Here is a 141,387-nt window from a genome sequence, read left to right on the forward strand (position 1 = left end):
CTGTATGCAGGTCACTCCGAGGCGTGAACAAACGTGGGTTCCTCCCGTCGCGGGGGCTTTGGGAGACTCCCAAACAGCAGCGCAGAGCTGGTAAGGAGGCTAGAAAAACCGTACCTAGCGCTCGTACCGTAACAGTTAGGGACCCAGGAGGCAGCCCGGGGGACACGCCCGCGTTCGGCAGCCGCGAGGTCGCCCGGGACCGAGGCGGCCACGCCTGCGTCTCGTTTGTGCTGGACCCCGTGGTTCGTCGGACAGCGCCCCCTCTGACGCGGCCCTCCCTCTCCGCCCGCCGGGCCCCGCCCCTCCCGGCCCCGCCCCCGCCCCCGCCCCCGCACCGCGGAGCGGCGCGTTTCTCCGCGACCCCTGGGGCCGGGGCTCCGCCCCGCGGCCGCAGACCTGCAGGCGCCTGCGCGGTGGGACGGCAGCAGGTGCACGCGGACGGGGCTGGGGGCCGCGGGCCGGGCCGGGCCGGCCCGTCCTGGCCGCTGCTTCCCACGGTCGTCTCCGGCCCTGACAGTCGATTTTTCAGAAACACGGGCAGCATTTCGTCTGAAACCCTGATACCCAGAGGAGGGCCTGGTCCCCACACGTGCTGGACTTCGTTAATCCCTCTAAAGCCAACATCTTTCTCGTTAAAATTTCAAACCGTGTTTGAAAGGAAGTAAGCGGATCTTGCCCTTGGTATATTTCTGGAGCCTCCTTCCCTCACGGGGAAGAGGTATCCACGGGGAAGCCGTCCTTTAATTTAAACGGTGAATGGCAGGTGCTGGAGGAGGCGGGGGTTGGAGGAGACGGGCTCCCGGAGTCACGCGGCCCTTTGGGTCTCCGGAAGCTGGCCGGGTGGGTGACGCTGGGCTTGGGGGCAGCGGGGCGGGGTGCTGGGGCTCTGGGTGAACTGGAGACCGTCGCCGAGGACGTCAGCCTCCTCACCTGTGCCAGGCGGCGCTGCGCTGAACCTTGAGTCACCTTCTCTCTGCGGGATTCTGTGCAGCCGACAGGAGGCAGGAGTGGATTTGAAATGTCACCGCCTTTACGTGAGCACAGTTACGTTTTTGCAAAAAAATTGTTAGTATCTTGGGTAACGCTGACCTGGTCTGGGTCAACTATTTCATCACAGAATTTTGCTGCTGGGAAAGCCTTTGGATTGGCACTTGCATCAGTTCTGGGATTAAGGAAATTCCACTGTCTCCTCATCTTTTGCGTCTCTGTCACTCTCTAACAAAGTGGACGTTAGAGCGGTGTGTACGCTGGTTTTCATAGCTCGTAGGTTTTCTCTATTTTCTTAGTCGTTTTTCCTCTGGAGAATTTATTCCAGTTCTTCAGCTGTACCGAGGCTGCAGTTAAGTCCATCCTCAGTGTTCTTGATTTTGGTTATTTAATTTTTATTTCTCAAAGCTCTATTTAGTTGTTTTTGAAACCTGACGCGTTTTCATGTGAACTTAGATATCCTCAAGATTGTCTCTTACTTATTTCAGCATTTCACACGTTTTCACTCTATTACAGCTTTACTGAGATATAACTCACACACCATGCAATGCACCCGTTTCAAGTGTGCAGTTCAGTGGTTATTAGTTTGTTTACACGGTTGTTCAGCCACCACACAGTCCATGTTAGGACGTCATCTGGGGTCTTCATGACTGGACCTCATTTTATTTTATCCATGAATCAGTTGCGGGTGTTTGGGTTCTTTCCACTTCGGGGTGTTCTGAGGGGCTCTTCTCGGGGTGTGGAGGGACTAGCATTCATACCTGGGAGTGGAATCGGTGGGTCACGTGGTGACTGTTGGACGGCCCGCCTCTTTTCCGTCATGGGGCCTCATCAACGCTCATGTGTTGGCAGGTCTTCTCCACCCTGTGTTGTCACCTGCCCGTATGATGGCTGCCGTGGGGGTGACGGGCTGCCCCACTGTGGTTTCCATCTGCGCCTCCCTGGTGAGGACTCCCCTGATGGCAGAAGTCCCGGGAGTCTCAGCGGGTCTGTCTTGCATGGAGTAGTCTGCACGGGTGTCTCCTTACCTTTGACAAGATGCTGGTCATTGCAGCTGGAAAGTGGTTTGTGGGAGTAATTACCCCCGCAGATGAGGTGCCTTTCTCAGAGTTTATTTACACATACTTTTTCCAGGCGTCCGGGGGTGGGGGTGGGGTGGGGACTGTTCATCGGGGACTCCCTTTAGCCAAGTTCAAGGCTTAAGTTCCTCTCGAGGGTCCAGAGGGCTTGACCTGAGGCTGTACTTCTGCACCACTGTGTCCTTGTCCCGAGGATGTGTCTCTTTGGAGCTCCAGGGACAGGTCACTTAAGGACTCCTTACCTCCTATCAGACGCAGGACTTATTTCTGCCTCCTTTGTAAGACTGTCACATGAAAGTTATCTGTCACTGCAGGGCTTTATTATTCCCTCTGCTTCCGGCTGGTGTGCCTTGCAGAATTCCTTGTCAGTTCTGTGTGTGTGTGTGTGTGTGTTAGTCAGGGTTCTCCAGAGAAGCAGATCCAACATGAACTCAAACACAAAAACCAAGGGAAAGAGAGATTTAGTGTAAGAAATTGGCTTACACCCGGTGGGGCTGGCAAGTCTGAGATCCATAGGGTAGGTAGCAGGAGGGCCGGGGAAGAGTTGTAGTTTGAGTCTGAGGCTGTCTGCTGGTGGAATTCCCTGTTTCTGGGGACCTCGATCTTTTTCTGTACATGCCTTCAACTGATTGGGCGAGGCCCACCCACACCGGGGAAGACAATCGGCTTTACTCGAAGTCCGCTGATTTAAATGTTCATCCCATCCAAAAAAGTGCTGTCACAGGAACATCTCCACTGGTGTTTGACCAGACATCTGGGTGCCACGGTCTAGCCAAGTTGATACGTAAAATGAACAGTCCCAGTATGTACACACACACACACACACACACACCCCTTCAGATTTTTAAAAACTTATTTTCAGTGTAAGAGTTGCTGCAAATAACTAATTTGATTACTCAACTTGGAGTTTCCTGACACTGATGTGTTTTGATTAGATACAGTTACAGTCACTAGCTGGAGCCAAGTCAGGACTGATATAATTTTTTTTCAAAACCTCAGAAGATTATTTGTAATACAATTGTTTAACTTTCTTTATAGTGTTTTCCCTCTCTCCTATAAAATACTTTGGACTTTCTTCTTAAAATCTGTTAATAGATTTTCTCCCCTCCTCGGAAGGGCAGAGGTGGGTCCGCAGGTTTGGCGCGCCATCTAGTGGACGCAAGTTGAACGTGCACCTTGTCAAGCTTTGCAGGTTAGGCTGAAATGGCGCTTCTCAGAGTGCGTCCCGGGTCTCCCGGGGATCTGTGCCCTCGTAGGGAGTCTGGGGCCAAAGCTTCCCAGTACTGATGAGGCTGGTGGCTGAGTTAACAGCGTGAGCCTCTGCTGCCGTGCGGTGGAATTTGGAATTCCTGCGTGAATTCGGTGAGCCCGATTTTCCGAACGGCCCACGACGCCCCGCGCCGAGCGGGGAGGACGCCCCGGCGGCGGGCGCGGTCCCGGGACACCAGCGTGGCGCGCGCGGGCTTGTGGCTGCGGCGTCGGCTTCCACGTCGCGCCTGATCCTCAAGAATCGCCGGGTAGCTTTGCCTCCAGCAAACGAGAAGCCTGTTCGCAGCCCTGACTCAGGCCCGGCCCTGGGAGCCCGGTCCCCTCCCCGCGTTTCCGCCCCAAAATGGGGCGCCGCGAGCTGAGCGCAGGAACAGGCACCGGCTGTCTTGTCTTAAAACCAAAGATTTGCAAACATAGAAAAGCGTCCCATTCTATTTTTCCGTGTGTTCAAAAATAGTTATTTTTCATAAATACGTTATTTCTGTTAACATGTGATGGGTTAGACTTCGTTACCTTAAAATGAGTTGTATTTCTAACGGGGTGAATATGGGGCATTTATGAAATGAAGGCTGTCTGGGATGTTTTGAAGGGTGATTAGGGCCCAAAACTGAAATGTTTGAGAAACTTTGGGCTAAAGGAGTACTTGTAATCTGCAGATAGTTAATAACAGAGAAATGTTGAATTCAGAAATGAGAATGAGTTGTGTAATGAATAGTAATGATAACTATTTGTTTATTGCTAATTTTTGATACTTTAGCATCATCTCATTTGTAAGTCAAAAAAGTCCGCAGTTGATTCCTCTGCCTTCACTTTCCACAGGATTAAAGCAGGTTCCGTTCCTGACTGGACCCCATGTCTTGAATCAGTTCATTTTATTTTCTTTTAAACAACCAAACCAAGGAATGTTATCGAGTGTCTATTATATGCCAGCCCCAGGAATAGTTCTCAAAAATAAATACGAGACATTCTCTCCTGCCTCTCCTGGGGCAGCGTAATAATAGCCTTATTTATGTGCACTTTGAAAATAATTTCTCAAATTTCTAAAATGACCCCCAAGTTTAACTCAGGAAGGTCGCCTCTTAATTTACAAGTAATTGAGTGCTCTTAGGCCCTGGGCATCCGGTCTGCAGTTTCAGCCCTAACTGGCTGGAATTAGAATTATGTGAACAACCTTTCCATGAACCTAGGACACTTTACCGCTGGGGTTTTATCTCTGCGTTTCTCTCGGCGTCGTCTCCAACGACAATGATAAAAGAAATCTTTCAAAGAAGAGAGACAGTGTGAACCTCAAGGCAAGGGAGGTGATTCTGTGCAAGCTTCTCACAAGCATAAAAAAGGAAAATGAATGTGTAGCTCATAGAAAAAACAGCAAAACCACGTGAACGCAGCTTTTAATCAGACCAGAATGAAGAATAATCGTCTTTTGGAGAAAAAGCACCAGCCTCACCAAGAGAGCGCCTGGCAAGCGAGTCCCTTTTTCTGAAGTACGTCCGACCCCTGATCGGGTCCGCGTCTCCAGGTCCGTGGGTGCTGGGCTCACGCGGGGTGTGGTTAGGGTGTGTGTCGGGGTCCTCCAGAGGGACAGCCGGCGGGCCAGGTGGGCAGAGAGACAGACACAAGAGGAGGTGGATTGTGGGAAGTGGCCCAGGGGTTACAGAGGCCAGAAAGCGCTGCGCCCAGCGTCTGCAGGCTGGCGACCAGGACGGCCGGGGGTGGGACGCCGTCCAAGTCCAGGGTCTGAGGGCCGGCAGCTCTGACGTCCCAGGGCAGGAGGAAAGTGAGACGCTCTCCATTCCTCCGTCTTGCTCTAGTCAGGACCGCCAAGGCTGGGAAGACGCTGCCCACACGGGGAGGGCCACGTTTGCTCAGTGACCCCACTGAATGCTGACCTCTTCCAGACACGGCCTCACGGACACCCCAGGACCACTTCTTGCCAGCTCCCTGCGAGCCCCTCAGCCCCGCCCACTTGACACGTGAAGTCGGCCGTCTAGGTGACAGCAAGTGTGTGCCTGTTGTCCCCGAGTGTTTGTCACAATCCTCCTCTCACTCTTAGAGTGGGTTCCGCTTGGATGGTAAGTTGTAGGGTTCCCTGATTATCACGGGATCAGGGAGCTTGAGCTGAGACAGGCAGGTCCTGGTAGCCCTGGTTGGACGAAGAGCCACCTACTTCATCCTCAGCCCTCCTTTACGGGAAACCTGTGTCTGCGCCCAGGCTGCCCGGCACTGTTGCAGGGCTCATGAGAGACAGTCTTAAGGACACAAGCCTTGAATGTCAGTCCCGAATCAAATATTTGGCCATTTATTTGGTGTCATTAGCCAGTTGCTCTGCTCAGCTTGCGTGCTGATCACTCAGCACCCTCGGAACAGTGGCCTTGGACCCGGGTGGCCGTCCTGGGGGGCAGTTCTGTGCTGTCGGGCCCCCTCACCCTGCAGGCACTCGAGGGGGCCCCGGGCCCATGAGGACCGCTTCCCGCGGCAGGGCTGGGCTGGGCTCCTGCGGCTGGGCTGGCCTCCTTCTAACCAGAGGGGCCCAGAGGCCTAGCGGTCCAGGGATAGGGTGGCGGAGTGTTGTTCTGACCTTAGCTGAACCGTTCCTCCTGCACCTTTGTGTTTGAAAAGCCGAGTTGTATTTGGGGGATCTGGGAAGCTCTTACTGGCATAATCTTGGGGTTCCCAGGAGGTTCAAGGAACAAACACAATCTCCTAATGTCACATAAACGCAGACTGGAACCTCCCGGGGAGACCACTGTGGTTTTCCAGGCCTGGCCATGTTCAGACGTCCGGTGTTGGGCAGAACAGGTCTCCGGCCCAGAGGTCGCCCTGGTCCGCCCTTCCCACCGTGTCTGCTCCCGGGAGCGAGGGGCAGACGGCACCGTGATGGAAATGAGCATTAAGCAATGCTGCATTCCAGCCACTGTTTCCTACCGCCGTGTGTTTAGAAAGAATTGGACCTTAAGCCCATGTTTTCACGTGTCTGGGGGCCTGGCGTGTCAGCAGACTTGACCTGTGTGAGTCACCCCGTTACTCACTCTGGCTGTGACCTCCCTGAATGGATTGTGGCCCAGGTCATGTGCTGAACTGTGGTCATGGCCATGACCTTGACCTTGACCTGGCTTCACACTCCAGCTATGGGAACCAGCCCTTCCCTGGAGGCTCAATCACAAGGGCTTGAAGATAAAGATACTTGAATTTTAGTTCAAACCCATGCAGGACATGTGACCCTGCTGATTTTTTAAGACTTTTTTGGGCCTCAATTTCTGCAATTGTTGGGTGAAGGGAAGGGGCCGGGTGGGGCGCCTGCCAGTGTGCGTCCGGCTCTGAGGGTCCTCGGTGGGTGGGCCTCTGTCCTGTCTGTGTCTGCACACCATGTCCACCGCCGCCCCCCAGAGCCCAGGGCCGTGTGGTCCGCGTGGTCCACGTGGTCCATGTGGTCCGTCTCCTGCTGAACCCGCTCTTACCCTCCACCCATTTTTATTCCGTTACAACCTCTGTTCTTCTAAGTGCGTGGCTTGGCTGCGTTGGTGGTAATCTTTAAGCCATTAAGCGCTTTCAGAACAGAATCCTCCTGGCGTGACTGCCCTGTGTCCCTGTTCCCTGGCTCCCGTTCCAAGCCAGGCAGCTGGCGACCCTGTCTGTGGGGGTAACGCTCCCTTCCCTGCTCAGTCATCCAGGATTGAAATCATAGCCTATCGGGGCTTAAACAAGGATCACCTAATCTCACTTTCCAAATGGGGCCGCCAAGGCCGGGGCGGTGGGAGAGGATCTGCCCGGGCCACGCGGCTTCAGGGACAGATTAACAAACAGGAAAACCAGGCCCGGAGCCAGTGCCCTTGAGAACCAGCTCAGGGCGCTCCGGCCAGGTCTCACCGCCTCCAGGCTGGTTCTGACTGTTTGATGACAGTGTCGAGATAAACGTCCCATCGGTGGAGGCCCACGTCTGTGAACAGAAACCTGTAGGCAGAACTGACAGGATGAAGCCGCGCTTCCACAGTGAGAACGGGTTTATGCTGCTCGTTCCACGGGCACGGCTCGGTTCCGTCACCATGAAGCTGCAGGCGGACACCGAGTCCCCGTCTGCCTGCACAAGTCCTTGGGCACAGGGGACAGGTGGTTTAGAAGAAAGGCCTATAGTGTCCAGTTCTGATGGTCAGCTAGGCAGTTCCCATAGCTTTAAACACAAGCATGAATATTGCATTAAGGGCCACATTATGGTCGTGGCTCTCATCAGGGCGGAGAAGCCTGTGGTCGCCTTTACACTGTGAGCAGCCCCAGTCTCGGCCTTTCCTCCCCAACGTGCGTCCTCAGAGTCTCGTTGGGTCTCCTCTCTGCTAAGCGATTCCTGTCCTGTACCTGGTCCAGATGGACCTTGCGAGCCAGAGACCCCAGGGGTCCCCAGCTCCCCCATCTCCTCCAGGAAGATGTTGGAGGTCACAGAACACACACACGACACCTGCAGGGTATGTGGCCGAGAGCTGTTGCCAGGTTTCCTAGGAGGAGTTTTGGCTTACAAAATATGGAAAAACTCCGGGCTCCATTACAGAGACGTTGAGGAATGCCCAGATGCCGGCGGCCCAGTTGCATTGACATTGGAAAGAATTCCAATGGGATCACCGTGCAGTTTCTTGCTAGTGTGGAAGGAGGCAGATCAGCTAGTTTGGTATTTTTTGTGCCGGGTTTGGAGCTGGGTCCTTGGACTTCCCGGTCAGCAGAGCCCCCTGGCTCCCTGTCTGGTGGGCGACATAGACTGGCCAGTGTGCAGTGACAGATGGAGACAAGGGGTATCGCTTACAGTGGGGTCCCCGGAGGCACCAGGGGGTGTGTGCAGAGCGCGGTGACAGTCATAGTTCAGGCAAGAGGTCCACCCAGTGTGAGTGGGGTGGTGGCCGTGGAAGTGGACAGACTGAGGGTCAGCAGCAGGATTGTTCGGAAGGAAGTGGGGCCTGGGGGAGGCGTCCTGGATGTCCACCTTGTGCTGCGCGTGGGGCAGGGAACCCTGGACACGGAGACCAGGGTGGGTGCGGCGGGTGGGGACTGAGTTTAGCCCTCGACGGTTGAGTCTAAGGTTCTGTCTACTTTTCAGAAGGAGGTGGGGGAGCAGCTGGACATAAGGGCTTGGTTACCCTAGGAGGGCACCTGCTTCGGGATGGGGTCTCACAGCATAGCATGAGGTAGTGGGGGCACAGGTGGGAAGAGAAGGGGGCTGTGAACCATGCGGGGAGGGGGAGCTCCAACATTTCATGGCGCCTGGAGGAGGTGGTGCCAGCCAAGGACAGAGAAGATAAAAATCCAGAGACATGGAAACGACAGGGAGAGCATGGGACCCCAGGGGCAGAGGACGCACTTTCCAGGAGGGGGGAGGTCAGCCGGGTCCGACGGCGGTGAGCGATCGCGCAGCCTGAGAGCAGACGTGCCCCTTGGATGTGGTGACGTGGGGTCATGGGGACCCCGAGCTGTCCTGGTGAAGGGGGCAGGAGGGAGATTGGAAGGAGCCAAAGGGCCGTGGGAAGTGGACAAGCGGGACGTGACCACGACAGACTGAAAGGCCGGCGGGGCAAGGCCACTGGTGGGGCGCAGTGTGCGGCGGAGAGCGGAGTCGTTCCTACGCTGGGGGAGGCTTGAAGAGGCTGGACTAGTGATGGGAGAGGACCCAGTGGTACGTCCTGAAGTTTGGCTTGGATCTTCTCAGCATCTTCGGTGCTTTTCTCAGTGTGCTCAGCCCCTTCTCCCTCCTCGAGCTTGTGCAGTGCAGCCGGGCCGGCATGCTGCCGGGTCGCCATGCTGCCGGGTCGCCATGGCGTGTTCCTGAGTCAGGGCCCGCGGAGGGCCGCATCAGGTGCCCCGGGGGCTGTGGGGCTTTCCTTCCTGGCCGACGGGCTCGCAGCACGCCCCAGTCCTGTGCCTGCTCTGGGATTACTCCATGGGAGGGCGTGTCGGCCTCAGGGACAGAAGGAGAGAGAGCGGGTGCTGCTAAAAACGCCCATGAAGTTCTTAATCTCTTCGGTTGGATTTCCCAGTTCCAGAATTTTCATTTCATTCTTTATAAAAATGAATTCCAGGAGAAAATCTAGATGGCTTTTGAGTATGGCGATGACTTTTAGGTACAGCACAAAGACACGATCCAAGAAAGAAATAATTGATTGGTGGGACTTCTTGAAATTTAAAAATGTCTGCTTTGTGTGGAACGATGTTAAGGCAATGAACGGACAAGTCACAGGCTGGGAGAAATATCTGCAAAAGACACATCTGATAAAGGACTGTTACCCAAAATGTACAAAGGACTCTTACACATCAACAGAAGAAAATGAAAAACTTGATTAAAAATTGGGCAGAAGACTTGAACTTCTGCTCAAGACACTTCAAAAAGGGTCTTGACGAAAGGCACCTCACCAGAGAAGACACACAGAGGGCGAGTCAGCATTTGAGAAGGGGCTTCACATCCTGTGTCACCAGGGAAACGCAACTTAAAGCCGCGAGGCACCCCCGCACACCTGTGAGAGCAGCCCGAGTCCGGACTTGACACAGCAGGTGCCGGCGAGGTGGGGAGCAGCCGGAGCTCTCGTCACTGCTGGCGGGGGGCAGAAGCGGGCATGCAGCCGCAGTTTGGTGGTTTTTACAAAACTGGACTTACTCTTACCCCATGCTCCCGCTGGATGAGCTGAGAAACTCAGGAAAACCAGTTTCATAAGTTAAAACTGAAGTCCATTCAAAACCTGCACACAGGTGTTTACAGCAGCTTTATTCATAATTGCCCAACTTGGAAGCAGCTAAGACGTCCGTCAGCAGGTGAATGGATAAATAAGCTGTGGTATGATTCAGCACCAAGAAGAAATGAATCTTCAAGCCGTGAAAGGACGTGGAGGCTCCTTAAATTAGTGTGCCTAAGTGAGAGGAGGCAGTCTGCCAAGGTTACCTGCATGATTCCAACTCCAGGACCTTCTGGAAAAGGCAGAGCTTTGGGGGCAGTAAGTTCAGGGGCTGGGACGGGAGGGAGACCAGGCGGGATACAGAGGCGCTGTCGTCAGTGAACCTACTCTGTGTGACACTGTAGTGATGGGTACACATCGTTATCCACTTGCCAGAACCCGTGTGCAGTATGTCACCAAGAGGGGACCCTGCTGTAGGTGACAAATGCACCGTCTCGGGGGAGGCCGGTAACGGGGGAGGCCGTGCGTGTCGGGGGCAGGGGGTTTCTGGGAAATCTCTGTACCTTCCACTCCATTTTGCTGTGATCCCGAAACTGATCTAAAAAGATCTTTTTTTTAAAGTAAGGAATAAATTACAAAAACATCTATGCTATCCTTAAAAATAAAATTTCAGTTCTCTGATGAAATTCTCTACCTTGTAACCTTTTTTCCTCAGCGTATTAGTCATGGTTATTTTATTTTTATTTTTAAATTTAATTTTATTATTATTTTTTTAACTGAAGTACAATTACAGTGTGTCAGTTTCTGTTGTACGGCACAGTGTCCCAGTCAAGTCATGGGCAGTTCAAGATGCACCTGTAACTCCCATGACGTGGACACCTGGGACTTCCACGTACTGTTTATTCTGCTGGTCTCCTGTTGGGTCGAAGAGCGCCTCCCGCTCTGGCCCCTGAAAAATTCACATCCGTCTGGAGCCTCTGAGTGCGACCTTATTTGGAAACAGATGTAATTAGTTAGGATTGTGCTGGGGTCATACTGGAGTCTGGGGGACCCTGGATCCAGTGAGGGTGCCTGATAGGGACAGAAAAGGACACAGAGACAGAGGAGAGGGTGGTGTGAAGGTGCCCCAAATCCTGGCTGGTGATGGATCATCATCCATCCATCCATCCATCCATTATCAATCAACAATCAATCAATCAGTCTATCAAATATCTATCATCAATCTATCGATCAACCTTTCAATAATGTAGGTGTTATCAGTCAGTCAGTTACCTATCTGTATTGGCCAGTCCGTCTGTCGGTCCTCTATCACCAGTCATCCACCATCGATCTGTCGGTCTGTCTGTCCTAGCTATTCTGTGCATTCTCTGTCCGTCTTCACCTTCTCATCTCTCTCTGTTGCATTTTGTCTGGATTTTCAGTTGCTGCAGACGAGAGCCCCGTCCTGCTGGGCACAGTCTTGTTTTGGTTGTCTGTAGGGTAGAACTCCTTCGTCACAGACAGTAGTGTGAGTCGCTGGGACACCTGATGTATCACCCACTGCGCAGAGCTGGGGACATAGTGGATGTCCCATAAATACTAATTAAAGTATGTGTACATTTTAAAGTGTACATGTATATAAAGTACATATACATAGATATGTGTGAATGTATCCGATAAATGGAGGTAAAGAATTACTAAATACAGCCTCGCTTTGTCAACCCTGGATGTTTTTTCAGTTCTGAGCCACTATTCACTGTCACGTTTACTGAAGTGAGTTTCCACGTCTCTGACCTACCCCTCTGTTGGTTAATCCAACCAGCCTCACTGAGCACAGAGGTTGTGCTGTGACCTGGGGAGAAGGGGCCCGTGGTCTGGTGGGTGGGTTGCTGGGGACATCAGGAGAAACGAGAAGGTGTATCAGGGAAACGCACTCAGAAATTGGGGTTCAGTGTGTCTTGCTCTTACATAGTGGTGTGTGTCTGTTCATCCCGAACTCTTAGTTCATCCCTCCCCCAGCTTCCCCTTTGGTGACCATAGATTGTTTTCTGCGTCTGTGAGTCTCTTTCTGTTTTGATATAGATTCATTGCATCATAGTTTAGATTCTACGTATACATGATGCCATGCGATATTTGCCTCTCTCTGGCTGGCTGGCTTCACTTACTGCAACGGCTCTCGGTCCATCCATGTAGCTGCAGATGACAATATTCCATACCTTTTCATGGCCGAGTAATATTCCATAGCGCATGTGTCTACACCACACCTGAAGCTGGTCAGCTGCTGACGGGCACCTGGGTTGTGTCCATGTCTGTGCGCCTGTGTGCCTTTCCTTGTCCACTGACCTGTTTTTCAGACTCCTGGGCATGTCCTGTATGTTTTTCTCTCTAGTTTCTGCAGCAAACTTCAGAGCCAGTTGCTCTCACGTGCTTTACCGATGGGGAGACAGAGCCCCACAGTCGGCCTGCTGAAGCCCCCCGGCTCCCGGTGGGACCACGGTTGGGCCTGGCCTCTGAGACGGGGCCCTCCTTGGGCAGTGGGTGCCTGGTGACAGCCAAGATCGATCATGCCAGTCGCATGTTATTTATATTTGGACACATGCTGTGCAAAAGCACGGGCAGCCTGCAGTCATCTGGGCGGTTCGGATGCCGCGCACGCCTGTGGTAATGACTATAAATAAGATGTAACTTGCCGACTAGGCACAGGTCCTCTTTTAGGTAGGAGTTCTGGCTAAACGAACCCCAGGATGAAACCGAGTCAGAGCGCCAGTCGTCTCTGAAATTAAAAAGCAGAAACAAAACCAAAAAACAACCAAACACTCACAACCACAGAGGCCACTGTCCCTCATCCTCCATCCATGGCTAACCGTGCCCTTGGAGTTCGGGGCTGCGGCCAAAATGGTAAACATGCTTATTGCAGTCAAGTGGTGGCTAGGGACCCCTCTGGGAATGCCCGTTTAGGGACCAGGGAGACTAGCTCCCAAGGACTGAAAATGAGTCTGTGAACTCCTGCGCTGTGTGACGATGCGTGGGGAGGGCGGGCTGCCAGCCCCACCCTCTTCTCCAGGGTCAGTAGCTGCATCTTCAGTTTCCTGGGCGTGAAAAGCGCCCTTCGTGAGTCAGGAGGGCGCTTTCCATGTTTCGATTTTCCCCAACTGGAGTTAGACTTGCTCCCTCCTAAGATCAGGCTGATGATTTACGACGCAGGTATCAGTGTGGGGCCAGGCGTCCCAGGGTCTATAAATAGCATTTCCTCGGCCATAAAAGGGAGGGAGTGGCGGGCGTTTGGAGCAAGAAACACTCTGCTTCCCTCGGCCGGAGCCTGCAGGCTGAGCCTCTCTCCTCTCTGCCTCTTTCCTTTCTCTCTGGGTAAGTTTCCGTCTCTTCTTTCCTTTTCTCATTCGAGGCGTTGGAGTGGTAGCTGTGCACCAGCTGGTTGCACTCACATTTCCTAAATGGATCCATGTCAGGGTGAAGAAAAGTGGACAACACAGTCCTCTCCGTGCTGGAAAAGTCAGCCGGCAGTCAGGTCGGAGCCCCGGGTGTCTCTGATGCAGTCTGGATCTGCACACTCTCTGTTGTGGGAGGTTCGGGGCCCCTTCCCAGCACCTGCGTCTTGACCCCGGGCTTTGCAGCACCTCCGGCGGGTCCCTGGGTTGGCTGATTGATGCCTGCAGTTTTCAAGCATCTCAGGAAGGAGAGCCCCTTTGAGGAGAGGGCAGGTTTGAAATGGTGTGAAATAAATGAGGGTATTTCTTAAGAAAGAAGAGACCAGAGCTATTCAGCCTAGACCTGAACTGTGGCCTGGAGGGGACGGGGCAGAACACAGTGCTTGTCCCTTTTTCAGAGGTCTCAGCTCAAGACCGCGGTGTCTCCTTTGTACCTCTGGATGCGTTATGGTCCTGCAGAATTTTCTGGCTCAGTTCTCCTAACAGAGCCTGAGCTTTCTCTGGTCGTGCTCCTGAAAAGCTGCCCCAGAGAAAGGCAGTGGGGTTGCTGGGTGCCTGCCCTCAGGGGGCCTGGGAGGGGCCGGCAGGCAGACGAAGGGGGTCTTTATGAGGGGAAATGCTTGACTTTCTCTGCCTCCTGATCTCAAGGTCCTTTCTCTCGGAGCAGAGATGAATGGGCATCGGAGAGCACATGGAGCAGAGAGTGTTCAAAGGAGTCATTTAATACCCGAGTCTGGGTCATGTTTGCAACGATTTTGCATGAAACTAGCGCCTTCACTCATGTGCCTGTTCTTTAAAAAACGAGGAGAATCTAGGGGTACAATTTTAGGGGAGGAAATAGGTGTGTGACTGTTGGTTTGTCTTGAATTCTCTCAATGCGTGACAAGCTTGCTGAGTGGCTGGAACATCACCTGTCCAGGAAGCAGCACATTTTTGACCCTGCTTACGCCATGGGGCCGCAGGGACAGGCTCCCTGGGAGCTGGAGAGGCCTGTAGCCGTGAGGAGGCACAGGCAGCTGAAGAAACCGCGAAGACATTCAGTCCTGGGTCTGAAAGGTGGTTTGCAGGAACACTTGGGAGTTTGGCTGCCGGACATCAGACGTCAGGCCGCATCGGATGATGACGGTTTGGGGAACTATTTTGTGCCCGGTTAGATTTACTTTTGGAGCTGAGAGGTTTGGAAGAATCTCGGGGGAAGTAATTCACAGTCGTCTCGGGAACGGAGGGCGCAGTGGTTTGGGGGTGTGGACCGGTCCTTTCTCTTCCTCTAGGGGAGCTCGAGTGCGGTGTGTTCGTGAACTTGGACAACTTCAGCTGCACAAATGCCAGTTTCTTCTATTAAATGGAAGTAAATGTGTTTTAATTGAAATGTGTGCACAGATGTCACCCTCCTGGGTGACATGAGAGATGGGCCCCAGCAGTGCTCGCAGGAAGGGCCGGGACCAAGCCAGCGAGCGGCGCCCAGTCCCCTGAGCTTGAGGACAGGCTCACATTTCATTTCGGTTTCATGATTCCCGAGCGTGTCAGGAGCGTCCGTGGGTGGAAGGCGGGCCAGTGCCCAGTCAGACGCCGGGATGGAAGCTTGGCTCCGTCACCGGGCACCGGTGACCGGGGGGTTCTCGTCACCTCCTGAGCCTCAGTTTCCTCGCAGGAGGAGGTCGGGAATGGGAGGCGGCATCTCAAGTGTGTCAGTTCAGTCACAGCTGTGGAAAGCACCAAAACCCGTGTGTGTGGACCTGGGCCACTCCGCGTCTTTGGTATTTGAGGACGATCGGTGCTCAGAGTGGGGTGTTGCCTCCGGTGGCTTTAGACTCGGTCTCGAGTTTGGGCACTTTGAGTGCTTGAAGGCCGCCATCTGTCACCTTCTCCGGCCCTCAGTCCCCACGAAGCAAGCAGAAGCCGAGAGCTGTGTGGGTGGTGGGGTCTGCGCGGGACTCCAGGCCCCAGCGCCCCGCCCCGGGTGCACCCCAGAACCCGTGCTGGGGGACGGCTGTTCTCCTTGCCTTTGGGGGAGCGGTCGTTTCCCTGAGAAGGAGAAAGTGTGGGGAGACCATGCAGACCACCGCTGCCGCCCTCTAGTCGTGGTGTCTCCCAGCGCAGCTGGCCATGTTCTCTCTGTGGTCCTCACGTTGCCTGGCGACCCTCAGGATGCAGCTTCGGAGCCTGTGCTGAGCCTGCAGACAGCTCGCTTCCAAGAGGTGTGCTCACCCCCGTCTGCAGGCGGTCTCCCGGGCAGGGTCAGGGACAGCTGGGAATGTTCTGGAATTCGAGGTCCAGGGGGCAGAACCCAAATGAGTGCCCTGGGCATGGGCTCGGGCTGTGTGGTGGCCCTGCGGGCACTCCCGGGCCGGGGTCAAAGGCACGGAAGACGGGGTTTGCTACCATCACTGGAGCAGGCGTCTCTGAGATGTTTCTGTCCTTGAAATGCTATGGTTCCCTGGTCCAGGCTTGGCGGGCATGCGGCAGGTGCTCCAGGTGTGCAGGGCAAACAACGAGGAGAGTCCTGAAGCCCCCGGGTTGCTGGCCCCCCCATGACTTTCCTTTAGTGACAGCGGGCACTGGGCGACGAGTGCCTGCTTGCTGCCACCTTGTCTTGAGGGGATGTGGGAGCAGTAAGTCTGCCCTCGGTGCAAGGGGCCCCGGAAACTCTGGCCCACATCCCTCATCTGTTCGAAGTGTCTGCTCCCAGAGGGAAGTGTGAGGACTTGCAGGTCACACAGGCTCCTGTCACACCATTCCCCAGACACGCCGGGTGTGGCCTGTGCACGGAGCGCTGAACCGCACAGTGCAGACCAGTTAAAGGTGCACGGTCACCAGCTGTGGGCACCGCTGACCTTTCCCAACCCTTCCACGTTCAAAACAAGAGCAGCATCTTGTCAAGTGGGGGCCGCCTCTTTTGGGGGTGCTGGCTGCCACAGTTTAAATGTGTCAAGATAGCTTATCCTCTCCTGCCACCCAGGCCACTCTTGGACCCTGCCCTCTGCCAAGAAATGCAGAGAGATTTGAAGGGTAACAGCACAGATGTAGGTAAATATTGTGACAGGGCAGGGCCACCGGGGCAGTGGCAGCCACGGGGATTGCTCTGGGCATTCTGGTGTGGCTGACTTTCCCTGCATTCGGGCAGGTACCTTGGAGAAGGCGTCTCGGAGACAAAACTGGTTCAGAGTGGTGACATCTGCCCCCAGCATGCCCGCTCTGTGAGCTTTCCCCAGCACAGGGAGGCACTCCAGGGACAGAAAATGGAATGTGTACCGTTATGAGCGAGAAGCTTTTCTTCACGATTCACCTTGAGTCACTCATTAGCAGACCCACTGAGCTGCAGCTGGGGATGTTGCAGATATTAGAGTGATCAGTGCATGCTTGTGGATGCCTCCTCCTACCTGCAGAATTCAGCTTAACAGCAGCAGCAAACAGCAAGAGCGTGTGGGGCCCGCCTTGTTCTGGCGGTTACTCCCCACCAAGCACGGTGCCAAGCACGGCGTGGATCCAGAAGACTACCTGAGTTAGAGGCGCGCGAGGTTAGCCCAAGGTCACACCGAAGTGCGGAGTCAGTAGGTCTGTCAGATGTCACAGCCTGTGCACTTGACCTCAGCCTCATGGCGCATCCGTCGGAACAGGCAGGGTGGAGGGGATATGTGTTCCCTGCGTTCCAGTAGGTGCAGCGTTCTGCTGCACATTTATAGTCAGTTTTATGCCACGTGCTATAGGACACATGCTGGACCCTTAATGGATTCGTGGTGGTTGGTGGACTAGTTGGTTTTTAAGAGGGACTTTTGAGATGAGTTAGTGTGGAAAAGTGTAAAATGCCCAGAAATAGGAGTCTGATGACCTGTGGATGGCCAGCCCTTTCCATATGGTTTTCGGGAGACCATTTCTCCTCTGTGGCTACCGGGTCCCCTGCCCCGCCCAGCCTCCCCCGAAGAGCAGGGGTTTGGACACTGAGGATCCTCCCAAGCGCCACAGCTCTGCGATCCTAGGGGATCACCGTCTGATGGAAACTGACTGCGAGGCACAGACTTGGGATGGGTTATGTGTTTTGGGAAGTTTTCCACCATCCGCTTAGAGGTGTGTGCGCAGGGGGAGAGTGAACTTGACCCATTTCAGGGCAGGGCCTGGCATTCCTGCTCCTGGTTTCCATTCTTCTGTCCCCTGGGCTGTGCCCTGGGGCCTCCTGAGGGTTCCTCCTTTAAACCAGGCAGATTATTCCAGTGTAAACACAAGTGGCGCGGGGCTCAGGCCTGGAGGGGCTCTCGAGCCCCTGCCTTTGGGAGGCTAACGCTCACAGAGAGTTAGGAGTGCCGTCCGCACGCCTTTTTCAGAAAGAGCCCTGTGCCCAGGAAGTTGGCGTTTTCTTTCCCCGGGGGATTGTGTGCGGCAGAGGGCCTCCGCCCGCCCGCGCTGCCCCCCCCTCGTCCCAGGCTGCTGGCTGGGTCTCAATGACTTCTCGTTAGGGGAGAATTTAACTGAAAAGCGCTCCCTTCCCCACGTCCCCCAGACTGCCATGCTGGGCTCAGTCCCCTCTCCTGCCCTTCCAGCCCAGCGAGTCTGCAAGTAGCCGTGAGATGTGCTTTTAGAAGGGAGGGTCTGGAAGGGTCCTGGAGACGCGTTCCTCTTCCAAGCCCCCTCCGGAGCAGCGAGAGGCTCCGACTCCTGCCGCAGACGCCGAGCCCTCCACCCGTGGTCCTGGTCTTTCCAGAGTGGCTTCTCCCGTCTCCTCTTTCGTGTCCTGAGATCCTGTGTTTTCCTGCCTCCTGCCTGCCTTCTGGGACGCCCTCCCCGCACCGCCATCTCCCCTGTCAGCTCCCCAGACGTCAGGGCTGTTCTACCACATCACCTGCTTCAGGGCCTCCGGGGCTGCCCGCTGCCCCGCGCTGCCCCGCGTGCTCCCTCCTCGCTTCGTGGAGCCTTATCTCCTCGTCTCCTGTGCTCTCGGGGTTTGTTTACCTCCCTAATCTGAGTTTTATTTTTGTCCTTATCTCACACGTGGCTGTGCGCATTGCTGTGAACAAACACAGTCTTCTGTAGATGGCAGTTGAGTTTACAGTGAAGTGAGACATGCAGCCCAAGCTTCTGATTTTGATGGACGCAAACGCGAAATGAAATCAGGTCCCAGGGAACGGGACAGGTGCCCGAGATCATTTCCTCGCACATCTCCTTTCTTTTACTTCCCTCCCCCGCCAAGAAGGTTTTTAAAATTTTTTATTTTTTCCCTTTTCTCACTTGAAGTATTGTTGATCCACAACGTGTCAATGCAGCGAAGTGATTCAGCTATACGTGCATGTGTGTATCCACGCATCTGTTCTTTATCGAGTCATTTCCATTGGAGGCTGTTACCAGACACTGGGTGTAGTTCCCTGTGCTGTCCAGTAGGACCCCGTTGGTTCTCTGTTTTATTATGTATGTTAATCTCCAAACTCCTAATTTACCCCTCCACTGCCTGTCCCCTCTGGTAACCGTAAGTTTGTTCTTTATGTCTGTGAGTCTATTTCTGGTTTATAAATAAGTTCACTTGTAACATTTTGTAAAGATTCCACATTTAAGTGATACCATGTAATATTTATCTTTCTCTGTCTGACTCACTTCACTTAGTATGACAACCCAAGTCCGTCCATGTTGCTGCAGATGCCACTATTTCGTTCCTTTTTATGGCCGAGCAGTAAAAGGGTTTTATTACTTGGAGTTGATTTCCGGCTTTGGAACAACGCAGCACGTTAGGACCGCAGGAGCCCGACCGCTTTAGAACTTTCAGGACCTCAGCTCTGCTGTGGCTCTCTGTTCGCAGGTGAACACAAAGATGTCCCTTGTCACCCTGCCTTTCTACCAGAAGAGACACAAACACTTTGACCAGTCGTACCGTAATATTCAAACAAGGTACCTCCTGGATGAGTATGCAGCGAAAAAGTAAGTTGGATTTCACTGATTCGACCTGTCAAAGCTTTGATTACGAGCTTCGTCTGACTCATGGCAGGAAGCTTCCTCCAGGCCCTGAGACCTGGAGGCGGACTGGTTTGGGGAGGGATTATGGTGCCCCCAGTGCCCATGTCCAGCACCAGAGGGGGACACGGCTGGGCCGGCTGCACAGCAGATTGTGTTGGAGTGCCACACGGAATCCCGGCTGATCCTGGGAGATCCTGGGTAAATCTGGGAGACCCTGGGAGATCCTGGCTGATCCTGGGAGATCCTGGGTAAATCTGGGAGACCCTGGGAGATCCCGGCTGATCCTGGGAGATCCTGGGCAAATCTTGGAGACCCTGGGAGATCCCGGCTTATCCTGGGAGATCCTGGGTAAATCTGGGAGACCCTGGGAGGTCCCGGCTGATCCTCGGAGTGCCTGGTAGACTGGCTCCGAGCCCCTGGTTTATGGCACAAGGCAGGACCTTCAGAAAGTGCTCCTTGACTTCAATCCTCTTCACACAGCTTCCAGAACTAGAATCTAAAAGGTCACCGAAAAGCAAGGGCTTTTTGGAAAAGACTCTCAGTGGGATGAAGTTGATGGGGACCGAGTCAAGTTCAGAGGGAGCCTGTAGCAAAGATAATTTTGCTACATTAACAATACACGTGGCAAAAAAGCAAATCCGTTCACTGCCCGAGAGGCTGGGCCTCAGACGCTGGCGTGCGTGTCCCCGCGCTCTATATTTAGAAACGCCCGCGGTCCCTGTGGTGAGTTGCCATCCCTCTGACAAACAAAGCCAAACATTCGCTGTGCCTCCCGGCAGCCTTGGGGAGCTTCAGATCCCTTCAGATATATATAACTGTGGGCTCAGGCCAACAGGGCTGAAGGCACTCGCTGGTCCTGAAGGGGGTGGCGGGGAGCTCGGGCTGGAAGAGCGCCCCTCGGAGGGACGGGCTGTGCATACGGGGGTGGAGGCCACGCACAGGGATGTGGGGGGTGTGCATGCGTGTGTGTACGGCACATGTGTCTGCGTGTGCCTGAGTGGAGGCGTGTGTTCTCACGTGTGCAGGCTGAGCGTGTGGGCAGACGGGGGTGTGTGCGCACTGTGTTCACATGGATGGGAAGCACACACATGTGCCTGCCTGCCTGCGTGTGCAGGTGCCTGGCCTGTGCAAGGAGGGACAGTTCTGTGGTTTGTGGCGGCACATTTCTGTACTTCCCTAACACGTGCAGTTTGTCACCATTCCCCAAGGCGTACGTCCACCCGGTCATCCTCCCAGAAGACTGTCGCCCAGAAGTCGTCTTCCCAGAGAGCATCCAGCCAGACGGCGGAAGGAGCGACGACCTGCAGGATCTGTGCGAAGAGGGTGAGCGCCGCCCTGGAGGAGGAGGAGGCGCAGGAGACTAAGAGGAGGTAACCCCCCCCCCACCTCTGCCGCCCAGACACACCGCCCGGGGACCTGGGAGGGGCTCTGCGGGTCGGAGGAAGAAGGGAGCCGTGAGCGAGCAGCGAGGGGAGCACCTGCTGCGGTGACCGCGTGCAGTCCCTTCGCCACCATCTCCATCTCGACTGACCCCGACTGGAGAGCAGGTGGGATGGACTTCTGCATCCTCGTGCGGAGGATGACTCTGGGCCCAGAGGACTCACGTCCATGGCCTCCGTGTCGCAGCTGGACTTTGGCCTCAGGCCGCTGTCCCTCGGCCCCCAGACTCGCTACCTTTCCCCAGAGGTCGGGGTTGTCACGCTCAGAAGCATCAAGACCCAGGGGCGGGAACTGAGGCTTCTGAACGTCCTCTCACAGCCTCTTCGGTGGCTGAGGAGCAGCCCTGAGCTTTAGGTGCCGGCAGGGGGTCGTCCAGACAGGGGCCAGTGGTCTGGGCGCAGACCGAGCGGCAGGGCCCTGCCCCCCTCGCGCTCCGCGGCTCAGTGGACTCGGCTCACGGGGGCGCGTCACAGGGGTGAGGTGGAGGAGCAAGGACACCGGTCCTGGGATTGTTTCCAGCTCCCAGAGAGACAGGTGGCCCACGCCCTCGGGCCTTTCAAGAACAAAGCAGTTAATCATCTTGTGAATGCTTCACTTTGTACCTGTGGTTTTTTCCTTACCTCCCTCTGATATTTATTTCTAGAAATTTGTCTCTATATCAATAAAACGCCCAAAACCAGAAGGAAGAATGAGGGTTGGGTAAGCAAGTTCCAGTTTGAAAGTTGCACTGTGAGTCAGGAAGCTGCTTAATAAAGATACCAGCTCGCCGGAAAGACTAGCCTGTGCTTTTAAAAGTCTGAACGCTCTGTTAGCTGCCTTGTGGGCGCTTCGTCCCGTAAGCTAATTTTACAGCCGGATGCAGACTTCTTTTATGAGAGTCACTGCAAAATGTGCACGTTAGGAAGTCTGGGTTTCCAGGCGTCGGGTCAGGAGAGGGTCCTCCCTCTTCTGAGGGCTTCGGCCTGGGGAGTGCGAAGGCTGGAGCTCCGTAACTTTGTCTTCATCCATCATACCTTGGTGTGAGCTCGTCGTATAAACGTCTTCGCCCTCAGTTTCCTGGGGTGAAGTGCGGGGAGTAAACTTGCATTAATTTGAGCGATCAGGAAGTGGGTTATTGTGATTTGTGTGGTTTCAGCCAAAAAAAAAAAAAAAAAGTTTCTGGACAATCCTGGCTGTTGGAAACCTTCCAGGAACACGCGAAGCTGCTCTCCCACAACAGCAAACCTGGCTCGAGAACGTATTTTGATGACTGGTGACTGACCGGGGTCTCGCTGTGTCCCTCCGCTCAGGGCAGACGGCAGGCCGTCGGGGCAGGTGCGGCGGGTGGGGGTCGGCGTGTGCCGCTCTCCCCGGAGCCCAGCGTCCGTGCTCTGAGAGTCTGCACTGTTGGGCCTCACGATGTTCTGTTCTCACAGCCGTGTGCACGTCTTCCCTGTGAACGATCTTACTGAAATTAGGTCTTTCCTCCTTTAAAAGTAAATCTAAGTAATTGTGGGTTTCGGTGAGCGGGGCCAGGGTTAATGGAGATTTTATTGCAATTCCTGCTCTGTTCCTGGCCCGGGCCAGGGTGATGGGAGCCGTTAAGTGAGCCCCAGTCCTTGTCGTGACGGCTCACCGCCCTCGCTGGCCCTGGGCGTGACCGACCTCCTGTGCCAGGTCCTGGTTTCACTCGCAGGACAGGTCAGTCCTTTGAGAGGATGAAGGTGTGGGATCATGAGTGTGAGCTAAGCTTGTGTCTTCATGTAGACTCCAGCAGAGCATCGCTGTGCTCTGAAGGGTCTTGGTGTGTCCTCCTGGTAGACACGGCGGATTAGAAATGTCCCTTTGATGCCCCTACTTGTGTCCTGTGGAAAGTGGGCCTCCCGGCCCGGTGCAGCTGTCCGAGGGGCTCGCGATGAGGGCGGATGCAGGATGAGTGACATTCTGCACGAGAGGCCGAAGCCACGAGACCTCACCCCAGGCAGCAGGGACACGTCCTCCGTGGCCGGGTCATGGGGCTCGGGGCTGGGTCAGGGGAAGCAACTCCAGGCCTAGTAGTTAGTATAAAACATTGGGGGGGGGGGTGTGCTGCTGGTGAGTCCAACACACGTAGGAATCTTACACAAGGTCCCAGTGGGACTTCTGGCCTTTCAGCTTCTCGTGACAGTTTGTGGCACGAACAGAGGTTTGCCTTTGCTGTCACTGGAAGTTCGTGGGATTCCCTGCAAACGGGGGCTCGTTTCCGGCAAGCTCTCTGAGGAAGGCGCTCACTGCTTCTCTGACGCGGACTCGCAGAGCAGCTCCTGTGTGTGTGGCCCCGGACAGGGAAGGGGTTGCAGCTGGTGTGATGGGTGACCTGTGATGGGCACCGGTGCCTAAAACTTGCAGGAGCCGATTCTCCTCCACGCAGCTCCCCTGCTCCCGGCTCTGCCGCCTGCACACTATTCAGCCGCCTTCCCTTCCCACGCAGCCCCTGGAACAGCAAGCCTCTGGCTTTGCGGGGACCTCGGGAAAGCAGTGGGGAAGAGGGGAGCCGGCCGGCCTGGAGCACGGAGGCACCGCTGGGCCGGGGTGTGGCCCGCGGGGCTCCAGAGGTGGCCCTCATTTCTCTGGCCCCGCAGGTTAGAAGCTGAGTTGTTTATTTCAGCCTTTGTATTTTTCTAGAACACAGACTTACTTCTTATCAGCATCTGTTCATTCAAAGGGCTTCAATTCAGTCTTAAACTCACCCGGAAATGGCAACCTCCCCACACAAGTGGTTCTGTTTGCTGTCCCGCAGAGGGCCCGGCGTTCCCTAAAGTCTCAGATGTGGGAGCTGACCGCCAGCAACCTCTTGCCCCCAGGACCCCACCCCCGAGTCTCAAGCCCTGAAGGCAGCCGCCTCCTTGTTTTACAAACAGGGAGGCCGAGTCCTGGAGGGCTCGGCGACTCACAGCGAAGCATAGTCTGCACTGAGCACCTGCTGGGCGCGAGCTGCCTCGTGCACAAGGGGAGAGGAGCGGTCCGGCTTCAGGGGCCGCGGACTCACTGTGGGACGGCGCCTTGTGCCTGCCATGCGCCGTGGGGACCCGCGCCCCATGCAGGGCCACTTCCGACGCCCACTCCCGGGAGTGAGCGCCCGGCGGGTGCTGGTGGCGAGGCTGCAGCCTCTGCAGGAGGAAGGCGGGAGGATGTCTGGTCACCAGTCGTGCACCCGCCTTTCCTTACAGCCCTTCACATGCGGATTTAACACGCTTGCCAACGTGCGGCTCTGGAAAGACAGAGGCCACGAGAACAGAAGTCGTGCCTACATAGGGAAGTCCTGGGGGAGTGCGTGTCTGGTCCCAGGCCTTCTGTGACACGTGCCCGTGGCCCGTGGCCTGGGACTAACGTGGCTGCTTGGTTCCGCAGGTACCGGTCGCTGGTGGCCGCCTATGGGGAGGCCAAGCGGGAGCGCTTCCTCAGAGAGCTGGCTCAGCTGGAGGAGGATGTGCACCTGGCTCGCTCCCATGCTCGGGACGAGCTGGACAGATACGCCCTGCAGCACATGGTAGGGGCTCGGGGCTGCCTGGGGGACGCCTGATGGCGGGAGCCTGGTGCCCTCCGCACGCCCGACCGCTCGCCTCCCGGGACAGGTGGACGACAGGCTGGCCTGGGATAGGCCCTCGTACGAGGAGCGGCTGAGCCGAGCGCCCGAGATCCTGGTGCGGCTGAGGTCACACACCGTGTGGGAGCGGATGCCTGTCAAGCTGTGCTTCACGGTGCAGGGCTTCCCCACTCCTGTGGTGCAGTGGTGAGTGGGGTCCCTTTGGGAGGGGGTTCCTCTGCAGCGGGCGGCTCACCCGAGCTGATGGAGAAGGTCCACCTGCCGGGGACGCACGGCACATGACACCCACTCCACCCACCAGCGTGCTTGAAACTCTGGGAAACGCATGTGCACACGCCCAGGAGCAGGCTGGGGTGCGGGGTGGGGGGCACTGGAAATCCTGGGCAAGTGCTTTCATTTTTGGGAAACTGACCCCGCTGAGCTTCCAGAGGACTTTTGTTTGCAGCCAGGCTCCCTGACGTGACCAGCGTTTCTACCGGTGGCACTGCTTTCACGCCTGTGTAGACTCGTGAGGGAGGCTCCAAGCTCCGAGGCTCCAGAACCATGGAGCGAGGGTCCCTCCAGTCGCGTGATGTTGAAAAATTGAATCTCTGAGCCCCACTGACACTTCCGTTTCAGCATGTGCTTCTCAAGCTGACACCCGTCCCTGTGTTCTCCCGCTCGGTGGGAGTGCTGCCGGAGTCTGCCGTTCGCCACAGACCCACAGACATGCCACCCGTGTCCCGCACGGGGCAGAGCAGAAGAGCAGAGCCCTGTTCCTCTGACCGCGCAGGCGGTGGGCTGGGGAGGCCGAGAGCCGCTCGGCCTTGGTTTTGGGGAGCTGCAGTCCTGCTGCCCTGGGGGGACGGCGAGGCCAGCATCCTCCAGGCAGGATCCGGCGGGGTTGGGTCCCACAGAACCCTCCACAGGCGTCCCAGCTCCGCTGTGGCCTCGGGAGGCTGCCCCAGGGCCTCCCCGACATTGGCTCCATTTTTTTCTATGGAAGGACATGTCCTGGGTTCCTAACAGGTTCAGGGGGGCCGCTGGCCCAGGCTCCGTCGGAGTTCAGGATTGCCCAGGGGTCTGCATCCTGCCGGAGCCGCTCTGTCCCTAACAGCTGAGCTGGGCCCCGGGGCTCTGAGCTGTGATCTGGGAGGTGACGCTGGCAGAGGCAGGGTCATGACGCGCTGGGGCGACGAGGGGACACCCGCCCGGGCCCTGTCTGCCTGTACGCTCAGAGCAGTGCTTCCCTCGTTCAGGTATAAAGACGGCAGCCTGATCTGCCAGGCGGGGGAGCCGGGGAAGTACAGGATCGAGAGCAAGTACGGGGTCCACACGCTGGAGATCAACAGGTGAGAGCTGGGGCTCGGCCGTGCACCCCCAGCACCTGCCCGCGTGCTCCTCCCTCCACACACAACGGGGGGCCCCACGTCTGTGTCCTGTGCGACGTCGTGCTTTTCCCAGCTAATGAGACGGGCGGTGGACACAACGCTAGTGCCCTGGGTGTCAGGCCCGAGGGACGTGGACTCAGTGCTCTGCCCAGGCTGCTCCGGGAACAAAGAGGGGACGAAAGGACAAAGGGTGGGAGGAAGGACAAGGGTGTCCAGGTGTGAGGGCGCAGGGAGAGGCAGAGACGGCCTCACGCCTGGTCAGCAGCTTGCCGCGTCCCCGCCAGGTTTGGGCAACAGTCACTGAGCCGACTCTTCCAGGAAATCTAATGTCTGGCTTTTTCTCATAACAAATTGGAAACATGTAGTACATACAGGCGAGTAAAACAACCTCGGGTTCCTCCCCGTGTCCGACGGCCAGTGTCAGTGAGCCACAGTGGGTCAGAGAGGGTGAGCGCTGCTACCGGGCGGGGACCGGGGCGGGTGTGGTGCTTCGGGGCCGGGCAGGCCCTCGTGGGGAAGCTGTCTCGGGGCAGGGCTCACGGGGAGCGTGGGGGGACAGGGAGGTGCGGGGAGGAGGCTCGGGCCCCGGGACCGCAGTGGGGGGCCTGCGGGACAGGAGGGCACAGGTGTCTCCAGGGCCGCGAGGAGTCCCTGACTGCAGCCGTCGCCAGGACGTCGGCCGTTCCTCGGGGGCCACGGGGAGACCACAGAGGCGGGAAGGGGGAGACCTGACTTAGCTTCAGGAGGGTCACTCTGACTGCGGGTGGGTGGAAGGGCCGAGTGTCGGACAGCCTGGCCGAATTCAAGAGAGACGGGGGGCTTGGACCAGGGGTGCAGGGGAGCCGGGGGCTGGGCGTGGGCCGGCTTTGCATGGAGCCGGAGGCTTTGCTGAGGGACTGGATGTGGGTGTCAGCTTCGGGCTCCTGCTTCCGCCGGGACGAGGACGGCAGAGGGTTGGACGTGGGGGACACCCTAGGCAGCCCACTCTCGCTTGATTTCCAGACTTCCCAGAAACGTCCACAGGCAGGTAGCCATGCCAGCTAGGGAGAGTCTGCCTTCACTTTGAGGAGTGTCTTTATCTGGGGACCGGGTGACCCTTTTCTAACCAACCTGGGCCGCCCTGTGGCTACTTAGGGTAAGTTTGAGGTAGCAACTGGTTTGTTTTCAAGCTGCGTTTTAGTTACTGTTTTAAAAAGCGAAACAAATTCCCTCTCTCAAGCGTGAAAGGCCCTGTTCACACTTGTGTTGGCAGCTTCTACGTCTCTGTTGGGAATGACAGAGGCTTTGAACCAGCGAGGCCCCAGGAGACTGAGACGGCAGGAGGGGTCTCCTTCCTCCTCCGACGTGCTTGGCGTTTGCGCAGTCTCGCAAGTATTCGAGGAATGTGGGAAAGGAAATTTCCCCGACCAGCTTTTCTCCCAATAGGCTTACCCGCGTTGGGACGTTCTGAGCAGATGAAATGTGGGTATTTTTCAGAAAAAGAGCCCGGGGGAGCCTACAAATTACAGCTGATCTCAGCTGTTCATTCCAAACTGCTGAGTTTCCATCATCTGATCCGGGCCGGCTGAGTGCTGTGGAATGTGCTGGCTCCCTCCTCCGCTGGCTCAGCTGCCACTCTTCCTTCGGTTACAAGAGTGACATTTATTCCTATGAATATTCCCTGGCGGCTGTCACCGAATTCCTGAAGCGCCGAACAGGAAATTTAGTTCCCTTCCATGCTGGTCGGACTTGACACTATTTTATATGCTCGTAAGATTTTCTCCCGGGACTCACGGCCTGACTTCGATTTCTGCAAAGAATTTTAACGCTGCTTTGTGCCTGTGTGAAGGTGTCTGGAGCACTCCACCTTGTGCTTTGTCCCATCACCACCACCCCCGTCTCCTCGCCAGAGGGCTCCAGGCCGAACCTCTTCTTGCACTTTATTTTTAGACTTTGATATTCAAATTCTACTTTGAGTTAAACTTTAAATCCCGTGTCAGCACTGCTGAGAGTTTGAGGACACGGGGGCCTGACTACCCAGGAGAAATTCCTCGGCCACTTAGACCTCTGCCTGTCCCTCTTTAAAATAGATGAAGTGTTGTTAATTTCTCCTGTGGAGCTGTTTTTGGGCACTTCAGATAGTTGCTTTGGGATGCAAAAGGGCCCCATGGAAGCTGGTAAAAACTGAGACCAGAGGAGACTGGCTCTGTCTGTTCTGGGATCCTGTCCAAACAGAAAATAAATCCCTTTGCCCCTTAAGCACTTGCTTGCAGTTTCTGAGAGCACGCGGTAAAGGCTCGAATTAGACTCTGCGGGCTGCCGACACGCGTTCCTGAGTGTGGCCTTGGGAAGGAGAGAAAGATTGGAGCCCTCTGGGCGGTGGTCAGGCATGAGGGTCTCCAAGTGACCGGTGGACGGAATTTTCAGTTGGGCACCACCTCCTCGGCATCGGCCAGGTCCTGCTGCCCAGCCCCCTGCTGTGTCTGCCACCCGGTGCCCCCCGGCCAGGCTTCCTGGAACCCACCCTGCACCAGCAGGCGACGGAGACGCAGGAGCACCCCCGTCCACGCTGCACGCTTTCTCGTATTTGTACACGTTCCACTGTGTTTCGTACGAAGTAGAACATTTGCAGGAGAGACGGCAAGAAGACTGGGATTAAAGTAACTGCCGCCGGGGGGTCTAACATCCCCGCACAGCCCGCACTGGGCGCGCCCTGCCCTGGGGGCCGCTGCGGGAGGCCAGTGGGTCTGCGTGTTCTGGGGGGGCCTCTGCGGGCCCTCTCCTCCGAGTGTGTGCACGTGGGCACGTACACGTCCGTTTGTGTTTGATGGAAAAGGCTCAGGGTGCAGTCTGTGAGGCTGCTTCTCCCAAGCTCGGTCCCTTCCGCTGAGCGCCAGGTGCTGACGGGTCACCGGGCCAGCCCGTCGGCGCTAATGTGTTAGGTAGCTCCCGGCCGGGTCCCAATTCGGTGAAGGATGGGCTCCAGCTCCCGTGGGAGACACTCTTCTCAGGTGGGCCCGGCGCCCGGGGCTGGTCCTGTGCCCCCCTTCCTTACGAGGCTCCTTCTGGGATTCCTCCAGCGGTGCCCGGCGAGGGAGTGGTGGGCCAGCCGTTCCCCGCGGCCCCCACGGCCCTGAGACCCGCACTGTTTGTGGGGATGGAAAGGCAGAGAGGGAGGGCCCTCGTGGAGGAGAGACGGGGAACCTTCTCTGAACTTTGGTTCAAGAATTCAGCTAATGCATTTTCATCAATAATGTACACAGTGAGCACCGTCTTGTGAAGTTGCAAACTGTTTTCAAATGCATTGTTTTATTTAATCATCAGTGTCCCCCGAGTGGAGTGGGGGAGTTCAGTGAATGCACTTGAGGAGTTTAAGATGCATGCTGTTCACTTATTACCGAGTCAGTAGATAAGACGTATCCGGCGGCTGTAACCTGTGTCTGGAGACAGCCTCCCTGTGATCCCAGCAGCCGTTTTGCCCTGATTTTATTCTGACTGCGCAATATTGAAAATAATCCTGCTTCGCAGAGATACCTAGTCGCCAGTGGGAGCGTTAAGTCTGACGTGGAGTCAGAATGTAAGTCAGTGAAGCGGGGAAGGCAAGCGGCCCTGTCTGAGGGCCGTAGGCGCACAAACGTGTTAGTGTGGCCCGGGGCGGGCCCGTGCGTCGGCGCTTGACTGCACGTGAGGTGCTGCGTGTTTAAGTGTTGCTGAAATCCAGATGCAGGAAGGAGTTGGCAGCACATTCGGTTTGAGGACCTCGGGACAGTCTGGAGACCGTGAGACTGGACAATCCCCGACGGGGCTTGGGGGGAGGCAGTGCAGGAGATGTTGGAGAGCTTTGTGGTGACCGATGGACACACTCTGAGTGACGGCCACACTCAGCCCCTCCGAGGACTCCCCGTGGGCTCAGGCACTGAAAACGCCTCCCTTGGGCGTCGGGAGGGGACGCTGACGGTTGGCCCAGGGTGGGGAGGGTCAGCCCCCGCGCTGCTCCCGCCCCGCCCCGCCCTCGCCCTCGCCCTGGGGGTGCTGCTCGTTTTTGCCGCGTGACTCCTACTGCTGAGTCTGTCACGTGTGGGTCCCGGTCCAGCCTCCGATCAGGGGATTTCAAGGTGGCGTTTGTACGGGGCCCTTTGCTTCCCCCCGCTTTGCCCTGGTCTCCAGCTTTCCCACCCCTGCTGGGGGTACATGACCCCTTCTCCAGGCTGCTGTGTGGCTGCTGTTGGGCGGGGGCTTTGTCAGAGCAGTGGAGGGCTAATCCCAGAAGAATGCACGGATGGAAACACAGTGGTTTCATTGTTTGGAAGAAATAACCCAAGTGCAAGATTAAAAACAATTCAAGCAATGCCTAAGGTTTAAGGAAGAGAAGTAAGCCTGCCTTCCACCCTGCTCCCCGGACCCAGCCATCATGCCAGAGGCAGCTCGCAGGGCCTGTGCCCTGTGGGGGCGTGTGCGCACGCGTCAGGTGGGTGGATCAGCGCCAGGCGTCAAGGCCTAGTGGTGGATAATGCGTCCATGTTCCGGGATATCTGACGTGCCCCCGGGGATACGGCCGTCCCTGCAGCCTGCTCTCAAGCCGCCCGTAAAGCAGCCCTGAGTCCAGGCCAGAATGGCAGCTTCGTTGGCGGGCCTCGTGGCTGGCTTCCGGCCCCCGAGGTGCGGCTGAAGAGAAGGCCCTGAGCCCGAACGTCCGTGGGAGCAGCCGTGGAAGGAGACCAGCTGGTCTGCCTGACACCCTGGAACCGGACTGGACCCTCCTGGGGCAGGGACGGAGCTCAGGGAGGTAGCCGCGGTCTCTCAAGCGTTCTCTCCTTCATTGGAGACACTGCAGTTCTTGATCAAAGACGCTGTTTTCGGCTCGGAGTGGAAGAGAGAAGAAAATGAAATCCCTAAGGACCTCGGAGGAATGGGCTTGTCTCTGGAGGCACTGGATGCGTCGAGTGAGGCTTGAGTAACTTCACTTGCTCTGTATTTGTATTTTTCCGTTGTGTCCGTGATGCTTACTCTTGGAGAAGCAGCAGAAAGCTGCAGATCTGGGGGTTTTGTGGACCGTGTCTACCCACTTCTTAAAGGGCCGACTGCCCCGCCGCGTTAGCGGGGCCATGGCACTGTCTTCATACAAAGCAGCCGGCGTGAAACACCGGCAGAGCGCCAGCGTTTAGTAAGGGCCCCACAGACTTCAGCCCCTCCTCACCTGCTCTTGTCTGGTGAAGTTTTGGGGGAAGTTGGTGGGAAGACAGTTCACAGCTTCGACTTCTGTGAGACAGACGGGGGAGGTGGAGGAGCCCACCCCTGGGGGATGGGGGTTTGCAGTTCCTGCGTCATCGTCCTTTCCGGGGAGAACACGCGTCCCTGGATGCTGGGAGCCTCAGGCGGGGTCGGTCCAGGGGCTTTCATGACGCCCTCAAGTGGGGACTCTCTACAGGGGACCACCCTGCTTTGGGGTGTGCACGTGGGAACCCAGGGGAGGGGGGAGGGGTTAACTCTCCAGGAGGCTGTGTCCCCTGGAGCTGCCCCTTGACGAGATAAAACTAGGAATTCTGCAGACGTGGGAAAACAGAACCAGAGGGGAGACAGGCTTCCCCTTGAGAGTGAAACGACGCTTGCAGGGGAGCCAGCGCGTCTATTCCCCGCAAAGCCGAAGCCGAGCCGCAGCCTGGGACCTGACCTCTCCCGCGTCTACACTTAACACCTCGTTCGAGGACAGAGCTGGCGCTGTTCCAGCCCCGATCACTCGTGACCGAGGGCTCCAGGCCACACGAGCCGCTTTCGGGGGAGGCCGTGTGCGAGTTGGGGCCACCGGCTCCTAGAGAACAGGACGCAGTACGTTTGGGGCGACGTCTCGCTCTTTTCCTCCCAGGGCGGACTTTGACGACAGCGCGACCTACTCGGCAGTGGCCACGAACGTGCACGGGCAGGTGTCCACCAACGCGGCGGTGGTGGTGAGAAGTGAGTTTGCCTCGGGTGGGGCGCGCGGGCTGCGGGGGTGCCCTCCCGCCCCGTCTCTCCGCTGTGAGCACCAGCGCTGGCTGTCTTGCAGGGTTCCGAGGCGACGAGGAGCCCTTCCGTTCGGTGGGACTCCCAATCGGGTGTAAGTTGATTGTTCTCATTTTTTGTGTGGAAAAATGTGTACAAACATAGCGTGTAATTAAAAAATACATATTTTTCAGCATCAAATATTATTTTAAAACCATATTTCAAAAGACCCTTTCTCCTGGCCGGGGTCCATGTGCTGACGGTCGTGGCCATGGATTCCGGGGCTGATGCAGAATTTAAGTAAACCCTCGCTCACCACACGGGGCTCAGGCTGCCTCCCCGCACACCCGGCCCCTCCATCCTTCTTTGGCTGAGATGGCCAGATACGACCCCACGGCTGCTCTTCCGACGCTTCAGAAGTGTCTTGGTCAGCTCAGGCGCTGTAACGAACACCACACCCAGAGGCTTAAGCATCAGACAGTTACTTCCGTCAGCTCCGGAGTCTGCGGGTCCAAGGTCAAGGAGCCCACCGGGTGGAGGAGGCCTGGTGCCATCTGCAGAAGCCACCTTCTTGCTGCGCCCTCACTGGAGGAGGGAGGGCTGGGTCTCTTCCTCTCTTTACCAGGGCACTGATCCCACCAGGGGCCCCACCCAGGTGACCCCATTCAACCCTAGCCACCCCCGCGGGCCACCTCCTAACCACTGGGCTGGGGAGCCAGGGCTTCGACACGAGAACCCGGGGCACGATGTTCACCCCAGGACGCGGCTCCTTGGAGGAGGTGGGTGCAGGGGGAGGAGACACGTGTCCGCCGGCCCCTCCTGCGCTGACCGCGTCCCTCTGCTCCGCAGTGCCCCCGTCGTCTGTGATCCCATACATGCACTTCGATGTGCAGTTTGTGGAGAAATTTGGGGTCACCTTCCGGAGAGAGGGCGAGACCCTGACCCTCAAGTGTTCGCTGCTGGTGACGCCAGACCTGAAGAGGGTGCAGCCGCGGGCCGAGTGGTACCGGGACGGTGAGTGTCGCCTCGCGCTTGGGCTCGGGCTCCGATCTGGGCCTCGCTGGGGTAACGGTGGGTCGTAAACCTTAGTGCTGACCCGTGTTTGTCTCCACCTCTGTGATGGCCGTGGGCCGGGGGAGAGCCTGGAGCACCCGTGGCCTTGAACTTCCCCAGGGAACGGGGCGAACAGGGGCGCCTGGATTTAGATGAGTCACTGGGGCTTTATAGCCCCATCAGGAGGGTCTCCAAGGGATGAGAAAGGGTGGGCGAGGCGTCTGTGTCTGTTTTCCCTTGGCAAAAACAACAGCTACACCTTGAGGGCATGTCTGTGCCCGACTCTGCTCTGAGTGCCGTAACTCACTTGATTTTCATCAGGACCACGATGTAAGTGCCCTTAAGTCCCGCAAGGTGGGCAGCTGAGACAAGGAGCTCACCCCACCTCCCCCACCCCCGGAGGGGCCGAGCTGGGACTCGAACCCGGGCCGCCTGGCTGCAGGCCCCACCTGGCCCGGCACCGCTGCTCAGCCAGCTCGGCTGCTCCGTGCAGCTGGCTGTGTGCAGGGTGTGGGAGGGGCTTCATCTCTGGGCTAAAGGGAGCGTGTCTCCCGAGGACGCAGTCACAGGATGTTCCACCCATGTTTCTTCAGAACCTGACACAATGTGGAATATTACAGAGAATCGTAGGCCACTCCTGCCCGTGAGATATTTATATTCTGGTTGGGAAAACACACAGAATGGTAAAGCCGTGTCTCCATACAGTGTGAGAAATGTCCCAGGACGGGGTGAGATGCTTTGCCAAATGTGTGGTCCTGGCCCAGCGTGCTGCCGGACTTAGCCAGGAAAGCAGGTTTGCAGCGATGACGGAGGGCTTTATGGAAAGAAAAAATAGGTTGCTGAAAGATGAGCAGGCCTCAGGGTGGGGGGGGGGTGCCCGGGCCCGGGTGCGGGGACGTGTCCCGGGTCGGGGAGGGCCCGTGACCTTGCAGGGGCCGGGGGAGCGCACAGCTGGCTTTGCAGACCCTTGACGCCTGTTGGGTTGATCATTCAGGCCGCGTCTGATTTTTATGCCCCACGAGGGAGAGAAGGGGACGGGGCGGGGGCGGGGAGAGCCTCTGCCGTGGCCGAGGAGGTCCAGTTCACCCGCTGTTGCTCTAGTGTAAGATTTAAGGTCTAACTCAAGTTCTAGGAGTCTAACTCACCCTTTCTGGAGGGAGATGAAGTGGATTTGAGGACAGTTCTCCTAATGCTTTGAGAAGGTTTTCCCGTGACTAGGAAGTGCCCGGAGTTCTGGGGACACGCGGTTTCACAGGCTTGACTGATTTGAAAGGACCTGGCAAGTTCAAAGCCGTGTCTGACGGGCCGTCCTCCGCGGGGGCTGGAGCGGCCGTGGCCGGGGCTGAGCTGGGAGCCCAGCTCCGCACAGCCTGCCGCCACCAGCCCGGCACAGGCCCTGCTGCTCCAGTGGGAATGTGTGGAGGCTGCTCTCCCCGGCTTATTTTCAGACCTAAAGAGGCAACGACGTGTTTTCTACTCTTTAGAATTAAGGAGCCTTGAGCCACCAGTGGCCTGTCGGCCCCGAGGCGACGGGAGCCCACAAAGTGACGCCCTCTGCCGGGCTCGGGAAGTGCAGAGTGACAAGGACATTTGGAACTGGGACACAATTTAAGGGGGATCAGAACTCTAAAGTGACCGCAGGCCAGAAAACCCCTGTTCCGTAGAATAAAACCCGAGACCACGCTGGGTGTGATTTGCACGTGAGGCCGATTAAGTGGAGTGGAAGTCATACCCCGTGCCCCCCGCATCCCCGTGCCCCGTGGCCCAGGGCCCTCCTGAGCTTGCCAGTCAGGTGCGGTATGTGCCAGGTTTTAAAAATTAAAAATATAAAAATAAATCCTTTCTTTTAACACATGCAGTGTAGGCTTATGGGGAAAATTACTTCTGTTTGTCTGTCATGTGCTGTCTCTCTGGATCCGTACGCAGGTGTTACAACAGGGAACACGGTTTGAATCTGAAGTCTCCTTCTTCCGCTGAGCAGAGCACGGCACACAGCCTCCGTCCTCTGGCACCCATAGCTCGGGAGCTCCCTGTGCCCCACTATGTGAGCTGGCCGTCCCTGCCCTGCGTTTCAGTGTTTGAGCTGGTTTATATTTTCTCTGTTGCAAACATTTCTGGAATAAAGTCCTCACCACCTGCCTTCTGACACCTTGGGGCAGCTCTTAGGGTCTGTGCCGTGGTGTCCGGGCTGCGAGCCTATTTTAAGGCCGGGGCAGGCCTTCTCACTTTGCATCTGCACAGCTGCGCTCCCACCAGAATGTGAGCGTGGCTCCCTGCCCTTTCCAGCTGTAGATGCTGCCAGATCGGTGGGTGAAGGGTGATTTCTCCTCGCTGTTCTTTGCGATTCCGCAACGTCCGGTGTGGAATGTTTTTTCATCGTTTAATTTCTTCTCTCAAAATTGGCCTTTGTGGCGCCGCGGCCTTCTGAGGAGGGTTTGTCGGCACCTGACGGTTTATTTCTGAGGAACCTGGTGGAGCCCGTCCTGGGGTCAGCGTCGAGGTTCGGTGCCGCTCGAGGGCAGAGCCGTGCCCGTTTCCGACAAGCTGTAGCCTTCGCGCTTGGAACGCTGTCCCCGGCCCCCCGGCGAGGGGCGCGCCGGGGCCGGGCGCGGGCGTCTCGCGGGCCTCGCACGTCTGTGCTGCAGGTGCGCTCCGGGGTCCTCGGCGCCCCTGAAAGCATCTCGCTTTGAACTCCTTCCAGATGTGCTGCTGAAGGAGTCCCAGTGGACGAAGATGTTCTTCGGGGAGGGCCAGGCCTCGCTGTCCTTCAGCCACCTGAACAAGGACGACGAGGGCCTCTACACCCTGAGGATCGTGTCCAGGGGAGGGGTCAGAGACCACAGCGCCTTCCTGTTTGTCCGAGGTGCGCGGGCTGGCGGGCGGGACTGAGTGCTGGTTCCCTGGGTGCCCCCGACAGCGTCCGGGGCGGACGTGGACCAGGGCTGTCCTTCCCAGTCAGTCCCTGGTCACTTGCTGGAATTTACAGAATGTCTGTGAAGAGTGAACACAGCCCCACCGCTAACTCTGCAGGGAGCCCGAGAGGGGGCGGGTGTGGAGCGAGAGGGCAGGTTGTGGGGCCGCCCGTGTCCCCCACCTCGTCCGCTCCCTCAGACTCCCTCAGCATGAGGGGCAGAAGACCACGGCCAGCCTCCCGCCCTCCTGAGTCCCCCCACTTCAAGCACACGCGTGTTTAAGTTGATGATGTTGGCGGCCACACGCCTGAGGGTTTACGTCCAGCGACTTCATCCTCACGACAGCCCGCAGGACAGCTTTCTCCATCCCACAAGTGGGATGGAAAACAAAATCCACCATACGCCAGGCACCGCGGTAGATGCCACGTGCGTGCTGTATAGGCACGCCGGTCTTTAGACGTGTGACATACTTCTGTGTTCCATGTAAGTGCCCATCACACACCGGCTTACAGGTGAACACGTTCGTGTGTGTGCCTGGATGTGTCTTCCATACGTTTTGTATATAAAGTGGATGAAGGGACATATAAAAAGGGTAAGATTATATATATTTTGTGTACAATGTACATACACGCATGTGTGTATCCTTACATACAGGTGTACATATACGTGTGTACACACATCTATTCACATACACGTATACAATCTAAAATATTCTCTCCTTTTCAAATGAAGGTGTGGGGACCTCCCTAGGGTGGAGGCGCTGGGGGCCAGAGCTGGGTCCCCTGCGAAGCTGCAGCCCTGTGTGTGTGGGGACAGCGCCTGCCTGAGCCCTTCCCCGTGCCTGCCCTCAGGCATAGAGGCCCCTCTTGGCCAAGGCACGGCTGAACCGCCCTGAGGACATCAGCACAGTCCACCCTGGGTGGCTGGGCCGCTGCGCTGACCCCGGGCCCCAGCTCCCTCCCCCGCGGTCCCTCCCTCGGGATGCGCTGCCCTCTGTTCTCGTGCACCTGGCCTCGCCTGTCGTGGGCTCGTGTCTCCTGCAGCCTTACGTCCACCTCCGGCACCAGGTTACCTGTGCCTGGAATAACCCAATTGTGTATAATTTTTTCCAAACCAGATCAGTTAGATCTGCGTATGAAGGAGGGGCTGTGTCATCTGGGAATATTTTAACTTAAAAAAAAAGAAAAAATGCAAATTAAGCCCCCCCACCCCTACCAGACAGCATAAACTTGCAGGGCTGGGGTCTTACACACATGCACAAAGTTTTACCGTTTTTATTAGGTTGGCCTTAAAGCGTCCCTTCCATTCTCTGCGCCTGCCTTCTGGCACGATGCTCTGTCCCATTAAAGCACAGTAAATACAGCGCAGCTGAAGTCACCTTGCTCTGCAGCTCAGCCAACAAGGGGGAAAAGGACACACGTGGGGGACTCTGGCTGCTCCCATAACTTTCCGAGGATTCTGAACAGGAGAGAAAATGGCTCCACGTCAGAAATCCTTCGCTTTCAACATGCTGAGGAGACGGGAGCAGGAGCTGCGTCGTGCTTGCCCTGCTGAGACGGGGCAGCAGCCCCGGTGGTCACTGAACAAATGCGCGTCTGCGGCAGGGAGGCCAGATACGCAGGGTCTGCACTTTCTAAACCGCTCTGTCGGCGTCGAGGCCAAACCGTAACTGTGCCGTGGTCAGCCGGCTGTGGGGCAGGACCCATGAGGACAGGCCCAGCGTGTGCTCACAGCTTGCAGGAGAGAAATTTAAACCCTCCCATCTGAGGACGCTGAAGCACCCAGGGCCGCGGGGGCACCTCTCAGGGTCTGAGAGGCCTCATTACTATTCTCATCCTTTCCTCGGTCGGTGTTGACGTGACGTGACATGGCCCCGTGCCGTCAGGAGAGGGTGGATCTGATTTTGGGTTCAGTTATGAAGAACCCCAGACTCGAGGGCCCCGTGCCCCGTGCCCCCCGCCCCGGCCCCTGACCGCGTGCCTCCCCCACCAGACGCGGACCCCCTGGTGACGGGGGCTCCGGGCGCGCCCATGGACTTGCAGTGCCACGACGCCAACCGCGACTACGTCATCGTGACGTGGAAGCCGCCCAACACGACCACCGAGAGCCCGGTCCTCGGCTACTTCATCGACCGGTGAGTGTCTGCTGGTCCCTCCGGGGACGGAAGCGCTCCTGAAGCGGGTGTCGTCGCGGACAGCGGCTTGGGCGTTTTCCTTGTTACGTTCTGGAGCTTGAGCATTCATTTATTTATGGGTATTTTCCTAATCTCAGGGTCACGACACCTTTCTCGATGGGATGTAGGAATTCACTGCTTGGTTACTTAGCGTTCCTGACTGCGTAACTGGAAAATACCACCAACCAGGCAGGGCCCTGTGTTCCTCTGTGTGGTGGCGGCGGCGGGGGGGCTCTGTTGGCCTGCTCAACACGAGGACCGGGCCCCACCCTGCGTCCCCGGGCTCTGAGCCCGGCCTCCAGGTTCTGCTGAGGGTCCAGCCCGGGGCTGGGAACGGGGCTCCGGCTGGCGGGTCCACGCTCGGCCCTGTTCCCCGCTCCCGAGGGCAGGAGCCCGGGCGCCGGGAGCTGTAGCGGAGGGTGCTGGCCCATTCGGACCCAAATGCCGTCCTCCTCTCTGTGAAGCAGTGTCTGCTTCTTGTTTCCAGGTGAAGGAGAGTGATGCCTCAGAGCGGGAGCTGTTAGTGGTGAGGGGAACGCAGGGCATCTGAGCCCCCAGGCGGTGCTAACCCTTCACGTTCCATCACCTGTGCAGCGCTCAGGGGCTGGGGCAGGGCACGGGCAGAGCAGTGAGTTCACTGCATTTGCAGTTCTAAGCACCGAGTGAAGTCACAGTCAGCGAAGGTGGATCTAGAAGACAGAGGGCATTAGCTCTTCGCTTGGGTTCTGGATGGTTCTGGAGGGAAATTAAGATCTCGTATGTGTAAAAAAAAATAAAATAAGGAGGTTATTTCAGAAAACATAACCAGCTCAGTTTGTTGGCGTTGTATTAACTAAATTCCCTTCTCCACCAACAAAACTGTATTTAGGTAGGACAGTCACCCTCAGGGAAATAGTCCGATAGTGCTGGAGTCAGATTTGCATCGTTCAGAGTTTACCTTGAATTAAAAAATGAAAAACAAAAGCTATTTTCTACTGTCCTAAGACATTTGATAATTTTCCCAACCACTTGGCGCCTTCTCAGTTAATGCTCCACTCTGGTCTCTCCCTCGTTAAAAAAGATAAAAGCAACAGAAACTCTGGGTGGGGGGAGGCGGCCCCTTTGCTGGCCCTCTCCTGTCCTTGCAACTTGCCAGCGGCTGCTTTGAGCTGAGTTCCTCCCCTGCCAGACTCTCAGTTTGGACCACGTCACCCTCTGGCTGAGACAGGGCAGCGCATGCTGGTCAGAGAACTTCCGTGAAAAACCCCGATTCGTCAGGAGGACAGAGAGTTGACCCTTCTAAAAGCACGGGCACGACCCTGGGGCTGGACGGCCCCGAAAGCCGGGCCTTCTCAACTTGCTCCTTCCTCCTGGGAATCTGACAGGAAGCTTCAGTCCTGAAATTTCTCAGCCTGTGAGAAATGGCAGTTAATCTTGGCTGCGTTTCTACATTTCTGGTCAGGACTTAATATTTTCAGAAGACGTCCAAATTCCACACGAGAGCTGCTCTAGAAAGAAACACCTTGACATTGTTGGGGTAGGCGGTGGGCCAGCCGTGCGGGGAGGACACACTCCACGGCTCGGGGGAGGAAGCAGCAGCCACCGTGGGGCACCGGGCGGAAGGCCGTTGGTTTCCTGAGCCTCTGCAGCGGACGTGCGGGGCGCGTGGGGGCACCCGCTGATTCTGGGGTGTAAACAGGGAGAGAGCTCTCAGGGACAGACCTGAAGTGTCCTCTGGAGATTTTGCCTGAATGTGTCTGAAGTCAGGGATTAATCTCCAGCTGTGCTACAAAGGCTCGGGGAGAAATGTGTGTATACGCTGCACTTCCCGGGTGGCTCTGTCTCCCGAAGTCCATGTACGCTGCTGTTTGTGGAAACCAGCATTTGGACAGCATCGGCTGTGCCAGTGGAGACGGCCTCCTGCTGCAGTGGCCGTGTGTGTACGGGACGCGGGCACGGGAGACGGACGCGCCCGCGTACGCTGACCAGACTGACGTGCTTGTTGTTCTCTGCTCTTTTCTTTATCGTTGAAGCTGTGAAGTGGGAACTGACAACTGGGTTCAGTGCAACGACGCCCCTGTGAAAATCTGTAAATACCCGGTGACCGGCCTCTTGGAAGGAAGGTCGTACATCTTCCGCGTGCGGGCCGTCAACAGCGCTGGCACCAGCCGGCCGTCCAGGGTCTCGGAGGCCGTGGCCGCCCTCGACCCCCTGGACCTCAAAAGGCTGCACGGTAGGTGGCCGAGATTTCAGGTTTCCGGCAGCTTCGTGCGACTGTTCTCTCTCTTCCCCCCAGCTTGTGTGCGAGCCTGGAGAGCGTCTCCAGGGCTGAGCCGCACCTCGGGGTCCCCCGTGTGGCCGCCAAGGCCACGTCAGCGGTGGGGACAGCCAGGCTGACACTTAGACTTTGAAGCGAAGGGGCTTCAGACATCTTCCCAAGGCTCTTCACGGAAGTCCAGTTTAAACTGGGCCAGAGCTTGACTTTTCTTAGTCCATCGATGTTGCCATTTCAACACACGATGAGGCTCAGAAGGCGCTGAAGCCAAGCCCCTTAATGTCACCGGCCGCAGATTCCTCAAGGGGGTCGGACCCTTAATTGCGGTTCTGTGTCAGTCGCTGCGCTGTCCTCACCTGCTTGGCCTGAGAAGACCTGAGAAGCACTAGGTGCCTTTAAGGCGTCTTCCAAAGCGTCAGCCCTGGTTCTGCCAGAGCTGCACGGACGCCGCAATCAGGCTGCAAAGGGGAGTGGGACCTCGTCCCGGGGGAGGCGGCTGTTTTCTGTAGGAACCTGTGGATGTCAAATTCAGCACCACCCTTTCTCTCCGCAGCAGCCCACCTGGGGGGACACAAGGAAACGGTCACCTATCAGGACGACCTCGAAGGTGAGGAACTCTTCCCTGTCCCTTCAGCTGCGTATGCCCTGGGGATTAGGGCTTTGTGATTAGGGAAGCAAGACGGAGAAAAAACACCCATCAGGTGGGTTCACTCTTCTGTGTAAAAATCAAAACTGCAGGTCAGGCTTCAGGGCTCGCAGGGCAGAGGGCGGGAGCGAGAGCAGGAGTTGGGGTCAGCGGAGTTGTGGCCGCATCCCCGCGTGTGTGTGTGTGGGGGGGGGGGTCACCCGTGCTCCCTGGGGACTTACGGAGACGTAACCAGACGGACTCTGGAACGTGATTCCTGGCCGAGGCTGTGGTCCCTTCTCCCAGATGCCAATGCTAGAACAGTATTTGCTTTTATTTTTTTAAGCAAAAAAATGTATTTTAACTGAAAGGGATTAATCTTTCCTGCCAAATAATGTCCCTGTGGCTCGAAAGTTTGCGTTTCCTTTTTGATACTGGATTTTATGACCACTTCTCTTTAATATTTCTTCCCAAGAGAGAAAGCTCGGAAGGTGGGTTTCCTGAGAAGGGGAATCCAGCATCATTAACCAGAAGGCCAGAGATTTTAGTTGCACTTATAATTAGCATTCATAGAGGACGAGGGAAAACGTAAAAATTTAAAAAAATGACTTAATTTGGAGCCACTGTCCCAGGAGAGGTACTTCTGAGTTCTTTAAAATTGCAGCTGGCCTGGGGAGACAGTTCTTTCCCCAAAGAGCCGCAGAGTCGGCGAAGGCCAGAGGCTGACGTTCATGTTTACCCCCGAGTGGCATCCAGACCTCGTATCACCTGCCCCGTAAAGACGTTTCTCCAGGATCTTGAGAAGAACATGTAATTCTCTGAGGAGCATCCTTTATGGGTTATGGTTAATCCTATGGTATCATTTAACGTCTTGGTTAAAACCTTCACTTCCAGAAAATCCCAGAACCTGGGAGAGACGCCCAATAAGTAAGAGACGAAAGGAAACACTCGGGAAAGGCTGACATGGTGACGTCCTAAACGGCTGATTAGGGCGGATGTTTGAGTTAATGAAAAACAGCCCCTGGCGTCTGGGAGAGGCGCTGCTGCGGGAGGTCGGCCGGGGTGAAACAGACATTTCTGACACGAGAGAGGGAAGGGGGGCGCCTTTCCCCTCTGACAGGGTCCTTGAGGAGAGCAGCCACCTCAGTCACCTGGGCGGGCAGGTCGGAACGCAAACCGGGTGAGAATGACCTGAAACGAGAAGGCGTGAGCTGGTCTGTAAACACTGCACACCTGCGGTGAGCCTGCGTGCTGTGAAGGTCACTGTGAAAAGCCGCGGGGGCGAGGTCGCGTGACCCGACACCCCTTTCCAGGGCAGGAGCGGTGCCCTTTCGGGGGTCGCTTCATACGTGAAGATGATGCAGCCGGGTATAAATAGCCCGCCATTCATGAAGGGCCAAATAAAGAAATAACACGTTTGCAAGGCCTTGTTTTCCGACGGCTACAACGGAAGTTTGTCTTACACAATAGTGGTTGTTTCCACCTGGAACAGAGTCTCAGCTAATACCTCCCACGTGTCGTCTCCCGTTTTCTTTCTCGTAAGAAGCCAGGGCTTCTGGTTGCCTGGGCCCGTGACTTCCTGCTGTTGGATGATTTCCTGAATGTGGTGGCTTTACAGCCACGTCCTGGGAGACGTTTCTGAGGCTGTTTGTGTAGCTGGTTGTGAAAGGCCAAGGCTAAGACACTCAGATGGAAACTCAGTTGCCTTGGGACGTTGGCACGGCCCAGAGGGCAGCCCCACAGGCCTTCAGCTCCCCGCATGAGGCTGTGCCTGCGGGGCACGGGCCGCGGCCGCGGTCTAGAACAAACCAGGTGTGAAGTTAAATACCCTAACCCTGAGACGGGGGTCGGAACGTTCGTCTGTTTGCTCACTTTAAGCAACAAATACCTCTTCCAGTCAATACAGATCTTCATAGAGACAGAAAGAAACTCCGTAACGTGTCTGGGTTCAGATGTGCTGTAGGAATTTCTGCCTTTTCTGTCCATGTCGCTTTTCTTCATCTAAGCTTAGCTTCCTCTCTCAGTGCTGTTTTGGCCAGAAAAAGAACTGGCAGATGCCATTTGTGTTCATGAAAGAGAGACATTTCTTTTGTTGGCTCTGAAGTTGCTCCTTTGCTATTTCCTGTTTTTTTTGGCCGAGTTTTCATCATCATTTAAATCTTGGTGAGTGTCTTCCTGCAAACATTTAAATTGCTATCCATGCTTCTCTCTTAATGTCATCCAACATTTCCAGTCTTCCTTGAGCTGCTCCATGGAAAAGTGGACCCCCGTCTGGGGAAGGATCAGAACGGCTCCCGCAGACGCGACGGGATTGTTTGTCCCAGCGGCAGATCCAGGCAGTCGCTGTGCTGCCCCGGACAAGGCCGTCTGGGGCTAGCATGCTGAATCCATCATTTGCTCTGAATGCCACAAACTCACTTACAGCTGTTCCTTCTCTCGAATTCTGTCATCTTGGGCATTCTAAAACTTCCAAAGAAATTTCGCGTTTCATTGACTTAGAGAAGCGTCTCCTAGCGGGCTGTGGAGGCTGGGGCGTCCTGGAGCTGACAGAACACAAAGCTGGCTTCAGAATCAGGAGACTTGGGCAAGGACCCCAGCTCAACCGCCCACCAGCCGTGTGATCTTAGGAAGCCCAGCGTTTCCCTGAGCTCGTTCTGAGCTCCACGTCCATTTCATGTTTCCATTTCCAGCCAGTATTGACGTGACTCGTTAGGACAGGGCTCCAGAGAAGCACGGTGACCCAGAGGCAGAGGCCAAGGGCAGAGCCGGTGCTGCGGTCAGCACACGGGGAGAGCGTTTGGCTGTTCCCTCTCATTCTGTTTTGCCTGCATCTGCTGAGTCTCCTCTCAGCTGTGGGAGTGTCGGTGACGGACGTCCGTGTATCTCCGTGGCCCCACTGGGCTCCCCAGGGCCAACTTGAATCCCCTCCTCTTCCCTTCAGGGCTGGAGTCGCCTGCAGACCCGAGGCTCATGCCAGTGTACAGCCCAGGGTCTGATAACACGAGCGTCTCACCCCGATCAGGGGCTCCCTGCGGACAGAAACGATTTTATTCCTTGTTGCCGTGGCCTCGGATTTGGTGTGCTTTGTTCCGTTTCCCTAGGCCTGGAAGTTGTGAGCCAGGTCTGCAAACAGCCAGGCATTCAGGGCTGACCTTGCGGGAGAGGTGCTTCTGCTTCCGACTCCCCCAGCTCAGGCTGCTCTGGCCACCTGCCTGGCTTCCTCCTGTCCCCTCGGTTTGTTCCTGCGCCATCTGGTACCTCTGAAGTGGACCCCGGCTCCGTTCTGGAGCTTGGCCGCGTGGCCCTGGTGGATTTCCTGTGTCTTCTCCCCTTCGTGCCTCCCTGGTCTCCTTAGGTGTGGACGCGGCACGCAGATCCGCCCGGTACACTTGGCACTTTTCTGGAGACACCCTGGCTCCTTGCCTGAAATCCAACCCACTTGCCAGGACGCTCCTGGAGAAGACCAGGCCCGCTTCGATGCCCGCGTCGCCCGTAAAATGTGATGAGCTCAGTAACAGGACTCTTATGAAATGAAACTCCGGCTTGTTTGCGCTGTTTCCATGCGGCTGTTCAGTTTCTTGCCGGCGGCAGAGTCCGGAGGGAGCAACTGGATATCGAGCAGGGCTCAGAGATGTCCTGGGGACGTTTGAACCATTTTAATCATGTGCTAATCTAATTGGAAGCTCATAATATTTTGTATTGCAATTACCGGGACCGCAGGTCTGGAAAACCTCCACCCCTTATGAGGAGTTCTCATAGGCTAACTTAACACCCCAGACACCCAACGTTGTATTAAAAAACGTCGTGTGTCAGAAGAGAGGGCTGGCGGGCCTCTCTGATGCAAATGTTTTATCACAGTTACTTGCAAAAGACTCACTGATGTCATTCGGGAATCCCAAGTGCACGGGCAGAGACAACGAAGCTTGCGACCGTGGGGCAGGTCCTCCCAGGGCAGGAAGAGCAACGTGCCTCACGAGCTGATGGATCGTTTCAGTGCTCTGAGGGCACCGCTAAGGGGAACAGCCAGCGAGCGTCGTGGCGGCGCGCACAGTCCGTCGGGCAAGGCGCTCCCGCTGCAGAGCACGGTTGCCAACGCCATCCCTGCACCAGTTCCCTGTGCAGTCAGAGCGCCAGTTCTGGTTAAATGTCCTGCTTCCTCTGGGTGAATCCCTCCCCATGTCCAGCTGAAACTCTGGATGGGTTTTGATTAGATTCTCTCCATGTGAACTGGCTTCTACTGGAAGCATAAGTAGCTGGATGGTCTTTATCAGTTCATGATACTTGAGCTCTGGAGAAACAGGCCTTGCCATTGGCTGCTTTCCCCAAATAGAAATGGAGCACAGGACGGTGGGCCCGAGCGCCCTTCCATGCCGGGACGTGCCTGGGGGCGGTGCCCGAGGGTGGCTGCCGCCGCGCGCCGGGTTCTTCCAGCCCTCACTCAGTTTGTTCCTCCTCCAGGCGAAGTGCAGATTCCAGCACCTCCCACCAACGTGCACGTCTCAGAAACCAGCAGGACGTATGTCGTCCTCAGCTGGGACCCCCCTGCTCACCGGGGCAAGGACCCGCTGATGTATTTCATCGAGAAGGTACTCCCGGGCCGGGGCTCCGAAACTGGCGAATCTGTCGGATTTCCTGTTACACTGTTTGTGGGTTTTAAGGTTGAGCAGCTGTCAAATCCATCACCACAGAGACTATGTCACTGTTATTTAATAAGAAGCTGTGGGTGCTGGCTGACCGGGACCCCCCTGAGGAGCCCTGCAAAGGGAGTGTGTCCCAGCGCGGGGCCCCCGTACCCGGGACACATGGGGCACATGGGGCACACGAGGTACCCAGGGCACACGGGGCACACAGAGCCCCCATACCTGGGGCACTTGGGGCACACGAGGCACACGGGGCACACGGGCACACGGGGTACCTGGGGTGCATGAGGCACATGGGGCACCTGGGGCACACAGAGCCCCCATACCTGGGGTACTTGGGGCACACGGGGCACATGGTGCACCTGGGGCACACGGGGCACATAGGGCACACAGGGCACACAGGGTACCCGGGGCACACGGGGCACACAGGGAGCCACACTGAGGGGCTCTCGCTCTCTTTCGGCTAAAGCTCTCTGGGCTCCCGAGTTCTGAGAGTTCCGCAAGGTGGGGAGGTGGAGAGTGGCCCTGCTAGCAGAGTGTCCGTGAGCCCAGCGGACACTTGGTGGCGACCTCATAGAGGAATTCACCCTCCGGAGGGCGGACGGTTACACGGACTCATGGTTTGGAGACTTCTTAGATCTGGACACATATGAAGAAACTGTGTGTTGCAGCCTGCACACACACACGCATCCGCATGCACACACACGCACAGTTCATGTACATAACCAACAAACTCCACACACGGTGCCCTCACTACACACTGCATGCCCTCTCCCGCCTTAGCCTGTCCCGTTGCACAAAGTGCAGTTGTGACCCACTCATTCAAACTGGTGACCTGTGATTGGGTTGTGGGCCGTTGCTGGAAACCCTTTTTGGCTTTGTTGGTCTACACTTACATTACAACGTAATATATACAGCCCAGCATACGTAACATGCACACGAAGACGAGCTGGATACGGGCACCTGACCTACGGCAGCAGCGTTCACACAACGGGGGGAAGTCAAGGCGGGTGGAAATGACAGGGGTTCAGGCCCCAGGAGGCGCAATGACCCTCGACTTTCCCCGCTTGTCTGCGAGGCTCGCTTGCGTTACCGTCTTACTAACTAACTTGCGATGTTTGCGTTACGAGAGTCCGGGCGGTCAGCCAGGTGCAGCAGTGGTGTCTTCTCGGCCCTCTTGAGGGGCGGCTCCCTGTCCACCCGCCGCGCCGGGGAGAGCAGGCGCCAGCACACACGCGCGGGCTCCCGGAAGCGTCTCACTGGGTGTCGCTGGCATCCGGCGCTGTCAGCTTCAGGGGAGCGCGCGGTGAGCTGGCGGCGTACACCTGGGAGCCCCCGTCACCAAGCCCGTCTCTTGCAGTCCGTCGTGGGGAGCGGAAGCTGGCAGCGGGTGAACGCCCAGACGGCCGTCAGGTCCCCCCGGTACGCCGTCTTCGATCTCGCCGACGGGAAATCCTACGTGTTCCGAGTTTTGTCGGCAAACAAGCACGGTCTGAGCGACCCATCGGAAATCACTGCCCCCGTTCAGGCCCAGGACACCATCGGTGAGTCGTCCTGGCGGGAGGCCAGGCTGTCGGACGGCTTCGCCCACGTCCATAGAGACCCGCTGTCGCACATGCGCCAAAATCCACGCCTCTAAGTGCCTTCTATGGGAGGACGACCTCCCTGCAGCTTTGGTCCGTTGTCAGCACTTCTCCAGAGTTCTGTCTTCTTTGCGTGAAACTAATAAATGAGTTAGAAATATTCTGAAACGACTACTTAAAAAAAACGGCCCCACCTAAACGCGCTCGGGTTTCCGGCCCGTGTGGCTTGGCGCTCCCTCCCTGGAGACATCAAACACGGACGGCAGAGATTCGGAATCACACGGGGGGGATCCCGGCGTCAGATCTTGGTTTGATTTTTTTTCTTTGATGGGGAGGTAATTTTTTTTCCCAGAGGTGCTGGGGATTGACCCCAGGACCTCGTGCACGCGGAGCACGCGCTCTAGCACTGAGCTGCGCCCCCCCAGGTGTGATTCTGAGTCCCCTACAGAGGCCCTCGAATCTGATAGGCACCTGTGCTGCTAAATGGGTCACTTTGTCACTTCCCAGGTAGCAGAGCATGGGTGTCACTGGAGGGTCCTCGGCGACGGTTCTAGGGCAGGTGCAGGGCTTCTGGGGTCGGAATTCCTTTCTGTGGGGGCCAGGCTGGGGCCTGGGGGACAGAGGGGACCGGGGACTGTCCAGCACCTCCTGTGTCCCCTCTGGCTCTCAGCACCGCCCCCACTTTCCTGTGCCGCCCTCCTTTGTCCACATCTCATCTAAAGCCCTGAACCCTGTGGACAGGAGGGCCTGCAGGTGTCTGTGTGCCCCCAAACTTACCATGTCGCTGTCTTCTCTGCCCAGCGGTCCCCTCGGCCCCCGGCCGCGTCCTGGCTTCGCGAAACACCAAGACGTCGGTCGTGGTGCAGTGGGACAGGCCCAAGCACGAGGAGGACCTGCTGGGCTACTACGTGGACTGCTGCGTGGCTGGGTCCAAAGTCTGGGAGCCTTGTAACCACAAGCCCATCGGCTACAACAGGTGCTGCCCCTGGCCCCCTCCCCGCCTTCCCGAGGCCGGCGGCCTTGCCTGGAGTGCAGGACGAGAAACGGGTGCACGGGCCAGGGCGGGGACACCCGTGGCGTCTGCGTCCCGAGTCTGTTTCCTCACCTGCACGCCGGGGCGCCGGGATTAAAGCGGACCGACCGGCTAGTTCCTGCCCCTGGGCTGAAGTGGTCTGTCTGTTGATGGGAGGGGCAGCTCAGAGCCACACCAGTTCTGACACAATTAGCATTTAAGGCTTACCCTGAACAGGGGAGGCCACCGAGATGAGAAGGGTGTTTTATTTTTCTGTCTTGATTTTTCAAACTTTTTAAATTGCCTTGTTGACCTGGTGGGCAGTCCTGTCCAGCTGCACGAAGCTGGGGACCCTGACAGCGGCTCCGTGTGCGGTGGGGGTGGGCGTCTTTCCTCCCGTCATGGATTTGCCCCCATCCCATGCTGAGAGCGCAGGGATGGCCCGGGTCTGTTAGCCTTTCTCCAGGATGCGCCCTGGGACAGCAGAGCAGCCGTCAGGTTCTCCACTGTGGAAGGTTATCAGTTATGGTTCAGGCGCCTTTCCCTCTTCACTCTTATTAAAAAAAAAAAAATGGGAAAAGCTGTGGCTGGAAAAGCAGCGAGGTGACAGAGGAGAACAGCAGTCAGTGGTTATTCACAGCCCTTGGCAGCAGAGGCAGGAGCAGCTGTCAGAGCAAAACGCTTAAAATACCATCCTAGTGCAGGAACTCGTAAATGGCTAAAGACTTAGATAACCTCTGCTCGCACTTACTGAGAACTTGCCACGGGGGAGGCAGCTGTGCTGAGAAGTAGGTACTATGATCCCATTTTACAGATGGGAGGACGGAGTCTCTCAGAGGTCAGGCAGCTTGACTGAGGGCACAGAATCTCTTAGGTGTCCAGGCTGGTCTCTAAGCCTGTCCTGCCTTCACAGTCAGCCTTTGGCCACTGCAGTGTAACACTCACTAAGTTTTACGTGCGTGGGTTCTTTTAGGTAAGGAGTGGAATCTTACTTTGTAACAGAACTTTGATCCCGAGGAAACCTGGCAGGTTCAGAATTGGAGGGGGAGCCCCAGAGCGAGGGGCTTCCACACAGCGTGTCCCACTCGGGATCCCCCGGGCTTGGCTCCCTGCCCCTCGGACCTGGTCCAGCAGCCGGTGGCCCTCCTCTCCGAGTCTGGCTCCCTCCAGCGCCTGGTGTCACCCTATTGCTGCCTTACTTTTGGACACAGTGTGTTGATTGCAATTAACGAACTAACACTGAAAATAAAAATGACGTATGTTACGCGTCTCTGAGGCACCTGAGGAGGACAGCGTCCTCTTAGCCCCGGTGCAAACGCTTTCATGGCGTGCTCGAGATGACTCCCGCTTCTGTGGTAGGAGGGCAGAGGCCGAGCCTCGCAGTCATGCCTCCGGTGCGTGTCTCCCGCAGGTTCGTGGTGCACGGCCTGACCACCGGCGAGCAGTACATCTTCCGCGTGAAGGCCGTCAACGCGGTCGGGACGAGTGAGAATTCGCAGGAGTCGGACGTCATAAAGGTCCAGGCGGCCCTCAGTGAGTAACTGCCGGGCGGCTCCGCGCCGGGTTCGGGTTCTCCGCTACCCTGCAACTTCTGTGCGAAGAAACACTTATGGTGCCGCTTGGAATGTCGCCGGGGGAAAGTGGATGTAAACTGTTGAACAGGGAACGTGTGCTTCTGTGCAAACCTCCCATCCGTTGGCCGCTCGTCTGGGAAGTGCCGGTGAGGGAGGGAGAAACGGTCATATGCGAATCAAATGCAAATTAAACCCAGAAAATATTACTGGGGGTCACGTTTGTTGCCAAGCGTGCGTGCCCACGGTAAAGCGAGTGCTGGAGGGCACGACTGCCTCTTTTAAGAACGGATGCTGACATGGAACATCGTGGCCTTTCTAGCTGTTCCTAGTTCAAGGGACTTTAAGAAATCCCAGAGAATTTCAAATGTTTATGTGACTTTGTTCATTAACAGTGGTCTTCAAAAGTTATTTTGATCACACTGAGCAGTTTGGGTTCCAAGTTCCCGGGACGGGCCCCAGACAGCTTGATCTGTACGGCTCTGGGTTTTATAACCGATGCTCTGACTGCTTCATATAAAACGCCCCCACGGCCTGAACGCCTTCAGGAACATCCTGAAACGTGACCGTCTCAGACATGTGTTTTGAATCGCAGTGTCATCTTTTCACTCTTGGCAGAAATGTTCTGCTGTCTAGTTACTTCTGTCTCCAAAATCTAAAAGCATCTTTGGAAATTACGACTTCTCCTCTAATGCGAAGGAAAGCACTGTTCTGGGGCTCCCAGGGAGTCAGAGCTGACAAGCCTCGGGTGGGCAGCCTGGTGAAGCCCCAGCGGTTGCTCTGTTTTAAGGTCGTTACGCTAATCGATCAGTTTTCCCAGGAAGGACTTTCATACATTACTGTTCGTCATTCTTACTAAAGAAAACCGATCACTGTGATGTTTAGTTCTGTGGTGAGAACTGCTCGTTCGCGTCACCTGTGTGTCAGGTACCAGAGGGTGACGTGTGCAGGTTACTCAGAGTCTGGGGGAGGCAGACACATCGTTTTCAACCCACTAGGAAAAGGCAGTCCATTTCCAAATTAGGCGTTTGGAAAAGAAATGTGAATTCATCCCCTTTTGAATTAATCTGGTTTCTGTACCTATGGAGGAAATGAGGACTCACGGGCCTAAATGCAGTGGTCACCACTGGTCACCACTGGTCACGGGAGGTGGGGCTGTCATTCTTCACGGGTGGGACGAGAAAGCTTCTTCTCAAGGTTTTCTGTAGAGGATGGGAGAGTCTGTTCTTTCAAACGTCCAGGTCAGATTTAGGTAATCCGTTGCCCTTGTGTTATTGAGATATTAGAGGAGGTGCATGTGTGTGTGTACTGGACGGTGTGTTTAGAAATTGCAATAAATATATACAGAAGAAATTAAAAAAAAGTACTTTCTTTAAGAGAAGAGAGAAAACCAAGGGGCGGTGGTGAGCGGTGGGCGGGGACAGGAGAGGCGGTCTGGGGCCCGGGGCCGCCTCCCAGGGGCCGTCTGCTCGTCCGACGCTGGAGCCGGCCCTGGAGGTCAGAGGACCCCGGGCTGAGGTCTCGGTGCCTGTCCGCTGTGTTTTCTGCAGCCGTCCCGTCCTATCCGTACGGGATCACGCTTCTGAACTGTGACGGCCACTCCATGACCCTCGGCTGGAAGGTGCCGAGATTCAGTGGCGGCTCCCCCATCCTCGGTTACTACGTCGACAAGCGCGAGGCTCACCACACAAACTGGCACGAGGTCAACGCTCTGCCTCTCAAGGAGAGGATCCTGACGGTGGGTGTTCGCGGGCTCATTCCTTCTCGCTGGGTGGTCTCGGGTTTGGGGCAGAGCCCTCCATTCAGCGTTTCCGAGTTTGATGCCATTAGAGCGTCTGATACAGAAACAGAAACGGATTCTTAAAGCCGGGGCATCATGGGAACTGGAGCTCTCAGAAGGCATCCTCTCTCTGAGAAGCGAAGGGGGGGCAGGAGGGCCAGGCGGGCAGGCGCATTGCCAGGTGCCGAGTGGCGCCCAGGCCCCCAGCGCCGGGAGGGGGTTCGTCCCCGGCAGGATGTGCGGGCGCAGAGCGTGGGCTCCACGGGAGGCAGGGGCCACGCTCCCAGTGAGTCCCTGCCCGGGTGCAGCATGTCCGGGTGGCGGGAGTAGAAACAAGGATTTGGGGTCAAGCCCCCGCAAGCCCTCGGCCGCCTGTGGGCAGCCGCTCTCGCCTCCACCGCGCCGGGCCTCTCGTGTGTTCAGCGCGGCTCCTGGGTGCTGGCAGCTCACACCACCACCGGCACCACACGGCGATCGGCTTCACAGGCGCGGCTGTAAAATGAGGGTTGTCGTTTCGTAGGGGAGACAGTTAGGGGTCTGGTCTCCGTCTTGTAGAAGATTCTAGGTTAAAACATGTATTTATGCACCGTATGTACCGTGCGTTTTATATGCATACCACGACACATGCTATCCAAGTTCAGGTGTGGCGTGACGTCACTGATGTGTGGGCCACGGTTAACCTCCGACACGTTACGACTCTTTGCCAGTCCCAAACTCCTGAGGAAATGCGCTCCCCCCCCCCACCGAGCACTGGCTCCTCCCACGAGAGGGACAGGCCGCCTTCCAGGGGACAGAGCGCTTTGACTTCAGACATGCTTGCTTTGGGAGCTGTTTGTTGGAGACGATGTCATTAGACGCTGTGTTCACGCCACTGGCCGGGCTGCAGGACAGGGCTGGCTAATGGTTCTGGTCAGAAGCCTTCCTTTTGTCTTGTGTGGCACGGACCAGGCAGAGGGGCCCCGAATGGACCTCCAGCCAACGTGTGCAGGGAGGGGACTGTTCACACGGCCTGGCCACTGCCCAGCGAGGATGCCTCACGTCCCCGGTCCCCAGCATCCCAGGTGGCGAGCCTCCAGGGAGGAGCCTGGGCGTCAGGGCAGGACCCCTCTCTGCTCTTCCACTGGGTCCCTGTGGCTTTCGTCTCTTTGAGCCCCAGACTCCCCACCTGCCCGAAGGGGGGCCTCGTGTCATCCCTGAAGGGGGCTTGCAGGGCAAAGGAGGTAGGTACCCTGTCAGGTTTAGCGCGGCATCAGCCACAAAAATAACCCTCCCCAGCCCTGTAGTGGACGCGGTGACGAGGCCACGCCCTCACGTCCATGCTGTGAGTCACCGTGAACTCTCCCTCCTCCCGACAGATTGTAACCCAGCGTTTGTCTCCCTGATTAATTGAAACACAATTTAAATAGGTGGAGGGCTTGACCGAAGGCTCAACCTACGAGTTTAAAATTGCTGCCGCCAACCTGGTGGGGATCGGGGAGCCGTCAGACCCCAGCGAGCCCTTCAGGTGTGAGGCCTGGACGGCGCCGCAGCCCGGTAAGATGCTCCCCGGCACACTCCCACGAGCCACGCGGGCACGCGCAGGGCGGGCCCGGGACGTGGCCTCCGCAGGCAGCAGGCCTCGGTCACTGTGGGTGGATTCCGGTGTCACCACCGCAAGCCGGGCTCTGGGCAGAGCTGGGCATTGGGCTGGGCATGGACAGCAGGCTGGGGGTGACAGATGTGGAGTAATTAGTGCTGAGGTGAGAGGCAGGGACCCCGCTCCAGGCTGCAGAATGAGCCCGGCCCCCCCAGGGCAAGGACGCCGCCGCCGGAGGCGGGCCCAGCGTGGACCAGGTCCAGGCTCACGTCTCCCAAAGGGGCAGAGGGAGGCCAGCCCCCAGGAGGAGGGGCGAGCCGGGCCCGAGTGGGGACCGCAGGACGCTGGTCCTGCTTGTGTGTGAGCTCAGGCCTCCTCTTCCCAGAGCCTGGGCCCCTGGCTCTAAACCGCATCACCGTTCTCACAAATGTGCGTTTACTCAGGGCTCCGCATTTCAGACCTGCCTTCACAAGGGCTGGGCCTCGATGTCTCCGTGTCCAGTCACTCCGGGTCTCCACGACAATGGAGGACATGCTCATGTCCTGAGCAAAACAAAACAACACACCTGAAGTTGAAGCTGAAAAGCTCACAGATTGAGAGATTATCAGCTTTGGGGCCAAATTACATTGCTTTTTTCTTTTTTGGGGGGTGGTACTTGTTTGAATGAAATTAATTTTTGCTCCTTAAAAAAGCCAATGGAGGAAAAGCTGCAGAAGGTCCCAGAGCCCTTCGGGGGCGCAGCAGCACCCCCGGGCCGCAGAGGGGTCAGTGCAGGTGGAGCCGTCCCTGCTGCAGGCCCCCCGGCCCCGGGGCCCACCTGCACCCCCAGGGGTGCTTGGCTGTCGGTCGAAAGCGGGGCTGGGGTGGCGTGGGGGTGAAGGAGGTGAGCAGGCTACCCGGTGGTCACTCTCGGAGTGACAGTCGAGGGACATCCAGGTTTCCAGCCGGTGGGTGGCTCCTCGGTGTCCTTTATCTTTGGGAGACATCCCCGCTGGTCCTGGGTGAGCACGTGGGCGCATGCATTGCTCCAGGCACACGGCGGCCACCTGGGTGCCTGAGTGATGAGGCTGCAGGGGCCGCGAGCCCGGCTCTCCCCCAGCCCCAGCACCACGCTCAGCACCGCTCCCACCAGCTCTCTCGGGAAGGCACTTTGTAGCTTCAAGGAGCAGTGACAGCGACCATGTGTCCGTAAGGAGGTGTCCAGTGGTGGGGCCCAGCACAGACTCGGCTCTGCTTTTCAGGGCCTGCCTACGACCTGACGTTCTGCGAGGTCCGGGACACGTCCCTGGTCATGCTCTGGAAAGCCCCGGTGTACTCCGGCAGCAGTCCCATTTCTGGGTATTTCGTGGACTATAAGGAAGAGGATTCCGGAGAGTGGATCACTGTCAATGAGGCCGCCACCACCAACCGTTACTTAAAGGTGACGGTGTTGCCTTCTGGGGGAACGCGTTTCATTCCTGTAGGGGACCAGCTGGAAACCCCCAGCACGCTGTGCACGTGGCCTGGGGATCCCTGCCTCCAAGCGGGGCAGTTCAAGGAGGTGTCCGTGCCTCTGCAGACGCGCGGAGTGGGGCCTTGGGGGCCACCTGGACGGGCCCGTTCCCTCCCTCCCGCAGCCTGACCCCCCGCTCCGGTCACGGGCTGTGTTCGCGGGCAGCCCACAGTGACACCTGGCCTCCGTCTCTCCACCCCCAGCCCCCATTTAACTTCCTTAATTCACGTGGTCGCTGGTGGAGTCTATCTGAGAAGCACACACGGACACGTGGTGTGAACATGGCTGACAGAACTACGACGTGTGCACTTCTCTGCCCTCTTTCCCGCCGGCATCTCCATTTTTAGCACCTGCAGCGCACCCATCGCGGGGTCCGCTGTGACAGCAGCCTCAGACCTGGAGACCCCGCTGCCCTGGTCCGGGGCTTTCTTCTCTAGGGTGTGGGCTCTGGGGTGTGGCTTAGAGGGGCCACATCTGAGCGGGCGCAGGGCCGCGCGTGGGGAGGGGGCAAACGGGCGCAGCCCTGGGGAAGGTTTGACGGCATGAAACAAGATCAGTGTCTTCTGAGCGAACAAAACAGGCTGCGAATCCACCTAAATGAGTTAGTTAGAAAGCAGCTGGTACTTACCTCACTGGTGGCTGCCTGAGCCGCCTTCAGTGTACGCCATCTACACACGTGCAAGGGTGTGCCCCCCTGGGGGTACTCGGCAGTTAAAAATCACGTGTACAGTGGGTTTTAGTCCCACAGAATTATGGGCCACAGCAACACCCGATTACAAACTAGATGATACGATTTCCATTCTGCTTTAAGATATGCCAAGAAAAGGAAAAGGGGACACATCAAAACAGGAGCATCCCCGCTTTTTCTTGCAGAGGAAGGTGGCGCTGCCTGTGGGGCTCTCTTCCCGGCTGCTCTCCAGCGTCCTCTGCGTGGCTGCTCCCACGGGAAGCACACGTTATTCTTAGAAAGACACGTTTTCAGTGAAGTGACAAGTGATGAAGGCATTTTTGTTGCTCTGTTCACGAGTGACGTCTCGTCTGTCTTTCCAGGTCTGTGACCTGCACCAAGGGAAAACCTACGTCTTCCGCGTCCGGGCGGTGAACGCCAGCGGCGTGGGGCGGCCCTCGGACACATCTGAGCCGGTGCTGGTGGAGGCCAGGCCAGGTGAGCCTCACCTGCTCAGCTGCTCAGCGGCCAGAGCCTCACCACAGCAGAGGTTTGGGGGGGCGGCGACGGGGCCACGAGGTCATTCTGTGGGGGTGGCGGGGGTGGAGCCACATGCAGGGGTGACAATGGTCTTTCATGTCACTGTGGAGCTTTGATCAGAAATGATCAAGCCGTTGGCGGTTTTCTTGGCTGCAAGTGGTCAGAGCCCAGCTGAGGGGACCCGCCGGGGAGCTGCTTCTCGGGGTGGGAGGTGAGCCCGCAGGATGCGTGGGGAGGTGGGTCCCTGGCTTCAGAAGGCGACGGAACCGGCAGCCACGTTTCCCTGGAGACTGCTCCGTTTCACTCTGCACCGGGCTCCCCACTCCTCCGGCTTCCTGGTACGCAGACTGTGTACCTGGCCCTAGGCTGGCGTCTCCTCCAATTCCAGATTCCCCAGGGACAGATGCTGACTGGCCTGTGTTGGGCCAGGTGTCCACTGGGTCAAAAAGTCACAAACAAACCGACAAGCCTTCGTCCTCCCCGCCCCCAAGGACAAAGTGGAGAGAGTGGAGGCGGGTGGGTGGGACATGTGCTGTGACCACCCTGCCTGGGCCCCGGGAGCAGACGAGGGGTCACATCTCGCAGAGAAGGAGGAGCCTTATGGGCGGATCTGCAGCCCAGAGAGTTTTCTCCATAAAAGGAGACGGTCAGAAATGTGCCGTCATAAAGCAAAACCAAACCCCGAATGGCCCCGCCCTGCACCGGCCCGGGGAGGACACGCCCCTTCACGCCTGTCCCACGTCCTTCGCGGACGGACAGCAGAAACTGATGACTCGGCGTAAAACGAGCTCTCTGCCGGTGCCGCCGCCTCTCCAAAAATGGCACCCGCAGGGCAGCGTGTTCCTAAGGCGCGCCCCGGCCTTGTCGCTCCACAGGCACCAAGGAGGTGAGCGCGGGCGTGGACGAGGAGGGGAACATCTACCTGAGCTTCGACTGCCAGGAGATGACGGACGCCTCGCACTTCACCTGGTGCAAGTCCTACGAGGACATCGCGGGCGACGAGCGGTTCAGGGTGGAGACCGTGGGGGACCAGTAAGTTCCCGCTGACGCTGGCAGGCACGCCCTCGTAGGAGCTCCTGCAAACCCCGTGATGAACGTCTCTGGCTCTTACTCCCTTTCAGCTCAAAGCTGTACTTTAAGAACCCGGATAAATCGGACGCAGGCACTTACTCTGTGTCCGTGAGCGACACGGACGGCGTGTCCTCCAGTCTTGTCTTGGATGAAGAAGGTAACGCCAGAGGGACTGGCTTGTCTTTTGGTTTTATAACACTTCCGAGGGTGAATGCTAATGGGGGGAGCCTTATTTGCTCAGGAAGAGGGTGTGTGTTTGTGGGAGTTGGGGGCGGGGAATCTTTACGAAAGCCCAAAATTACTTAGGAGATGACACATTTCTGTCTAACTCTTGTCAGCTCCACCTGCGGGTCAGAGTCAGCTTTACGAGTCTGTAAGATGATCAGTTAGTGATCTGGAGTGAGCTAGGTAGCACTGGACAGAATCCTCAGATCTACACGTTTTGTTGGGTCTTTGAAAGTTTCTGAGTCTCTGACAGTCCTCAGTCAAAATGCCTCAAGCTTGATAAGAAAATCCTTCCCTTACCACCTGGCATCTTGGTTGGCAGCCAGCTAAGGGTGTGGTCCCAGGACGGGATACAGGAAGCCGTGGGGGTCGGGGGGAGGAGAGCTCAGCTGATGGCTGCAGGCGTCCACAGGTCCCGCGTGGACGCTGGGTGAACCGGGTGAGCTGGTGCAGGACCAGCGGGAGCACAGCGGGGGCAGCACTGAGCCGGGAAGCTCCCTGCTCACAGTCGGGGCAGGAACGGGCCAGAATCCACTCACAAGCAGCCCTTTGGAACCCCAACTCAGTGGTCTTCAAACAGCTTTCTACTCACAAACCATCCTTAAAGATTCTGAAAGTGATGTACTCCTCCGCACCCTTTGGAAGTTTGCAGATGACATTTTCAACCTTAATTTTAAATACTTGCAAAGGATGAGCATTTCCGGTGCATTTCGTGCTGTTTGTGGCCCTCAAATATACTTTAGGCAAAACCCTGATGCTGCAGCTTAAGCTGGTTCAACTTCTGGGGGTTCCCTCCGTGAGACGGAGTCGGGAGAGTCGGTCCTCTCTGTCAGATGAGACCAGGTCCAGTTACTCTTGGTCACGAGAGGTCGGCTTCGTTGTTCAGTTCAGATGAACAGGAGCTACAGACCTTCGTGACCACAGTCTCGTTTCTCAGTTCTAACTTTAAGAAGGAAGGAAAGAGAAGGGAAGAAATGAACCTTCGGTTTTTCTTAACTTGCTCTTGGGACTCTCAGGAGCGATGCATTGTTCTGTTTTGGTTTTTCCCCACGTAATGCACCACAGGACATTCTGGGTGGGTGAGAGGGATCCGAGCAGGACACTGAAAGGAGAAGGCAAAGCAGAGACCACCCACATTCTCGCCAGCCAGACCCACTTTAGGAAGGAGTTCATGCAGAATGTGAGGGTCCGGGAGGGATCTCCTTCCACCTCCTCTCTGCAGGGATGTACCGCCCCGCCCCAGCCCCCGCACCCCCGGCCTCTGCCCTGACCCGCCCTAACCCATCCCGTTAGTAAGCCGGGTATTTAAATGGTGAGGATCTGAGTGGGGTCGACCGCTAACAGACTGGAGGGAGTGTTCCGAGCTAGTTACCCCTCCTCTCCGTCCCACTCCCAGCTCACATTTCTCTCACAGCCTCAAATTAAACCTCGGTGATGTCAAGTCTCTGCTTTGTCTAGCTTTGCTGTTGAGAAACTTCTGAACCTACAGGTCAAAATGAGTGATTATCTTTTCCTTAATTCTAGAGCTGGACCGTCTGATGGCGCTGAGCAATGAGATAAAAAATCCCAGTAAGTGAGCCTGGATCACTGGAAGCAGGGCTGCACCCTGGGCGGGGCCCTTCACCCCGTGTGTGGCTCTGGGAGGGGCCTGAGGGGACAGGCTGGCCTCATCTTACGCTCCCGGCTTCCCGCCTTGTCAACAGCTGGTTGAAGACAAGTGTCAGTTAGTATCGTAACTTGTAGGAATTTCCATTGCACGGTGCGGGGTTTACTGTGGCTGTTTAATCCAAGTGAAATTTGTGTCTGATGGATCTTCAGCTGTCGGATTACACAGAGTGCAGGAAGAGCACACCCTCCCGGCCACTGGCCCAGGCTCGAGGGCTTGGGGTGCGACGCCGGGCTAGAGTTCCCTTCATAACCCAGTTCAACACCCCAGGGTCGCACATTCTCAAAAAGTTTAATAACCAAGATGGACACTTCATCCGACAAGCAGCTGTTCTCTCTCGAGGGCTCACGCCTCACTGACCGTGGCTCCTTTCTTCCTCCAGCAATCCCTCTGAAGTCGGAATTAGCTTATGAGATTTTTGATAAGGGCCGGGTCCGCTTCTGGCTCCAGGCTGAGCACTTGTCGCCAGACGCCAGCTACCGCTTTATCATTAATGACAGAGAGGTGTCTGACAGCGAGGTGAGTCCACGCGGGAGGGCTCTCTGGCCTCGGAGCGGGCCGGGTGTTCCTCGGGGAGGTCAGTTCCTGGAAGTCGGTCGTCTGTGTTTGTTTCCCGCCCTTTCGGAGCTGTGGAGACGGGGGTGTGGAAGGTCGGCAAGGCGGACGAGAGACGACTGGTTCCTGCAGGGCTCGGAGATTTGGTCCGGGTTGGAGAAGAGATCAGGAGTTCGTTAAGTCAAGCCTGTTGGAATTAAAAAGTGACAAACTATGTTCTAGAGACGTTGAGCTTGGCTTTCTGAAAAGGTTCAGGTTCAGCGCCTTTGATGGCGTTAACTTGCTCTTGCTTAGCTGAAGTGTGGTCGATGCGCAGTGTTGAGTGAGCGCCTGGCGTGCGGCACAGCGGTTCAGCTGCACGCACGCGCGCGTTCTTTTTCCTCACGGCCTGTTACAACGTAGCCACTGCACTCCGCTCCCCGTGCTGCTCGGTGGAACCTTGCTGCTGCTTGTTTCCTCTTGATGGTGGTTGTGAGGGCGTGTGCTTGTGCTCGGAGGTGAGCAGTGCCTCCCCAGGCCCCCCTCCCGCTGCAAGCCCCTCGTGGGAGACCTCGGCTGGGAAACTAGGTTCGCGCCTTCCACGAGCCTCGGGCTGCTTCCTGCTGGCAAGTGCGGGCAGAGAGAGCCGCAGAGCACGCCTGACGCACACACTTTGCCCTGGTCCTCCTTTTCATCGAGCGACTGTTACGAGGACCCCTTTTTCGGCTCTGGAGCGTTGGCTGTTTCCGTCTATCCTTGTCTGTCCCTGCAGGACAGCTGGGAACCCAGTTAAAAGTCAGCCTGTGTGACGGGGCCTTTCCTGATTGTTCGAGGGTGCTCTTGGGGTCTCTCTGATCCCACCACCTTTGCCTTCTCCGCTCTCCCCCGACACCCGAGGTGTTGTGTCTGCTTAGACCCTGCTGAGTCCTAACTGCCTCACCCGTGCGCCCAGATGTTAACGGAAGAGACGCAGGAGTCGCTCCTCCGGGTGGGGAGCCCACTTACCCTTCCTCTGAGCCGGGCTCCTGGCCCCGTCGAGCCGGGTGTCGGATGGGTGTTGAGTAAAGCTGGGATGGTTGGACGAGTGTGTCTCGAGAAGAAGTCGAGCGTGGACTTGTGAAGGTGGTGTGAGTCTTCTTACCCAGTCGGTCTTCCCCATGAGGACAGTGATGCTGTAAGAATTGTGGTACAGCACAGGGGACCATATTCAGCACCTTGTCGTGGCTCATAATGAAAAGAACACGAAAAGGAATACATGTATGTATGTATATGCACATTATCCAGGCGGGGAAGCCATCCCTTAAATCCCAGCTGGGCTCCCTTGGGAAGGAAGGCATGCAGGAAAGGTCAGCAGCAAAGGTTACCGCCCTTGCTCACTCTGGGCGTGGGGTGGGGGTGGTCAGGGCCAGAGGAGGCGGCCCCCGGGGAGCTTGTGGGCCATGTTCCCCCGGGTGAGCCCGGGCCTGGTGCCCCTAGGCTGTTGAGAGTCCCTGCATGATGACTGCGTCGAGGACGACTCATTCATGGGGACCTGTTCCTCCTGCTCCGAGACCCGCTTGATTGCAGACATCATATCCGGGTGGATAAAACCTAGTCCGTTAGCACCCGTTAAACGTCTCAGTCCCCGTAGCTCATCGCAGGCGGTGAGAGCGAGTCAGAAGGAGACCTGAGCTCTGGGCGGGCTGGGCGGCATTGGGAAAGGGTCCCCGGTGGAGGCTGCCCGGATCGGGGGTGTAGAGTCTGGGGACATCAACCCTGGTGCTGTGGTGGTGCTGAGGGCAGGCGGCCGGACCAGCCATGCTGCGGAGGCCGCACGCACCAGTGCCTGGTTTCACTGAGGCTTCATCTGCAAAAGGGAGGGCTCGGCCCGATGGGGGAAGGCTTCCCAGGCTCGAGGTGGATGGACGGTGGCTCCCCACCAGCCTCCTGCTGCCCCCGCAGGTCCTCGTGCCCTTCCCCGCCCTGTCCTGGTGACTGGGCAGCCTCGTGTCTCCCCACTGGGCTGGCACCCCCGAGGCCATGCCCGGGCCCCTTGCGTTCCCAGCCCCGCCTTGAACACAGTAGGCGCTGCTTGGTTATTACGCACGTTGCCTGGATGAAGGCTGGTCCAGCGTCTGTCCCTGGACGTGAAGGCTGGGACGTGCCGGGCACCAGGATGTCCCTGAAGAAAACTTGCTCCATATCACAAAGCGGTGTCCGGAGAGCAGCTCAGCCCCCGACAGCTACGTGGGCTGACAGGCCTCAGGCGGGCTTCCTCGTTGGGGGTTCAACCAGCACTTGTGTGGTGCTGTCGCCCGCCGGGCCCTGTGCTGGGTGGACAGATGGACCCCCTGTGAGGTGTGGCCAGGAAGGACATGGGGGCTTAATTGAAGTGTAGTTGGTTTATGATGTTGCGTTAGTTTTTGGCATGCGGCACAGTGATTCAGTTAAACATCTATACGTATGTTCCTTTTCATATTCCTTTTCATTCTGGGCCATTACGAGGTACTGAATGTAGTTCCCTGTGCTGCACAGTAGGACGTTTTGTTTGTCTCTTTTACGTGCAGTGGTGTAAATCCAGAACCCCCAGTTTACCCCTCCACCCCTCACTTTGTGTTTGTTGCGAGTCACAACCCCTGAAGGGCTGACAGGGCCGGAGGGAAGGCTGGAGGAAGGGCTTTCGGTGACCGCCCCCCTCCCCTCTGCTCCCAGGCGCACAGGATCAAGTGTGACAAGTCCACCGGCATTGTTGAGATGGTGATGGACCGGTTCACCGACGACAACGAAGGGACCTACACTGTGCAGCTCCACGACGGAAAGGCCAAAAGCCAGTCCTCCCTGGTTCTCATTGGAGATGGTATGCGCTGCGTCCGTGAGGGGGACGTCAAAGGAAAGTCTTCTGACTGCAGACAAGCAAACGTGTTCATTTCTTTTTTTTTTTTTCCCTTTAAATATCGGGTTTAGCGTTCAAGGCAGTCCTAAAAGAGGCTGAATTTCAAAGAAAGGAGTTTCTCAGGAAACAAGGTAGGTAGTTGATCTGCTCCCTCGCCACAAACACGAGGCAGAGGTTCAGGGTTTGCGTGTCTGCTGGGAGCAGGTCCTGCTGCACGCCGAGAGACTCCAAGTGCGATTTGAGATGATCTGCAGCCATGGGGGCGCTTTTCTGCCCTTTGATCTTTGCCGTTATTTCGTCTGCATGTTTTCTTGCTTTACCCTGAACAGCCCTGGGGTCTGCTGCTGAGGGCTCGTGTCCTCCTGCGCTGATGAGGAAGGGCGCCTCCACTGGGGGTCCAGGTGGAGCCCGGCAGCCGTGGCAAAGGAGGGTGAAGCGCAGGGTGGGTGGGCTGGGGGCACTGCTAGCAGAGGCGCAGAGAGGGCGGGAGGAGCGAGTCCGGTTGCCAGGAGCTTGCTGTTTGACCTAAGATTGTGAGAACGTTTCAACTTGAAGGCGTTTCAGCTTTTTAATTACAAATGATACATTTGAAATAAGTCCTTTTAAAAATGCATATTAACTAGATACAAAGAAAAATGGATACATTTTAGAATCTGAAATATAACACAAGGGTCTATTTGGAAAATATTTTTATATGGGATTTCTATAGTTTCCAGAAAAAAACTAGAATATTTGAAAATATTTTAAAAATTAAAGATTTTAAAATATAAAATCAAGACATTCTTGATTTTTCTTTTTTTTAGTTTTTAAAATTTTTAATAGTCAAAAGATTTTATTTGACTCATTTCTACAAGATGATTTTTTTTAACTTTGTAGAATATGTTTATACGGAAAAAAGCAGTAAATACTTTCTGAATCTGCTTTGTATTTTTTGTGTTGAATGTGTTATAGCACATGACTTTCCTCTACAATGATTTTAAATAAAATGATATTTTTGAAAGATAGAAATTCATCTTTGAATTCAAATGCTATGTAAGTAAAATCTGCATTTACGTGACAGCGAGATCAAGCTGCCTTTTCTTCATCTTACCTCTATTACTTCTCCTCTTGGAATTTTGTATGTACTATGCCGTTGGCTGTTCAGTTAGACACACACCTTAGAGAAAAAAACATAGTATTTCATTATTCTTCTTTCCAAAGAGAAAGAGCTGTTAGACACGGAGGAGCGACGAGGCAGGTCCCTGCTGGAAACGCAGACGCCAGTCTCCGTGCCCCACACGCTGACTACAGAGCCCCGGAGACTAGTGATCTTGGTTTCGGGAGGAACAGCTACTTCCTTCTGCCAGAAATGCATTTATGTGTGTGTGTGCTTGCGTGCACGCGCGTGTGTGCATTTTTGGAACTTTCTCCTTTTTAAAATGTCCCCCTCTGCCCCGCAGGCCCGCATTTCGCGGAGTACCTGCACTGGGATGTCACAGACAAGTGTGAAGTCCGGCTTGTCTGCAAGGTGAGGCCCGGGTCGCCAGCGGCCAGCAGTGGGCGTCTCGCTCCCGGGACGGGTGAGGCGGTCCCGGCAGACTCGGGGGTGAGGGTGGGGGGCGGGGCGGGGGGCCGTTAGTACCTAGACCGCGGGCCTGCAGGAGAGGACTCGGGCAGGCAGTCGATAGAGTGAGTTTATGAGAAAGCATGCTGCGGTGACATTTATCCGGTAATTTCCTTGCGGCTCATCTGATTTCTCTAGGAAATAAAAGGTGCGGTAGGGGAATCAGGTGCTCCCTGAGTTTTTGTGTGCACACGTCAGTAGTGAAGTAAGCCTGAATTACCAGGAAGTATAAAGTCGAGTTTTTGGGGGACCAAGCCTGAGTTTAATGGGCCCCTGCGATGTGACTGTCGCCAGAGGCTGTGAGGGAGGGGGTCATACTGCTCGCGGCCCAGGGGCAGGAGAGAAAAGGAGGCGGGGGGTTCCGGGGAGCGACGGGCCTGCGCTGAGTGCCGGGGCGGGGGACTGGAAGGACGCCGGCCGTGAGGGGAGACTGCCACCGGAGAGCACTGTTCTGAGTCTATATGGGGTGTAAATGCGAATGGTCAGTCACACAGTCCGCTGTGGCCACTATGTTCCGCTCATTCAGAACCGAATTCTTTCTCGTCCGTAGGACGTGCGTGTCAGAGCAGGTGACTTGAAACGTTTCCTCGCCTTTGGAATTGTGCACAGCTTTGTTTCGAGGTCAAGCTCCTGGCAGAGATTGAATTTCGAGGAACTTTAGCAGAAGGGAAGCCCCCGTGCCCACACTGGGCTTATTTTGTGTTAAAGTTTCCTTCCCTCTGTGTTGACACATCGAGTGTCGTGTTGCCCCAAAAAAGCAGTCACTAAACAGTGTTATGGACCTAGGATAATATTTTACGTTGATTATAAATTTAAAATACACTGCTTACAGCTTGTTTTATTACTGACATCTCATAGAAACCCAAGGAACCTTAGTCTGACGTCCTGGGTTAGAACAAAGAGGAATTGCCTGTCCTTCCGCATGGACCTGTGAGGGCTTAACTGTTTCGGAAGCTGGAGTTTAGAGATACGTGTGCCACTGTTAGGACCGACAGCTTTTCCATGAGCTTCCATCTGAGGCTGTCGATAATAAAAATTGACTTTTTTAGGTCCGTGATTTAAAAGCAGAATAGACTTTTTTCTTATGAGCCACAGCGATTCACACACTGAGATTCCCGTCTCGTAGGTGGCAAACACCAAGAAGGAAACCGTTTTCAAATGGCTGAAGGATGATGTTCTGTACGAGACGGACAAGGCGCCTGATCTGGAGAAGGGAGTCTGTGAGCTGCTCATACCAAAGGTACCGTGTGCTCAGGAGACAGACAGAGGCAGGCGAGAAAGGCCTTTCTGCGTTATCTCCCGATCTGCGTCCTGAATTTCCATGGTTTGCAAAGAACGTATGTTAGCATGGGTTATAGTGGATATAGCGGCATCGTTACCTACACGTGGGATGTGTTTTGTTTGCAGCTGTCAAAGAAGGACCATGGTGAATATAAGGCGACCTTGAAGGACGAGAGAGGTCAAGACGTGTCTGTCCTTGAGGTGGCTGGCAAAGGTAGACTAAACCTTCCTCTTTCTCCTGAAGGGAGCTCCGCCCCGCCCGCAGGGGGAGCCGTGTCCCGAAGGCACAGTATGTGTTTCTGTGGCTGCGGCACACACTGCGTCTTCAGCAGGGACACAGTAGAAGATAGATTTGTTCTTGAGTCGCATCCAGAGCTGTTGCAGGGTTTCAGGAGAAGGTGCGACATTGCTCTGGGCTTGTACGAAGTGCCACCTTAGCCTGTCCTCAGGACCCAAGTTCGATGCCGTTGGGAACGTAGTTAAAACGGTCCAGACGGTGGTGGAGCGATTCAGTTACACGTACGGCTGGGTTTACGTGGAGTCACGTGTTCCTGTTCCTCGTTTAGCAAGGGACCAGGTTAGGAGGATTTATCGCCACACACGAGCCTTTCCTGGCTCCCTGTTGCCCTGTTAGTGTTTCATTTTTCAAATGAACATCCTGATTTCCTGCATCAATTTAATTACACGTGAATGTGCTGCTGATAGAATTACCCATCGTGATGGTGCATTTCCTTCCTCCTTTCAGTGTACGAGGATATGATCTTGGCAATGAGCAGAGTCTGTGGTAAGTAAGTGCCTTCTAATTTGCAAGTCATTTTGGGTGCTAAAAATCACTGTTTCCTGAGAAAGGCATTTTCCACAGCTGATGGGGCCCTGTTTCCAGGGCCAGAGCAGTTATCTGCCTGCCTCAGTGATGCTTCTTCAGGGTGATTTTCAGCCTTTTATGTAGAACATGTTTTTTTCTTTTAAAAAAAGGACGAAACAGGCTCCGTTGGGGCTCCCTGATTAGCCACTTGCTGCAGATCGCCTCGGGTCAGTGAGGGCGGTGCTTTGTGCCTAATTGCTGCCAGCGTCTTCATTGCAAACGCTGAGCAGCAGCAATGAATTTTTAAGCCTCTGGTTTTGTGTCTGGCTTAATGTGCACGAAACCAGTTTTCAGCTTTGCAAATGCCTTCTTCCTCTCTGTTTGCCCTTCCACGGAAACTGTGAGAACAAAGATTGTGGTTACTCATTTGATAATAGTAGCTTCCATCTGTACAGGGCTTGATGCTGAGAACTATAAAACCTCATGACCGTGGGCTTTCCAGAGGTTGCCCAGTTTATACCTTCAGCAAAGTCCCACGGCCGACAGCAGCTGGGTGGCTGCACCCTGCGTGCTCCGCCAGCCGCAGTCAGGACTCCAGCTGGGAGCTAGTGTCTCTCCCAGGCCCGAGCTCCGCTGCTGTCTCTCAGGGTTCTTCTGGCCCCCTTCTGGGAACTTCTCCGTGTATGTCTGCAGTGCTTTCTCGAAGCAGCTCTGCAGGGTGGGGTTTGCGCCCTTCTGCTTTTGCTTGTCACACAGATGATCCACGTGGTCTCTTGAAAAGTGAACGTGCCCGGGAAAGGGCCCGTTTCCTCCGGTTCCCAGGGTCTTGGGTCAGAGATGCCGGTGCCTGGAAGGACCACGTGGGCTTCCCTGAGAGTTCTGGGGGTGGAGAGAAGGCGCGGGAGGTCGGGCAGCACCGGGATCAGGCTCTGGTCCCCGAGGCACCAGGCCTGGTGCTGCTGGACGCTGTGTTCCGTCCCGTGTGCGACGTCGGGACGGGGCGGAGCGAGTGTCACTGGATCTGTGACGTGTGTGTAAATACAGAACGTCACAGGCAGGACCGTTCTCAGTTCGGTTTCTGTTTCTTTACATTAGGGTCATAATTGCTTGTCTTTTCACGAACTTTGTGATAACTGGGTTTTGTACAGATTTTACACCTACTGTTTCTAACCACTGCCTGGCATGTCACGGACTCTCTGTGCTGCGGGTTAGACTCTCCCCTGCAGGGACACTGACACGTTCCCGTCATTACAATTAACTATATAGTCACGCACACCTTTGGGCAAAGAGAGGCTTTTGTCAATATTTAGGAGTATTTGCTTTGAGTGAATTCTCGGAAATACAGTGACCGTGTAGAGTCCTGTGTGACTCTGAGGTTCATATCAAATCTGCAGTTGCTTAGCAAACCCAAGAAACGGCATTTTGAAAATTCTTTCCCCTTCACACCCTCATCCGCAGTTTGAATTCATATTATTTTATTTTATTTTGCAAATGCTGCAAGTATTACTTTCTAGCTGATGGAAGACCATGAGTCTGTATCGACTTCCTAAAGTTACGTGTCTCGTAGCAGCCTCTGCTCCAAGCTCGCTATCGTCCGGGGGAGAGGCTGACCTTCTGGGCCCCTGACCGCCCCCCGCCCCCCGCCGCCGAGCCACCCACCCCAGGGCCGTCGGGCCCAGTTCCCACAGTGATCACACCAAACATGTTCCCACTTTGTAGGATTTTCTTATTGCCCGCGGTCTCTGCTGCCCTCTTAGCCAGTTTCGCTCACCTCAAAGGCAGACCCCTGGCTGCCGTGTCCGTGGCCCCGTCCTGAGTCACTTCCGCTGACTCGTCACCTCCCTTTAGGTGATGTTCTGCAGCAGCCGAGCCCCAGGTCGTTCACCTGGCAGATCGCGCTGCACGTACCCGGCACAGTGCTCTTTGCACGACGTTTCCTCCTCTTCCTCGGCTGCCGAGGCCAGATGTCGAGCCTTTAATGTCTGTGTCCCAGGCGGGGTCTCCCAGCAAAGAGGTTTTCAGACGATTCCGGTGTGGCAAATGCATATTTGATGAAGGACGATGACCTGGGCAAACTGCAGGACTCTGTGGCTGGTGGATGCTAGGCTGTCGGCGAGCGGGCACGTTTCCCCCCGGACGTGGCGGGCACCTCTGGGGGCCGCGCCTGTCCGCTGGACACAGCACGGCTTCCCCCGACCGGAGTGTGCTCTGTCTCCTGCAGGAGCGTCGGCGTCTCCCCTGAAGGTACTCTGCACCCCGGAAGGAATCAGACTTCAGTGTTTCGTGAAATATTTTATGGAAGAAATGAAAGTGAACTGGTATCACAAGTAAGTACCCGCGTGCGGGGCCGGGGCCGGGGCCGGCTCACAGCTGGGACCCCGAGCTCGGGGCTGGGTCCTCTCCAGGCTTCGCTGTTTAGAGCAAGGATGCAGCCTTTGGCTCGGGGCGGGGGCCGTCGCCAGAAAGTGGGGAGAAAGAGAGAGAAAGAAATGCCTGGAGGTACCAGAGACAGGAGTTCCTCAAAACCTGGGGTTGTTGCTGGTGACACACGACTTGTCTGGAATCTGGCCGAGCTAGTGGGGAAACAGCATTTGGAAGCCACACCCTAGATTTCCAGTCTATTTGTTTCCCACTAGACGGACTGAAAAGGCCCCAAAGGCCTGGCAGGCCCCCCGCCCAGGGTCCACACTGTGCCTGCAGGCGTTATTTCCTCTAACTAACATCTCAAAAGGCAAACTGCACTTAGGATGCTCTTCCTTGTAAAGCCATCGTTTTGTTTAGGTGAATCTCCGTGAGTGAACCCAAGTGCTAACCGGGTAAGCGCCCTCGGGAGTCTTTCCTCCTGCTTGGACTTTGACAGGCCGTGCTTTTGTCTCAGACGCTGCACTCGGGATCCTCAGACGAGAAGCTGCAGCGGTGTCTCGGTGCGCCGCGTTTGGTGCCTGCGTTGCTGCGGGCTGGTGGGGGCGGCCGCGGCAGGGGGGCCACTGGAGCTCCCACCCGAGGGGCTGGTCAGGAAGGGCCTTAGCGGCTGTGTTTTCCCTAAAGGAGTCCAGTCACAGGGGCTGCGGAGACTGAATCTCCAGTGTGTTTCTGTGATGCAGTTGTTTATAAGGATTTGTGTTTTAGGCCGACGGGTAAATCTGTTTCTAGCTGAATCGAGCCTCGCCCTGGAAAAGGAGAATCCATGGCTTCCTGCCCTGTGCGTCTCTGTCGTCTGCGGCGCGTTGTCTTGCAGAAGGTTGTGTGTAGTTGTGACGCGCGTCCTGTCTTCCCCTGAAGACCCGTCCGTCCGCCAGGGAGCCGGCTCCTTCCCCGGCCTTGCCTCCCCGGGAGCAGCTCGCTCTGTGCTGGGCGCCAGGGCGCGTGGGGGCCAGACACAGGCCACACCCCTGTGAGCACACCCGGGGACACGCGGGCGGGCAGAGGCACTTGGGGGCGGTTAGTGTGTGGTAAACACAGCACACAAGACTTCGCTTACCCTCACAAAAGCCCCACGAGCTGGGTACCAACACCCACGTTTTACAGACGTGGAAACTGAGGTTTAGCAAGAAATCATCTTGCTTAAAATCACATGACTAGTAAGCGACAGTGCTGGGAAACAGCTACACGGCGGAGCAGGGTCCCAGGCAGGGGTCGCGAGGTGCCGGATGCGCTGTGGGGAGTCCTCTGCCGGACCCGCCCGGCCGAGCACCGAGCGCCCGCCTCCCGGAGCTGCTGCAGGAGAGAGACGGACCCACGTCCAGGCTCCTGTCTGGCCGAAGTTCTGGGCTTCATGTGCCCGTGACTCGAACTTCTGCAAATCCTCCTCCGCTCCTGCTAAACCCAAGGGGCTTTCGGAAGTAACTCACATTCACTCGATGCCGTGAAAGTGTGAACTCACTGTCCCTGGACGCCCCGCACAGCTGGCGCAGGGCTCACACTTTCTGAGGAGGCAGGAATGGTACCTGGTGCTCAAACTTTATGTTGAGCTTTATAAATTGTGGTGAAATACACAAAATGTGCAATTTCCCATTTTAACCACCGCTGGGCGAGCAGCTCGGGGGCACTCACGTTGCCGCGCCGCCACCACTGATCTGCACAACTTGCCTTCTGCACCCGCCACCCACAACCCCCGCCCCCCCCCGGCTCCCCCAGCCCGGGCCCCCAACGATCTGCAGGTGGAGTCACACCCTAATTGTCCTTTTGCAACTGACACTCAGCACGATGTCATCCAGGCCCATCCAGGTTGTAGCAGGTGTCAGAGTCTCCTCCCTTTTTAAGGCTCAATATTACTCCATTGTGCGGATGGACCACAGTTTGTCCGTCACCTCTAGATGGACACTTGGGTTATTTCCACCTTTTGGCTGTTGTGGGGAATAATGCTATGAACACGGATGTACAAATGCTTGTTCAAGTCCCTGCTTTCAGTTCTTTTGGGTATCTGTCCAGACGTGCAATCACGGGGTCATACGGTGATTCTATTTTTAATTTTTTGAGCAGAAAAGTGCCATGCTGCATAGAGTATCTGATCGTCTGTGCTGTGTGGGCAACAGGCAGATATTAAACAACAATGTGTCTTTTAAAACTAACTTCAGATTTAATTTTACACGTTTTCAGAGCTGAGCTACCGAAGTAAATTAGTGAACGTGTAACATCCAGAAAAATCGATGACCACGTGAGCGCCAGCAAGTCGGAGGACGCTGCCTCGCGGAGACCTGGGATGCTGGCCCGGAGGCACCTTGCAGATAAGACGAGATTCTAAATTGCAGTTTGTTCCTGTGACTTTTTTAAAGGGATGCTAAGATTGCATCGAGTGAGCACATGAGGACTGGAGGGAGCGAGGAGATGGCCTGGCTGCAGATCTGTGAGCCCACGGAGAAGGACAAGGGGAAATACACCTTCGAGATCTTTGACGGCAAAGATAAACACCAGCGCTCCCTGGACCTGTCTGGTCAAGGTCAGAGCACGTTCTTTAGCGCCTGATAACGCTGCGCTTAGTGACTCTCTTCGTGGTCGAGGGGAACTTGATGCTGGAAGGGAAACAACCTGATCTCACGATTTTCATTCAGAGAAGATTACTTCCCAGTAATCACTGCATTCATTTGGCTATTTGTCAGTTTTCATTAAGCAGAGTCGCCGGCAGAGCAGCTGAGGGAATGAAGAAAAGCCAAACACAGTGAGATGGTTAATAATGTATGAATTTTCCCTTGCAGCTTTTGACGAAGCGTTCGCAGAGTTCCAGCAACTCAAGTAAGACTTGCACGTCTGGTCACTGCTCTTCCCTCTGGGGTGCGGCTGAGTGGCCTTGTTTTGGCTGAGGGTGGGGGCCTCTGGGGATGCCTGAGTGACCCAAGGAACGTGATGTTCCTGGGAACTGGGATAATAATGGCAATTTAAGCAACTCAGTATGTAGACAAAGGTGTTCTTCTGAACTAGAAATGTTTCTATGAATTAACTTCAGAGTGGTAATAATCCTGGGTTGCTTTAGATGATTAAAACACTGAATTTATGAAATAGTTTTAATCTTAGCAACACGTCACACAGAGCAGTTTTTTTTTTAAATGTTATATATTTAAGTTCTTTTTTGAGACTTTTATTTTTTTAGAGCAGTTTCTGGTTCAGGACAAAACTGAGAGGAAGGTACACAGATGTCCCGTGCCCCTGTCCCCCCATACAGCCTCCCTCACTGCCAGCACCCCCACCAGATGGTCCATTTGCAACATCCGGGGACCCTCCATGGACATGTCACTGTCACCCCGAGCCCATGGTTTACACGGGGGCTCCCGCTTGCTGCTGGACGTTCTGGGGGCTTGGACGAGTGTCTAATGTCATGTGCCTGCCATTGCAGTGTCACACAGAGCAGCTTCACCGCCCCAGAACCTCTGTGCTCCCCCCGTCCTCCCCCCTCCCCCCGGACCCCCACCCCCACCTCACTGTCTCCATGGCTTTGCCTTTTCCAGAAGTCCCCATACCACTGACCCTGAACAACACGGGTTTCAACTTTGTGGGTCCGCTTACATGTGAATCTTTTTCAGTAGTAAACCCGACGGTGCCAGGTGGTCTGCAGTCGGCTGACCCCGCGCACGCAGACCCGAGATGCTGGAGGGCCGGCTCTAAGTTAAAGGAAGGCTTTCCTAGCCACGTGCCCTTAACCCGCTCCTGCATTGTCTCGTGGTTCGATTGCTCATTTCTCTGTAGTGCTGGACAATATCCTGTTGTCCAGAGCAACTTTTTAAGGAATACCTTGGGATTTTTAAACATGCATCTAAATTTTAGAGTGTCTTGAACTGAGGGCCAACCTTGTCCCACACCAGGCTGTTCAGTAAATATCTGTTGAATGGATGACTAAGGAAAATCGGAAACCAATGTTTTCACCAAAACCCATAAACCCTCCAGTGAAGTCGGGTGGATCTGGTGAAGACAGAGCTCTCTCCAGCCTGAGTCTGAGTGCTAACCTTTCTGTGGGCTTTAGCAGCTGGGAGACAGGGCACGCCCGCCCAACGTGGGCAGGGAGGGGCATCGGGAGAAACACCGGGATCCAGGTCCCCAGGTCCCGCGGCCCGACTGGGTTTTCCTAGAAGCGCATGCGCCTCCCTCCTCCTGTGCTGCCCCCGCTCAGATGCGATGCTTTGGTCGATAGCCTGTTCTCACCACTCTGTTTACTCTCTCCTCTCCACCCCCGTGGTTTTCAGGGCAGCTGCTTTTGCAGAGAAAAGTAAGTTCCTGTGCGATTATAACGAGTGTAATACATCATTATTTGGGTGGGGCAGAAGGGGCCATAGTTGATTCATTTTGTGCTTTAAATAATACACAGAAAACCGTCTCACCTGACAGAAGACCCTCCCTCTGGCTCCCACCCACTCCCCCTGCCCCCCTCCCCCCCCTTCCCTGGGCCCGTCTGCCTCCCAGCCTCTGCCACCTGTTCTGTGGCCTTTTACACGACGGTCAGTCGGGGGCGGCCATGAGAGGGGACACAGGGGAGGCTCAGGGAAACGGTCCTGAGACGGGACCATGCGGGCCACGCGGGGGTGGTCAGGGTGTCAGGGGGCAGAAGATGGGAGGGAGGGGGACTGAGGCTACGGCCTTTGTTGGGGTTTCCAGGGCAGGGGGGAGCCTGTAAAACTGGCTGGTTTTAAAGATTTTGTTGGATTTTGGGCTCCAGGGGTGTTCCTGGCTGCCTGGCTCCTGGCCTGGGTGATTCCGGCAGAGGAACGTTGCCTCCGGGGTGCAGGGCAGACGGGGGAGGCCTGGCCTGGTCGGGCTGTTGGCACCTGTCACAGGCGTGCCCTGGCGGGGAGGGGCTGTCCCTCCCAGCCAAGAGGGTTTGGGATGCGAGAGCATCACGATAGACAGAGAACATACGCATCTCTGTAGCACACCGCCGTCGCAAACCCTCTCTCGAGATGCCGAGACCCCCGCTTCCCAACCAATTACAGCCTGACGAGTTGAGCCCTAGGTGAAATCTTCGTCCTCAAAGCCCCTCAGAGCTCGAGTTTCCTGTAGAGCTTTTCACAGCGCCCACCGCAGAATCAGTCACTCGCCCCGCCCCGAGCTCTGGCCCCCGCCGCGCTGCCGCGTCCGCGGGCCCTCCGCGGGGAGCGCAGCCCCTCCCGCCTGCCTCCTGTGCCCTCGGGGCTCAGCCCGGGGCCCGACCCCCCCGGGACGCCCCTGTGGACGGGTTTTCTCAGCCGAGTTGGTTTCCCGTTGCAGATCGTGGCAAGGTGATCGGTGGCTTACCTGACGTGGTGACCATCATGGAGGGCAAGGTGAGAGCAGGCGGGGAAGCTCGGGGTGGGGGGCAGGGTGACCACGTCCTCCCGGGCCCAGGCTGCCTCCGATAACCTGTGTCATCAAGGGACGGAACAGTCTAACATTCCGAGTCCAAATGCAGCGGCCTCACGACCCTGGGCACACAGCGCACGGCCGTGTTGGTGGCAACTGGTGTTTCCAGCCCTGGGCACCCACCTGGTGCTGACGCCAGGCCCGTTCAAGGGCATCACTGAACAAGGAGTGGGGCGGGGGGGCCACACCCACGGCTGCACGACCCCCCACCGTGTGCAAAGCTGGGAGCCACCTCGTCAAGAGGGAAATAAGAAACAACCTCTGCTCAATTTCAAGGTCGTTTTGGAATGTGTGTTGGGAACCATTCACTGGAGTCTTAATTTGTCACCTGTCAGTGGCATTACTGACGTCTAACTGGTGACTTCTCGGTGCTTGAGTGATCCCACCTCAGTGTCACAGGGACACAGACACTTGGGGGGATTCTTTTGAGGCCAAAATACCCACATTTATCGCCCTTTCCTTCAGCAGCTGAAGAGCTGTGGCTGAACAGTCAAGGATCTCACAACAAAGGTGGAGAAATTAGCACCCGCTTCCTTTGTCGTGGAAGGAAAGCGTGTTTCACTCAGTGTCAACAGTGCCATTTACCGTTAGACAGTGTATTCTCTAGATTTGCGGAAGGAGCTGGTAAAGGGGGTTCACAAGTCTGCACAGGAAGAAAATTAGAAACAGGCTGAAAATACCCACTGGAAGCACAGGGCTTGACTGCCTTCACATTTTTAAGTCGGCTAAGCCATGGATTAAGCTTGAGGATAAACAGAAAAGAGCACCGTTGACTTTCCTCACGGGCTGCCCTGCTTCCTGCTCTAGCTGGACCCCTGCTGTCTAGCCCGGTGCTCACAAACATAAGGAGCACGTTGCGTAAACAACGTGAAGGACAGACGAGCACCTCGCCCGCTCCGAGGCCGCCTGCCTGTTCTTCCTCTAACGCTCCCTTCTCTCCCCCCGCCCCGCCCTCCCCGCAGACCTTGAACCTGACCTGCACGGTGTTCGGGAACCCCGACCCTGAGGTGGTCTGGTACAAGAATGACAAGGACATCGAGCTCAGCGAGCACTTCCAGGTCAAGGTGGAGCAGGCCAAGTACGTCAGCATGACCATCAAGGGCGTGACCTCAGAGGACTCGGGCCGGTACAGCATGAGCGTCAAGAACAAGTACGGCGGCGAGAAGATCGACGTCACGGTCAGCGTGTACAAGCACGGGGAGCCGCTCCCGGACGTGGCGCCGCCCCAGCAGGCCCGGCCCAAGCTCATCCCTGCGTCCGCGACCTCGCCCACCCACTGAGGCCGCCGGGCTGGTGGCCGCCCGCGGGCCAGACGGGCCGTCCCGCCCTGGGCTTTTAGTCTTGGTGATTGGGTGTTAGTAGTTTCTGGCCTTCTCGGGGGAAGCGAGTGATTCCCAGGAGGCTGTACCGCCGTGGCTGCAGGTGCTTGACTGGCGACTTGAGGTGAGCTGACGTCTTCACGGACGTTGGCGTGGGGGTTCTGTCCTCACTGTGGTCCTGTTTTCTGATCTGGGGGCTCCAAAAGGCTGGTCGGAGAGCCCATGGGTGGGTGCGCCTCCTTCCTCTCTGTTTTCTCTTGCTTCAGACGAATAAAACTTTAAAAGGCAACTTCGAGTGTCTCTCCCGTGCCGACGTGCACCGGCACGGGGCTGCTCTCTCCCGGTTTGTTCCCTGACGGCTTGCGTGTGACTTCAGGGCTGCATCGAGCAGGCAGGGAGCCACCGGCCAGGAGCCCGGGGTGCCGCAGCCCCGCACAGCCCCCTAGGGACCCCCATCAGGGCCTGGGGAGGAGGAGGTTCCTGGACTGGCCCGGAGAGGCGTCCACACACCCCAGCTCCTAGGAAGGTGACGGCTCGTGTGGGCTCAGGAAACCTCTGTTGGGGAAAACAAAGGGTGGGTGGTGTGTCACATTTTGTATTAAGGACATTGCTCTCCAACAGGGAAAGCTCTGACGGCCCGGAATGTTTCCTCTCCCTGTGTCATTAAGGCCGATCCGAACTCTATGATACTGGGTTCTGTTTTCCTCAGGTGATAAAAGACGTCCTGAAATTTAAACACGTCTCTCATGATGCCAGCCGGCTGAGCAGGCTTCCGGGAGTAGCATTTCTAAAATCCCTCTTGCCTCCTCTGTCGCACCCGTGATCTTGCTGCTGGACTGACGCTGGCCTGGTCCTGTCTGCAGGGGTCAGCTGACGACCCACCAGCTGCGAGGTTTCTTCTCTTTAAACCATTTGGAAATTTCCGGACTCTGACCAAGACCCTGTGATGCTGCCCTCTGCTCGGTCAAACCTGAGGCGGCTTCCTCCCGATTCGAGCCTCAGACTCAGAGATGCAGGGACATCTCCCGGGCTCCCGCCAGCTCTACAGCCCCGGCCCCGGGAGCCTGCCCTCAGAGACAGGACCCTCAAGAAGACGGGGCCCAGTCTCCCAGTCTCTGTGGAGGTCAGTGTCACTCCAAGGAGCCACTGGGGGCGACCACAGCCCCGTCACAGTGGCCAGCCTTCCCTCCTGGCCTCTAAGGGTGTTTGGGCTGGATCTGACCGCTAGTTACTCTTTGGAAGTAAGGCTTTCTCGTCTTCTCCCTCCTGCCTCCATCTCCCTACTCACCACGTCCCTATTTACTCTCCCAGCCCCTCTGCACACAGAGCACCCAGACGCCGAAGCTGGGACGTTCAGACCTGGCTCTGCCTTCCATGCCGTGGGCGCCAGGGGCACTCACTGACTCGGGGCCTCAGCCCTCGGCTGCAAAATGCGGGTGATGGCAGGACTGGCCCCCAGGCTTCAGCTGACAGCTTGGTGGTCACGTGATGAGCCCAGGTCAGGAGCCTGGGGTGGCACCTGGGCACAGCAGGGGCCACACACACGTCCGCTGTGATCATAACCATCCCAACTGGGGCTCAGAATTCACACTGATATTTAATATTTAACCCAGGTTACTTCTCTCTTGATTTCCCCCCCTCTTTTTCCTCAGCCACACCTTGCTGCTTTTTCTCCAGCATCTTCTCAGGGATTCATTGACAACTTTAGGCTGTTCTTCCCTGTGGATCTTCGAGGAAGTTTCCCAGGGAGTCAGGCCCCTCCGACCTTCACGATCGTTGTGTAGAGGCGAGGGTACACTGGTGGGTGTTTCCGTCTCTCATACTGGTCCCGAAACACTCAGTTTTAAAACAAGGCTGTGGGAAGGGTGACCTTGTGCCTCATTCCTTCAAAATGGTGGCTTTGCCGCCCTTGCGGTAGAAAAGGGAATTTTGGATGCATTCGTGGCAATAATTTTAATTAGAGGAGTCAAGCGTCCCTCTCCACGCACACTCAAAGCAAAGTGCAGGCGACATTTACGGCCCTGGTATAAAGCAGTGACCCATACCCAGATCGCACTTTTCTACGCTTGGGACTGCACACACCACACCCACACACAGCAGAGGTCAGCTTTGAACTCCCGGCCTGGTAACCGGTGTCTCTCCAGGCAGCAGCAGCCGGTGCCACAGGTACTCACGGACGCTTTGGCCTCTCTGATCGCAGCCTGGAGACACAGCACCGCCACCTGCAGGCAGGTGGACCGGATGACGGCCCGTCACTCCGAAGACAGGCAGGCTGAACAGATGGCAGCTTCAGGGCTTTAATAAAACCCTTTGCCTCCCTTGAATCACCCTGGATGTGCACCTTGTTCACTGGAAAAAGAACTCAGTATAAACAGCCAAGATCTGGAAGCAACCAATGTCCATTGACAGAAGAATGGATAGTGAAGATGAAAACAGACAGACAGATACAGACACAATGGAATACTACTCAGCCACAAAAAAGAACGAAGTAATGCCATTTGCAGAACATGGATGGAATTGAAGATCCTCATACTAAGTAAAGTAAGTCAGACAGAAAGACAAATATCACATGACATCACTTCTATGTGAAATCCAAAAAAAGGACACAAATGAACTTATTTACAAAACAAATAGAGTCACAGACATAGAAAACAAACTTATGGTTACCGGGGGGAAAGGGCAGGGAGGGATAAATTGGGAGTTGGGGATTAACAGATGCACACTGCTATATATAAACTAGTTAAACAGCAAGGTCCTGCTGTAGAGCACAGGGAACTATATTCAGTATCTTGTAATAACCTGTAGTGAAAAGGAATATGAAAATGAATATATATACGTATAAGTGAATCACTCTGCTGTACACCAGAAACTAACATGACATTGTAAAGCAACCATACTTCAGTTAAAAAAAAAGGACTCAGTATAACAGCCTTTCCGAGGCCAGCTTCTCAGTGGCTTTGGGTTTTAAGTTCAAATGAGCCTAGGCGGCTGAGTTTCCCGCAGCTCCTGCTTGAAGTGAAGTTACGTGATAATCATGCTCTTAGATATATTAATTCTCAGCCTCGAGAAAAAACTCCTCATGCTAAATTAGTGAATGTGGAGAAGGTCCCCCAAACTGGCTTCCTGTGCTCAGGGCCCCGGGAAACCGCTAGATGGCACTCGGAGAACAGGTCCTGAGCCTCTGCCTGCCTGGCCAAACCGGATCTGTCCTTTGTGATGCAAACACATCACCTAGTGAATGGAGGATTATTAAAGGCATTGCACTTACCCCAGTGACAAGGACAGGTCCGGCAAAGTACTGTTTCCAGGAAATAGCAGGTCATTTTGAAGGCAATAATATAGCCTCTTAATCTTCACATGGTACACATTAGAAGGAATAAAACATACCTTGTGAGATATTACCAGGCTCTTATTGCATCAGTGAAGTCATAAAAATATGTGATCTATCTATACATTAAGCTTGGGGTATGAATTTTAAATATTCCATGTTTCACGGAGGCATGTCAAAGCCAGCAGCCTCCCTCATTTTTCAGAGCAGTAAATTACAGCTCTGGAATCTTTCACATGAAGCGCATGATTCTGCAGAGCCGTCAGGTGGGGGCGGAGCAACGGAACTGGAGGAGTCGTAGGGTCATCGGGGCGCTGTGCTCACCCAGGTCTGTCCTTGACCGTTTTCTCAGCGGTGGTCCTGGTCCTCGATTTTTCAAGACTTTCTCATAAAGGGGTATTGGGGAGAGGAAGTTGCCGGGAGGCATTAGGACCTCCCAGCACCGTCTGTTTTCTAGTGAACAGACATGGTTAACCCTGTGGTCACTACTTTTTTTAAAATTTTAATTGCCCCATCGATGTACAGTGAAATAATAAATGGGACAAAGGATTACATATAACCATCTCTTTTATCTCCAGCTTAAAGTGAATGAGAAACCGTTTAAACACCATTTTACCTATAGAATTATGATGATATTTTTAAACAAAAGGGACATATAAAAGACGTACATTAAAGGGGTATATTAAGGATGAAAGTGAAGGTAACCAATCAATTCAGCCCACGGCGCCCAAAGAAGCATCTTCCAATTCGTCTTGATCACTCCCCACTCCAACTCCCACTCACCAGCCACATTGATTTATCTGCTTTTATTTTGTTAAGGATGTTAGTCTGTTTCTTTCATTGCTTTTAATATATTGCTGTAAAAAAGTGGTTGACACAGAGCACGGGGGAGGAGCCCAGAATTCTGTCCTGGCTCTACACAGACTAGCTACACGTTTCTGGGCTTCGGTTTCCTCCTCTGTAAAAGTGGGACCAGCAGTCCTCAAGCCGAGCTCCACTCAGGGGCCACAGGACCCACCGTCACCAGCGCCCTCGCACCCCGTCGACCCGCCATCAGGGGCGCTCAGCTTTGTTCCTGTCTATGGGACTTTCCGAAAGACTCCTTGTCAACGGGTTCTCGGGATTTTTCATGTCTAGCGAGGATCAGGCAGACAAAGGGTTTCCTCAGGACTGCCAAGACCTGCATTTTAGGATGTCAGCCCTTCTGCCTGTCGTTTGGTGAGGAGTCAGTCCGAGAGCCCAGCTGCCAACCTGCGGGTGCGCGGAGCGCGGGTGCGCGGATGCGCGGTGCGGGCACAGGTGGGCGGGCACGGCGCACCTGCGGTGCCGGAGGCGGGGCGGAGCCTGGGCTCCCGCAGGGCTGTTCTCTGGCTGCGGGGACCATAGGCCCTGCTAGGTTCGTATGCCCATCGTGTCCGTGCCTTTGGCTTTGTTCCCATTGCCTAACTGAACCACCGAGAACGTTTAAAACACGTCACCTTATGGGAAAGGGCTGCTGATCCGGAGCTCACCAGGTGAGAAACGGAGCAGCAGGTCACCTTTGCGCCCACCCGCCACCTGCAGTTTGGCTCTGAAGGGGTGGAGCACGCCTGAGGGTCAGCAGGGCGTCTGTTACCCAGGCAGAGCCTCAGGACCCCGGGGACAGCCAAGGGGCTGGAAGGGGCGTGGAATCCAGGGACGCATCTGGGCACCCAGGCCGCAGAAGCTCAGCGCGCTGGGTGGGCGGAGGCCGGGAGGCCCAGGGCTGCCGTGCCGGGGAAGGAAGGGCGCTGTGCGCGGGAGGGGGAGCGGAGGGCGGCTCTGCGGGGGAGGGACCCACCTGCCGGGGGGACGCCCAGCGGGTGGGCGGGGCCGTCCCCACAAGTGGGCGGGGCCGTCCCCACAGGCGGGCGGGGCCTGCTCCGGCAGCACCTCGCCGGGAAAGCGTAAGAACGCCCCGCAGTTGAGCCGGCGGGAAACTTGCCGGCGCCGGCGCAGGCCGCAAAGGCAGCGCCGCCGTCAGTCTGGCACCGGCTTGAGGATGAGCACACGGATCAGAGGCGGAAGTCGTGGGCAGCACACGAGCTCATCGCGGGGGCAGCTGGGCTCACGGCGGCCGGGGTGCCGGGCGACTCTGGGGAGGCCGCCCCCTGCCGCTGGGAAGCAGGGAGTCCCCGAAGCTCTGCTCAGCAGGCACTTCAAACATAACTACCGTGGCAAACACGAGGTGCTAACACGGATCCTGCAAAGGCACGCACCCACTCCCACGCCTCTGCCGCCGCGGTCGGCTCGCCGCCGTCACAGAGCGCCGCGGACCAGGCGGCTGGCGTGAGGGTGCCTCTCGGCTCCTGGAGGCTGGAGTCCGGCCAAGTGCCGCAGGGCGGCGTCCCCTGAGACGCCCCTCCCCGTGTTGCCGCCGCCCGCCTGCTCCCCTTCCTCTGCGCACGTGCCGCCCTGATGTCGCCTCCTTTTTTATGAGAACACCCGTCCCACTGAATGGGGGGCCCCATTTAACCTTAATCACCCCCTTAGAAGCCCCATCTCCAAGTCCAGGCATCCAGTCACATTGGGGGTATCTCTTCAACTTGGAGGGGGGACACAATTCAACCCGTAACATCAGGAAAAGACACCGTCAAGTATGTGAAAGAGAGACTGAGGGTGAGGGAGCAAGGCATTCAGCATGGGGGTCCCTTCGAGAGAGAAGCAGGGCACGGGACAGGCCACCATCGCCAAAATGTGGCTCACTGTCAAAGATCCGCTGTTAATTAGAACACTGGACTGGGAAGTTACAGAAAAACAATGAATGGAGCACCTCAGTAACACGGTGCACAGGCACACGGCAGGCTGCTGACCGAGCGAGTTTCCTGGAGGAGCTGGGGGCAGTGTGCGATGGGCGGCGGTCAGGGAGCCTGCCGGTGGATTTAGGGATTAGAAGGGGAGAGAAAAGGCAAACAAAAATGCATAAAAATACAGCACGTGCAGCAGAATTCATCAGTATAAAATTGTGTTCATGCCCGTGTGGGTGTGTGAAGAAATTTGGAGATAAAAATATAGGGCTGACTGACAATAGGAGGCTAAAAGGAAAAGAAGCTTACTGTACAGCGTGCAGAGTATTGTTACACATACAAGATTGCACTAAAAATAAAAAAGGAGCAAAACCCACACACATGCCTGTACGTGGACGGATGCCGTGTGTGTCAGGTTGGCGGCATAAGGGTTAGGGTTCATCGTCCTAATCCACCCATCAGGAATTATTGAGCATAACGACTTTTTTCACAGTCCAAACAAAGAAGAAAAAAAGCAGCCAATTATGAAGTTGAAAACAAGACACTACATAAGGGCACCTCTGCGCAGTCACCCGCTGTCCCCGTGCTTGTGGACGCACGATCGTTGCCTTCTGCATTTTTTCACCGTATGTTTACCCATTCCCCTCTTATTTATTCTTTCCTTTCATGAATATGCATTCGATTTCTCCATCACACTGTGCTTGCTACTCCTTTGAGATTCATGCTCATTTTTTGAGCACGGAGCAAGGACAGGAAAAATCCCGCTGCGTGATTCATAGGTGGGCAGATCATAGCACACAAATCACATCCATGATTCACAGGATGTCATTTCAGCCAAATCTGAACAGCATCACATCTGTTATTTGTAGAAATAACCATGAATTACCTCTCAAAACAGCTTTTTAACATTCTCAACGGTACCACTTCTCTTCCTGTTTACAGGCGATCTTTGCAGTGAGACGCTGAAGGAGTACACAGGGCTGATGGAGACAATAACCATTTTTTTCCCCGAATTCAATTAAACAGGAAGGGATTGAGTCCCTACTGTGCATTCGATACAAGCTGTGAGCTGCAGGAAGTGTACTTGGTGTGCAGTGTTCTCCCGTGACAGCCGGGGGCTCTTCAGGATGGGACTGAAGACGGTCCTAAGTTCTCCGCTGCTCTGACTCGGAAAGGTAAAATCATCCGTCCGCATGGAGGGCAAAGGAAAGATTCAAGACACTCTGTCGAAAGTTCTCCTTCGCTCCTGTGGCTGAAGCTGCCACCCAGGACCTCGCGGTGGCGTGTGGGCGTGCGCCCTGATGGACAGCAGGGTCTGACTTACACACACCCACAGCCTTGGCTGCTAGGCCACGGTGCTCCCAGAAGTGAAGACAATGGGACGCCTACCAAGCTCTTACGTGTTAAATAACATGAAATCAGCAAAACGTGGGGAAGAGGCTCCATTTTCTTTACTTAGTGCCTTTCTGGGGCTTTAAGATTCACCAGTGAAAGTTTCCTGAAGGCGCTGCCCAGATGGGAGGTGGGGAAAGGGTGGAGACAGGCGGCGAGGTTTCATTCAGTCCCTTCTCCCTCAACGGGCCTGGCTTTTCGGAAAACCCAGGACAAACCCAAGTGCAAAGTCGGGCGAGCCGCTGGCCCCTCTGAGCGCTCAGAACTGCGCGTCTGCCCCGACGCCGGCTCGAGGGTCTGGGCCGAAGCTCGCGCACCTGTCGCGGCCGTTACCCGGCTCACGCTGGTCTGTCGTCCCTGCCAGGCGCAGTTTCTTCTTTTAGATCCAGAATATATTAAACCCCGTCTTCACCCCGGAACTTGGTGAAAAGCACCGCTGGGCTGCTGCCCTACGTAAACCCCGGGCCTCTCCCCTCCTCTCCCTCGCCCTAAGGGACTCAAGCACTTTGCCAGGTCCACGGGGCCTCGGGCGTTTTCTATTTCCGGGTAAGACTTGTTTAGAGACCCACAGGGCAGCGGGCTCGGGCCACTTCCCCGACGATGGTGCGTGGGGCTGGGGAGGCGGTTCGCGGGGGCATCGGGATTGCTGAACCACACGGTCTGAGACCTGTGTCCCCTTCAGTGGGAACAGCTCAGCACAGACATCATAAACTGGAAAGGGCAGCTGTGTAAATACGGAGCTTAAATATCACCAACAAGGTCGAAAGTGCAAAAAACCATTCTGTTCCAGGCCTTGTGAGTCCATCTGACGTCCTAGTTAATCATGTGGCTCTGGAATTCACAGGAAAATGGTTCCTGAAGTCTGCCCAGCCTGCTTCGCTTCACTGCGTGAACGAAGCCGATGGTTCAGTCTCAGAACGAACGGTCAGCAGTCCTGTGGTCACACGATGTGCATATAAATAGCTACAGTGCAACAGTTTACACTGGTTTGTGCTCAAAACTAAGAAGCTGTGTGACTGTAAAACACTGAGTGAAACTCTTTTCCCTGGACCAGACTGGCCTGGAAGCAGAAGTTTCGCTGTGCTGGTTTGCTGTGTGTTCTGGTGCTGGAGCCAGACAGCTGCTCTTTTATTAATGGGACATGAATTGTGTCTCAACAGAAACTAAATGAACGTTTCAGAATAAATGATCACTGTGTATCAGCTGCTCCTGAAACTGGTTATTTGTTTGAAGGGTCTTATTTCACATTTGTATTAATAATTGTCAAAAGGGCCTCTTTAAAAAGCTTATGTAAATTATTCTTCAAATTCTGTGCATTCAGAGCAAAATTCCTCTTACTGTAATAAAAACAGTGAAGCTGAAAAAAAAAACACACCTTGGTGTCGAGGACAAAAGATGGATTTGGGTTACATCAAAGTGTTTTGAGTCTCACTGTTTTCTCCCCTTTAAAATTGTCTCTTGGTATATTTCTTCTTTCAACAACCTACTGTTTTACATATTTAATAATGAAAAGAACTTAGGTGCTGTGCTCAGTGCTTTGCATGCAGAGGCCTCGGATTCCTGCCGGGTGGTGCTTCCCACCTGAGCGTGACTCTAGCTTCCCCGCCTCCTCACCGCTTTAATGACACTCCTCACAGGGTGCACATCCACTGGCAATTTCAGCAGGTGTGACCTCAATTTCCCACCAATCATGTCTGTTTCAGAGGTGAGCGCCTTGACAAACGCTTCTGCCCGACACCTCTGAGGGATGGAGGCTGCGGTCGGCGCTGGGATTTCCTTGCCTCTGGGAAACGTGGAAATCACGCTGTCAATCAGGCTGCCTTTATCCCTTACAAAATGGGACCATGACACCATCACATTCCCCAGAGCGGCGGGACGCTAATCCCACACCTAGGACGTGCGCCTGAAGAATCAGGAGCCCCCCCCCCCCCAGCAGATTACTTTGCTCCCGTAAAGCTATCGAGCGTAGGGGAGGAGGTTGGCCAGGCTCTGGGCCAAACCATTAAACACTCATTTTAAGCCTCTCCCCTCGCACTTCTGAAGTCACCCTTCTTGGGCAGTGGATCTGTGGCATTACTGCGAACAAATTAATCTCTTCCTAGACTGAAACTGAAACAACTGTGAGTGATCGCAGTGGCCATGGAGCTAATTTAACACGAACGCCAGCCGCAGAGGGAGGCGCTGACACAGCTCCGCCGAGCTGCAGGAGTCCTGACGATGACGACGTCGAGGGATTTAGCAGGCGTTATCAAGCTGCCCCCCGAGTCATTGAGGGAAGTGCAGGCTAACAGGTTAGCTGCTTAGTGGGGTGGAAACACTCCTTCAAGGTCTGCGCTTGAAGCATAATAAACCTGTAGGAAATTGTCTGAATTTCCGCTTGAAACTTGCACAGTTCGTGCGGATAATACCCACCGCGGGCTGCGATGGACCGCGTCTGTCTTCCTGCACGTCTGCCTGCGCTGGGTCAGCCTGTGGGTTGTCCCCGGGGAAGCCCAGCCCGGGATTCCCCAGTTTCACCACCGGGGAGAGTGTCAGGCTCACGGTCCACTCTTCTGCTTAACATACGTGTCTGGCGTGGGGCTGCCAAGTGGGGTTTAGGCTTTTGGACCTTCCACGTCACAGGCGTCTGGTGCAGGGTGGGAAGGAGGTGGCTGGCATGGGAGGAAAGGCATAGGCTGGTCCTTGAGAACACTTTCTGTTCTTGAAACCCAGGTGATTTTGCACGACTGCCCACGGCCCACGTAGGCGAGGCTCTCCCTCTGCTGCACCCCCACCCTCCCAACACGGAGTAGCTCTGAACTCAGACCCTGGGTCTGCTGACAGCAGCCTCACGGAGGCGGTGACAGGGAGGCGCAGCCTTGGAACAGCTGGGAAGTGGGTTGGAGGAAGAGCAGAAGCAAAGCCAAGGAGTCATGGAAATTCCCTCTTCGGCTGTGGGCGCTCCAGACTGGGCCCTGTCCCTCCCCCGGCGGAGACCAGCTGCTGATTTACTAACTCTTCTTAGCAGAAGGCGAAATTCCCAGATAATATAATCTGCATTTCTCATCAAATTATTGAGTCATGAGTGAATATAATTAAGCCACACTCGAAAGACAATTGACAGAGAAGCTTCCAAACCCTGTCTGATGTTGTTTCAAATGCAGCCCCCCCAGACTAGAAGAGCCACAGGGCCGTAAGGAGCGTGCTGCGTTCCGTGTCCGTGTTTGAGAGCCGGCTCAGTGCCTAGAACTTGAGAAGGACCCCAGCCCCGCCTGAAGGGGCATGCAGTGACGGCGATGCGGCCACCGGGGGGCACATTTCCTCCATCTGCGGAGGGAAAGGGTGGGAATCCGTCAGCATCTTCTTTACAGACCCAAGAAGCTGCGTAACTGTAAAGGAGCTGCTTTTTGCTGGAGACCATGAAATAACGATGCATTTACCTGCACTTTCAAGTAAGGGATGCAGTTCCTGTCACAGAATGCGACTTGGTGAGACCCGCACGTTTACGCAGGACAAACTCAGGACGAGCACGCGTTTCCAGCAACGAGACGAGACAACAGAAGCTACAGAAGTGCCAGGAGGCGAATTTTCATGTTCGCGGGTGACGTTTATTCATGACTTCTCTTGCTGTTAATCTGTGACGTGGGATAAGAAGCAACAGATGTCAAAGATTCGAGGGAGGAGCCCGTGTGCTGGGGGACGGACGGGGGTGGGGGACATCTCCCCGATCCGCGGCCGCTGACTTTATAACCGCTCACTTTTGAATTATTTGCATTGTGTTCCCTCAGTACACCCTCTTCTCTCCCCTCTTTTACGTTAAGTACAGCGGTTTGGAAGCAAAGTGTCTCAGAAGGAACAAAAATTGAAATAGACTGACATCAGGAAAGCTGACAGTTTGGAGGTGCGCAGCGCATGAAACCTTGAAACTCTCCCTCTGTATCCGGCCCCGGGGCACATGACATCGCCCGAGCCGGCGACCTGCAGCAGGGCACCGCCGGGGCGCTCCGTCAGCAACACCGCCTCTGCTTCCCCAGCGAGCGAGCGCGGCGCCACACAGGCAGGGAGAGGCATCGCGTGGGGACAACTTCTACCCCGCGGGGGACTGAAAAGGCTGTAAGTCCTGTTGTGAGGCAACTAAATCCTATTCGGAAAGGCTCTTCCTGAGAGAAATCCCACAGGCTCATTCTGTCGGGGACGGTGAGGAAGACAGCTCAGGGAGGGCCACCGCCACGGGGCGCCTCCGACCTGGCCGTCGGCAGAAGAGGAGGCCAGGGCGCCGCTGCTCAGGGCGGCCACTGTCAAGGGGGACGGCAGCTGACACTTTTTTAAAAGACACAGGTTTTCTCTGGCTTTGTGTCCTGAATCTGTGAGGCTCTCTGATTCCTGGTTCATTATCGTTTTGACTCCAGATTCTAGAAAAGCAGACAATTGTTTAAATTTTGAAATAAAAAGTTCAGATCACGGCACTGGAATCTCTTTAGAATTCAGCTGGGAACAAGCACATTTGAGTCTCCACTGCAGGACAGGTCTCCTTGTGGGTGTATTGTAGGTAATTATGACGCTGCACTCAGGGGTGACTCTTCCCAGCTTAGCTGCAGAAGATTCTTTCCGGTACTTTCCAGTCCTTTTTTATCGCTGGTTGTTCTGCAGTGAGTCGCGGCCTTGGCGCATCTGTGACGCGCGGTGAGCTCTGGGTCCTTCTATCCTCCGTCTTGAAAGGAAGTCCCTCTTCCCAATTTAAATCATTTTGCACCGTGTATAGTGGGGGTGGTTGACCCTTTCAGCCAATATTGTGTCATTTTGAGAATGAGCGAAGACGAGGTGGCAGGTGTCTCCACAACTTGAAGCGCCAGTTGTGACCTGCTGTGCGCGTGAATCCTGGCCCCTCCTCCTGATGGTGTGGAAGGTTTCAGGGAAAACTTCTGTGCGTTTGGAATGTCTCGCAGCTGTAGAACCAGAATGGGCACAGTCCTGCGGAACATCCCTGCAGGAGGCCGCAGCCTTGGGCCGTTGGTTCTCAAAGACTCACCCTCATTTGGCACGTGACCAACACACCGAGAGTCCTGGTCTGTCTTTTCCTTCACCTACAGGTTTACTGCAGAGCAAATTTAAAAACATTTTACTAACACTCGGAGAAAGAAAAACCTCAGATATTTTTAATAAACAGGAGATGATGAGACATAATTCTGCAGGTCCGAAAGGACTGAAGTTCGGATTTACAGTGCGGCCTTCCCCTCCTCCTGGGCTGGCCAGTGCTGTCCTGTTGGCGCTGAACATAAAAAGACTACCTAGATTTCTACACATTCACTCTTCTCCTTGGTCTTCCTAAATCAGCTCTTTAAAATACATGTTTGTAGGTGTTTATTTCACTAGCATTTTCGAAATGGGTGTGAGAAGTTGAAATAATCGAAATCTTTTCTATGCGTCGTGTGTAGACGCAGAACCGGAGTCACAGAGACGGGGTTCCTCGGTCTTATGTTCTCTTTCCATTTCATTTTGTGAGAGTTTTTATGTTGTATTTCAATGAATAAACAAGTCCTTTGTTGATTTCGAAGTCACTGTTTGCAGTTTAGTCTTTCTAAACCTTTTACAAATCCATTGATTTAATCTGAGATGAATCAACGCCCTGATCAACTATGGAAATGAAACATCCCCAGCGTGGCTGGGGCTGAGTGGTTTATGGCTGTGAAGCACCGCTGTGGTACCTGGCGGACCTGGAGTGGCTCAGGCTGCGTTATTGACGTTTTCTAAACAAATTGATCAGAATGCATTTATTTAATGTGAGATTAATGAGTAAATCGATCAATTATGGAAATGGAAACATTCTCAATGTGTTTCACAGATGAAAAAAATTTAAGCAACCGAAAGCACTGATGTGCACTTTTGAGGGGCTCTGACACCTTGCATGGTGTGGTTAAGAAAGCAAAATCGTACGGACACAAACACACTATTTAAAAGGGCTTGATCCTTTTCAGTTAGTCTTTTCAAATGAAGCTGAAAGAAGTCAGAAGTTAAAAACGATGCATTTCTCATTAGAGGCTATTCAAAGGATTGAAAAAATCTTGCAGAGAATAAACATAAAAGAGGGAGGCCACTTCCCGGGCTGCGCTGTCTTCGGCTGCACTCTTGTGCTCACAGGACATCCCAGGAAGGGCCTTCGTCTTCACTTTCATGTGCTCTGCTTTAAAAACAAAATGTTATAAATTGACTCACACACTCCTGGAAAGTCTGCTTGCTTTTGGCAGGGAGAGCTCAGGATGGGGAACTGGGCGGGCGGGGTCTCCTCTGTGTGCAGGGTGGACGTCTGGGTGCCCCCATCTGGTTTGTTTTTTAAATAAAAACAGAGGTTGGGCTCAATGAAGTTTGCCGGTGTCACCTTTCCCGTGGTTCCTTGACTCTGGCAATTCATGTTCTGAGACTGTGACCGCTGGGCCTTTCAAACCGACCAGCTGTGCATCCCCTCCCCACTCCTGGCTGCTGGGAACCAGAGCAGGCACCTGGTTAGTCTTCCGCTGTCCGCACGATTCCCAGGCCAGTGTGGGTGCCCGAAAGGCACTCAGATATTTGCCGAGGGAGTGGCTGAGCCGAGTGGCTCTGGCTGGTCTGCAGAAACCGCGGACGGGGCGGCTTACACACACCAGGCGTTAAGACTCCCGGTTCCCGGTTCCCTGACCCTTGTCTTGTCACCGCGTCCCCACGTGGAAGACGGGGAGAGGGTGCTCGTGGGGGTTTCTGTTATAAGGGCACTAATCCCATTCATGGGGGCTCGTCACCCCCTAAAGCCCCACCCCAGGCCCCGTCAGGCTGGGCGTGAGGATCCAGCACATAGATTTTAGGGGGATGCAGACCGTCAGGCCCTGACTGATCACGGCCTCTGGGCTCACGCAGGACAGAGGGACGGGCTGGGACAGGGCGCCTTGGCCCACCTGCCCCCGAACACCTCCCCCAGGTGATGTCTCCACGGTCGCTCTCCCGCTGTCTTTAGGAGCTGGTTTATGCGAGAGGTGCAGGTATAAGTTATTCTCGTTTTCCCTTATTGTTCCTAAACCCACAGGCTGTGCGAGCCGCTGGGGTCTCAGAGGCTGTGCCTGCTGGTAGGGTGGTGACTGCTGTTTCGTTTTCTCTTTTCTTCCTTCTTCTATTGGGGGAAGGGCCCCTCCCCGTGGCCCCTCCTGCCTTGGCTGCCGACGCCACGGTCTGGGTCCCAGGCGGCCCAGGCGACCTGCACTTCCACGCGACACTGGGATGGACTTGGAGGCGTCCCCACAGGAAGGACCATCGGAGTCATTTCCTTCCGACAGGTGGGGCTGTGGGAAGAGGAGGGAGGGACTGCCTCCTGCGGTCAAAGCACCTCCCAGGACATGGAGGATCTCAGGACACACCCTCAGCGGGGTCCTGACCCCGGGGGAAGCAGCACAGCCTGGGTTCAAGGTCCCTGAGCTGCTGCTCGGAACACTGGGCAGGTCCCAAGACTCCCAACACATGAAAGTGGTCCTGCCATAAAGGCGTTCAGGGTACTTTCTCAGGTCCAGACAGGTCTGAGTTCGCAAACACAGACCCTGCTCCTCACCAGGCCCGCTGGCGTGTGGCCCTGCACGCTGCGTGCGGCTCCTGCCAGGTGGGGAGGCGAGGGCGCCCCGCTGACGGGAAACGGATCTCAGTCTCCCTTTACGCTTCTAACGCTTCTCTAGTCAGCGTGCGAGGCGTTCTGCTCTCTCCGGGGTCTTCCCTGAGGCCAGGAAGATGGCCTGCTGCCACCTCTCTGATACCTGGGATTTTGCCCAGAATGAGCTAACACGCACCTTCGTTAGCGTGTCTCATTTCCTCGTCTGGTCTGCGCGGAGTTAAGCAGCACAGGCTTCTGGGGAGGCTCTTCTGAAGTATCTGAATGGAGACGTGCAGGAGTCCCGCCCCCACTTCCCTGCAGAGGGTCTGGTTCCACAGGAATTACCCAAAGGAGTTTTGTCCAAAACTTACGTCCACATAAAACCCTGAACACAGATATTTATAGCAGCTTTGTTCATAACTGCCAAAACTTGGAAACAACCACGATGACCTTTGGTATGGGAGTGGGCAAATAAACTGGGGTCCACCTGGTTTGGAGCTGCCAAGCCATGAAAAGGCACGGAGGAGCCTTAAGTGCATACGGCCCAGGGAAACAGGCCCATCCAAGCAGGCTGCATACACACTGTGTGATTCCAACTCTAGGACCTTCTGGAAAAGGCAAAACCACGGAGGCAGTAACAGGTCAGGGAGGCCGGGGGCTGGGAGGAGGGGGGATGAACAGGTGGAGCACAGACGCTTTAAGAGCAGTGAAATGACTGTGATGCGACAGTGGTGGACACGTGTCCAAACACCAGGCGTGACCCCTGATGGAGACCACAGGCTTGTGGCACGAAGCGCATTCCTCTGCTCCTTCGCCCTTGTGCGTGCCGGGAGCGGGCTGCATTTTAAGTGACATTGTTTAAAAACCAGACACCTAGCTCATTTCCTCTGTGTTCGGTCCTTCCGCACAAGCAGGAAGGAAGCACACCCTGAGGGGGCGGGCGCCGCACCTGTAAATCAGGTGGCCGTCTCGGGAGATGATTAGTTCCATTACGCTGCACTGGAGGTGGGAAGCAATTTGCTTCCTTTGTTATTTTTGATCGGTGTTTATCATCTTCTCCAAGTTGAAGTTATTTACCCAGACCGTGCAAGTGAAGAACTGGGAGAAAGGAGATTAAAAGAAGAAGAATGTTCCCGGCTTTAAAAGAGCAATGCTGAGCAGACATATCTTGTGAGCTGAAGTCCAGTCCCACAGACCTGGGAGGAGGAGGGAGCAATGAAAACTAGTGGCTGGGATGGGGGTTTACAGTGAGTCTGTGAACTATTACGTTTTCTTTTCTTTTTTAAAAAATAATTATAGCAGACAACCAGGCTGAAAGGACAGATGAGACACGTACCCACACCTTTATAAAAATAATCTTTATTTAGACAAACCTGGAAACAACTGTCTGCTCCTGGGGGCTGCGGTGGGAGTTGAGGGGTACCTCTAAGATAGGGGACGCGGTGACTTTAGTGCCGGATGGCAAAGGCATCTGATTGAAAGCCAAGAGGGCTGTTACCGGGAAGTACTTCCAGGCAATCTCCCATGTGAAGCCCCTTCTCCAGGGACAAGTAACCAATAACCCTACGTAATGACATGCGATGTGCCTGCAGTGTTCGCTTACGATTGGCCGGTGTTTCTTTTATTCATTCCAGCAAAAGCGGTTTGTCCCGATCTGCTCATCAGACATTCGAGTAATTGTGTGGCGGAGTGAGGCCATGTTAATAAACCAGCAGAGCGGGCCTTGGGGTGACACTGCTCTCCGAGGGGTCACCATGTCCCGGTAACAAGCCAAGACTTTTTCTTTTCCTGTTTCTGAAGCTTTGGGAGATGAGCCCCAAGAAGGCAAAGCCCCTTTTGTTCCCTTTCTGGATTCCCCAAGTCTACAGCCCGCTGAGTGCTCGACACAGGTGTTCAACGAGCTGATCAGTGATTCTACCGCAGGCGACGGGTCGCGAGCCCAGAGCTACACTGCCCTGCCTCCCCGCCGCCCTGCCGCCCTGCCTCGCACGAGTCACAGTACAGCAACAAAGGGCGGCGGTTAGGAGCCTGAGCTGTAGAATGTGACGCACTGCGAGTCTGGTTCTGCTCTGTGGCTCCTTAACTCTGCCCCGGGACAAGTTACTTTAGCCCCAGACCCGCTTTGTAGATGGACACAGTAACTGTCCTTGGCTGCCAAAGGCACATCCCCTGCACAACGCTGTCGTCACGGGGAGCCGCCTCCTCCGTTCAGGTCCGTCCGTCACCAGCACTCAGTCACAGCCAGGAAGCCTGTCTCCTGAGTGAAGGACCCACAGAGCTGCAGGGAGGTGCCCGGCAGGGCGCCAGGTGCCAGCAGCCCCATTTAATGCTTGCTGGTGCCAGCCTCTCTGTTCTCGTGACCAGTGGGGACCAGTCGGGACAGAGAGGAGTACAAAGAGGAGGGGTCACAGAGTTTTCTACACACAGGGAGTTGACGTAGGTGACGTGTGTCTGAGTGACGTAGGTGACGTGTGTCTGAGGTCTGAGTCAATAAACGCATGGGGCTTATTCATAATTAGCATATTAATTGCTTCTATGCAAATCAGAACTTCACAATAAAAGTATTTAAAAATAGTCTGCTCCTTGAATGGAAGTTTAATCATCGTTTCTGCCGTCTTATATTTATTCTGCTAAACAATCCCCTCGCGGCGTGAGAAACCTTCAGCTATTTAAACGAAAAGTCTACGAACTCTCTCAGTTACTCCACTGTAGGGGCTTTTGATTCCAGTGAGCAGAATTCTAAATTAGAGAAGGAATTCAAATTTTTTATTTTAGGCTGTTTCCAAAAAGACACCTGCCTCTTGGATTACGTGACCATCTCTGCTGTAACTCTTAGAAGGAAGCCCCCGCGCCCCTTGGGCGGGTTAGACGCACCGTGACTGCGCAGTGTTAGAATCGGGGACCAGTCTCCGATGGAGGAAGACGAGGGGGACAGCATCCTTCAGGGGGAGGGGCTGTGACATCCCGAGCCTTTCACTGAAGTTTAGTGGGACGTTCACATCCTCTCAGACGCTCGCGAGCCACCTGTCGAAGTTGTCTGTCTACATGGCATTTAACTCCTTGGGTCCTAAGAGCCAGTTACCACTTCAGCACCATGTGCTCTGAAACAGCCCCTGAACAGCGAAGAGCAGGAAGGGAAGCAGTGGATTAACCGCTCAGCTCCTGGAGGGCGACTCACTTGCGCTAACGATTTGCTCCGTGATACAGAAGGCGTATTTCCTGTTTATTAAAAAAGGAGTTACTCCAGCAACTCTATGATGAAACGAACCTGTTTTCATTCGAGCTGAGCATCTTCCAGCGTCTGTTATTTTTATGTGTTCTCTTTAATTCTTCCCCCTTTCTTAACTGGGCTTCTGCGACACGTTTCCTAGACTTCACGGTGACTGGTGAGGACGCTGAATTATTTGATTGATGAAGTAAGCAATTTCTTTAATAAAGGGAGGGCAGAAAAGAGACAACAAAGGTTCTATTGATTTGTAATTAAAAACCACTCTACGTGACAAAGTGGCTTCCTGGCACGAATGCCTCCTCCGGATCCTCAGACCTGCTGACCAGGAGGCCTGTGTCCCCTCTGGGAGGCCAAGGTCGAGTCCTGGCGGTTTCCTGACACAGTCGTGAAGCAGGTGTAATTCCTGCCTAACTTGATGGTGACCAAATTCCTAGGTTTCTGTTCTTAAAAGGAACCTGGAAGCTCCCCAGGAGACCCTAGCTGTGGGGAGGGGCCCCACCTTCCCTCTGGGGAGTGGGCGCTCTGGCCTCTGAGTGACGGGCCCTCGGGGCTCCGGTCCAGCTGAGAAGCCCTTCCGGCTTTCCCTGAGCAGGTCTATACCAGCCGCAGCGCACCTGCAGGACTGCTGTACTCAGCCTGAGAAACAGGCGGCCCCAGGCCCCAGGGCGGCTGGGGCCAGCATGGAGCAGGGAGGCTCTGGCCGCGGCTGTGGACAGCACCCGGGAGCATGTCACCTGAACGGGGCTTTCGGCACCTTACTCTCCTCCTCTGTGAAGGTCAGGCTTTGATGTGATGAGTCATTTCAGTGTCTGCTCCAGGGAGTTCCAGGGCTTCTGAACAGACCGCCTCAGCTCAGCTCAGGGTGGGTGGTGGCGGGAACCAGAGGCTGACATCCACACCTGCCCGGTCGTGGGAACCGCCCTGGGTTCATGTCTGGGATGCTGGGGGTCAAACTTGATTTGAACAAATTAACCTGCCGCTGGGAGGAAGAAAGAGACGTGAGGGCACTTCGTGGCTTCAGCCACAGACGAGACGTCCCAGGGAGGTAACCCCCGGCGTCTGCTTGTCTGCTTCCCTGCGGGGCAAGACAAGGGGTCCGATGGGGCGCCCCCTCCACCAGGCCGCCCACACCCACGAGGGCTCCGGAGGTGGAGCGCTGCACTGTGAGCTCTGCAGGACTTCCAGAAGGAGGGCTGAAGCGTGCTCTGGGTGCGGCTTCCTGGGGCAGGGGGTGGGGGTGCTGTGGCGGCTTCGCTGTCCCTGGCGGCTGTGTGGGCTTCCCACGAGCCTTTCACTGCCGACACGTTGGGTCTTATTTTCCAAAGTCAGTTTCTGAGGCCACGGTCTGTGGGGTTAGGGGTTCCTCCACCCTCCTCGACGGAGCGTGTCCTGGGTCTGTGTGAGTCAGTGCGTGTCTGTGTGTGTGCGCATATGTTTTGTGTGTGCATACATGTGCATATGTGTGCACACATGTCTGTCTATGCATGTTTTGGGTGCGTGTGCGCGCGCGTGTGTGTTGAAGGCATGGTCGGGGAGAGGGCGGTGAGACTGGAAGGAAGGGCTGTGCTCCCGCCGCACGCTGTTGTTGAAACCACCCCAGTCCGAGGTGCTTTGTGACGTCAGCCTGAGCAGACTGTGGCTCAGTGACCGGGGAAGGAGTGACGTCAGCCCTCATTTTTTATTTTGCCTACTTACTTATTTATTGAAGTCTATGGATGTACACTACCATGTAAGTTGCAGGTGTAGAGCACAGTGGTTCAAGTTTTCAAAGGTTATGCTCCACTGACAGTTGTAAATATGGGCTGTGTTCCCTGTGCCGTGCCTCATAGTCTGTACCCCTTAACCCCCTCCCCCTGCACTGCTCCCCACATCCGTCCTCGTTTTTAAGTCACGGAGACCAGACCTGGGGCTCCAGGGCTCCTTTGTGATATGATAAGATTAATATTGATCTTATTTCTCACATTTGATTTGTGGTATCACCAGCCGGACTGTGCGTCAGATCCAGAAGGGTCAATATTCATCCTTAAGAAGTATTTCTGTACCATTTTTCCAAGTTTAATTTTAATTTTCAGTGTAAAGTCTGTAGCCGATTTGTGACTATGAATTTAAAACTTTTCATTTATTACTGGCCAAGGTGAAAGGGAATATGAGGGGCAGAGAAGAAATGACAAAATTTCAGGGTTGAATCTTGTAGGAAGTTAGGAACAGAAGGCCCATTTGAACAGAAATGTTGTATTTCTTATGAAAATAAATCTTCCTGCCGGCAAGCACCACAGCATGTCACAGTCACCCACCAGCCTGAGCAGCACCGCGGCCGCGGCGTGGGCCGTGAGGGCGCGGCGCTGGACCACAACAGCCTCCTGTGACAGGCTTTCAAACACAGGGGAGAAAAGCGTTTGCGTCAGCATAGTTGTTAGAACAGCAAAGGAGTATTTGTGAGACAGAGCATTTCTCAAAAGTTGTTTTAGGTGGAAATTTAAATTCTTTTTTTCAAGCATTCCGACTTTTTTGATGGGTGCTGTCACAACATCCCTCACTAATAAAAAGATATGTCTTGAGCTGTATTTCATTCTATTTCTAATAGATATTTTGAAAATTGCAAACCTGAAGTAGAGGTTTAACCGCTAGGACTGGGTGACCATACTCACACTGACAGCTACACAGATATTCTGGTTATGGAACCTGTCAGACTCCTTAAGAAATTTACTAGCTCGAGCTCGTGTGTAACTGTGCTGTCAAGTCTGTATTTTTAAGCAAAAGTTTCCCTTTACAACTGTTATTTAATATCAGTGGCAGAAAGTTAGAAATTCTTGTATTTCTGTAGAGCCCTAGTAATATTTCTACAATTTTCTAGCTTAAGTGATAGTTTCTAGATTAAGCAATGTCACGATTATCGCTATTAAATATTTATCCTTTAAAATCAAGCTATAAAGAGAGAATTATGAATCCAGAAACAGCTTTTAATCTTTGCCTGTACCATCCCAGCCACACCTCCTCCTCGGTCCTGTGAGGTGTGGCCTTGCCGACCACACCCCACCACCCACGTCCCGCGTAGCGACCCCTGCCTCCTGTTTCTCCACCAATAGTGGCTGGTTTAGAACATTTGTTAGCCTGATTAAATATAGGATGTGGTCTGTTAAAAAATATGTATATTCAGAGATTTTTAAGTGTCTGCTTAAAGTTGGAGTTTGCTTAACATTTGCAGAGACAGACTGACAGAAAGTAGGAGCTATTCTCTCGATTGAATCACCGGTTGGCATTCCCATCCCAGACGACGTATTTCCGAATCACATTCCCGCCCTTCGACTCTCCCTCCACACACACGAGCATAATTCTGACTACCTTCCTGAAAACCTGTCTTTTCAGAGATTTTATTTCCCCCCTTCTCAATCGTTCACTTGCAACTTTATTTTTTAAAACAAAATTGACAGAAGATTGTGTTAATGGTGCGTCTTCCTTTCACGAGGGTAGAAAGATTATTGGGAGCCAATCCCAAGACCACCTGCTTTCCGCGCAGCCTGTACGAACAGTGACGCGTGTGAGAAGAAAAACTCATTTTTCAAAGCAAGTGCTTGTGTGTTTGGACTTTCATTCCACAGGACATTTGCTGATCTGTATTATGGTCTGAAAGCTAACGGTGTTGAGAGGACCATGCAGATTCCAAACACCACTAAGGCTTATTTCAACATTTATGACCTGTAAATTGTTCCCACATATAATATTCACGGTGCTTCCTGGTGTGGCCGCGTGTGTGAGTGCGTGTCAGGCACCTTGGCGGGTGCTGGGGACTCAGAGGGTGGATGGCGGTCACACCCCTGGCCTTGCGTAGCCTGAGTCCATGCAGAGTGAGGACCCTTGGGTGGGGCTGCACACTGATACAGACTGGCACAGTGACCGGCTGCTGTCACAACAGGACCCCACACGGTGGCTCTGACTGGCTTTGGGAAGGGCAGCGGGTGGCCACCGAGAAGGCAGGGCGGTTGGCAGGCACCATGGCGTCAAAACAGGCACCGGGAGAACCTGGGCTGCAGGTCCGGGACCACGAGGGCTGCTGTCTGCGGTGCCTGGAGGAGGGAACCGAGCTGGCGAACTGCCTCAGGCACCATGAGTTGCAGCCCAGCATCCCTGGGGGCACCGGGATGAGGCCGCCAGGAGGGAGGCGCTCCTCCGGCCGGCAGAGCTGAGAGCCGCACAGAGAGGCCGCCACCTGCTGGGCGTCAGAGCAAACTGGTTTCAGCCTCCCCATCCAGCAAAATATGTAAAACCAAACCAAACCAACACAAAACTGGTGGGGACCCTGCGTCAGGGCAGGGCTGCAAGAGCGCTGTTAACGAACGCAGAGGTAGTTAAATAGCGACAAAGGAGCTTCTAAGAATCTAAATGGTTTTATCACAGAGCCTCTGAAATGCCTAAATTAATAGAAAATCTAGAGTTAAAAGCATTTTTCAAAAGTGTCTTCAGGCGTGGCCTTTGTCCAATGGAACTGATTCCAATCAAACGGGCAGAGAGCGGCCACCCCGCTTATTTTTCCGTTGAACTTCTTTTTTAAAATTCAAAGTGTAATTTTTATACATTAAATGTGCAGGTTGAGTTTGTACAGTTTGATACATTCTGACAAATGACGCGTCCCTCCTCTGGGGACAGAGCCCCCCCCCCCCCCCCGCCCCAGGCCTCCTCTCACTTCCGTCCTGTCATCACCACCACCCCCCACCCCCGCCCGGAGGCGGCCCCTCTTCCGACCGCCCCACCGCACGTCGAGCGGGCCGGCCCGAAGCTCCGCCTCGCCGGAGCCGCCGGTTCTCCACGCAGCGCGGCGCCCGCGACCCCCCCTGACGCAGGCGTCCCCGTCGCTGTCCTCTGCCCTCCCCTCTCTTCGTGGACACCTGGCTTTGCCACCGCAGCGCAAGGCCGCGCAGAGGAGGGCAGATCGGACACGCTGCCCAAGCCCGATCTACAAACCACGTTAGACCGACGTGTCTCCACTTCGCTGCTAAGGCAGGACGGGCCGCTTCCCTCACGCGATCGGCGCCCTGCAGCGCCCCTGCGGGACTTCACGATGGGACCTGCTGGCCGCAGGGCTCGCGTCACCTGGGGCTCGCCGCTAGGACACCAAGGACAAGGGCGCGGCAGGGCCCAGGGCGGGGGCAGCGGCCGGGCGGCGTCGGGGCGTCGCCGCGCTCTCCCGCACGGCGCCTGGCTCCACGCAAGTGACCGGGCGCTTTCACGGGAAGTTCAGAATAACACCCTGCAGCCCGAGAATCAGGAGGTGACGGCGCTGGGTGAGCCCGCAGCGGAGGGGCCGCGGGCCAGCTGGGGCACCGGGGTCTCGGTTGTGCCCTGCGCCCGCGGCCCTGCGAAGGCGGGGGTGGGGCCCTCCGGCACGGCCCGCAGCGCCCGACCCAGCCACGAGGTGGCGCGCGCGCCCCGCGTTTCGCGCCGTGCCGGCCAGGCGCGGGCAGGATTCACTGCGTCCACTGAACATTCTGCTTGAACCGGGCATCTCTGTCCGGGGAGATTCCGGGGGAAACTTATTTCGTCGCGTTGGCAGCACGATGGACTCCCGTTACGAGCACCCAGAGATCCAGACGGGCCTGTTTATTTGAAGTGCCTGGATGTTTAGGACGAAGCAGGTGGTCAGTTTTCGCTTTCTGCAAATTAAGGAATAAAGCGTTTTTCTTCTTTATCTATTTATTTTAAATGAGTCTTTGAGAAAGAACTCTGATGAAATTTCAGCAAAAATTAGGATTTCAAGGTGTTGTTCGTAAGCGGATGCTTCAGGGAGACTTCCCGTCTCATCTCAAAGGAGTCCAACCTCCTGTAAAGAGTATTAGGTGTCGTCCAAATACTTCGGAGCCTCGGGGGAAAGTGTGGCCTTATTCTGTTCCTATTAAGTCCTCAGTCACGACAGGTGATGCTCTGAGTGAAAGTTCTCTCCCTTTTGTGAGACAAGCCACGAACGAAAGGCTGTCAACTGCGTGCTTCCTGGAGGGAGCCGTTCCCAGAACATCAGCAGATCAGAATGATGACAACACTTGGGCTAAAATTGTCATACGCAACCGTCTTTCCATCACTGCTTCTGTAAACGTGCCCTGAGTCACTCGGCTCATTAAAAAAAGGAAACCCAGCACACCGTAGGTTAGTTTCAGGGAAGTCACAGGTGAGCCCGTTCGCCGTGATTATGTGATCACCTGGCCCAGATCCGCCCTCTGGGCCAGGATGCGGCCACTTCTGCAGCCTCCGCCCGGCGCCCCTGTGTCCGTGCCAGGAGGCAGCCCTTCCCCCCGGGGCTGTGATGCACCCCCACCAGGGGCTGGGTGGTGGGTGGTCACATGTAGTTGTACAGGGAAGCCTCTTGCGTTCCTGCTCAGGTCGGCAGGACCTCCACACACCTCTCTGGACTGGGGACCCTGAGGCCGGGCCTCCCTGACAGGCATGTGACAGGAGCCCGGGGCCTCATTACCTGCTGACTGAGTGTGGACTCTGGAGGGCTTTCCTTGCGGACGGGCCCCACTTACATCTCACTGGCGACACCAAACCACACGGCAACGTCCAGCCTTAACCCAGGAAGAAGGAGCAACTAAACCAGGCCCCAAAGGCCGGTGGGTTACGCCAGCACTGAAAACCCGGGCTCAGAGACCAGTGTCTCCTCTCCTGCAACCTGGGAGCCGCAGGGACTGCCCTCTCCAGGGACACAGCAACAGAGCCTGTGAAGAGTCAGATGTCCTTGGCCGGTCACAACCGAAGGAGGGCCTGAGAACCATGCTGGGAGTCCCCGAGCTCTCCAACCCGACAGCTGCCTAGTGCTGGTTTTCAAGCAGCAAGAAGCAACACACGAGTGTGGGGTGGGTCGGTCGGTGGGATCAGTCTTGAAATGATGCGTGTGTGTGCCTGCGTGTGCCTGCATGTGCCTGTGTGTGCGTGTCTGTGCCCTGAATCGTCAGTAACCTTCCAGTGGCTCTGCTGGTCCCCAACCCACGCCTTACGCTGCCCAAGGAAGGCCAGCCCAGGGACAGCTCTTGGAAGCCACCCTAAACGAGACAGTTTTTCAGAGAATGGCATTTCCAAGCTTTGTAGGTTGTGATTATGTCATCTCTGTCCCAAAATTAGCGTGATTCCCCGGTTCCAGGCACCTGACCGGACCTTACCTGCCACTTCCCAGATGATACAGGACACGACCCTTTGCTTCTCATGCCCTCGAAGTGGGGCCCGACCGGCCTAGGGACGCTGCACCGGGGCTGCGTGTTACGGACAGTCAGCTGCAGGGCAGCGAGGTGTCTCCCAGGCAGCTCTGCGGTCACAAGCGCCGGACCCCGGGTGACGGCGACAGGTCCCGGCCGCCCCTGTGTCTGCTCACGACCGCCCTCAGGAGTGTCCCCAGTGCAGGCAGGAGGCCTCTTGAAAATGGTCTTTATGTGAAAACTGTTTCCTGACCCTCACCTGCCCTTGGGAAAATGCCTGCTGCAGCCCTGGGGGCGCACGTCTCCCACAGCCGTCCCGCAGCCCCACGCGGAGAGGGTCGCCTGACCCCAGACCCTGGCCCCTTCCCACCGGTGGGTCCTGTCCTCCCTCCCAGCCCTCCATGTCACCTCAGTGACACCAACACCCTGCGCATCCTTTCTTATCCACAGACTAGGATGGGCCCCACTCTGCCTTCTCTCTACAAGAGTCACCCCATTTTAATGTAACTACTGGCCAAGTGTCACCTTCGCTGCCCGTCTGCGCTGGGTGGCAGCAGGGCCCCTCTTCTGTTCAGGGCTGGCCCCTCGCTCGGCCTTCGCACCGCCGGGCAGTTCTTCTGAGCTGCTTTCTGTCCAGGGACGTGGAGGCTACGTGACTAAAGGGACCCCTGCTCGCTCGTGTGAGTGTAAATATTTTGTGCTCCCGAGTGGTGACGCCCCGTGGTACCCATGCCTCCAAGCCCGGGTGGCCGTGTGGTCTAAACGTCATCTCATTCTTCCATTACTTCAACGCACGGGGGGCTCCGCTGGGCCTATCTGGAGGCGTGTCAGCAACGCGCCTCCCGAAGCAGCACCTCTGCAGGGATGTCGAGGGCAGGCGGACATGCTGGCCTGAGGCGCCCACATTGCCTAGCAGCGTCTGTGTGGACTCCACGCACGGCGGCATCATTTCGTGTCAAGCAGAATGAAAGTGTTCTTTTCCTGGTGCTGCTTTAGAGTTAGATTGTAGAAAATCTTCATAAAGTATCCCAGCCGTGCACGTGTGATTCAGCATTCATATATTCTCCCGCACACCGCGTTTCAAGGCCATGCTTAAGGAGAATTAAAAAAGGCCCCATAAAGAGTGACAGCTTACGTGGTTTCTACTCACGAAGTGCTGATAAACTGCTAGCACTTCCAAACTCCCAACTTCTCAACCCTAAATCCACCAGACCCCAAATACCTACCTTAGTTTCTAAATAGTAACTGCTCAGTCTTAGGGATAAGATCACACTGACGCATTTTTAAAATTTGTGGTGAAAAACAGAATGTCCGATTTACCCACGGAAGCCCTGCGGAGTGCAGCTCAGTGGTGTCAGGACAGCCCGTGGCCGTGCGACAGACCTCCAAATGCTCCCATCCGACAACCTGGATATAAACACGTGTCCTCCATTCTCCCCACCCCCAGCCCTGAACCCAGCATCCTGCTTTCTTCCTCTGGATCTGACCACTCCAAGTTCCTCGTGAAACTGGAATCCTACAACATTTGCCCTTGTGGCTGGCTCGTGTCACTCTGCAGTGTCCTCAAGGCTCGTCCGTGCTGCAGCATGAGACAGGAGCCCCTCTTTTTTGAGGCTTCCCGACCTTCCACTAGAGGGACAGACCACATGTCCTCCACCCACTCGTCTGTCCGGGGCCTTTGTGCTGGTTCCACCTCTCAGCTGCTGGGACTCGGGCTGCTGTGAATGTGGGGGTGCTGGTATCTCTCCAGATCCCGCTTTGAATCCTTCTGGATAAACACCCAGAAATGAAATAGCTGGATCACCTGGTAACTCTGTTTTTGGGGAATGTCCATACTCCTCACGCAGTGGCTCGATCGTTTAACGTTCGAACCAGGTCACGCCAGCCCACTTCGGACAAGTGATGTCAATGGCGGCGCTCTGCCCTGCTGCGCAGCACAAGCCATCACTGACTGGGATGACAGACGTTTCCGATGGGCCACTTCACAAAGCAGGAGAAATCCGTCACTTACAACGGTGGAACTGTGGGTCCAGAAAAGGTTGTCCGACCTTAGAAATGTAGTTTTTTTTTTTTCCCTAAAAGTAAATGAAATTCCAGAAGCCTGATTCCAGGGCAAACCAGAACTGAACAGAACCCACAGTCGTTCCTAGTAAGTTCAGGGCAGGCAGACCCTTGTGTGGTTTAGTTTGAAGGCTTGTGAAAAATCTGGCGTCCCCGTGACACGGATGTTTCAGAAGGCCCGTGAAAAGAAAGACACACACGCACACCTTGGGAGGGGAGACACATGTCACTGTCATGGGCCAACCGCCTGTCAGCGGGCAGGGTGCAGGGTCAGGACGGTGAATGGGACAGGCACGTCCTGATGAGAAGATAAAAGTGGATGTGTGCACCGGGGGAAGCTGCTATAAGACATCACGGCCGTGTGGGATGGAGGGTCATGGGTGTTGGCCGTTAAAGGACAGGTGACTGTTACATGTGATCCAGCAATCCCACTTCTGGGCGAGTATCTAGAGGAAACTCTTAATTGGGAAAGATACATGCACCCCAGTGTTCATAGCATCACCATTTACAACAGCCAAGACAAGTCCAAGATGAACGGATAGAGAAGATGTGGTGTGTATGTGTGTATGTGTGTATATATATACACACATACACACACAATGGAATACTACTCAGCCATAAAAAAGAACAAAATAATGCCATTTCCAGCAACAAGGATGGACCTGGAGATGATCATACTAAGTGAAGTAACTCAGACAGAGAAAGACAAGTATCATATGATATCACTTACACGTAGAATCTAAAAAAATGATCCACGTGAGCTTATTTACAAAACAGAAAGAGACTCACAGACGTAGGAAACAAACTTACGGTTACTAAAGGGGAGCCAGAGGTCAGGGAGGGATAAATTAGGAGTTTGTGCTTCGCAGACACACACTACTATACGTAAAATAGATGAACAACAAGGCCTTTCTGCAGAGCGCAGTGAACCACATTTGGTCTCTTGTGATGACCTATAAGGGAAAGAATCTGAAAAAAATGTGTAACTGAATCACTGTGAAGTACGCCAGAAACTCACACAACATTGTAAATCAACTAAGTTTCAATAAAAAGAAAGTAACTCTGTCAAAGACAGGACAGAGTCGCGATGCCAGGGAGAGCTGCCCCCGCGCGCACTTCTGTGTGGAGCGGGACGTGAGCACAGGTGTTTCACAAGAAGCGTCGTTAAACGGCCGCCCTTGAGAATCACATCAACAACCTGAAGAAGAAACTAAAATATTTAACTTATAATCTTAAAGCATAACTCAAGTATTTAAAGAAATGAGGAAGAGAATGTTAGAGGCGTCTTAATTGTGAATCATGAAATATCAGGTTTAAAGGGGCCTGTTCCTCTTTCCCCAGAGCACAGTATTGTGGCTACAGAAAGTGTTTTTATTAGTGCCTGTCTGGTGTCTGTCGATAAGGAAGGATCTGAGAGACTGCGTTTTGGTGGGAGGATGTCAATAACTTTTTATTTATCAGTGTATTCATTTAACTCCTGGCTATGACAGTTCTTATATATTTTTATAAGCTGATTTCTGTCTTATCATAAATTCTAAGTCAATACTCACTAATACCCAAAGGAGCATTTAAAACTTATCTCCACAAGTCACCCTGGTATGTCTGGGACTTTATCAGAGTCCAGGAGACAGACGGTCTGTGTCTCTCCAGGAGAAAGGCTGGTTTCTATGGTTTGCGTAAGTGCCGACATCAAGAACGGCCTTTAAAAGGGGTGAGTCAACCACATGAGGGTCTTGTCTATTATGCCTGAGGCTGGATTTGTTGAGGCTTTATTTTTTTCAGAGACTAAATAACCCCTCCAAGCGAGCCCTCCAAGCGGGTCCTCCAAGCGTTCATTTGTTTTTGGAAACATCACAATTTCTGCCCTGATTAACGCGTCAGTCACCCCAAACTGGATACCAGGCGAGCTCCTTGGACACCGTGTGGTTCAGCTCGTGTGCCAAAACCACGGACGGTCAGGCCCTCAGCATAAAATGAATTAAGCCTTCAGTGTCATTTCCCTACCAAGCAGCACCAGCGGGACACTGTGGGGTGAGGGCAGGGGGAGCAGGAGGGAGAGACCCGGAGTGGGGGGTGCTGCACTGGAGGTGGTCCTGATGCCTGGGGACAGGGTGGTGGCCAGCTCAGAAGTGACTGTCACTGAAGACCGGCCACGCAGTCATCACTGTTCCACGCTGTGTTGTTGTGGTTGTTTGTCTCATCTCCAGGGTTGGGCCCTGTGGATGTGTCTACACGGGAGAAACTCGATTCAGCAGGATGTCTGACCAAGCACCCTTGCCCCAGCCGCGGCTGCACGAAGTTCCACGAGGGCCGCGTCCGGGGTGCGTCAGGTGACCTTCCTCACACAGCGCCTGGGGCCCGTCAGAGGGACAGACCGCTGCACCGAGGGGTGGGGAGCCGCGCACGCAAACACACTCCTCAAAACAGAACGAGTGCTGGGTTTGCTACCTGTACCACGTTTGCCAAATTTCTCATTCTGTATTTAAATATTTACTTAAAAACATGTAAAGAATTCGATTCAGTCGATCACCAAACACTGAGAATAAACTGTCTTCTGAGCCTCCTCGCATGTATTTGTAGGATACGCTGAAAAAGCACTTTACAAATGTACTGTCTTGAAGGCATTTAAAATTCGCACTCCCCGAATCTACCCACAGCGCGAATTTAATTTTGACCAGCAACTCTTCGACAACTGAAGACAGACACTGGCTCACTGGGTCACGAAACGCGCACACCCTCGGCCCCTGCGTGAGCCCCGCGCACCGGGTTCTGAGCTGGCGGTTCACCATCGCAGGCGTTTCCGCACAGCACGGCGGTCAGACTTCATCTATAAGCAGCTGATTTCGGAAAGACCTGAAGGCACACGGGCGCAGAGGGTATCAGCCCGGCTGCTGCTGAGCCGTGCGGCCCCTGCGTCCCGGCAGAGGGCAGGCAGGACTCGCCCGGGCGACAGAGGAGGGGGTGGGACGCTATCAGACCAGCTCTGAGGGCCGTGCGCGCTCGCAGGGCGCGGGCGTCTGGGGGCCCGTGCCCGGGAGAGCCGCGAAGGGAGCAGACCGTTTTGACAGCAAAGCAAGAACGGGCTGACTGTGCGCGCGCCTGACTCCCGTCGGGAGAGCTGCCGAGTTTCCCAGCGCAGAGGAGCGTGTCTGGTTTCACAGAAACAGCCGAGAACCACAGTCCTAACCGGCGGCAAGGTTTGGAGTCGGGGCCGAGGACTTGCTTCTGCTTGGACGCCCGGCGCCGGTCTCCCCGGTGCGCGTGGCCGCCGTGTGAGGAAGGCGTGTGCAGAGCCCCGTGGCCGCCCTGGGGGAAGGGGCAGGGGGTCGATCGGCCCCTGTTCTTGAGCGGACAGGGCCGTATGAATATTGACCCTAACGCCATCAACTGGATCTCCAGCAAAGAGCATGCACGCGTGGAGCGACAGCACGGATTTCAGATGCACACTCCACACGTGCTGTTTTTAACGGGGCTGCTTATCACACATGCCGGGCCTGCGAGGAGGTGCTGGAGCTTCTCAGAGCCTCCTTTAAACTTTCTTCCTGATACAATTGTAGGACTGAACGATACGAGCCAGAGCTCTCTGGCGAAGACAGAAGAGGGCTCTTTTCCGCAGCGTTTCACGTGCTGACAGATGCTTCGTGGTTTCGTGAGTTGCAGAGCCTCCAAAGGTTACTGCAGCAGATGAGAAGCATCACAATCACACAGGTGCCCCTCGCATCAGCAGGACTGTGTGAGGGGGACAGGAGGGGGACGCCCCCGCGTGCCCTCACCCCCTGCGTGTGGGCCCTCCCCACTGTCCCCGCCAAGCACCCGCTGCTCGGTGCCCGTGCTCTCTTTGTAACTGACGGTAACCAGGAGCCTGTTTCCTCCAGGCGGTCTTCACAGAAGCCGTGCGATCAGAGAACGTCTCCTGCGAAGCCATCAGGAGCCCCGGCGCACGGCCCCTCCTGCCTTCAGCGCGTGCTGCTTCGCACAGAAGCAGTTGCTGTTTCCCCTGCCATTTGGAGGGGACCTCTCCTTCCCGCGGGTTCGTTGCCGGCTTTGTGTTAATGAGAACTCCTGTCACTGCATTTCAATCACCGACGAATGGGCTCTGACACCGTTTGCTTTCCTGGGTCGGCCTGCTCGCCCTGAGTTACCGCCCCCAGTGCTGACTGGCTGCCGGGCTCGCAGGCTGATGACCGCCGCCTTGTCCACGTGGCACTGTTTCCGCCCCGTGACTGTGCTCAGTCCCCGCCTCCCCACCCCCGCTTCCCCGATCACCTCGTCTGTTCTGATGCTGGAAAACCTCTTGGTCCGCACCGCCTCGGGAGACATTAGATTTCTTCTTTCTCTTCTTTTTGAGAGCAGAATTTCTAAAATTCAAATCTCAACCGTCCCTTCCTGGCTTAACAGCCTGGTGTAGGTTCGTACTGTTATTAGCATAAAACCCAAACCACAGGGCGTGGTTTCCCTGGCCTCTGACCCACATCTCGTTCTCTGCTTAGCCTCCGTCTCCAAGCCACCATGGTAATCCGTGCTCTGTTCATCCTGAACTGTTCTTATTTTTCTCAGGATTCTCCAGACTCTCCTTCACTGCTGCAAGTCGGAACATTCCACCCTTTCTTCCCCAGTCTTTTCCTCTTTGATGCTCCTTGGCTGGGCTGGACTCAGCTGAGACCTCACCTCCGCGAGGAGCCTCCCGAGACCACCGACCCCCCTGTCTCCCCGTGTGGAGCGGGTGTCCCTCTTAGGTGCTCGTGAAACAGGGAATCTATTGCCCTGCTTATCTGTATGAAAATGCCTCCTCCCCCATTAACCTCGAAGCTCTTCAGAGCAAGGGCCACCCGTACCTGTCCAGTTTAGTGTCTTTAGGGAGGACCCGGGGGCCCGGATCCTAGTCAGCGCTCATTTAAGCGCAACACGCGGACGGTGACTCAGGCGGCAGGGGTTCAGGAGCTGCATTTTCATTTCAAACTGTCTCTAAAGAGAAATCCGATTCCCGGCCAGATTTGGGAGACACTGACTCCTGGCAGATGAGGTCACTTAAGACAATACTCAGGACCCGCGGGCGCAGGAAGAGAAAGCGTGTTCTCCGTGGATCCGTGCAACCCTCTCTCCAATGACAGGGCAACGAAACCACCTGCCTCCTTGGAAGAGAAATCAAGGAACCCAGATGTGGGGAAGGAGACTGGTTTCTGTTACGTCCAAGTGTAGTTACTAAGCACTTAGCGTAAAGGACTGCGCCAGCAGGCGAGGGTGCTCCGCGTGTTCAGGGAACTTAGGAATTGGCTGGAATCAAATCAGCACTTGCGGCGACACGGGACTTACTCAGGCTCTGCTGTGAATCCCTCTCGGGCTGTGTCCTCACACACCAGACGCCTCTTCCTCGACTGCTGAACTGAGTAGCGAGGACACGTCCTGCCAGGAACTCAGAGGAGACGGCTATTCTTGCAGGGTTCGTCCAACGAAAGGGAGCACGTACGGGCTCGCCGGGTGAGTGCCCGGGTGGCGGGGGGCCCGGTGCAGGAGGCAGCGCAGGGAGGACACGCACCTGGGGGGCAGGAAGGCGCAGGCGCAGGTGGCCTGGAGGGGGTGACAGGGCTGGACCTGGCTGGTGAGTGAGGCTGAGAACGGCTGGCTCTGTCTTCAGTTTTAATTGAACAAATCTTCCCACCTCACCGCGTGATAGAAGCGGGAATTTTGGAAAATGTGACTCTTCGGCCAATCGTGGGGTAATTCGGATTCCACTGGCTGGATGGGGAGCGCGCCCGCCAGATGCAGTTATTAAAGTTTCTTGAGGCTGAAAAAGCCCACAACAGAGGGGCCCAAGGACCATCTGTGACCGACACCGCCAAAATTTAGTGCAAGTTTTAACGACATCAAGAAGACATTTCCATTTTTAAGCTAAGAAAGTTAGTAATCATTAACCTTAAAGAAAGGTGATTTGCTCTGGAGTTGAGTTTTAAAGCTAGGCAGACATCCTCCATGGGGACGTGAATTGCTCTAAGTGTTTGCCAGCGAGTGATGGCCATTTTCTGACTTTTGTACAAATAAATAAATAAATAAATAAATAAATAAATAAATAAATAAATAGGATTTGAAGACTGAGCTACAAGCTACGTTAGCAAGAGACACTGTAACTGCCGCAGATGGTTTTGAATTAAAACGGAACCAAAAAGCATTTCAAAGCAGTCCGTTCTTTTTCTTCCCTTCTCTCATTTAAAAAACGGGGCTGCATTTCTTTCACATTTGGTAAAAAGAATGCGCAGAGTCTTCCACCCAGAGTGCCAAGCTACAGCCAAGAGCACATTTTTAGAGCTGATTTTTGGGGCTCAGAAGGCTACCTGGAAGTGATCTCTGTGGCTGCAATGTCCTTTTTTTTTCTGAATTACTTTGTTTCCGATTTAGACAGTTACATTTGCAGCCTGGGATTTTGCATGCAGACTGGGCTCTGCTTTGAAACCTTGGCTGCTATGCGTATTTCATGATTAGTACACTTAAACCCCAAAACCTCTCTAGAAGGAAAAACCTTGCACTTTGGTGGTTTGCTTCTAAAAATGGAGGTGGACCAATTAAAAGAGAAATATTTTAAAAGTAAAACTTGGAATAATTGAAAATGGCATTGAACGACAACCATTTTCATCATCTTAGTTTTATAGATGAGGAAACGGAGGTCTGGAGAGCTTGAGCCACCTGCCCCGGGACCAGACAGCTAATAAGGGGTGGTGCAGGGACGCCAGCCCTGACGTCCGCCCCCAGAGCACCCGCCCTTAGCCCTGGCTCCTCGGGGCGGTGGGGATGGCTGCACGGAGAGTCACGATATCCTGCTCTCCTCTCGCTCCGGAGCGACCACGATCACTCCTCCCGTGACTGCAGACTTGGCCTGTGACTCGTGGTAGCCGGTGAAGTGTGGGCGGGAGCGATGCCGCCACAGCCGGGCTGTGCTCTGCTCGGCGTGTCCTCTCCTCTGTCTCCCTGCTCCCTGAGCCCAGCAGCCGTCACCAGATGTGGAGCTTGCTGGTGTCCTGGATTCATTTCTCTGAATGACAGTGGGGGTGGGGGGCTTCCAGCCAAATCGTAAGAAGCCCCTTTAGAATATTTTAGCAATACAGCCTTAAGCAACTCTGGTTTTAAGTAATGCAAGACCCCATCACAGATGGTGAATACTTTCTGTTCTTTGGCATATGAGAAAAATATAAAGGTGGTCCTTGCTATTAAAAAGTCACATGCTCGGGAAAACTCATGTTTCTTACATTAAATGTTCAATGTGAAATTCTATGCTCATGAAATTTAAAACAAAGCAACTTTTTAATTATAAGGTTATATAAATAAATATTACAAGATGGTTGTCTTTTTGGTGAAATAGCATGTTTGAGGTATTTTAACAACTTTGGTAAAGTGATTCATTAATCTTTTCAGAACAGAATATTGTTGCAGCACATTGAAAGCAAAACATGTACAACTACAAACATAATTCTGCTATTTCTTCTTTCTTTTTAAAGTCGTCACTTATTTTCTGAATGGCAAATTATACATCAATTTTTAAAAATGTGTTTTTGAGGGAGAAGCAATTACTCCTAAATTAGTGAAAAGCATGCCTTCTATGGCACCAAATCACACTCCAGACAGATCTCCCGAAGTACCATAAATCATACGGACTCTTCATGTAAATTCGAAAGCCCAGATGATAAATAACAATTTATTTTAATAGAATGAACTAGAAATATCAAGTCTATGGTCTTCCCTTCAAACGTAATGCAGATGGATACTTCCCCTTTCAGGGCAGAGAGCAATATTCCTTTTCCCACCATGAAACAACAAACCTATAAAATACAACTGGAAAAGCAGTCTGTTAAAATGTGCAAATGAAGATACATAAATTTAAAAAAATCAAATACGTGATTTCAAAGGAACTAAATCCTATTCGTTCCTCAGTATGGTTAAGTAAGTAGATTTTTTATGTGTTTCACTGATAGGCAATACAAAGCCCAGTCGGAGTCTAATTCCCTTACGCCGGACAAGAACCGAAAAATAAGCTGCTTCGTAACAAGGACATAGTTCTTCCCTCCACGCACAGGATGTCAATCAACATTTTGGACGTCAGTTTCCGAGAGGGCTTTTATCATTTCCTTGTTTATCCGTCCCGTCTTGCTCCAGGGTCTTTGAAGTTGTTAAAGGATCTCTCCATGTATTTTGGGGAGTTTGGCAAGAAAAAAAAGAAAGCTGTTTTCTGTGCTTAGGGATCTGAGACATGAACAAATCACGTGCCCTGACCAGGTGGAAAGTGATCTTCACAAACTCTGCTGGACTGTTCGAGAGGATTTAAGCCAGAAATGTTCCCCTGAAACCAGATCCCACCCTGTTCTTTTGTTCCTTAAGTATGTGTTCATCCTTCTCTTTCCCTTTCTTTCTGTCTCCAAGGGAAAGGATAATTTAACAGTAAGTTTACCTACTCTAATGCAGACACATGAGTCAAAATAAAATAAGAAGTCTACCTTGCTGCAAAGTGACTTAGAGCATCTCACTCAACAAGGGATGGACCTGAAGACCTTGAGGGCCTCATTCGACCTAAGGGTCCGCGTGGTCATGAAAAATACAATTCTTCATCTTTCAAAGGAAGGGATAACCCAGGAAGAAGTTGCCTCACGTGGGAGCAGACAGGGAACTCTTTTTAGAAGTGTAATGTCTAAGTAATATTCTGTGTCAGTTTGGTGAGGCCGTGGGGTCCAGTGGTTTGTTCAAACACTCGTCTAGATGTCACTGTGAAGCTATTTCTTGCAAAGTAACTAACGTTTAAATTAGTAGATGTTGAGTGAAACAGATTAGCCACCATAATATGGGTGGGCCTCGTCTAATCAGTTGAAGTCCTTAAGAGAAGGGGCTGAGGCTTCCTGAAGAAGGAGTTCTGCCTCCAGACCACACAATAGAGAACTGGCCTGGGTTTCTGCAAGCCTGCAAATTTCAGATTCAGAGGCAACATCAATTCTTGTCTCAATTTCCAGACTCCCACAGGCCCCATGGCTTTCAGACTTGCCAGCCCCACTCTCACAGCAGCCAATTCCTAAAACCCGTTCCTAAACACCTGCTCTTCGAAATGTCCATAATTGTTTTTGCTTGTGTTTTTTCTCCAACCAGCTTTTGTTTGGTACAAGTATATTCAGTACAGAAGATCCATGCAACAGTTTAAAGAATAATTGCATTCCTACTGTTTGTTGGATTTTAAAATGTAAACGTGTAAACTTTTATGGAAAAGTAACTACTAACAAATTTGCAAAGAGCACAGATAAATGGAGTTTTACTCGGAAAACTGGGAAGATTTAGCAATTCCCTGAAACTGGAATAATACTCCAGATACTCTACCAAAGGATAAAATGGAACATTTCTTAGTTTTGTTTGATTGTCTGAGATCATCTCCAGCAAAGTGGTAATTTTTTAGCACAAAGGGGAAAGAGTGTAGTCAAAAGGAAAAAAAAAAGTAGGAAACAGAAAAAAAACGCAAGAAAGATAATTCGCAATCATCATCACGTTCTCAGTAATGAGGTGTGTGTGGGTGTGTGTGTTCTACTTCTCTCAGGAGAGCCCCGCTAAAAACTAAGCCTGCAGGTCAGGTGTACGTTCATCACCCTTTCTGTGTAGTTTGTCGTGTCGGAGTGACTGAGCGCTGGGCTTGGTCGTGCATCCTTCTGGTGACAACCTCTATTCTTCTGCTTCTCAGAGGCCTTTGAGGTTGGTGTCTGCTCAGCGGCACCACTCCCTCTCCAGGCTCCTTGGGGCAGCAGCGTGCCACACGACGGACCAGCCCAGCTGGACAGCCCAAGGGAGAAGGCGGCTGCCTCCCTGAGCTGCTTGGGGAAAGATGCCACGCGTGCTGGACATCACTGACTAAGCTGAACAGCCCCAGTTTCTGCACCTCAGCCTTGTTCTCATAAAGCAAGATGGCCCCCGTGCGCATCTCGTCCAGCAGATCTTCCGGTGGCAAAGAGGCTGCTCTCCACCTGTTCGTCTCATTTCTTCTTGAGCTCCATCCAGCCTTACGCGCTTAAGAATTTTGATCCGTATCTCCAGAATGCCACCTTGATGACTCCGGGAGTCTGTCTACTGGCTTAGCCAGAGACGCAATCCGACCATCAGTCTGACTTCCCACTCGGGGAGCTTCCATATAACTGAGTAATGACTTTGTGTTTTACCCTGTGTTGCCTACAATATGCCATTTTTTACATCAGTTACTGAAAAAAAAAAAGACTTGGTAGGAACAAACTGACACACTAACATTCATAATTAAACATCTAAGAACAGAAAAAGTAGAAAATACAGGATGGCACTGCGTGTAAGGGCGAGTGTGTGTGTGTGTGTGTGTGTGTGTGTGTGTGTGTGTGTGGTGTGCTTACCATCCCAAATTTGGGAATCACGCCATTTCTTAATCTAAATTTGATATATCAGGACATGCCAATTGAATTACACATTTAATCACTGTTCCTCCAAAAATGCCAAAAAATACAACAATAGTGATGGTGAGAAGGGCATGTAGAGATGGAGGGCCGCAGACAGGAGTTACTACCTTCCCGAAAGACCAGAGGCGGTGGACGGGACAGCTGGCTGACCTGGCTGAGCCCTGACTCCGAAAGGAGCGGGGGTCCCAGGGGCCACACACCCCTGCAGAATTGGTTGTAAGTGACTGAAAGGGAAGAGAGAACCCAGCCCCTCCCCTGCCTCCCGCTGCTGGACGGCTCTGCCCTCAGCGTCCCACTTCATCGGCAGCGCACGCAAGAGATGGTGGGTCCGTCTCCTTCAGGAATGACAGCAGGCCGACTTGCCAGGCCAGGCCGGGGAGGCAGGTGGAGGCGAGAGACAGGCACTGGGCGGACCGGCGGAGTATCTGTAACCCCTGATGGGAATCGCCCTCAGGCAACCGTCAGGGTATCTGCGGGGAGATGAGTCACCAGGAGCGATCCTTCTGTGGAGAACGCGGGTGGAGGCTGAGAAGACACCCCACACCGCTGACACCGACGTTCCCGGCAAAACCCTGGCTTCCCTGAAACGCGAGGCCCACCAGCCAAACACCGAGCTGGGCCCACACGCTGCAGTGACAGTGTCGGCGTCCCGTTCTTAGGCACGAACCAAGCTCTAAGGGCACCCAGGCCCTTGTGACGCCAAAGAGGAGACTGAGCAAGAAAAACAGCCGGGACTCGGAGGAAAGGGTGACGGCACTAGGAACAGGACCCAGACTAAAGCGGAGGCGTCGCGTCCGGGAGACACGACGCTCGAGGAGCAGCCGCTGGGCGCAGACACGGGCTCCTGGAAGGGACCTTGTGGTCGCCGCCACAGACTTGCCTCAGAGGCCCGGGAGGGCTGCCGAGCACCGCCTCCCTGAGCTGACAGAGGGGCGGAGAGCAGGTGGTATCGGGGCTTCTGAAGTCCTGCTGCAACTGTGAGCACGATGGAGGCAAAGCAAGACTCCCAACACGTGTTCACTCCGCAGAGGAGACGCGAGCGGAAGGCGGCACGAGAAGCCACCCTGGCGCGCGGCGCGAGGACTCAGCCGGTGCAGAATGAGGGGAGCCCCCTCACGTGGCGACACCCGGCCCACTCTCCCCCGCCCGTCTTAGGCCGTCGGTTATCTGCGGCGCAAACGGCAGTCTGGTTCAGAGCAGCCATTCTCTGGGACAGCAAATACTGGCCTTGCAAAACAGAGGTCTCTGTAGCTTGTGGGTGGAGACCAGGAAAAGCCACTAAAAAGCTGAGGGCATTCATGTGCAAATGTATTCACACACTGAGCTGGAATTTGATTTCAAAGATTAGCTTATATATTAAAGGATTTTTCTCCCTAAGATTCAAGCTGTGTTCTGCTCTCCGATTTCAAACCTAATGACACTGATTCTGCATCTGAATGTGGCTGACAATTCTGGATGATTGATGTGGCCCTTTCGAGAGCATCTTAGCTCTGCAGCCCTAAGCAAAACAGTCATTTGGTTGAAATAGGCAATTTTGAAGTCACATGGGTAAGAGCACTTTTTAAAAGGAAAGTCTGAGGTGATTTTCCCTGACTACTCTTTCTGCATCTGATTTTAAAACGTTAAAAGTCTTCAGAAACAATCTTTCCATGTCTTTGTCTTGTTTGCCATCTCTTGGGTAAATCTGCAGGGCCAGGTTATCGCTCCTGCAAAAGGCAGCTCAATTGTAAGATGCTTTAAAGCATCCGTTGCCCCGAGCTTTGTTAATGAGCGCATACAATAAGAACGATAGGTCTCGCTGTTCCTAGCGTTTCTATGGAAGAGGTCACGCCATCCTCTCTCAAGGTTAATGACTAGGCTCTGGGTCATTTAATAAGCACTAAAGTGGCCTGTGACGCTTCAAACTGCCCATAAATAATGACTAGACAAATGGACTGGAAGCCAAACGTTATTTATGAGCTGCCTCGGTGATCAATCTCACAACCGTTGGTATAAATGACTCATCATATTATTCAAAGTCAAGGAAAGACTTAATCACTTACGCAACGACAGCATAAAAATGACCAAAGTAAGTTAGAACCAAGTATTGGTGAGAGAGGTTGACTAAACTGGGAAAAGGTGCATCATTCACCAATAAATACAGTGACACTACGGTATGATTCCCAGGGAACAATTTGCAAAAAACATGTGCATACGTTATCTTTTCAATATTTTTTGCAGTATTATAAGATAGGTGGTAAAGATTGCGCCCATTCTTTTTTTCCCAGCGGTAAATCACGCTCAGAAAGGTTATGTCAGTGGGAAATAATGAAACTGCAGTTCAACTCCAGACCTCACGCCTCCGGAGCTGGCCGGTCCACTGCTGTGCTCTGTGGTCTCCGTCCGTGTGAGCCTGCGTGAGGCGGACACCGATCCTCCTCGCAGACACACACGGCTGCTGCAGGTTCACACATATGTACAGAAACGTCTTCTGCCTCCGAGTGTGTTTCTGTAGGAAATATACGATATTTCCTTTCTGGACGCTGTATTATTAATAGTGCGCCACATGCTCATATGTCCATTTTAAATTCAAATTTAGTTTCAAAGATTTTCATATTGACTTGACAAGAACATGAGTGTTGAAGGCAACTACGTGTGAAAGAAAGTGCACAGAGCAGCAGAAGGAAGTTTGGACAGAAACGTGATTCTTCCTTTACATGCGCTGTCCCTGCTCTTCATTATCTTTTTTTTTTTAATCTTAAAAGAGTTTTTTTTCTTCTGTTTCATGGGGGGGTAACTAGGTTTATTTATTTATTATTTATATTTGGAGGCGGCGCTGGGGACTGAACCCAGCACCTCCGCTTGCTAAGCATGTGCCCCACCACCTGAACCACACCCTCCCCCTCTGTTCCTTAGTGTCTTTATATTGGTCTCTGTGACTGGGAATTGCCTGTGGCTTTGATGCAATTATTCCAACAATGACCTGCTAAGTATATCTAATGCTTTCCGCGGTTTCTGCTCAGAAGGCACTTGTCACACCACGTGGTAGTTGAACGCTTCGGTATTTATCTTTTGTTTAATGTACTTGACGTTAATACCTGTCCTCGGAAGGCTTTGGTTCAAGGGGGAGGAAGGAAGCCGTGTCCTCTGCGGTGAGAGGCGGTCTGAGCTGCAGGACCTCCCGGGGGCTCCACAACCTTGCAGGTCATGGGCAGCTGAGCAGGTGGACAGCAGGGAGCCTTCCGAGCTGGGGGAGCACCTGTACGAGGGCACCCTGGCATATGAGAGGTGCTGCGTTTGGGTCCATCGGGGCTGGAACGCGCCAGATCTGGATGGACGGGATGAGCCCGCTCTGGTCCGTGGCCGGCGGAGTGGTGGCACCGCGCTGGACCGCAGTGGGGGCTGGGGGCGTTGTGACTGTCTTCTCTGTTTAAAAACCCGCAGGTGTCCTGAAGCCCGAGCTGTCAGGATGGCTCATGCATTTTCTGAAAGTACATGAAGACCAGAAATGATGTCATTGCAACCCTGTTGACTGGACAAGTCAGACCTTCTGGGCAAATGGCAACACAGCACTACCTTCTTCTAAGAGTGGCGAGTGTGGCTTTGCACACTTGCTGGGCACGAGGATTCACGCTGGCGGTTTCCATCTGTGTCAGAGCAAAAGTCTCCTCAGGAGGCTGGGCCAAGCATCCCCTGCTGTCCCTGCACGAACGCCTTTCTCCTCAGGAAGGACGAGCCAGCCATTCCTCAGTTTAGTTTCTCTGTTCTAGCATGAAATGTGATGTACTGCAGTATTATGTTCTGAACTAGACGTCCCCCTCAAGACATTGATTTTCATAGATCCCTCAGGCTGAAATCCTGTGCAAGAATATTGTGTGTTACTAAGGCATGGTCTTGCATGCACTTTCTACAAAATATCATCTTTGACTGAATCAGACTTTTGCTATTATTTTCCTTGTGCTTTGAATCACCTTCTCACAGGGCCGACATCATCTTGGGAATTCAACCCCCTGTGGACAGAGTCCTTCGAGACGACCCACTGAATTGCTGATTTCCCTAACAGTGTCGGGGGGTCAGGTGGGGCAGGTTTTAATTGCTTTTGCAGACAAAAAATAATGAGGTAGATTTTTGTTCACAGTTTTATCCAAGTGGAATGTATGTGGAAGGAAAAGCATACAGCTAAAGTAGATTTTTAAAAACATAATCTTCTTACAAGTTTGATTATTTATATTCCTAAGAGCCACGGCTTTTCCCCCAATGAAAACGCTTATTTTCACACGTATGGCATGAAATCAATGACTGTGTCCTAGAATATCTGTGCATCAACAGTAGTTCCTTTTCCTACTCTTGAAGTTCGAGAGTCCTTTCTGTGTTCTGTACCCTAGTTTTTTGCCAGGTAAGTGGTTTATAAATATGCTCTCCCACTCGGTGACTTGTTTTTTTCTTCCTTTGACGGGTCTTTCCAGGAGAAAAAGGTTTACTTGGGGGGAGGGTGTAGCTCAGTGGTAGAGTGTGTGCTTAGCATGCACGAGGTCCTGGGTTCCATCCCCAGTACCTCCATTAAAAAAAAAATAAACCAAATTACAAAATTTAAAAATTAAATTAAATTAAAAAAATAAAACTTAAAAAAAGAAAGAAACCTTCTTTAATTTTGATGAAGCTCAGGTCGTCACTTCTCCCTTTCGTGGACTGGGCTTTGGTGTCAAGTCTAAACACTTCTTTTTCCCTTTGCCTAATCCTAGGTCCTGGAGGCGTTTTTTCCTGAAGGTTTTACAGTGGGGCGTTTTTCATGTCCATCTGTGGTCCGTTTTGTATTATACGTAGCTCACACCTCAGACACAGATGTATGTACACATTCTATTGATGTCCAACGACTCTGGCATCGTTTATTGAAAATGCTGTCTTTCCTCAATTAAACTGCCCTTGCACTTCAGTGGAAAGTCAGCTTGGTGTATGTGTGTGAGTATAGCTCTGAGTTCTCTACTCTGTCCCGTTGATCCGTGTCTGTTCCTCCGCCAACACCACTGCCTTGACCACTGTAGCTATGCAATAGGGCTTGAAATCAGACAGGTGGATTCCTCTCCTATCCTCTTTCTTCAAACCTGTTTCAGCCACTCTGCTTCCTTTGTCTTTCATACACATTACTGGAAAACCTAAACAAACTTCTTGATCCCTTTACTAATCTTAAAAAAAAAAAAATCTGAATGAAAATATTAGCAAAACAAATGACACAACACATGGGAAGAGATCGAGATTTGGGAGCAGAAGCTTCCCCCACCACCCAGAAGACTCTCGCTCCATTTTCCAAAAACATAAGGAGGTTGTGCCAATTTCAAGCCTGGCTCATCGAAAAACTTCCCGTTTACCATCCATGCTCTTCCCCTTCTGATTGGCCGGGATAAAGGCAAACCCCAGTATTGTGACCGCAGGAACCATATGTGGAAAAAGCCACTTGACGGCCACACCTGGGTCTCTGATTTGGAGAGTTCCCAGAAACAGGAATACTTGCTTTACAAGAAAAAAAATATGGTGCGGAATTACTGAGGATAAACGAGGGAGCTTAATTCCAGGAGCTCACTGTACTTATGGAGGAAAAGACAAACATTACAGGAAAACTGGAGCTAACAGGCTCCCCCGGGAGGCGTGCAGGGGCGGGACGAGGGGAGAGGTACCTTTTCCTTATGCATTTGCCATCACTTACTTCCCCTTCCCTAATTAGTCCACAATTAAGGGACCACAGCTTATTAATCTTTCGGGATACTCAACTTAGAGCGCCTGGCGGATGGCAGGTGTGCGGCAACTACCAGCTGAACGAGTCACCGGCGCTGGCTCCAGGGGGAGTCAGCTATGGTCAGGCACTGTGGCTATGCCGAGTTTTTGGAAACCTTCAATGTAGCAGATTAATATTCCATATTCATACTTCAGTGCAGACATTAAGGTAACTGTTTCATAATCTGCAAGCAAATGGGCCACGTCTGAAGTGCTTCCATGAAAACACCCATGCAGGCTGAACTCTCACACTGTGAGTTTAAAATTAAGTAACACAGTTTGTTATTGATTGCGGGTCGTGAAGTAGAGCGTCCATTCAACGTAACAAAGAAACACTGGACAAACTGAGTCTCCGAGTCTCCAGCTTTTAGGGCGCGTTCATAGATTTTCATCATAGCACCCGTGATTTTGCTGGATTAATTAGCACTTCTCTTAGCAGACAGATCTCATGTCTAAAGTAATCCACTTCCTTTTCCTTTGAGGAACTGATATTCAACAAAAAATAACTGAAATGTGCTGAGGTTATAACCAAGGCAAACTTTCACTCCTGCGGACCCAGATCTCTTTTCCGTGTTTAGTGGCGCTTAGATTGTTTTAACATGAAACGTGGCATTTGTAGGCGTTTTGTTTGTTGGCAATTTCTGCACTACTGGGACTTGAATGGCGCCAAAGTTTTTAGGGTCAAAATTGATTAGTTTGAGAAAAAACATTAAGCTCGTGACAATAACGCTTTTAGAGATAAAAGAAGTAATTCTACATACCTGGCTCCAAGGAAGTGATCAGTTCAGCACTTTCAGAGACCCCAGGATAAGCTGCACACAGTTGGGATGCAATATTTCCATCTCCGATATGATGATGTTTTTGATCAAAAACACAGAAACTTGTCCAGAAAATCAAACATTTTCCCCTTTTTGAAAGTAATGGAAAACAGTCCTTACCCAACTTATATACTGGATAGGAACCCCTGAAAAGAGGTCAGCATTGTGTCTATCTGAGCAGAAATTCAGAGGTAACGGGGCCTCAGCCTGAGGAAGCGCTTCGCCCCGCACGCTCCGCTGTGAGTTCCAGGCACTCTGTAGGCACTGACCTTGGTCACTGTCACCACGATGAGCTAATACGATGTGTTACAGCCGGCATTTAGAGACCATGAATTAATCAGGTTATACTCGATCTAAAATCACAGTAGCTCAGACTTGGAAGACCCTCACATTTTATATTGAAAAATGACCTGTGCCCTCGAGGTAACAGCTAAGCCACTACTGTGACTGGACAGAGAAAACCACGTTGGAAGCAAGGCATCACGACGTGTTGGGTGGGCTGCCCGGAGCATCTCCCCCTCCGGGCGAAGCAGGGCCAGCCTCCACCGCACGCTCCTGCCCTTCCCCGCCCACTGCCTCCCGCCCCGGGTCCGCACACGGAAGTCTCCCAGCAAGGGGCACGGCTGCTTTCTCTACGGGAACCTAGCTTTCTGTCTCAGACGAATCTGTCTGCGACACCAGAACCGCACGATCATCGCCACGCCAGTAGGTTTTGTCCTACATGTGCTGCGGTGCGCCTGCCTGGAGACTTACTGATTGGCGACTTTGATGGATGACTTTTCATAAACTTAATACAAACGTACTATCTGCTAGCCGAAATCTCTTTGTGATCCTAATTGGTAACATCGGGAGAGCGCTGCTGACGGATATTCCGTTTTCGTCCTGGCCCTCAGTCACAAGCAATGCATGATGAAAGTAAGGGAAAGACTGGGAAAGTCAAGGACGTTTTTTAGATGAGGCTTAACTGAATTACTGAAGGCAGACTCTGCTCACATACACGACGACGTGAAGGCGACACTCCGGATGATCCGCAGACGCAGGGCTCACTCGCTGGAGGGGAGACCGATGAGTGGAAGTGTCGTATGTTGTGCGTGTGTGGGTGTGTGTGTGGGTGTGTGTGTGGGTGTGGCTGTGGGTGTTAAACAGAAGGATGTGAATCTGCTCATGTTCAGCTGTGAAGTGTCACTTTCACAGGGCTCAGCTAAGCAGAGTCACAGGTACTGGCAGCATTTCCACCCGATTTTGCCTTGGATCCTCGTATCACAGGAGAGAGGACGGCTGAGAGCATCGTCCGTAAAATTACTTCACTGACAGCTCACTGCTGGACGTGTGGCCAGCCCTGAAGTTGAGTGTTTATTCCTTTTTCTTTCTAAAAAATCACCTCTTCCTTCTCCATCCAGCCCTTCACTGTTGACGTTTTCAAATATCCTCCCCCCCTCCTCATACACGGTTTAAAAAATAATTGACTGATTTTTTAGAGCAGTTTCAGGTTAAAGAAATATCGAGTGGAAAGTAACGGGGAGTTCCCACGTGCCCCCTGCCCCCCCAGTCGCCCCGTCACTAACGTCTCGCATCACAGTGACGCCTGTTATAACCTACGGGTCACTACTGATGCGTCATTAACTAAAGGCCTAGTTTACATTAGGCTCTGTGGTCTTGGACAGATGCACAGTGACACGTGCCCACCCGGCCGGTAACGCGCAGAGCAGTTCCACTGCCCCCAGGCCCCCGTGCTCCTGCCGCTCGCGCCTCCTCCCCTCAGCGGGCCTCGCGGCCGCCATCTCCACTCTGTCTCCACGGCCCCGATTCTGCCAGGAGGTCCTACAGCTGGAATCACAGGGCACTAAGTCTCCTTAGATCGGCTGCCTACACTTGGCAACGGGCACGAAGGTTTCTCTGTGTCTTTTCCTCTGTAGCTGTTTTTAGCTCTGAAGAACAAACACCCTGCTGTCCGGACGGACCATCGTGTATTTGTCTGCTCACCTTCTAAGGGGCATCTCGGTTACTCCCCATTTTGGCAACTACGAGTAAAGCTGCTGTACACATCTGCTCTGCAGGCCTCTGCGCAGACTAAGTTTCCAGCTTCTCTGGGCAAACACCAAGGAGCGTGACTGCTGGATGGTGTGCTGAGAGTACGTTCAGTTCTGTGACGAACCACCAGACTGACTACCGAAGTGGCTGAAGCGCTTTGCTTCCCCACCAGCAACCAGCGAGGGTCCCCGGGGCCCCACGTGCCCGGCAGCACCTGCGGCTCTCGGTGCCGGGGTTCTGGCCGTGCTGGCAGGCGTGCAGCGCTGTCTCGCGGCTATTTACCTGCGGGCCAGGTCGCCACTCCCCCAGAGCGCCGCCAGGCTGCACAGCCCCCATCCTCGGATGATTTCTGAACATCTTAGGCAAGCGGCTCTTTCCAACGACACTGGGATGCCCCCGCCCCTTGAGGACCTCCAGCTGAACATGCCCTAAACTCACCTCGTTCGCCTCCCTGGCTCTGATCCAGGACGCGGCTGTTTAGGAGGGGTTCCCACAGCACTCTCCCTCCCGGCAGTCTGACCGCCAGCAGGTCACGTACACCAGAGAATGTCGCAGGGTGTGTATGGGCTCGGGACCTGCCACCAGCAGAGCTGTGTCTGGGGCCACTCAGCACTTCCCAGCTCTGCGGCCTTAGTCCAGAGCCCGGCTTCCAAGCTTCCTCAGCTGTGAAACTGGTCTAGCGATTCAAAGTCGCTTAGCAGGAGAAATTGAGACAATGCAGATAAAGCCTTTAGCACAGAAGCCCCAGGACGTGCTCTGAGCCGAACGTGCGTGCGTCTCCCCTCCCACCACAAGCTCTCCTGTTGTCACCATGATCACCTGCCACGGGGACCACTGTGCTGGCCTCTCAGTGTCTCTGTCATCTCAGACCCTTCTTAGCACCGTCCTCCAGGACAAGTCTGATGATACGACTTCCGTGGAAACCAAAGTCAAGTCCACAGCTTGTCAAACGCTTACAGAAACCTAGTGCATCAGGTGGTCCCCCCAGAGCCCGCAGGGTGCTCTGACGTCTCTACCGCGTGAGTCTCACGCCTGTGACGTCGCGCGTGTGACCCCATCTGGGAGAACCATGCCCACCCCTGGGGCACCTGTCCAGGTCCCAGCAGTGGTTTCGTGTGTCTTGGTGGTGAGAACACTGAGGACCCTCTCAGCAGATTCCAGTGCTCAGCCCAGCAGCACCGACCTGGCGACCTGGCGACCTGGTGCGTGGCTGAACAGCAGCTTCCCGGGACTCGCTCGTCTCCACCTCGAGTGACTGAAGCTCGTGCCCCCTGACCCGCGCCCTTGATGCCCACCCCCACCCCGTGACCGCCATTCTAATCGCTGATGCTATGAGTCTGTTTTGAGTGGATTGTGGTGACTACTTCATAACACATACACGTATCAAAAAATCAAGCTGAACACCTTAAATGGACACAATTCTTTTTTGTCAATTAGACCTCAGTAAAGCTGGGAAAACCCCAGCTGTTCTCCAAGCTCCCCTGTTCCCACCAGCCTCTCTGCTCTTCCAAGCTGTCTTCTAAGTACCTGTATCTGTTTCTTCTCCCGGGTGCTCCTCGGGACAGGAGCCCCAGAGCACCTGGTAAGGGAGCGGAACACAAGCTCTTTCCCAGGCAGAATGGGGGATCTGCTCCGCACTGTGCGTAGCTGTGTGAAATACCGATGATGTCGGGCGCCTCGGGTTTCAGCACAGAGACGGTTTAAAAGACGGCATGAGGTCATTTACAAGGCTGTAAACTGTAAGTCTGAATTCTAGATTCTAGAAGGCTGTGAGGTAAGATTCGGGTGCTGTAAACAGTCGAGAAGTAACAGTGCACTTAGGACAAGGGAATGTGTGTCCTGGCTGTTCGCCAGTCCTAGGTCTGCATGTTTCTCTCTTTTCTGTGTGCTGTCTGTCTTAACCTCAGTTGGTTTCCAGGTATTCTGACAACTTCAGTGTCTTCTCTATTGACAGACTGCGCTGTGTCCTCTGAGGACGGCTTCCTCTCCTGTTCCGAGTCCAAATGACCTGCACAATCGGCCTTTAGTCTTTCCCTTCGCTCGTCCTCCCGCAGCTGCCCGGGGAGACCCGCGCGTGCTGGGCGTCCGCCCTCTGCCGGCGCCGCCCCGAGTGCTCCCCAGACTGGCCTCCTTCCCGGGGATGTTGTGCACACTCAGTTACTAATGACCCCACGTCCTGACCACAGAGTCTAAAAGTTGGTCTTAAAAATATTTCAGTAGTTGGCTGATCCAGTTACAGGCTGATTTGAATAAATTCAATTTATTTATGTTTCCTGAAAAAAAAAGTGTGTAATGTGATTCATCCCCAAGCTAGAGGGAGGACGAAGCGAAAAGGCTCTGCAGTCCTTTCTTATTTCCTTCCTCTTTTATGAAGTAAAATTTAATATTTTACGAAGGCTGCCTTGAAATATTCAAATAAAGTAATGCAAATTTCCATATCAAGCAGAAAAATCCATTTCCATCCAAGTGCTTTTCCGCAATACTGCATTTTCTAAGTCAATGTTTGCCAAGAAACCTATTCCTTTTTTTTTTTTCTTTTCACTAAAGCTCATTTATTTCAAGAGCAGATTCTATTTGAATCAACCCTCACTCCTCTCTCCCTCTGAGCATGGGGTTCTGGTCGATGCCTGGCTGGCGACCTGGTTACCGACACTGCATTCATTGTCAGGTGCCGCTCTGGCTCTGACGCTTGGTCAGTAACAAGATGACGTTGTGAAGAAGCCTGAGACACAAACACTGCTTAGGACTATTTGTGTCGAAGTTGATTGTTAATTTCCTTTTGCAGCCGAGACTGGCCGGTGCGTGGCTTCCCTGCAGAACTGAAATATTGGTGACACTGGCCAGGCGAGTCCTGAACAAGCCACCGTAAATCTCACCGCCTCGTCCAGCAGTGACACTCCCGGCTCCTCTGTGTGGCCCTGTCACAGAATGTCGTACCGGACGGCTTGGGACACACACTACAGCTCGCCCTTCTCGGGGCCACCACCAGCCAGACTGAGGCCATTTCCCATGAAATGGATGGAATACAATTTTGAGGGGAACCTGGCAGTAACTCATGGTTACTTACTTCGGGAAAGACACTGAAATGTAATCTTGTACTAACTGTTTCTTTGGGAATCTACATTCAAAGGTGATGAAGGCAAAGTGCAGTCTGAACGCACTACGTGACGGAGTCTTTCGGGTGTGATCCAGCCCGGGCTCTGAAACCCGACTACGCCCCTTAAACTCAGCGACTGGTCCCCTGGTCTCTGTCCGCCCAGCGTCTGGCGTAGCCGACCGCGTGGTCCTCAGTCTGTTTATTAGACTGAAGGCCCAATACCTTTGTTAAGTAACCAGGTTCTCCCGTCAAGTATGGTTCTCTCTGCTCCCTCCTCCTCCTAAACCCTTGGTTTATTATTAAATCTTGCACAGTGACACTCTGTGCCATGACTTCTGTTCTCCAGTAACTCACCGTGGCATCACAGACATTGCCTCCACGCCTCGGGCTACGTTTGTGATGGTGCTTTGTTCTCAGACATGCGGTGATCAATCTTGATGGTAACATGACGGGTCCCAGTAATTAATCACCCAATGCTCTGATTCAATTTCAAATGCTTTTCGTGGTAGGAGTGACCAAAACTTTGACTGGATATGGCAGGATAGCACAGTTAGATTTTCTTTGAAAAATTAGCCCCTGTATCTCACATGAAAATCAGATATGCTTCCGAAAGGCTGATGAACACTCAGTGCCATTTTTAGAAAGAAAAATGAGAATGTAATTTTCCAAAACCCTATTATATTGTCAGTAGCTTCTCCCAAGCTGCCTGTATTTAAAAGACCTCATTTAACATGTGATTACTGTGCTTTTCTCACACGAGACAAAGTGTTTTAATGGCAAACAACCTCCATCCAGCAGTAACTAGAATGGAAACAGGTGCTCACGTGGCCGGCGCTCTCACGCAAGGCCGCTCAGACGTCTGGTTCTGGACGACGCCAACGGGGAGCAGGAGCTCTGACACGCGAGCAGAAGTGTCGGAGAACCCGGAGCTGCCAACACCGCCGCCCACGGCCGGCCGCTGACAGCAAGGCGGGGGTTCCTGCCTGCGTCCCCGCAGAGCCTCGGGACCGAGGCCTGGTGCTCTGGAGTCAGGGGCCGCGGCTCCCTGCCTCCAGCCAGCACCCTCCACACCCCGTCAGCACCACTGCCTCCTCTCGCAAGCTCGTTCTAGGGGCCACTGGAACTTGCTCCAACGCCCTCTCTCTTAAACACAAGGTACCCGGCGGCTCAGGCTGCCATAACAAAATGCCACAGACGAGGCCTAAAGAACAGGATGAACCTCTCCCAGCCCTGGAGTCTGGGGGTCCAAGGTCAAAGTGCCGGCAGGGCCGCTGGCTGGTGAGGGCCCGTCCCCCGCACTGCAGATGGGGGCCTTCTAGCTGGGCCCTTACGTGGCAGAGAGAGAGCGGGAGCCGGGGTGGGGGATGGAGGGCTGCAGTCTCTCCCTCTTCGCATTAGGGCACTACTCCCAGGCCCGGGGCTCCGCCCTCAGGACCCCACTCACCTGAACAGTCGCCTCACAAAGGCCCTCCTCCTGGCTGCATCACGCGGGGGTGTGGACAGCGCGCAGCACTCCTCTGCATGCATCAGGGTCCCCACCCGCCCTCGGCGGCGGCCCAGAGTGCCTACTCGCTGCTGGACTCCCAGGCGCTGCGTCCGCAGCTTCTGTTCTGTGCCATTGCCTTACTGGCGCAACGTTTCCATACAGCACATTTCTTTCTATAACAGAAAATAGGCATAATTTTTGCTAAAGAAAATCAAACTCATAGTAAAAGCGATCTTGAGGGCACCATTAAATAAATTTCCAAATAGATACTCTCAGCTACAATTTTCCTAGATAGCTTGACTTTCGAAGGATAGTTCATAATATTCCTTTCCATCACTGAGTGAAATACTCTAATTTATTCTGGAGAATGTGTCTGACACAGAAAGTTAAAAATATATATCCCAAACGGAGGTTCTGAGAAATTACTATTGGACGGTTTATCACGGCAGGATTTCTTTCTCCTTGTTTGGGTCAACCATAATAGTAGCGAAGTGATTCGTAACCCTGTCTCATCATTTCTTTGTATATAACTTTTTTCCAACCTTATTGGGATATAACTGCCAAATAAAAACAGTATACATTTAAGGTGTACGGCATGACGCTTTGATATACTTACATAACGTGAACTCATCACCACGGTCAAACTAACACACTCCCCGCCTCACACTGTCACCTTTTCTGTAGTGAGAACACTTGAGGTCTACTCTTTTTTTTGATGCTTGTCCAAGTACATTTATTGCTATGATGTTTATAACAGAAAGAAATACAAGATTGAAAACATCCTTAATTTTCATCAATATGGGAGTGATTAAGTCTACTACAGAACGGGGACCGACAACGTGGTAAATATTCCTGTGAATATACGTCGAGGTGACCAGGAAGCCACGGCGCACCTGAACAACTAGAGGACAGATGCGTTTAGAAAGGGAAGCCGGAGGGAGGAGGGAGGGTTTATGAAGAAGCCACTTCAGGAAACGGAGTCCAGGATGGTGCCTGTGTTTCCCACACTGATCGCCAGGCTGGGCTCACCCCCAAGGATTCCAGTGCGTCTGGTGTCCCTAACAAAAGGACAGAACTACTTCAATTCTACTCTAAGCCGCCCCCTCCTGCCGTTGCTTTACTGCACTTGTCTTAGACTTGCGCAAAACCTTGGTATCTCGTTGGTGGAACAGATCTCCAGGGGAGTCTGCCTCTGTCGGGGCGCCGGGCTCAACAGCTGCGATCACCCTAAGTTCTTGACTTAAAGGCAGGCTGCAAGCTGGCAAAGGGGCGGCCTCGAGCCTTTCCGTTCTTCACGGCCACGCCCCCTTCTCAGCCCTGCAGCGGACCACTGCACTTCCTTGCGGTCTCGGCCTTGGGGTGACACCAGGCTGCGCGTGTAGCTTTGGGGCCCCAGCTCTGCAGGGGGAAGACCCCTGGTGAGGCTCCCCAGACTGAGTGGGGCCTCGGTCCCACACCCTGTGAGGCTCTGCCCACCCACGTCCCAGGTCACGGAAGACGGCGTCCGTGGCCTGCCTGCTCTCTCCCGTGTGGGACTCCGCCCTTGCCAGCCAGCTCACTCACGCACCTGGGAAAACGTTTTTTGGGTCTCATCTAGGATTCGTGGTGACTGCGTTCGGATGGGTGGCCCAGGCATCAAGCTTGCCAGGGCACCAAAAATAGCAGTCTCAATCATTTTCAAAGCAAAAGGAGATTTTTCCCCCCAAAAGTGCAGGGTATGTTTCTGAGGAGTTAGTGAGCAAAAGCAGGGTCTGGTCCCCAAATCAGGAATTCCTGCACAAGCGGACTTTAAACCTGCCTTCTTCCTGCACCTGCACTTTGTGAGACCTGTAAGGTTTAGACGTGAGCGTGCACGCACACACACACAGACACACACACAGACACACACACAGACACACACAGACACACACATACACACACACAGACACAGACACACACAGACACACACACAGACACACACAGACACACACACAGACACACAGACACACACAGACACACACACAGACACACACACACACAGACACACACACACACAGACACACACACACAGACACACACACAGACACACACAGACACACACACCGACAGACACACACACAGACACATACATAGACACACACACACACAGACACACACACAGACACACAGACACAGACACACAGACACACACACACACAGACACACATACATAGACACACACACAGACACACACACAGACACACACACACAGACACACACACACACACAGACACACACAGACACACACACAGACACACACAGACACACACACACACAGACACACACAGACACACACAGACACGCACACAGACATGCACACACACTTCAGTATCCCCTCTGGGTTCAGCCTCAGTCACCACCTTGTCCACGTGTGGGTATTAGGATGATGCGTGAGATGCAGCTGAGAAACAGCCAACATTCAGTGTGAAACTGCTCTCCTTTGTGGATTTAATACCAATACAGATATTTTTTGGTCATTTAATTCATGATCCTGGATTTATAAGCTGAATGATAAGGCTTCTTGGATTCTCTATTATAATTCAATCTTCTGTAACCATTTAAGATGCATAGATGTGATAAAACAGAACAGCCTTTTCCATCTGCTTTATTGTAGGTGAACCTGTTACACGCTGCCTTGTAGACGAGTGACACCTTGCAGGGTTTCACATTAGGGGTGATTCTGCCCAGACTCACAAATGTAGACTTACGGATGAGTTGAACTTTAGATGTTTAAGATCCATGGTGGTTGCACAAAAAAAGTACATCAGAAAGTAGATCTTTATTTCTACTGAAAAAATCCTGCTGTTCAAGTTGATATGACAGCTTTCAAGTTTATAAAATATACCAAGAACATGTTCCTTGAGAAAAAAATTTTTGAAGAGATAAAAGAGTTTTATATGTATTTTTTAAGTTAATAGAATTTACTTTTTGAGTAGTTTAAGGTTTCCAGGAAAATCAAGCAGAGAGCACAGGGAATTCCCAACACTCCGCACCGCCCACCGGGTCCCTGCTTGGTGGCACCTAACCCTCTTCTTTACATACATCTGAGTTCTTGACCAATTTCATTTCCCTCCTTTCTGGAGAATTTCTTTTGACTTTTCTTGCAAGGTGGTGACAAATTCCCTCCATTTCTGTCTGAGGAAGGTTCTATTTCTCTTTCATGTTTGAGGAGTAATTTTGCTGGATGTGGGTTTCTTGGCTGGTGATCTTCCTTCTTTCGTCACTAAAACTACATTGCTGTCCTCTCTGCTGCTTGCAAGGTTTCCAAAGAAAAGTCCAATGTGACTTTTATCCATGTTTCTCTATAGGTAAGTCTTTTTTCCCTTCTGACTCCTTTCAAGATTTTTTCTTTGAGTGTCTGTGGCTTGACTGTGATAAGCCTCTGTGTAGATTTTTGGGTATTTATCCAGTTGGTGCCGTCTGAGCTTCCGGGGTCCATGGTCAGAGTGTGACGTTAATGTGGGGAAATTCTCAGTCATGACGGCTCCAAACGTTCCTACTGTCACTTTCCATCTTGCTTCTCCTGATGTCCCCACGACACCTGCGACACCGTTTCTGCTTGTCCTTCTGGTCCCGGACGCCCTATTCTCTTTTTCGTTCTTTTTTCTGTACATTTTAGTTCTGGAAGTTCCCAATGACATTTCCTCAAGCTGACTGCTCCCTTCCTGGCTTGTTACCGCCGACCCCACAAAGGCCTTCCTACTTCTGTCACAGGGGTGTGTGCTTCGAGCCTTCCTCCTGAATCCCTCTTGGGCTTCCCAGCTCGCTGCTCGCCTCACCCATCTGTTCCTGCACGTTGTGCACTTTCTTGTCAGAGACCGCAGTGTAAGAACCACAGGTGTTTCAGATTCCCAGTCTGATAGTTCCGGCATCACCATGGTATCTGAGTCGGATTCTCATGTTTCAAACTGTGTTTTGTTTTTTAATATGGTTTGCAATTTGACACGTTTAAGCTGGAGATGACAGTAAGGGCAGAAAGAACGGAGGGAAACAGGCCTCCAGGGTGAGCCCTCAGTCTCTCTGGCCAGGAGCTGGCGGGGCTCCCTGCCTCCTGCAGCTGAAGCTGTCAGAGGCCAACATTTCTACGTGTCCTTGTTTTTGCCTCCCCTGGTTTGTTTGGGTTTTCAGAGACTTCTTACATGAGGCTGTTGTACCCACCCTCAGCCCACAGGAGCCCTAAGATGCGCAGGGAGGGCTGTGGGGATGGGCAGGACCGTCGTCCTGGGAGGAAGACATCACCAGTATAGAGACCAAGTGTAGAGACACAGCGTCCTCGGCCAAGAAGAGCTCAGCGGGCCTGGCTCTGCTGCCGCCGGCCCTGTGGCTGCGGGTCAGTGACTCCCCGAGCCTCAGTTTACCTTCCATGACGTGGGAACGAGAGCGACTGTGTGATGGTGGCGAGAAGGAAGCGACAGTGGTCAAAAGGGAAAATGCAGAGCACAGGGCGCTGGGAGCAGGGCACACGCTGAGGGTGACGGTGGCACCTGCTGCCACAGGAAGGTTGTGACGGTTGGTTTTGGCAGCAAAACCACCTTGAAAGCAGACGAGTGCGTGTCTCTTTCTCGGACGTTCACAGCAGAAGTGAAGCCCTGGCCGCCTTCCGCTTCCCTTCCGTCCCACGTGACAGGAGAGGCCCTGGCCTAGATATCAACACAGCCGCATGAAATCGTCTTTCTGTTGGAAACGAAACCAGTAGCTGACAACGGAGCTGGGCCGCACAACTGTCCAGAATCGTCTGCACGTGGCTCCACACGGCGGGTGGAGTCCCCTGCCTGCTTTCTTGCTGTGAGCCGAAGGCCCGGGGAAGCCCTGCGGGTGTCGTCCTCAGGCGCCTGTGACCCCAGCAGCTGTGCACGGCCCAGACACACGGGGACAGAGTAACTTTCTTAATCTCGGCCTGACGTTCCTAAGTGGCTGGAACCGTTCAACTGTTTCAGTGATGCAGGATCTTCCATCCGGATTTCCAGAGTCGGAGACTCGGTCCAGCAGGGCGGCTGGCGCTCCATGCCTTCCACCCCCAGCAGGTCTCAGCTTCCAAACGAAGACCGAATTCTCCTTAATTTGTGAAAAGTAAACTCCAGCTTCCAGCTTCCTTGCTGTATTACGCACTGTTTCACATTTTGTTTTATTTTTCCGTGCAGAATAAAATTGCATGGAGGTGTGTCCGTGCTTACTAACAGGGAAACACAAAGGCTGCTTTGGTAGGTTTGCACACACATGTGCACACACGGTGTGCTTACTATCTTTCGGATTCACTTTTCCCTCAGTCTTCCTCCCTTTCCTTCCACGTCTGCATTTTTCAGGTTCTGCTTCTATGAGTTCTCCTCTGCGTCAAACTGGCCTGACACTCCTTTAGTCTCTGGAGCCTTACAGCTGATGCCGGAACACTTACCCGCATTAAATAGAAAGTGGTTTGAGCAGGAAGTTGAGAATTACAGAACATTCTGAGCAGCTCAGGAACCTTCGGGAACCCATGGATGCAAGGCCCCGAGTGCAGTCCTCTCCCCTCCGCTAGCTTCTTGGTGCAGAGCCCGTGTGCTGGGTTCCGAATGGCAGAGGGATGGTGGGCTCTGTGCAGAAAGTAAGCTGGTATCAAAGTGATTTCCCATCAACACAGGACATTGGTTTCCGGAGGAAAAATAAATTGCACACATCTAATAATTAACGGTGATTACGCAGGTGATTACGTGTGAGTAGCCGTGAGAGACACAGATGTACAACTAGCAAAAAAGTACGGGAACAGCAGGAAACACACAAGGACCGTTTAAATGGATGCCCCTCCTCGTTCATTTCAAAATGAGGAGATCCGTAATTTCTAGAAAAGTCAGAATGAAGAAGAAATCCAATTGTAGGTTTCATTTGCTTTTCACTTCTCTTTCCCCCTCTCAGTTTTCCTGAGATAGATGAAAAGCGGCACATGTGCAACAGACACGTTTTGCAGAGTCTGGAAACACGCACCATCCATCACTGCCGTCGCGGTGACACACACGAGCAGGAGGTTTGCTGTGCCCCGTTGGTTGCTCTGCTTTGTTCGTTCTGGGTTTTATCTTTTTCCCTAGAGATCTACCCTCCTCGTTTCAAGTGCACGACATTGTTCTGTTCACGCCAGGCGCTGGGGGTCCCGCAGAGACCCAGGCCTCATTCCTCATGCGCATCAGTAACTTCACTCCCATCGAACAACAATTTGTTTAGGGAGAAAGAAAGGGTAACTTTTCGAGGCAACTGAGAGACTTTAATGTCATTAAGTACCAGATGTGATTGTCTTTGTATTTGAAAGACAAATAAAGTATGTTACCATTTATACGTGGACTCTAAAATATGTAACAAATGAATGTGTTTAACAAAATGGACAGACCCACAGACACAGAGCACAGACTAGTGGTCACCAGTGGGGAGAGGGACGGGGGGCCGCGGAGGGGAAGGGGAGTGACAGACACTCACACAGCTACTGCACGTGAAAGGCACAGGCTGGAGGGGCGCACACACGCGGCACAGAGCGCGCGGCCCAAGCTCACGGTCACTGTCAACGGAGGACAACCTCTAACATTTTGAACCACTACGTTGTACACCTGAAACAAACATAACGCTGTAAGTCAGCTATGTACTTCAACCGAAAAATGTCAAATTAATTTTTTCACCTAATAAACTCGTGTGATAGGTGAGCATGCTTCACTTTGAACGGCTCTGACAGAACAGCAGACTGGGTGACATAAAGAGGGGACACGCATTTCTCCCAGATCTGCTCACGGCGGGAGGACTTGGTGTCCGGTGAGGCCCCGCCAGGGTTCACGGCCAGCGCCGGCTTGCTGCGTCCTCACATGGGGGTCTCTGAAATCAGGGCACTGATCCCACTTGCGAGGCCTCACCCTCGTGACCTCATCACCTCCCAAAGCCCCCTCCTGACATCGTCACTGGGGGTTAGGACTCAGGGATGAATTCTGAGGGCACAGACATTTATATTCCAGAGCACCCACCTTCAGTGAGTCAACGTTCCGTTCTTTCAGAACCAAACTCTGACGTCAATAGTGCACTTCTGGTAAAAATGGGATGCGTAAATGGAAAGTGAGGACTGCTTTCCTAAAGTTAACTTAAAAATAACATATACTTTTCATATCAGCAGGCTTCTGAGCATTTATTTTGACTGTGGTTAAAAACGTGACAGAGTGCCTTCATTTTCCTCCATCAATATGCGTCTGCATGTGTAAATAATCCAGATGCAAGGAATAAGGACAATTTATGTAACTTGTAATGAATTCTTATGCGCCTGTAATTAAGCACATAAATCACCCTGAGGCATCTGGGTCTAACTGCTTCTTGAATCTGCTGTGTCTGAGCTGCGTCCCCGCCGATCTGAAAACAAAAGAGTGTTTCCGTGATTCCTCACCTCTTCTCTGATCCCGTCTCTTGCCTCCTCTCAAACCTGCTGGACGCAGACACGGCGAGATGGGAGTCCCATAGGTGGTCACCAGCAGGGGGCCAGGTCCCCTGTGACCTGTGCAGGAGAAGAATGCTCAGCACTGACAGGTACCACCCCCCTACCCCCATGTCATCATTCTCCAGCGCTTTGTGGTCCTTGAGAAAGATCAGTCCTTGTCCTCAGGAAGCAAACACTTTATCGGAAGAGCAAGACTAAGACGACTGAAGAAAGGGAGACGTGTGTCGATGGTTCAACAGCGGGTGCACAGGAGGAACTCCCGTGGGGCACGGAGAGGGAGGAGGAAATTTGGGGCCAAAAAAGCCAGGACTGACTTCTCGGGATGCAGGTGACCTGAAAGTCCCAAGATGGACTGAGTCTGTAGGAACAAAGAAGGACTGAACTTTCTGGCACGCTTTCCAGCTTGGGCAGAGACCACAGTGACCCCGAGAAAGGTGGCTTCTTCAACACCGCTGGGCCCGGTAGGCATCTCACCAGCACACGCGCACACGTGCACAGGGCTGTGGACTTAAGGAGTTCTAGGCGATTTTACCTAGATAAGTGTTCGTAGCGGAGGCTTCACTGCCCCCCGAGGCACTTCGGAACTTTATGGGCGGGTCGTGTTTCTTACGACTGGACTGGAAGTAAACTGGGATCCTGGACAACCTCCAGTGTGCGGGAACCCCACGCCCGAGCACCCAGTCCAGCCTCCCGAGTCCTCTGCGCATAGGAAGCCTTCCTGTAGCCCCTGGAGTTCAGGGCTTACTTCCATTTTTTTCATGTGAGATGAACAGTTTTTACACACATAAACATACATAATTAACTTTTTACATACCTACATGTACCATGTCATTTGAGAAAACACAACACATTATTTCGTCGAGATGTGTAGCCCATGTTGCTGATCAGAACATGGGCGTAGCGTCCCGCCTGCCAAAACGCGCCCCTGACGGCTGCCCTCCCGTCGGTCCCATTCACGAGGGACCCATGAAGCTGCAAACATCTGACGTTTTCATCATTTTTTAAAACCTTAGACCTCGGTGGTCACTTACAAGGAAGATACTTACCAGTTTTGCAGTAAATGGTCGCTGTCCTCTTTCATTTCCTACGTACGTTGTTTTAAGGAGTTACACTGATGTTACATTTTCACTGCATGTGCAGGCAGGTGACACTGTCAGTGAATTGCAGGGGAGGATTACAGAGAAGGCTTGATTAAATATTTACTATAAAAGGGATGCACGGGGCAGGATAAACTGGAGAATCACTGAGGCTGGTATTTGCTTACATATATTAGAATGTGCGTATCTGAAACTAGAATTACATACGTAGCACATGAACACGCATATTTGCACGGTGATGAAATCACCTGTCACGTTGCTTTAAAAACGGAGAGGAATGAAGTCACAGCCAGGCAAGGACCCAGCAGAGACCCCGGCGGTCAGGAGATGGGGAGTCTGCACATCCCGCCGCAGGACGACCCCTCCTCCACCGGCCGGTGCCCCCTTGGACTCCGCCTCCCACCTGCTCTCCGGGCGCAGGACCTGCCGGGTCCATCGCCCCCTCCCTTTGGGTTTCGGGGCTGTGCTCCTGCGGTGGACACCGTGGGGGGTGCAGGCGTCCGACAGGCACCTGCCCTCCCCGAGTCCAGGAGACCCACGTTCCTGGGAGGGCGCGCGGGCCTCCCCCTACCGGCTCCTGCTCCAGGCTGGGCTCTGGGCATCTGAGCGCCAAGCCCAGCCCCACTGCAGGGGCCCTGCTGTCTGCGGACCCTGCCTGACCGCCTCCCCCCCCCCCACCAGTGACCAGCGGGCGACCTCGTTGGTCATGTCCTCCCTGACCACTGACCTTTTTCAAAAGTAATGATTTCTGATTTTTTTTCATATTTTGGTGAGAGTTATGCACATGCGCTGTCACACATAGTTACGCTTTTTTCTTTTTTGCTTTTCTCTGTAATTGAAAGACATGAATAAGTCAAAGGAAGCAGTAATTTAAGTAGTGAAAGCATGTGTGTCTCCTCAGTGTTTTAATCATACAGACTGGCTGCTACGCTGGAGTATTTTGTTTCTAGAAACACGACCCCGTGCCTTCTTCCCGCATTGCTGACGCGTAATTAAAAAACAATTTGCCTGCGGAGGCGAAGATGGCGCTGTTTATTTTTGGATGTAGGTGCAGAATGCACGCGGCTTTAGAAGATTGAATACCAAATAAAATGTAAAGTATCTCATCAATATTTTTGGATTGACCACACAATGAAATAATTATATTTGGGGCATTTTAGCTTAAATAAGATGCACCATTAAAACCATTGTCCCCGTCTCTGTTCACGCCGTTACTGTGTTCTGTGGGGGATGTTGAGCTGCTGGGCGGCTCCCTCCATACCTCTGGGCCTCGCTCGCTGCTCCTGGGCTCTGATGTCAGCTTACAAGTCGTTTTATTCCTTGTGGCTCGCACGTGATGGATGCCCCTGAAGGGCTCTGAGCAGAGGAGTGACGTGGGAGCTTCACCTCTGAGAACTGTCACGCTGGCTGGTGTGGGAGGGGTTCAGGTGTGGTCTTCGCAGGGCTACGGGGAGGAGGCCACGCAGGAGACAAGCTGCCGGCATTGACGGGGTGGCTACTGAGGTCCCGAGCACTCCGCAGCCCGGGGTACACGCTGAGGTGTGGGTTGAAGGAGTCAGCATTTCTAGGAAGCTGGTTTTGTTTGGTGAAGGCTCCTCTTAGACATGCTTCTTCCATACCCACTCTAACGAGCCCGAGTGGTCCTCTATGACGTGGTCTCGGTCACTGCTTGAGGAGGTGAGAATTAGGCATCTGGTCCTCTGGACCTTGGGTCACCCTGAAGGGACCCAGCCCTGCTCTCTGCCCGTCGGAGGGAGGTCCCGGTGCGGACCGTCTGACTCAGCCGAGCAGACCCAGTGCTATGCGTCCTCCAAGGGCCCTGTGAATACCTTGGTTGGGGGTCAGTTTGCATTAGGGCTGTGCCTGGGTTTTCCCTCGAGCCCCCCCCCCATCCCAAGCCTCTGCTGACCACTCAATCCCGCCCGGTCACACCTCGGTCACTGCCCACGATATGCCGAGAGCATCCTGTCCGAGCTCTTTCCCTTCCAGCCTTCAAAGTCCAGCTGTTTCCGCTGCAAACGTAGGCTTCTGAGATCTCCTCTGCTGACACTACCCTCTCCTGTTCATTCCCCAGACGGCTACCTTTTGCTGCTCTTTCAGCCTCGGGGAAAGAGGCCCACGGGCATTTACTTTCTCCCCGTGTGGCAGTGGTGCTGGCATTGGGCAGCTGGGAACACAGCTGTATTATAAAGTAAAATAAAGAAGATCAAGTCAGTGTATTTTTGCTGAGCATCTGCCGCCATGAACGTCTGCAGGATGGTCTGTGAGGAGGAGAACACTTCATCCGGGCCTTGTACAAACTTTGAAGAAGCAATTTTAAGGTGGGTATTTTTTATTTTTTTTCTCTTATTATTTTGAAATAGAATTAAAGTTGCTTAGCAGAGAAACAAGGTAATAAACACAAATACTTTAAAAATATTCCTGCCAGCCAAAGCAATGTTTGGTATTAAATTATATGAAAAATAAACTAAATTATAAACAGACAAGTAGCATCAGACAGACAGGCACAAAAGGACCTTGTAATTACTTTTATCTATGAAGACAGACCCATGAACCGCGTGGATTTTTAATTACTTTGCTCATTAAGAATGTACCTTGTATGAAAGCTGGCATTATCTCCTTAATTAGAAGGAACTTGATGTTTTGGAGATATCGCAGCCATACCATTATGAAGCAGTGGATGAAACTGTTGAATTTCTCTAACAACAACAACAAAAAAGATCTGGATTATTGACATCTTGTTGGCTTAACCCAATCTGTTTAAGAAACGACTTTGTGGATAAACACTTCTTGATAATTTGAAAAGTGTGTTTATACGTATCTGACTGACAGCTGGAGCAGATGTTCATGTGGGCTCCAACTGTACTACGTTTCGTGACAAGAAGGCACACAGCCAACCGAGAGGGCGAAGGGTGTCACCTCTAGAGCACCAGGCCCAAGGGGGCTCTGAGACCCTGACCGCACCAGCGGCGTCAGGCGTGAGGATCAGCGCCCATTTCCACGGCAAGGGAGAGGAATCTGGGGCGCGGAGAGCACCCCAGCCTGTGTCAAGGCTGAGCCAGAACAGCAGGCAGGTGCCCCCAGGCAGGTGCAAGCACCCATGGGTCCAGCAGCCTGACTTTAGTCCCCATTCACGCATCCAGTTAAGCCCCCAAACATTGATAACCTTGGTCAATATTCCAGGTTGATCTCCAGTGCTTAGAACATGCACACAAGGCTGTCAAGTACATTCTGGGTCACACTGGTTCTTCCTCGACTATTTCAATTCTGTACAAGTCTGTGGACAGGCAGTTGCTGCTGAGAAATTAAGCCAACAGTAATGTTGCTCCCTTGGTTTTTATGACAACCCCCCTTTCTACGAGAAAACAAATTCCCCAAACAAAGCGATTCTTCATCTGTATTGGCTTTGTCTTAAAATGATGGCTTCAAAGGAACCCACATAGATGAAATGAGGAAACATGAGATCTGTCCACTAAAAAAGGAATTATGACTTAATAACAAGTTTTAATTGCTATGGCTATCATTTGACTGTTGGAAAAGGCCGGGGTCTCAGGAAGGTCGGAGGAACGTGATAAAGGCAACTGTATCTCGACCTTTGTGAGGAAGCCAACCAGCTCAGCTGTGTCAGATGCCACCCGCACCCCGTGCCCTCAACGTCTGAACGAATGCTCACACTCCCAGTTGGTATGCAGTTAGGAAAAGCATCTTGTCCACTGAAATCTTCCTAATATTATATAATAGAGAACTTGAACATTTCTTCCAAGTCAAGGCTCTTTTTAGAAGCTCGCACTGGGGACCCAACAAAGGAAGAGTTTTCTAATGAAGCCTAAATATGAAATCTGTTGTGCATTTTCCGAGTTATGAGTGAACGAAATCTGGGAATTAGAACAAAGCTTTGCCGGGTTTCTCTTTTCATTTTTAAGAAGAATGATACAGGGAATTGCTTTTGCTTTCACGAGAAAAGTTTGGAAACCTACCCAGGTGGCTAATTCCCTATTTTCAGAAAACAACTGTCTTACTTCTGCTTTCTACATCATTTTCTATGAAAGTGCCGAAAGTTCTCCTTGGTCTCCTCTGCTGCTGAGATTCAAACAAGACCCCCCAGAGGCCCAGGGGTGCTGTGGAGCATTCCCTGCATCAAATATGAAACCCAAGAAAAACACGCTGTTTGAATTTTAAGGAGATGTTATTTACAAAGTAAATAGAGTAACAGCCATGAGATTCCAATATTCTTCAGTCTTAGTGGGATTTCTAACTTTTCAAAGCAATTTTGTTAGGAAAAGCTGTAGCTCCTTTAAAATGAACAAAAATGTCACAGAAGGACGGAAGAACTCTGGCTGAAAGCTGTGCTGAGAATCAACTGAAGGAGAACAAGGTTGAGGGGGAGACCGGTTTGCCAAGCTTTAACTTTTAGATTCTCGTCAGACATCCAAGTAAAATGGCAAGGAGGCAACTGGACACAGGATTCTGGAGGGAAGATATGAGGGACAAGAAATTTGAAATGTTAGCTTGAAAGTCTAGGAAAGTTACAGGCAGTCGGGCCTAGAGACATAGCCTTGGGGTCACTGGTTCGAGGCTGCAGTAAACCCACAGTCCCAGGTGAGAGCATCAAGAAACAGCAGATGCAAAAGAAAAGAAGATAAAAGGTAAAGTGATGTGTTTTCTATACTCAAACTCAACGATGTTCGTGACAAGAGAAAACCAGATTGAAAATCAAGGCCCCAGGCTGGATACACTATTTGCGAAGTTTGTAGCTATGTGTGTATTTTCCCTTGCGAACTGTGGAGCGTTAGTTTTATAATCATAGTAAACGGTTCCTATGTTCACGCTTCGGGTCTCTCAGGGAGATCTACACCTGCTCCTTAGTCTCTTCAGTGACTCCCCAGGCCTTAAAATCCACTGCCTGCCAAGTCTAGGGGGCCGTGGTCCTCAGGCCATGCCAAGCATGCTGGCTGCTGACTTCTCTTGAGGCAGAAACCTACAATGAGATGTATAAACCACTGTGTGAGTTTTCTGGAAAAAAATTTTAAAAATACCAAATGTAGACGATTGCCTTATCCTTGCCTTAGTCCCATCTCTCCCTCCTGCCTGGAACACAGGTTTGATGGCCGGAAGTGCAGCAGCCATCTTGGCACTGTGAGAATGAAATCTTCATGTTAAAGAAGGCAGTGGAGAGGGGAAAAAAGGAGTCCAAGAAACCGACTAGACTATGTCCCACGCAGCTTCTTGATCAATGAGAAAAATAAAGCCTTCCAGAAACAGTTAAGCCACTGTTATTCGGGTTTTCCCTCACATGTAGCCAGCCGTGTGCAACATCAACTGATTCAAACCTCTGTTGATTTTAGTATCTGCAAGAGCATGCGAAATGGTAAAAATGAACAAATGTGTGATTATTGCTTAGAGAATTAAGCTGGTTACTGGGATGGCTCCACCCCAGACTCCTGAATCAGAGTTTTGATTGTGGGCCCAAGAATGTGTCCTTTTCCAAATGTCCTCAAGTGTCCTGCAGTCGATTTGGGGTGGAGCTTTGCAAAACCAGTACAAATAGAATTTTCAGTTAAACAGTATCTTAAAGACTGAATTTTAAATGCACAGATAACATGCCATCACACGTGAAGGAGGTGGCCGGCCCCGGCGTACTGTCAGGCACAGACTGAAGCCTGAGTGAGGAGTGGGGAGCAGACGTGGACACAGGACCCCTTTCCTGCCTCAGTCATCCCCACACAGCACCTGACCTGGTGTAAGTTTCAGGAAGTCGCGATAAAAGCAACTTAGTGTCCGCAAACCATAGATCTTACCCTTAGATACGTGGGAAAGAGAAATGCCCCGCGGCCTCATGGAGGAAGGGACTCAGCAGGAACTGAGCTTTCACTGGCAATGACGTGGTGTTTACCTTCACGGCAGCCAAAACTAACAAGAAAATTCTGCTGTGGCGACGACTCAGAGTGGGAGAACCAAACCTTAGTTTCTGAAGCCAGTGTTTCTCTAGCCAGGGCTTATATGAAGATTCTCAGTGGTTTGAATATTTTTTCTTGATAAAGGATTGTATTTTACTCAGGATTGAGAAACATCTGTTCATAGCAATTGTGACAGGATTTATGAGGGCTTAATTTTGCTGAGGGTCAAACTGCGTAGGCAGTGAAGGTATACAGAAGTTCCCCTGAACTGCAGGAGAAATGTGAAGAAGAAAGTCATCCGTCTAGAACCTTCTAAGTCTACGGTGATGCACTTTCTGATTCCACGCCACACGCGGAACTAATGAAAATGCTGCCTAAATGAAAAAAAACACGGGGCGATGTTTTCCGCCCCCCTTACCCTACGTGGGAGCCCAGACCCTCAGCCAGCGGGGAGGGCAGGGCCTGAAATGGAGTGTGCGGATCACCTGGAAGACCTCCTCTATTCCTACAAAATCACTATTTGCGAAACACGTTGTGTTTACCTTCATAGCTTTGTCTTTTTTCAAATATCAACCTTTAATGGCTGTAATACATTTCATTTGTTAAAATCAGGCCATTTTACGTTGCATCTTAAAACTTGATGGAATGGTAATTTTTCTGGCTTTTAGGAGTTCTCAATCAAAATTGGTCGAGTCAATTTAACAATAATTTAGTGAAAGAAAACATTTCCCTGTGGTTTGACAACTTCTATGAATAATGTATCTTCAATAGCTGCCAATTAAGGTTGTTTTAGAGATTTATGATGGGGTATAAATAGCTCCAAAAGGTGATTTATGGCACAAGGCTTTGCATAAAGCTCCTCTGACAGCGTATAAATTACCACGCGGGTGGGAAACAACAGAAAACACCGCGAGCTTCTCTGTTTGCTGCGTCCTGCTCCTCTTTAATGCATCCTTTCACCCAAAAATTCCAGTATTCGAGTCACAGAATTTTAGAGGTGAAAGAATTTATGATCATCAGATCTGCCCCCTCAC

The 141,387-nt window shown here is 53.8% G+C and overlaps 1 protein-coding gene across 4 annotated transcripts; it reads left to right on the plus strand.

Annotated features, from left to right (window-relative positions):
• The first annotated feature begins 13,172 nt into the window (after positions 1-13,172).
• Positions 13,173-75,041, plus strand: MYOM2 (myomesin 2). Of its 4 annotated transcripts, none has more exons than XM_074353601.1 (37): positions 13,174-13,324; positions 19,187-19,305; positions 20,550-20,711; positions 24,151-24,289; positions 24,375-24,532; positions 25,585-25,677; positions 31,559-31,647; positions 31,739-31,789; positions 32,524-32,688; positions 35,429-35,590; positions 37,632-37,773; positions 39,825-40,024; positions 40,620-40,673; positions 45,150-45,277; positions 46,692-46,875; positions 47,716-47,890; positions 49,338-49,459; positions 51,048-51,235; positions 52,684-52,810; positions 54,095-54,273; positions 55,396-55,510; positions 56,428-56,584; positions 56,674-56,780; positions 58,373-58,417; positions 58,897-59,033; positions 61,740-61,884; positions 61,992-62,051; positions 63,360-63,427; positions 64,650-64,763; positions 64,931-65,018; positions 65,550-65,588; positions 67,831-67,936; positions 70,385-70,548; positions 70,805-70,841; positions 72,284-72,306; positions 73,302-73,357; positions 74,396-75,041. In XM_074353601.1, the coding sequence occupies exons 2-37, from the start codon at positions 19,199-19,201 to the stop codon at positions 74,711-74,713; spliced, it is 4,404 nt and encodes a 1,467-aa protein (XP_074209702.1). In that variant the 5' UTR covers positions 13,174-13,324; positions 19,187-19,198; the 3' UTR covers positions 74,714-75,041. The 4 variants fall into 4 exon arrangements, with proteins under 4 accessions (XP_074209705.1, XP_074209702.1, XP_074209704.1 ...); XM_074353603.1 differs by having other exon boundaries at positions 40,623-40,673; XM_074353602.1 differs by lacking the exon at positions 13,174-13,324 and adding an exon at positions 13,463-13,484.
• The last annotated feature ends 66,346 nt before the right edge of the window (positions 75,042-141,387 follow it).

Source organism: Camelus bactrianus, chromosome 26 (genome assembly GCF_048773025.1).
Source record: "Camelus bactrianus isolate YW-2024 breed Bactrian camel chromosome 26, ASM4877302v1, whole genome shotgun sequence".
Lineage (NCBI taxonomy): Eukaryota > Metazoa > Chordata > Mammalia > Artiodactyla > Camelidae > Camelus > Camelus bactrianus.

Excerpts from the sequence above, each read along its gene's own strand:
- MYOM2 (XM_074353601.1), top strand. The coding sequence starts at position 19,199 with ATGTCCCTTGTCACCCTGCCTTTCTACCAGAAGAGACACAAACACTTT. Across the intron at positions 59,034-61,739 it reads GAGAGGTGTCTGACAGCGAG|GCGCACAGGATCAAGTGTGA; the intron begins GTGAGTCCACGC and ends CTCTGCTCCCAG. Across the intron at positions 61,885-61,991 it reads CCTGGTTCTCATTGGAGATG|CGTTCAAGGCAGTCCTAAAA; the intron begins GTATGCGCTGCG and ends TATCGGGTTTAG.